The sequence below is a fragment of the Ruditapes philippinarum genome, unplaced genomic scaffold (assembly GCF_026571515.1).
Source record: "Ruditapes philippinarum isolate M1 unplaced genomic scaffold, ASM2657151v2 ctg1267_1_1_1_1, whole genome shotgun sequence".
Taxonomy (NCBI): domain Eukaryota; kingdom Metazoa; phylum Mollusca; class Bivalvia; order Venerida; family Veneridae; genus Ruditapes; species Ruditapes philippinarum.
This window is the reverse complement of record NW_026859684.1, coordinates 276,738-385,217: the sequence shown is the minus strand read 5'-3', so window position 1 is coordinate 385,217 and position 108,480 is coordinate 276,738. Positions and strand designations below refer to the sequence as shown.

Below are 108,480 nucleotides of genomic sequence, written 5' to 3'. Positions count from 1 at the left end.
TGCCAGATCTGCAAATGCAACAATAAATTTATTAAAGAAATAAAATGAAACACCGAAAAAAAATCTATCATGTTAAGCTTTGACCTCTAAGTGTGACCTTGACCTTGGAGTTAGGGGTGCAGGTGTTGTGCATGACATATCGTCTTATTATTGTAACTATTTGTGCCAAGTTTTTTTCAAAATCCCTTCACCTATGAAGAAGTTATAGATTGGACACAAAATATCCCCTATAACAGACTATGTTAATCTTTGATCTCTAAGCGTGACCTTGACCTTGGAGGTAGGGACACAGGTGTTATGCATGACATATCATCTTATCATTGTGACTATTTGTGCTAAGTATTTTCAAAATCCCTTGATCAGTGAAGAAGTTATAGAGGGGACACAAAATATACCATATAACAGACTCTGTTAACATTTGACCTCTAAGTGTGACCTTTACCTTGGAGGAAGGGCTGCAAGTGTTGTACTTGACATATCATCTTATTATTGTGACTATTTGTGCCAAGTTATTTCAAAATCCCTTGAACTATGAAGAAGTTCTAGATCGGACACAAAATATACCCTATAACAGACTATGTTAATTTTTTACCTCTAAGTGTGACCTTGACCTTGGAGGTAGGGATGCAGGTGTTGTGCATGACACATTGTCTTATTATAGTGACTATTTGTGCCAAGTATTTTCAAAATCCTTTAATCTTTGAAAAAGTTATGGACTGGACACAAAATATACCCTGTAAAGAGACTATATTAATCTTAGACCTTCAAGTGTGACCTTGACCTTGGAGGTAGGTGACCGGTTGTTGCGCATGACCTATCGTCTGATTATTGTGAACCATTGTGGCAAGTATTTACAAAATCCCTTCAAAGATAAGAAAGTTATGGACTGGACACGACATATACCCTCAAATAGACAATGTTGACCTTGAATGAGCAAGTGCGACCTTGACCCTGGAGGTAGGGGTCTGGTTGTTGTGCATGACACATTGTCTTATTATAACAAATATTTGTGCCAAGTTATTTCAAATTCCTTTGATAAATGACAAAGTTATGGACCGGACACGAAAGTGTGACAGACGGACAGACGGATGGACAGACGGACGGACAGACTCACAAAATGGTACTTGTGTGACTTTTCCTTTGATCTTTTTGGCCATTTTTAGTCACACAAGGCTTAAAAAAAGGCACACAAGTAAAAACGGAATGAATAGGATCAAAGAGAATTTACTGTTACCCATTGTTCTCTAAGTCACACAAGTACCTCTTGGTTCGTACGGACGGACAGACGGACGGAGCCTATTTCTATATCCCCCTTTTTTCTTCGAAAAGGCGGGGGACAATAAAATTGACTGATACTAAAGTGATAGAAATAGACAGATACCATAGTGATAGAAATAGATTGATACCAAATTTGAATATAAAATTTATATGTTTATAACAGTGTCGATATCATATAACTGTTATATAATTATGTGAATGTAATATTTGTAAATATTTCACCATTATATAATAATGTTTGTAAATATAATAAGTTCTTCAAAATGGAGGGAATAAAAAATATCTACATATTTAATTTCAAATTGTTCTTTTATTAAAGCATAAACATCTATCTAACATACAAATATTTGGAATAATCAACTTATAAAAGTAACAAAAAAAATATCTTTAATAATTTGCCAATACAAAAATAACAAAACAATAATAACAATAAATATGCGATAAAAAAACAATATAAAATATAAATGAAAAATTACTAAATAGTTAAATTTTGAACATTTCACATATAAAATGTTAGAGATTGGACCTGATTCAAAATGAGGTCTGTTTGCAATAACTGGATTCAGTACATTGTGGTTCTTTATTAAAACTATGTACGCATTTTCATGAAACCTTCATATTTATTGTTGTCAACTGAATTTATTTCCCATTACTTCATTAGCACTTAATTATTCTCTGAAGATTAGGATAAATTTACGGTATAGTGGAAACTCCTAAACATTCCATTATCTAGGACTGTCCTAGAAACAGGAAGATTTTATAAACAAGCCGCGCCATGACAAAACCAACATAATGGGTTTGCGACCAGCATGGATCCAGACCAGCATGCGCATCCGCGCAGACTGATCAGAATTCATGCTGTTCGCTTAAAAACCCTATAACAAGTATAGAAACTGACAGCGAACAGCATGGATCCTGATCAGACTGCGCGGATGCTGGTTGCAAACCCATTATGTTGGTTTTGTCATGGCGCGACTCAAATTTTCTAAATTCTTTTGTACTTCATACTGTAAGTACAAAATCACTGCTTCAAACCAATGAAAAAAATTAGGTAAGCCTATATAGATCTAAACAATGGAACAATTTAGGTGAGCTACTATATAAACAATGTAAACATTTACTTACACTTTATGGGTGTAAACATATATGAATTCTTCCTTTTTATTACAACTTCTTTTTCATCTTTAAAAAAAGTAAAACTTAATATAATATAATTATCACATTTCTGATAACAGATAAAAACAAACAAAAATACAGAAACTTTATTTCTATAAAATAAACACTGTTAATAATATTAAATATTCAACTATATTCATCTCAGTGTCTTTCTACCAGAAATTTACTAGAGCAAGGTATTGCTGACTGAGGAGAACAAAATATTTGTCAAAAACACACACACACAGTTTACAATATTCAATTTCATAAAGGACTTGTACATAAAAGATTTATTCAGAAGGACTTTTTTTAAATATAACCTATTTTCTGTTGATTATTAGTTTTAAATGACATAATTCATTTGTTATTTAATTTATTATTTCTTAGATTTCTTTAATTATACCAAAAATTCTGTATTGAGACCAAACACATTGAATTATTTGATATTGATATAAAACTTTACTCATTTCAAATAACCCTGAATTCCCCCTTAGGTATTTGCATACAGAGTTCTCTATACTACCTTTCTGTCACTATATTTTATAAACAGAACAACTATTTTTTGGCATTTTCCTACAGGCATATAACAATAAATAACATTGCTAAATAAATAACTAATAATGAAAACATACCAATTAAAAATCTGTGCAAATACTACAAATATTTTTTTAACATACAACATGTAAGTGGCAAATTGTTGTTGTTGGGTTTAACGTCGCACCAACACTATAGTGGTCATATGGCAACTTTCCACCTTTACTGGTGCAGCAAGACCTAAGGTGACCGACCCTCTGTGCGTAATTTCACGCACACACACACCTGAGTAAAACCACCGGCATTCCATAAGCTCAGCTGGATAGCTTCTTCATTAAAAAATCTTGAAGTTCGTCTGGGAATCGAATCCACAGCAGTGAGGGGCAAGTGGATTGAAGTCAATGACCTTAACTATTTGGCCATGGATGCCCTGATAAAAGTGGCAAGAAAATGCATTGTAAGATAAGAATATATGATTGCAGTAACACATTACCCTGCATAAATATAAAGTATGTGAATAAACATTTATAAGGTGAATCATATACCTAACATACATGTATATATAAATTTATATACAATGATAGACACAGTATTAATGTTAAAATACAACTATTAATTAAACAAGGACATCAATTAACCACATTACATCAAATTTATTTATACAGTAAATGAACTTAATAATTACTAAATAATTTTAAGACTAATTTTTGTCAGGTTTTAAGTTGCACCAACACTGTATAGATCATATGGCGACTCTCCTGCTTTTGGTACACTTCTGTACATTATTTCAGGCATAGAGAATCACCAATGTTCCATAAGATAGCTGGATAACTCCCTTACATGAAAGAATCTAAAGTACCTGTCAGAATTCAAATCCCACAGCGGTGAAGGGCAAGTGATTTGAAGTCAACTACCTTAACCACCTGACAAAATATCAATTGCCTTGGATGGAAAATTAGTTTTGAAGCAACATACCTTTAGCTTCTGACAATTAAGATTGTTTCAAATATATATGTCATTAATTTGTTCAATTGTACAAACATGTTGAGGCTGGCCTTACATAGTAACTATTCAAAGAACATATCCATACTTAATACAAATTTAAGAAACGGGGTTCATATGACATTAAAAATAAATATTCTTGCGTTAATTATACAAAAAAATGAGTCTCTTAAAACATATTAAAGTTGTTATATATCGTTTTTGAATTTGATATTTTTAAAAATTTGTTTAATCATCAAAAGGCAAGAAACTTTAAACAATATCAAATAACAATATTTTTTTTTTACATAAAGAAAATGATTATATACAGTTGACTCTCGGTAACTCGAAATCCAAGGGACTGGGCATTTTACTTCGAGAGAAACGGAATTCGAGTAATGTGGAACTACCGCCATTACGTTGACATTCGTACATGTATATACATGTGCCTGATTGAATGTGTAAAGAAGTAGGTTGTTATTGTTGTTAGCGGCAATGCTGCAATATTTGACCATTGAAATGACGGTAAATAACTTACAACTACAAATTATAGATGAACAAAAATATATCATTCAAAATTTAATACATGTACAATGTATATTAATAGTGAAACATAAACCCACAATTATATTTGATTTAATTGATTATCGGACGAAATTGAAATTAGCAACTATCGTGAACCGGAAGTACAAATTAATGTATGCAATATGACGGAACATTAATTATACAAATGTTATTTACGTTGATAACACACATCAATACCTAGGCTGTTATTTGACTAAGTAACCACCCGTCAGACTGGCACGAGTCAACTTTCTTAAAGCAATGTAATTAAATTTTAATTTAGTTATCTAACTGTTAAAACCAATTAAGTCCTGAAACGGATTAAAGCCACTTTTACGACGTGTTAATAATACATGATGACCGGCAATTAAAAATTACTATGAAACGTGTAAATCACGAGTGACAACATCTCACCTTGATGTCGCCGACCTTTGATCAGTCGGCTGTTTTCACACTTCGACTAATTGAGATGAACATATGTTGTACTTTAATTGACGGGACCAAATTTTCTTTTCGACTAAACAGGAGTCTCGGTAAGTCAAAATTTGACCTAAGCGGAGTTAAAATACAAAGATAAAGAAGGAAATTTGATGGGACTTTAGAAATTATTCGACTAAGGCGGAATTTCAAGTAAAGCGATTTTGACTTATTGAGAGTCAACTGTACTTGAAATGTAAAATAAAATCTATGTAACAAAATTGTGGAATAATGTCATCATAGCTCAACTACTTCTTAAATCGCTGACATTTGAAAATAGAACACAAATCTAAAAAGTATAGAGCCATAACTAGAAAAATATACACCATTAAAATTTTCACGTTTTTTTCTTCATATTCTAATGTTCACGTCTGGCAAAAAATAAATTAAAGTAAAAGACTTACGGTATATAAACAATTAAATAAAAAATTAATTACAAAATTTGATTACAAAATATTGTTCCCTAACAAACAATCAACTACTGTTTAACTAGTAAAAGTATAAGTTAAGATTTTCCAAATGCACTAACTACTTTAACTGAAACTTACATTTACATTATTCAGTCAATATATAGTGATATTGAACGAGCATAGTTTTAACACAGTATGTATTGAACAGGATTAATAATAATATGTTATTATTAACAAAATTACAGTCATACACCGTTCCCTCAAACTCGGAGGGCCCATACAAATTGCAGTTTGAAGTTTGTTTTTTAACAAGGACATTTCCACGAAGGTTATCAAGGTTATAATGATCTGATTTAAAATAGGTCTGCACACTTCTTTGAGGTGTCTATTTGTATAATGATATTTAAGGCAATGATTTTAATACAAAGTAGACTATAAAAATTATTTGAAAACTCCATATATTTGTATATATTATCATAATAAACAAATTTGTAGGTAAATAACACCTTTGGTTTAGTATCAATTAATTGACATTATCATAATGACTGTGTTAGAAACATATGAAGTCTACTGTCACCAATTGAAAACTTGTCATCCTGCAACTTTTGTTGTTTTTTTTTGTTTAAGGGACTAGAGATCAGGTTCGAGAGTTAGAGCAACCTGTGTTCAATCAATTTCCATGATTAAACAATATATATTGCATAGGGATTTTGACAGGACCAAACAATGAGTTCGAGCGAAGGAAGGTATTCAAGTGATCTGAGTTCGAGCGAACAAAGTTATAAGGTATACATGTATAAAAGCTGTATAAAACAGTCAGTGAAATGTTTGTATGCTATAAAAAAGTGTTTAAAAAAAAAATGATTTTGATCCTACAACTTTACTGTAGTACTGTACTGTGAGTACCTCAGTGTGAAGTGCTTCTTGTAAATATTTTAATAAAAACTATGTAGAAAAACAATGAGCCAGTGTAACACTGTGTATGACTAGGTAAATGTTTCTATCTATAGTCAATACTTCGTGAGACTTCCTGACCCATTTATCTCCGCTCATTCTTGGTGATCATGAGATTTTGGACCATGTTTAAATACACCATCAATATACTGTGAGAATATGCGATACATGTAGCCTGGTTTCCTTGGAAACATTCCCTCCAGAAATCCAATATGGCCGCCATGAGATGTTACTAAAAGCGCAATGTTGTCATTGATTTCTGCCTCGTTTACTGGAATTGCTGTAAGATAAAGAGCATGTCAAATGAATCTTACATTTGGTTTACTAAAACTTAGTTTAAACATACTGTATTTATGTAATAGATTTGCCTAGCTTTAAATCTGCTATACATGTCAGATAAGTCACTTGCTCCAAGATTATTTCATTTTCTTGCCTTTTAGGATGAAACTGGATTCTTAAGATGATATCTTTTTGCAGTTATGATTGAAGATGTTAATTTATACCCTATTGTAAGAAAATAGTTACAGACAAAATGATATCAATTTCTGTGAAAAATTTATTGTGGTTAAAGTGACATTATGCCAATCCACGATAAATAGTGAGTGAACAGGTGAAAGTCAAAATAAGACATAACATTTTGTCTTAATTCCTTTTGATTTTATAATTTATTTTGCATGAATGATAAATAAAAATCACATGGCTCAAGGAAATATCCATCAGAATTTATATTTTATCCTTAAAATTTTCCAATATCAACAGTTAATCAAAACCCAATATAAGAGTCAATCTTTTGAAATATAGAGTCAATTCAGCTCAACTTGACTATGAAAAATGAGCAAGTCATTTTTACCTTTCAATATAATGGTAGAATATGCAAGAAAAATAAAATATCTTGCATGTGTTTGCTGTTCAGATCAGAATATTTGACTGGAGTGTTCCTGCCCGTGGCTGGCAAATCAGCAAGCCTTGTTGTAGCATATTAGGTGGGTACCCTTTAGATGGATATTCCAATCCAAACCGCAAAATATGACAGATATTATTAATCAATTTCTGTTCAAGCATGTTAAAGGTTTATTTGTAATGCTTACCATGTTTAGGTGAAAATGGATCATCTTCAGCATTCAAACATAGTACTGGTACCTCGAGATGATGAACCTTGTCATGTATACAGGCATCCTTATAATATTCCTGCCATGTAGAGTAACCAAACATTGGCGCTGTGAACCTATCATCAAACTCTCTTATCGTTGTGCTCTGAAACACCAAAAAATAATTATGGACTGCTAGATTCTGTAATATTTTTGTACTGGGTCAGAATCTCCCTTCAACAAGGGAAGATATACAGTGTATTAACTAAATAGATAAAATCACACTTTAAGTGAATTGGTCTACAATGGTTACATTTTCCAGAAGTATTTTAAATATTGATCAAAACATTATAAATGTATCATTTGGATATTCTCAAAAAATATTTCTTGCAAAAAGAATGTTGTTAGAGGTTTAAAGAGATTTAGTATGAACACATTTAACAAATAAAACATGGCCTTGAGGGAAATATTCAAGTTTACTGACTGGTTGGTCAAATTGAGGAAGTTATATGGCCCGAAGCGTAGTCTGTTGGAAAGGCCATGTTTTATTTGTTACATTATACCGAATCTAAATCCTTTCATCCCTTTTGTTGCTGTCATTTTTACTATAATTTGCTTTCAAATAATAGTTTCATTTGTTCAGTGTGTAATTAAAAATTTCATGTTTTGACATTCTGACAATATCGTCTGTTTCTGTAGTTGTGAAATTCCCATGTCGTGAAAGTCGCGATTAAACAGTCTGTATGAGAATTATGGACTGGGAAGCCAGTCTGTATGCGATTTATGGACTGGATGACCTCATATTAAATATAGAAAGGTGTATGCAAATGAGGTATAATATTTTTGTTTAAAACTTCAAAATATCAAATGATGTTGTAGAAATGCTCATTTTCATAATAAAATGGGGGAAATATAATTATATGTTTGCATAGTTTTAAGATTAAGACTGGTTTAAGCTTGCTTAAAAATCCCCCTTCTTTGGTCCAAATCACCTGCTTTTTAAAACCAAATCTGGGTGGCTGGAAATATGGCATGTACAGTATGTTATATCATATATTTCTTTTGCAGTTTGTTTTCAAGTATGATACTAAATACTCTCAACAAAATTATTTATGGCATTACAGATCTTTAATTATTGACCAATTCACTTTCAAATAGCAGAGTAACATTTTGTTCAGAAACATTTAATTTAGTTTATGTACAATATTCCTGATTGTTAAATATCAGAGATGTTCCATGTTACAACTTTTTTGAAGTTGGACCATAAGATTATCGAAACATTATAATTTTACTGTTAATAAATTTTACAAAAATATTTCATAAGATATAGCTTTTAAACCCTTTTAACTTGAACCATTGTCTAAATAAGATAAAGTTTCAGAAACATAAATAGCAATATCATAAAGTTATATAACTATTATATAATAACTGCAACTTCTCTTTTTGTAAATCAGTTGGTACCCACAAACAAGAAAATCCTCCCTTGAGTTTATAGTTACGTTCCAAGATTGTGCATACAAAACAAGAAATAATGAACTTACTTTTAACACATGATCACAGTCATCAATGTGTTGCTCAAATAAATGCATGTATCTAAAATATAAATCAAACAGAAAATGTTAAAACTGCATAAAAATTACTATTAGTATTACAATATAATGCATTTTATTCTGTAAACTTAAAACTTCACAATGATGGTGTTAAATTATAAGACAGAAACATGTTAAAACAGCCTTCAGCATTTATTTTCTGTTTTAAAACCAATTCTGTGTTGTTCCCAAATAAGTACATTGTATTTAAGTAATTTTAACTTGGAAAAGTGCATCTTATCTCTGTTAAGTCTTCTTCAAAACAGCGTCCTTGAGTTACTTTTAACAAATTGTCCACTTGACTAATTTAAATATAAAGTGCGGACCGTTAGATTAGAGATATTGAGGGGTTTCCTTATTGATTATGTATTTTATAGTTGGCAAATTTCATTTTCTGCCTTTAATTTTTTTATCTGACTCTAATATGAAACAATTCATCTAAAAATAACATATGTAACCTTTAGAAAAGCTGTAGGCTTTTTCTGGTGCAAGGGGGTTCTTGATTAGTATTTTCAAATGATGTTTGATTATAACTCAAAATAACTTTATTTCAATTACACTATTCTACAACAGACTGTGCATTGTTTCTCACTTTGATTTCTCATGAACACATACAGTAAACTCCGCTTATAACGAACTCATTGGGACATTTGAAATCTGTTCCTTATATCCGGAGTTCCTTGTAAGCATATAGCAAATTTGTTCCTTGTATAAGGAGTTTTTATAGCGAACAGATTTGCATATAACGAACTGATTATTTACCATCGTCCTCCATTTTGAAAAGCATTTGTTTTAGAAAAATTTAAGTCACTCATGTCTTTTATAGACACAATACCCAAGAGCGTCCTTTTTTTTTAAATTTGAAAATCCTTTGTTATTTCAGTTTTAGTTTTACTCCCTTTCACAATTTCTCATAAAATACATTATTTTGTTTCTAAACTCAGTGCTTTTTGTTTTCTTTCCATGATTAAGAATAAACAAGATTTTCGATTTTTCTTCCTTTCATATTGAATATCTTCTATTATGTTTTAAGCGTGACTTTTACTTATAAAAGATATAGATATCTTTTCATTTCAATCAATTATACTTTGTGTGATTATGTTGAAAACCGATTATAAATGATTATAATCATTTTACTTCAGCAAAACTATTTAAGAAAAGAAATAATAGAATAAAAGGAATAACCGTTTTTTTTCTTGGTTACAAGAACTTAGTGCTAAAATATCCTAATAGAAAACTATTAAGTACTGCTATAAAAATTCATTTTTACAGCTGAATAGAAGTACATACAACAATAAACGGTACATCTGGCCGAGTTTTTATCTGTGCCATTATGAAAACGAAAGTTGAAAATGCGGGATCTTTTTACAGATAGCCGATATTTTAGAGTTCGTTATAAAGGTGTAATTTTCCGTACTTTTAACTAAATTGGGACTAAGAAATTAGTTCCTTATAACCATGTTCGTTGTAACCGTAAATTTTTATATTAAATAAAGAAGGGCAAAATTCGGGCCGAAAAAAATTGTTCATTATAACCGGAAGTTCGCTATAACCGTGTTCGCTATAAGTGAAGTTTACTGTATTGTTCATGTTAAAACCTATACCATTTTGTCTCACAACTTTAATATTGTATTTGGTATTTGACAAGGTACTGTGGTCCTTTATCAAATTTGATCATATCATGGCCCTGTGGTCAAGATTTGGGACAACCCAAGGTCATATGGTTTGATCAAAACAGTTTGTTTCTTCTATTTGTCACTATATTCCTCTTAAAGCAGAAAGCCTCCAGATTCACGCTAATTTTCATGAAAATTTTGAAAATGTATTATAAATTTAACTAGAACTATCACTAAATGTGATTAATACCCCCACAAGACTGCTTCAGAAATGAGGATGTTACAAGTAACAGAATACCTTGTAAAAGAATTGAAATATAGAGTTATGGTTGTGGGCAATTAAAGATAGTTGTGGTTCTTTTCCTTTCAATGTGGTTGGCCATTGATGAAGTTTTATTGAATTACTCTGTAGACAAGGAAAAGAAACAAAGGGCAATAACTCTATAAATACTGAAGATGGAGTTATAGTTCTTGTGCACTGCACTTCCTCTTATTGTGCTTGACCATTGTATGAAGTTGTTTTGAATTCCAACCAGTACGTTTTAAGTTATGCTCCGGACAAGGAAAAGTATCAAAGGGCAGTAACTCTGTATTTTGTCAAAATGGAGTTATGGCTCTTGTGCACTGCACTTCCTTTTTATGTCCTTGACAACTGTATGAAGTTGTATTGAATTTCAAACAGTAGTTTTCAAATTATGCTCTGGACAAGGGAAAGTAACAAAGGGCAATAACTCTGTAATAAGTCAAGATGGAGTTATGGTTCTTGTGCACTGCACTTCCTCTCAATGTGCTTGACCATTGTATGAAGTTATATTGAATTCCAACTATTAGTCTTCAAGTTATGCTCCGGACAAAAAAAGCAATGGAAAAGTAACAAAGGGCAATAACTCTGTAATTAGTCAAGATGGAGTTAAAGTTCTTGTGCAGTGCACTACCCCTTATTGTGCTTGACCATTGTATGAAGTTGTTTTGAATTCCAACCAGTAGTTTTCAAGTCATGCTCTGGACAAGGAAAAGTAACAAAGGGCAGTAACTCTGTAATAAGTCAAGATGGAGTTATGGTTCTTGTGTACTGCACTTCCTCTCAATGTGCTTGACCATTGTATTAAGTTATAATGAATTCCAACAATTAGTCTTCAAGTTATGGTCCGGACAAAAGAAAGCAATGGAAAAGTAACAAAGGGCAATAACTCTGTAATTACTTTAGATAGAGTTATGGTTCTTGTGCACTGCACTTCCCCTTATTGTGTTTGACAATTGTATGAAGTTGTTTTGAATTCCATCCAGTAGTTTTCAAGTTATGCCCCGGACAAGGAAAAAAAACAAAGGGCAATAACTCTATAATTAGTCAAGATAGAGTTATGGTTCTTGTGCACTGCACTTCCTCTCAATGTGCTTGACCATTGTATGTAGTTATATTGAATTCCAACCATTAGTCTTCAAGTTATGGTCTGGACAAAAGAAAGCGATGGAAAAGTAACAAAGGGCAATAACTCTGTAATTACTTTAGATAGAGTTATGGTTCTTGTGCACTGCACTTCCCCTTATTGTGTTTGACAATTGTATGAAGTTGTTTTGAATTCCAACCAGTAGGTTTCAAGTTATGCCCCGGACAAGGAAAAGTAACAAAGGGCAATAACTTTGTAATAAGTCAAGATAGAGTTATGGTTCTTGTGCACTGCACTTCCTCTCAATGTGCTTGACCATTGTGTGTAGTTATATTGAATTCCAATCATTAGTCTTCAAGTTATGCTCCAGACAAGGAAAATGCAACGGACGTCTGGACTGACCGACCGACCGACCGCCCGACCGACCGACCGACCGACCGACCGACCACCGGGTGACTCCTATATACCCCCCCAAACTTTGTTTTTGGGGGTATAAATATTGTCAAGTAGTTGCAAATGCAATAAAGGTCAAAATATGCTAAAAAAACCTTACTGCATTAGTCATGTCATAAAATATGTTGATAGATACTGTAAAAACAGTCATTCATTGCATATAACATTTAAATCATAAGTCTTATATATAAATTGAGCAGAGAAAGGGTGAAACAAAATCTTACTGTTGGAAATTATCCACCAGTCCTTTTGCTAGTATTCTATTGAGAACATGTTTATTTAATCCAGGTTTCTCCAGTGATGTTACAGATTCAAACACATTCCATGCCATAGATACACACATGCCAGCCAGCATCCCGCAATCCTTGCCAGACTTTGCCAGATAATTAAACAAGATCATCCTGAAATAAAAGCAATTAGTGTATAATTTGCTGTAAATAATAAGAAATCAAACTTTTCATCCCATAAAGTTTACATTCTTTGGTTCAAAAACATTTGCATTCAAACATTGTTAAGAGTATCCATTTGTATACATGTATCATGGTTGGCATGGCAACCAATTGACAGCTGACAACAAGTGACCACAATCACTCGTACTATAAATTTTGCTCTAGAATAAAACAAAACGGTTCTATTTCACCTATGTGAAAGTAAGTTGTTGGTGTTTTTTTTTTTTTAAGATTTCCTGAAAGTTGAAATAAATATCTTAAGTGTTATTTTATCTTGACTTATTTAAGAAATGATATATCCCAAACAGTGATTTCATCACTCAAAAAAATCACTGTTGAGGAATTATATCACAAGGGTGCATCTGAATGACAAACAGTGATTATATCAAGCGATAAAATCACCGATTTGGATAAATTATTCCGATTCTAACACGGAGTAACAAATAAATGCTGCTGTACCTGATATCAAGTTAAATTGCAAATTACAAATTTTCAGCGTGTCACATTTTAATAGCTACATCACATGTATAATGATTACGTCACATGTCTAAATATAGAACGTCAAACAGTGATTTTATATTAACATAATAATCCACACTTTCTGTTCTTCTATGTTCAATAGGGAAACATGCGGGTCGAGTTAGAATAAACAATTACAATATTGCTTCAAAGAATTTCAGTGACAATAATGGATTCTACCCTAAGAAGCTAATTTTTTGAGAGTACACCTTATATAGAAAACATTAATAGAACTGCACTAACCCTCCTAGGGATATCCCTGTCCCAACCAGTGGTGCATCAGGAAATCTTTGTCTGACATGTGACACAACATGACCTAGATCCTCACTGTTACATGCACAATATGTTCTAGCAGTCTGTAAATAGATATTGTGAACAACACTTAAAGGAAGATGTGCATGATATTTAAGATGTAATATTACAACAATAAGCCGTCCAAGAGTTTATAAAAAACTAGAAATGTGTCATCATGCCACGGATGCCCCCGCATGCAGCCAAAATTTCAGATGGTGCATTAATTATTTTTTTCATTTTAAGTTCAAAGCCCTTAAAACTTTTCAATGTTAACACAAACCATTTTCATTCAATGTTCAAGGCACTGAAATTATTCAGTCTTAACCTTTTAAAAATAGCATATTGCATATTTGTAGCCAAAATAATGGCTAAAAGTATGAGTGCTGAAACTCAAAGTTCAAAATTTTTCCAACATTCAGGAAAGATAAGTTTGTCTAAAATCATTGAACCACGACCAAATTCAAACTTAAACTGCTTATTCCTAAGATGTATCTATATTATTTTCAAAGTGAAAGGGACATAACTCTGCCAAAAAATCATCAAACCATGACCAAATTCCAACTTGACCTGCCCATTCCTTTGACATATCCATATGTCAAATTTAAGTTGAATATGTAACACTGTTGGGTAGATAATGAACAGAAACTGTAAATTTCATATTATTTTCAAAGTGAAAGGGACATTACTCTGCCAAAAATCATTGAACCATGACCAAATTCGAACTTGGCCCGGGCATTTCAAGAACATATCCATATGTCAAATTTGAGTTGAATGTGTTGTACCATTGGGGAGATAATAAATTGAAACTGAAAATTTCATATTACTTTCAAAGTAAAAGGGGCATAACTCTGCCAAAAATAATTGAACCATGACCAAATTTGAACTTGACTTGTGCATTCCTTTGACGCATCCATATGTCAAGTTTGAGTTGAATGTGTTGTACCTTTGGGGAGATAATGAACGGAAACTGAAAATTTCATATTGTTTTCAAAGTAAAGGGGCATAACTCTGCCAAAAATCATCAAACCATGACCAAATTCGAACTTGACCTGTATTTTCTCATGACATATCCATATTTCAAGTTTGAGTTGAATGTGCTGTACCATTGGGGAGATAATGAACGGAAACTGAATTTCATATTATTTTCAAAGTAGAAGGGGCATAACTCTGCCAAAAATCATCGAACCATGACCAAATTCGAACTTGACCTGCATTTTCTCATGACATATCCATATGTCAAATTTGAGTTGAATGTGTGCAACCGTTCTTAAGATAATGAACGGAAACTGATGATGACGGAATGACAGAATGACAGAATGACGAAGGACGGAAGGACGGAACAGGGTAACACTATATGCCCCGGCCATTACATGGTGTGGGCATAATAAAACCAATATTGCCAGTGTTGCATCTAGAATTTCGAAATTATGGGGGATTGTCCGAAAAATGTGGGGGATTTGAAAACAAATGTAGGGAACATGCATTTACCTAACAATGTAACATTCTGAAAAGAATTCTAGGCATTTTTGACAGCTATCGTCCGCTCAACAACCGAAATAGAAAAAATAAAATATTGACGAAACCTAGTAAAGTGCGCAGATCAAACCATCAATTTATACACGCGAGATGACCCGGTCAGCTGCTACACATGATTTAGTGCGTTTTTTAGTCATTACCGCGAGTGAAAACAAACATAGCAGAAGCGTTCAAGATACGATGAAAATTAACTAAATTAAGTTGAAAAGATCGTCAGATGCGAGACTTTGCGCACATTGACTTCATTAAAATGTGCGATCTGCAAAAATATGCGCAAATCACGCGGCCTAGATGCAACACTGTATTGCTCTATTAATTTATCACAAAAGTTAACATGTCATACAAATAATCTACTCTTTATATTAATCCTTGTGAAGTTTAAACAAAAGAAAAAAGCAGAATAATCAGATTTTGCAAACAAATGTAAAATCCATTTTTCAGACCAAAAGAATTACAATTTGCTAGATAAGGTTTATATTCTGCTATCACTGTCCTGTTCTATTCAGGCAAAGTTCTATGGATTCTCTTTAAACAGAACTTTTTTACAGTTTTGTGATGTTCTTTTGTTGATATGCACCTATATACTGTTCAAACCTAACACTTCCATGACTACTCTTTCTTATCACTAACTTCAGCAGGGAGAAATAGATATATGCCGTTATTTGTACTCACAAGTAGTTTAGATCCATTCCCTCTGTTATTGAAGACCACAACTCTGAAATATATACATACATATATGTACTACTTATAATATTATACACACATTTTACATGTCAAAGGGGGTTAAATTTACATCTTGATTGTCAATCACAACTTTACAGCCCTTTCACTTAGTCTTTGGATAAGGACCTCAAACACAATACAATGTAGTATCAATACACAGAATGGATGCGATATTTCGGTCCAACCTATGCTAAGAAACTAAACATATAAACAAATAGTAATTTCATGCTGGGAGTTGTTGACAACTTTTTTTTCCAATATAACCTTAAATAAACAAATTCATAGATACAAAAGCAAACTATACATTATATATATATTAACTATTGTGGTTGTAGAAACCGAAAGTACAAAATGCCAACCTGTTGATATCATATATTGGATTGTTTAATATTGTACATCAGTGGGCATATTTCAATCAAAAATGGTTGTTAGACATATTTTCAATCATAATTGTACTGAAACAGACTTTATCTTTGTTTGGATGTCAAATATATACATTCGTTTTACATTATCAAAGATTACACTCTCTGTTTCTGTTTACATCTGAAACCATGTGGTAGAACTACTTTCAATCCGTATTAACTTTGAGATTATTATTGATAATAGCCGAGGATGTTGTGATTGCTTGATTGTTTCAAAACTTACAAAGGGGCATAATATAGACAAACTATAAACCAGAGTTTTGTAACTTGATTATTATGTGCATTTTACAAATCCTGAAGCTATGATTTTACTTGTGAGTTATTGTGACACTATTTTCTAAGAACTAAATTCTCTGAGACTATTAGTGCCTGACAACAGAAGAAATTCCGTATGTCTCATTTCAGCAATATCCCTGTAGATAACTTCTAAGACAGATCAAACAAGCTAATAGATATTATCAAAGTATCAATGTCTGTTAGTGCATAGTTGTTGTCACACTGATCCCTTGTGATACATAGACTTGTACATGTAATGCCAATAATTTTGACTGGCAAAATTTTGATATCTTACTGTTTATAATTTTACAACCCTATTCCGGCATTTTAAAGTTGTATACATGTAATTATCTTGGGCTGTAAAAACATGATATATGTTCATTGATTATTCAAGCAATATCAATATTAACACTTTACCTGAAAACTAGCCTTTGTCATAAGTATAGAACTACGCCAGTCTGCACATCTATGGACAGGCCCTGAACTATTGGTGCAAATGTAGCTGAATTTTTATATTTTTATATTTAAATTCGTTAAATTTTGATTGGTCTGTTCTAAATTCAAAGCTCTGCAGATTCATTACACTTATTTAAAAGTTTAACTGACTTGATAACTAACCAGAAGTTATCAAAATTCTTTACAAGTGATAGACTACTAATCCCACCTGAGGCAAATAACTAGTAGACTCTATGTCAGATATCATCAGAGAGAAATTTGACCTCACCCGATGCTCATACCACAGCAACTCCTAGATTACTGATTTGGTGCTCTCCCTATGTGAGCTAAGCTGGTGTACTATACTTACCTATATCCCAACTGGGTAGCTTCAGTGACAAAATTTAGAACATAGGTCTCTTGACTGGTACCTGTATAACAATAAATGTGTAATTACTGCAAAATCATTATTATTCATAGTGAACTAACTTTCGAGGTTTTTGTGGATAGGTCATTCAACGAATCTAAGATCACACGAAATTTCATTTCGTCTGCTGTAAGATTATTTTGCATGACATTATTTACATTTTACCGTTCGGAAAAATAAACAGTCGACGAATTTAAGAACCCACAAAAATGTTCTCTGTGACAAAACCACCGAATTTCATGCCCACTTAATATAGTGAATTCACAGTACATAATTTTTAATCGTTTAGGTCATTTGTTAGATTCTCCAACACTACTGGTGGTAGAAAAACTTAGATTCCCAAACATTTATTACTGCAGACAAAAGAAGACATCTAAAAAGTACCACAACAATTCACTAAGGTAACTAAATAGCTTCATGATAAAATGTAAACCACCCTTGTACATTTTTTTGAAACCCATAATTCAAGCTGTTTTAGTAGAAATTTGCATTTTAATCAATTTGCTACAGGCGTCCCTAAAACAGATGACAAGGGAAGTAAATCTTACATACCTGTAAGTCCAGGTAAAAGCACCACAGTTGGTCTCGACTCCGGATCTGGATGTATTGTACTTTCATTATTATAAGCCCAGTCCAACCGAACCTGACCACCATCTGGCATACTTAGCATCTCACTAAAAAATGGAAACAATATCTGTTTACACGGTAGAATTGACTATCTTAGGAACCAAGGCACTTCCTTTACACCTGGACAGTACTAGAGTGTGGATAACTCTGCCAAAGGTGATCAAAATAATTCAATTTTATTTGTTGAGTTTTAAGACACAGCAATACTGTAAAAATTTATATGGTGACTTTCAAAATTTTCTGTCTGAAGAAGACCTAAGCTAGCTAGGTGCCTCTTCGTGCATGAGTGGGCAATACAATTCACAAGCCTAAGCTTGACAGCTGTCATGTATGAAAGAATCTGAAGTCCCTAGAAACCCACAGCAGTATGGGATGAATGATCTGAAGTCAGCTACCTTTAATACTGATAAAATTAAACTTTTTTTCAGAAAAACAGCAGTTTTCTTATAGTATAACTGCTTTTGATACTATTCATCCTAGATACCATTTTGATTCAATACTGATAAATAAAGGGGAAAAATCATGACTGGCAGTCAGTTGTACTAATATGTAAGAGTTATCTCTCCTCTTAATAACACATTGGTAAACTTTTTATGTACTGGCAATTACTGTAAAACTTTCATAGTACTGGTCCCAAGTTATGTAGTGAACTATCATATTACTATAATGTAGGATATATTGTAACCTTAGTGCAGTGAAGGAATAAGTCCTTCTTAGTATATGTTAGTGTTCATCCGTGCTGTTCTACAGAAATTAGAAACTTTGACGGGAGCGATAGCGAGAGGAGAATGTTTCTAATTTCTATAGAACAGCACGGATGAATACTAACATATTTAGTGTCAAGCTTTATTTGGCCACATTATCATTCACTTTATTACGTCACTATGCGGTTCTATGAAGTACTATGAAAAATAGAAGTCGACTATGGACGGAATTCGATATAGTATCGACTTTTGTTCTTCTATGAAAATTAACGCACAGAAATAGAGCGTTTTCATTGAATGACAAATAAAGTTGGACACTAAATTCAATAAGAGTTAATCAGTTATTGCACTAAAGTGACAAATTATTATTATTATACTGATGTTTTTCCACCAATTGGGTTATTGGGAGTCAGAGTTTAAAGCTATTATTGGCTTTATTTATTTTTCTTTATAAATGACATTTTCTGGATGAAAACGTACACATGTACATGTATAAAGGTGGAAATATTGACGATTTTTTTAATTTGACTTGGAATTTTGCAAGTTTGGAAAAAGACCTATATTCAGCCTCTAAGATACGGAAAAAAAGAAAGAAGCCATAGTGCATATTGACACAATATTCACCTCTAGACTGTCTGATAGAATGTTACATCAATTTTTTTCCCCTATCGATACTGCCAGTTGATCTGTTCTATAGGCAAATTCTTATAAATTATCTATTAGTTTTCCCACTGGGAATCAGCTGGTTAATGAATTATGTTTGCGATCAATGCCAGCAAACAATATAATACTCACTAAAAGTTTAACTTTGGCAACTGACTATGTAACAACAACAACAAGAGTTGCTTGTAAAACATATAATGAAAATGTATATAGTTATGTTTACTGTAATTATATTTGCCAAGTCATCGGGATAGCTTGCGGCCAGGACCAAAGGATGGTGTTTTATATTATATCAGAATTGGTTCTTTTTGTTCATCTTTTTTTTCGAATATGAAGATTGACTTGTCTTGACACTAATTTTATATAATGAACATGAACCTAATGTTCTTTCAATAAATTGGAGGGATTTTAGAATAAACGAATCAAGTAACAATAGTCTTGTTTGACTACATAAGTGTAGTTGACAGTACCAACTAGTGCACCAGTCTGTCAAGTGTTACCTTGGTTCCCCACAACCCCAATTAATTCAAAGCAGGTTGGGTTCATTATAAATTCAAAGCTGTACAAGAGTTTACCTTAAAAACATCAAGAATTTAAGAGTGTGTGATTGATAACATATAAGTCTTCGCAGCTGGATACATGTACATATAACTATTATAAGGTTTAATGATTGACTTTCATGTCTATAGTGTACTTACTTAAGGTCAACAAAATCATGATCTTGATGTACTAGTTTAAGGACAATGGTGATTTCAAGTGCACTGAATCATAGTAAACTTTTAATTAATCAACCAGCTATTGATAATTGTCATAACAAATTTTTCAAATCACCTTAATATTTGGATAAAAAAATCAAGGGGTCTTAAATGTAATGCATATCCAAGTTAGCTGTAATCCTGACTCCCTATCCAGTAACTCTGTAGAATAGTGGGGACTTTGACTTATTGATTGTCAAACTCAAGTCTTACTAATTAAAGACACTGCCCTGTTGGGAAAGTCAATAGGTAAAATCCTCACAAAGTAACACTGCCCAGTGCAAGTTGAAAATAACCCCTGTTAAAACAAATGATCACTCTGACATGGCAAAGTCAAGGCGGACTAAAAGTAAAAACTTGTCTTACTTACACTGCAATCTCCAAGTTTTGGGTGAGAGGATGGGGTTACAAATCAAAACACACAGGATTTTTTTACTAAAAACAAAACTTACGAATCATAGTGAACTGTAGGCGCCTTTTCTATAAATGACCTAATGATAGTCATAGCACGACTTTCTAAACACCATATTGTTGGCCAAAACTTCTCATGCACTATAGGAACTTTGTCTGTTAAAAACTTGTGGAATTTTTTATCAGAACATGCTAGCTGAGGTTTCTGAAAAATTCAAACATTGTGAAAATATTATTTAATAATAACAAAAATGAAAAACATAAATATATATAGATTAATATAATATATTGTCTGATTTTAAAGACCTTTCAAGTGTGCATACATGTACATTCTAGAGCGCATTTAAATATACATGTATGATTAAACATTGGTTATAATTTTATATCAATTTACTTTTATTAGCAGAGTTATATATTATCATTATGCCATCACTAACTTATTTATTCAACTTGAAACTCACAAAAATATCACTGCACCATATAAATGATAATATAGTAAATATATAAATATATATCAATGCAATAACTTCTTTTATTCATTTAAACAAAGATTTTTTTCTGTTATGGATATAATGCCAAAAACCTAACAAAGATTATGTGTTCACAAACAGTATAACCAATTTATATTAATAAATCAAACAATACATGTACTACTAAGGATAATCATACTGATCATATACCTATATTAAATGTTGTTCAAATTTTATCATTTATTATCATAATTATATGACATGACGTGATACCAAATCACAAACACTGCATGAAGTAAACAAGTATTACATGTAAGATCTATACAGAACAAAAATAAATGTTTACTATACCAACTTAACCCTGACCACACTAAAATATCTTAAATGGACATCTTCCAATCCGGACAAAAAAGGGAAAATTTTAAAATGAGAACTGACTGAATAGCAAACAGTGCATAATTTATGATCAAAAGCATAAATTAGTCTGCACTGGTTGCATGGGTATATTCAATAGCAGCCACTGTAGGCTTAGGTATTTCAAGATTTCTCTTTTGTTCACAGACACTTGGGGTGTTGAGCTAAATAAAACGCCTTTAAAATCCAAATAAAATGTATATTTGTCAATCCCAGCACATTTACTGATCATATATATCAAAAAAACTTAATATAAGCCGTTTTGAAAAAATTTCATATTTCATATTTCAACGTCTATAATATAGAGAATAATAGGTTGGTGCCTTGGATGGAGAAAGTTTATCTGGCGAGGCGGAGGAATTTATTGGGTTATCCTGTCACCGTTTTTTTTAAAGAATTTTATTAGGCAAACTACCTTTAATCACACTATCGGAAATGTTTCTATATAAACAAAGAAGGCCCGAAGCGTGCATTATTCTACAACAATGCACTCGCCGTTCTTATTATCTCCCTGTGTATTTTCACATTGAGGGCGCCATTTTGTTTGAAAAATGTGACAAGTAAAAACAATTTTTTGTCGAATTTTGTTGTGAAAACTATCTAGAATGAAAGAAAATGGTCTAACTAAGAAAATGAATTCGAACACCAATATCTTTTATTCAGTTGTTAACGCTGCACAGACGTTTAAAGTATTGTTTACGTGACGTCACAATGTAGCGCCAAACAGCACGTGCAAAACAATCAAATCTCAAGTACGCTATTTTAATGTCGTAAACGAGTAAAGTTTTACATTTATTTCACTTTTAATAATTTTTATTTCGCTTGAAAAATTATAGAGTGAAATAAAATAAACAAACAAAGTTTTATCAATGTTTCCGAAATTCGCTATTCTATACACAGAAGATTTAACGACAGTTTTTATATTTTTTCTTGAAAAGTAGTCTGGCAAACATGCATACCACGTGATCAAGTGCCGTAGATCAGTAAAAATATACGGCACCTTGTTATCGGGCCGAAAATGATACACAAGTGACAGGATAAAATACATTATATAGACGTTGAAATATGAAATTTTTTCAAAACGGCTTATATTAAGTTTTTTTGATATATATAACATGTACATGTGCTGGGATTGACAAATATACATTTTATTTGGATTTTAAAGGCGTTTTAAGCTCCACACCCCAAGTGCCTGTGCTTTAATTTAGCCTTACTTTCATAGCATTTCTAAGCATAAGTCTAATTAAAAATCAGGATAGAGCAAAATTAATAAATTCTTATATAGAAATAGTATTAATTACTTTCAAAGTAAAGATTTAAATTTGGAATGCTGTTTTATTTCAGCAAAAATATTTCAAATTGCCTTTTTTCATCTCTAAGGGTTTTTTCTCAGGATTTTGGGAACATGACCCATTCCCATGGAATTGGGAATTTCAGCAATGTTTTGTTAAAAATTGGGAAAAATGCATTACTTAAATTTTGCAGTGATTAAATGAATGCAATATCTAGCCTAGCATTCTTCTAATATTTAAACACCATAACAGTGAAGATGCCCTTTGTTTTAAAGATCTTAGAATTTGATGTTAAATATTTTTATTTTGTTATACTTTAAATTGGGAATTTTTTTCTGTGATTTGGAAAAAAATATACTGTTTTCAATTGGGAATATGACCTAATATCGGCTATAAAATAAATAAAGAAATCCCCGATTCCTCAAGATATTCAGACTTTCAGATTTATAGTGTATAAATCCACATGTATATCTGAGGGAACATATATAATTTCTTGAAAAATTTGAAAACAATAACCTAATGGTCTTTTCTTGAAAACTTTGTTACAAAGAATGTTTATAGATGTAATCTAATATAATGTAGGCACATGAATATTGTAAGTAAATAGAATAACATGTTCCAGAACAAAACATTCTGCAGCTATTTTAGTAGATTTTACAATGATTTTCATGCATGTCCCCATTCACTTTCAATAAGATAAGGTGAAAAATTTCTTCGACTTAGGTATTCTATATTCACATAAAAATTTAATTACAAATAAAATGTTACATTTCCACAAACAGCAACTCTATTTATACACTTGATAGAGTGATGGTTCTAGGTCACTGCACTTCTACAGTAAGTCATCTACCTATATTTTAAGATTCAAGTCAGTCACTTACATGTATGTATTCTTCAACTTATACTCCAGGAAAAAAATAATTTAATAAAATAATTACAAAACTGGAATATATGGAGCTACATATACAATTCTTAGTCTGCATACACTTGTTCTAGTTGCCACTTATTCATATTTCAAGTTTAAAGTCAATACCGCGGATAGTACTCAAGGTATACTCTTGTGAAAAAATAATAATAAAGGAAAATAATTAAAAAATGGAACCAAGCAGAGTTAATGTTCTTGGTTGCTGCATTTCCAAATTTGATCTGTCTTGTGTCAAGTCAATCACTTGTGTGGTTTTGGAGTTCAGCTTTCTAAAATAAATCTAGTATCTATTTTCATCTTGACCAAAAAAATGAAAGGAAAAATGTATAGCACTAACAAATTTCAATACATTGTGTATTTCAGGGAAATAAATGCATGGTTGAATGGTAGTTTTTTGTTAGTCACTGCCCTTAAATTGGTTTCTTAAGCACAAGTTAACTGTAAAGCTCCATTCAAGAAACAAGTTTTTAACTTTTGTATTTCCCTGCCTTTTATCCTGCACTGCTTGTTGAATACTATTTTGTAGGGTTCTGCAGCTAAAAGAAGGTGATAATTCCAACTTACAGTTGCAGTGATGGCATTTAAGAATCATACCTCCTGATTCATGCTAAATTAATTTTTCATGAAAATTTGGAAGTGAAGAAAGAAAGTTACATAATGAAAACAGCACTTACAATTCATGAAATTTACCAGAAAGAGGTTAAAATATGCAAAATATCCCTAAATGTGTTTAAGTCACACTGTATAAATATAGTATACAGTTATTTCATGTGTGATTTGGGAACAGTCAAACAGTTGTCCCTCGGTGTCGGGGATAGTGTTTTGAACTGTTGCCCTCGGCCTACGGCCTACGGCCTCGGTGTCGGGGATAGTGTTTTGAACTGTTGCCCTCGGCCTACGGCCTTGGGCAACAGTTCAAAACACTACCCCCTCCACCTTGGGCCAACAGTTTGACTGTTCCCAAATCACGCATGAAATAACTGTTTTATTACCTAATCAACTACTGTTTTAACAGTATTTGCAGAAGGAAAAAGGAACAAGAAAATAGTTTTGCACATATGTTAATAATTAAACTTAATATTTTAACTATGTCACGTCACGTCTGGTTCATGATCAAGATCGATGGACGCTTCAAGTGGGAATCCTCTATGACATCAATGACGTCAGCGCACGCGAGGGAAACAGTTGAAACTATTGACCCGTCAACAGTTCCCGAACGTTGACGTTTTTAGAATTTCAGAAAACAGTAAACAATAACAAATTACATTTATATGAGGTATCAGGTAATAATGATAAATATTGCAAAATCAGTCATTAATCGCACACAACGTGTAAATTACTATTTGAAATTTAAGTCTTTTTACTTTTCTTAAAATGTAAGTACATTTTTCTCAAGTTTTATCACAGGAACTTGAAATTCTATCACTATTAACGATAATATGCAAAATATACCCCTTATTTTATAGTATATAGGGGGTATATTTTGCATATTATCGTTAATAGTGATAGAATTTCAAGTTCCTGTGGTTTTATTTTCTTTAAATATTTTGGCTCATCTGGAGGTGTGCAGCTTTAAAGGGACTCCAATAAGGGTTTTTGACATGACAGGACTGAAAATAATTTTTCAAGATTATTGTTCTATTTGATGTAGGTCTTGACCAATAAATTGTGTGCAAAATTTCAGATCATTTGCTCAATCTTTTAAACAATAATTATTCTAATTGTGAAAAATGACCCAAAGCTAAAATGAAATCTGGCAAAGTCAAAGAATAGCACAAAAATACAATTTTCAATTATATTATGCATACTGTACTGGTCGGGAACCATCAACCGGACACTTTTTGAACATTTTTCCGTACAGATTTCATAATTTTTAACATAGAGACCTAAAAATTTGACACAGTTCAGCTAGGTTCTTCCCCTAACTTACAAACTAGTTTGTTTATTTCTGAATGTATTGACACTTATATCTGAGGCCCGACAAGGAGGGTATCAAAATTACCTAAATTTGTCTACACTACAGTACCATGTGTCGGACAGATATGTACATGACGTGATTTAATTCAGATAAAAGCTTGGGCTGTTTTTGATTTTTGATTTTTAACATGATATACAATATGTCAGCAACAAATGCTGAAGTTTTGGATATTCTATTGTTTACTCTGCAAATGATTATAAGCTGGTATATGGAGGTCAGGCATTGCTTTCCTGGCCCCCAAATTTCAACGACAACATTCTTGAAATAGACATTAAAATATTACCAGTTACGGAGGTTGAATAAATATATTTATTTAATTATAGAAGAAACATGCATTTATTGTTGGTAAAAAAGTGACTGACATCCACTGAACAAAGAAAATACAAAATTAAGCATTTTCTGGGCCGTCCGGGTTTGATGGTTGTCCGGTTTTGGTGGTCTCCAACCAGTATATTTCTGTTTTTAATAACCTCATTAAGAAATTCGATATTTATTGTTTAACTTTTGGACCTCTAACACAGTGGGGTTAGTGTTTAAACTGTTAAACACCATCTGACCAAAGAAATCAAATATTTGATGAAAAGGGGCAGAAAGTTGAAATGTATGAAAAAATTATGACAAGTTTAATTGACTCTCGATATGGACCACTTAAAAAGCCCTGCCCCAGTCAGTTGGGCTACTGTACATAGACCTGTGTACAGACTACAGGGTTCTGGCGCATGCACACAACGTGATACGTACTTAAGTTGTTTTATTTTTTTAAGTAAAAAGTTGTTTTAAAAGTAAATTACCTTGACAACATATAAGAAATAGTAAAGAATATATCCTATTAAAGATAATAAAACTATAAATGTACACGGATACGCATAAATATATTCCATAAATGTGTTAATCATTTCCATGATGGAATTTTGACAGCCGCAGTAAACCGGCTTATCGTTATAGTTTATGGCCTTTCGGAGCAGACAGTCTATTTATATAAGAAGGTAGGGCTTTTAAAAATTGTTAAGTAAAAAAGGTAATTTTTCAATTGAAGTCTTTGGAAACTTTACGAATATGATAAAGTGATTATTTCTATGTTTTGTATCAGTTGAAATGCTTGAATTGATACCTGTGTTGCAGTTGTAAACACCTGTTAAATTCTGCACACCTTGACATTAATGGAATATTCCAAGCATTTTTGGTAATCACTGAAAATGGCAATCTTCCGCGGAAAATGGCACTTTTCCACGGAAAGATTTTCTTAACGAAATGTCTTTCGACTTTGCTTATAAATATGAAAAATAACTTTAAATAATATTCTGTTTTAACCACGGATTATATTATGTAATGTAAATCCGTGAAGAAACTTAACATCAATATAACAAATATATCTTCAAAAACATAATTTGTTGCTTATGAAAAATTTGGTGAAGTGTACGTTTTCTAATAGCTATCTCTTCACTTTTTTGTCAGATTTCAAATAATTCAAATTTATCATTAGTCAGGTGGTGATTTAAAATTGACTGATTACAGTAGTGGACAAAATTTCAACAAAATTATACATGAGTTATTATATTGCTTAAATAATGTATATTTTGGTTGAAATTTTGTCCACCAATCAGTCAATTTTAAATCACCACCTTTAAATTAAAACAGAAATATAAAGCTCCTCGAATAATGTGAGTGTTTGAACAAAAAAAATAGATCTAGTATGGTAGTTAAACTTTCTTTATCTGTTTCTGGAGTATCTACTATAAGATCAAAATAATACATTAATTATAATCATTTTAAATATTTTCTGTTTCTATATTATCAGGATAAATTAGTTACAACGTCCTATAACTCTTAGATTTGTATAAAAAAAATCACGTGTTCACAACTTCATTTCATTTCATCTGCGGATGTTTCAAAATTCTAAATTGTACCAGTTCATGTTAAATGTTGAATTCTGCTTAAGTCGGTGCTAGGGGGCGTGGACGGTAGTTTGCACTTTGACAGTACCGTCCATGAACAGGCTCAATCAAACCGAGCCTGCAACATTTTCAATTTTGCCGTGTTGGGCTTTCTTTAGGGATTCTTATTTTCTCTATTTTATCGCCACATCAGCGTTGTTTGTGCCGTGTGGAGGCTGTAAAAAGTCGCCCCGTACATTCAATCAGAGATGTTATATTTCCGATCCTTAAAGATCGTTCAGCACGACATTATTGGTGTGCTTGTTGTATTTTAGTTCTTTCAATTTGGCTATTTTTCGTGTTGGGTGGTTCCAGTATTCCTCACTTGAATACTGTTGAATCACCCTTAGGATATGTGGCCTGCTTTTAAATTTGTCTTTTGACGTCTTATCTGTGATATGCAGGCTTCATAACCTCTGATCCCCATTCAAAATTCCATTTTATTTAGTTTCGCCCATTGTTTTCTCGTTTAGGGCACACGCATTTTTTTACTTGGGGACCATATGCCGCTTTTCATGGAATGGCACGATAACCGCCATATGAACACACCTGCGGATGTTTCAAAATTCTAAATTGTACCAGTTCATGGTAAATGTTGAATTCTGCTTAAGCCGGTGCTAGGGGCGTGGACGGTAGTTTGCACTTTGACAGTACCGTCCATGAACAGGCTCAATCAAACCGAGCCTGCAACATTTTCAATTTTGCCGTGTTGGGCTTTCTTTAGGGATTCTTATTTTCTCTATTTTATCGCCACATCAGCGTTGTTTGTGCCGTGTGGAGGCTGTAAAAAGTCGCCCCGTAAGTTTGCAGACAAGTTAAAATAAGAAGGATTTTGCAGACAAGTTACTTATAGAACAGAATAAAAATTAATAGGGGAATATTAGAAAAATCTGTATTTTGCAGCCAGAATTAATGTTGAATTTTGCAGACAAGTTAAAATAAGAAGGATTTTGCAGACAAGTTAACTATAGAACAGAATATAAAATGAAAAAAGGAATATTAGAAAAATCTGTATTTCGCAGACAGAAAAAAATGTTGAATTTTGCAGACAAGTTAAAATAAAAAGGATTTTGCAGACAAGTTAGATATAGAACAAAATATAAAATGATAGGATAACATAAGGAAAAACTGTATTTCGCAGACAGAATTAATGTTGAATTTTGCAGACAAGTTAAAATAAGAAGGATTTTGCAGACGAGTTAGATATAGAACAGAATAAAAAATGATGGGGGGACATAAGGAAGACAAGTTAACTATAGAACAGAATATAAAATGAAAAAAGGAATATTAGAAAAATCTGTATTTCACAGACAGAAAAAAATGTTGAATTTTGCAGACAAGTTAAAATAAGAAGGATTTTGCAGACAAGTTAAATATAGAACAGAATATAAAATGAAAAAATGAATATTAGAAAAATCTGTATTTCGCAGACAGAAAAAATGTTGAATTTTGCAGACAAGTTAAAATAAGAAGGATTTTGCAGACAAGTTAGATATAGAACAGAATAAAAAATGATGGGGGGACATAAGGAAAATCTGTATTTTGCAGACAGAAATAAAGTTGAAGTTTGCAGACAAGTAAGAAGGATTTTGCAGACAAGTTAGATATAGAACAGAATAAAAAATGATGGGGGAACATAAGGAAAATCTGTATTTCGCAGACAGAAATAAAGTTGAAGTTTGCAGACAAGTTAAAATAAGAAGGATTTTGCAGACAAGTTAGATATAGAACAGAATAAAAAATGATGGGGGAACATAAGGAAAATCTGTATTTCGCAGACAGAAATAAAGTTGAAGTTTGCAGACAAGTTAAAATAAGAAGGATTTTGCAGACAAGTTACTTATAGAACAGAATAAAAATTAATAGGGGAATATTAGAAAAATCTGTATTTTGCAGCCAGAATTAATGTTGAATTTTGCAGACAAGTTAAAATAAGAAGGATTTTGCAGACAAGTTAACTATAGAACAGAATATAAAATGAAAAAAGGAATATTAGAAAAATCTGTATTTCGCAGACAGAAAAAAATGTTGAATTTTGCAGACAAGTTAAAATAAGAAGAATTTTGCAGACAAGTTAAATATAGAACAAAATATAAATTTATATTTTGTTCTATATCTAACTTGTTTGCAAAATTCAATCTTAATTCTCCTTGCAAAATACAGATTTTCCTAATAGTCAACTGTTCTGAATTTAATTTGTCTGCAAAATTCAACATAAATTCTGTCTGCAAAATATAGATTTTCCTTATTTTCACCTATGATTTTATATTTTGTTCTTAAGTTAACTTGTCCGCAAAATCCTTCTTAGTTTAACTTGTCTGCAAAATTCAACCTCTAGTCTGTCTACAGTATACTTTATGTATTAACTTAAAAAAGTTAATTAATATTGTTTGTTTGTTATAATCATTATATTCTGTTTCATACAATATTGAATAACTTAGTGTTTTTTAATTATATTCATATATTTTTTTTATAAAAGCATAAATTTAAAAAAAAAACAAATTAAAACTATTTTTTAAATAATAAATAGAGTTTTGCAAATAATTATAGATCTTTCTAGATGGCATTAAATCAATAGAATTGCCCATTCACACCTTTTGACAAGGGATTAAACACCCCCTATATAATCTATATTGTCTGCAAAATCTAACTTCCTTCTTTATTTAACTTGTCTGAAAAATCCCTCTATGCAAAGTCGTCAACCCATTTTTTCACTTAAAATTATTTTCGCGAAAACCTTTCCTTTCTTGTATTAAGTTCATTTCCTACACTATCCAAAATGGCGACGGGTGCACTTTTCGGTAATGCGAGCGGCCGCTCTCAAAGTAAAAATCTGGTTGAATTTCGTGCTGGCAAGATGTACATGAAGGGCAAAATGGTCCACCCTGATAAAAGAAAGGGTTTGGTATATGTGTATCAGTCAGACGACTCGTTAATGCATTTTTGTTGGAAAGATCGGACAAGCGGAAGTATCGAAGACGTAAGAATTTTTTGCACTGTCATTAATTATCGCCGTTCCTTTCACTTATTTCCATGCAAATATAACATTTTATATAATAAATAATTATTTATGTATCAGGAAAATCGTAGTGATATCCTTTAATTGTCCTATTTTTAATCTATGCTACAGTAATTTCACTAATTTGTACATGTTACCCAGTCTGATACTGTACCCCACCCGTTATGGACTCGGCCTCGAGTCATTTCGACACATTACAAAATGAACGTACACGTAAACTTGGACATAATCGTACACATCAACTTGACCTATCTTTTTATGAAAATCCTATGAATAGAGAAGTAAGATAAAAATGTTTTGCTATTTTTTTTTTATAAATTTGACAATTTGAAGGGCCAGCTCACAAAGCAAGCTTAACACTAACAGTAATGCGAGTGCCTGCTAGATACTGATGGCTTTGAAAACTTTTGTTGGAAATGGGAAATTGACACATGGCAACTTTTTAAATTACATAGAGGATATTTGTTTAGTTCAGTGTAAGATCGGAATATATTTCACTGAGTGAGCACCAAAAGGTATATTTCACGAGTGGCGCAGCCACGAGTGAAATACGAACTTTTGGTGTTCACAAGGTGAAATATATTTTGATCTTACACTAAACTAAACAAATTTTCTTTTTATTATATGCAAAGAAACGTTTTAAAAAGACATAAAACCTAATATTGAATTAATACCAATACTGTGCACGCTGGCATTTCACTGAAACAACGTAAGGGGCTTAAACTCAAAACAGTGAAATTATCAAAGTGGTAATTTCACTGTTTCAAACAGTGAAATTACCAGTTTTAAATCACTGATATATTTCTATAAACCATCGAAAAGCATGTAATAAAAGATAACAATAAAATCCGAAGAATTCTGATTGAAAACTGATGCATAGACTGGTTTCCTGCACACTTTTATGGGAACCAATATTATTATTTCAATATAGGACAGGGAACCAGAATAAACGGAAGCAGTGCATAAAAAAAAGAATGGCACTTTAAAAATGGAAAATTTAAAATAAAATGATCGACTTCGCTGTTTAAATTATAATGTACTATAATTTATGTCCAAAAGCTCGCTTTGAGGTTTTGCCTTATTCATATTATTAGTATATCAATGCACTTGTTCCATTTTCAGTCGCAACGCTGCGGCGATTTTTCTTTAGCCAAAAAATTGCTTTTGTTCAACTTCTGTTAATAACACTAAAAATTTTATTTTAATACTACTAATAGCGCCATTAACTTAATTAAGTGCTTCAAAAATACTAATAATAAGGCACCCAGGGATAGCTATCTCATGTTACAATGTTTATAGATTTTTTTGTAATGTCCTATTATTACAAAAAGATGTGTTGTAAACCTGCATCCCTCCCGATGAGCCCAAAAATTTCAGGAAAATTAATTTTTAGAAAAATGTACTTAAGATTTTAAGAAAAGTAAAAATAGTCTAGCAATAATTAACATGTCTTGTGGGATTAATGACTTTATTTTGAAGTACTTATCACCATATTTCTACATTGTTACTCAAGTAGTAAGGACTATTTTTGCATGTTTTGACCTGTTTTTTGGTAATTTACTTGGATTGTATGTGTTGTTTGAATTGTGTAAATTGCTTTCTTTGTTAAGTTCACAATATTTTACATAAAAAAATGTTTATGAATGTGAATGTGCAGGCATGCTGCTTTAAGGCTAGTTTATTTTTAATCAGGGGTATGATTATTTTTAATTTTTCAGGATTTGATCATATTCCCTGATGATATAGAATTCAAGCATGTGAAACAGTGCACAACAGGGAGAGTTTATGTGCTTAAATTTAAGTCCTCAACAAGAAAGTTTTTCTTTTGGATGCAGGTAAGCAGGATTTAAAATCAAATCAATTTTCCTCATATTCATTGTAAAGAGTCACAGTAAATGAAGTCCATAAAATCCTTAATCCAGCTGAAAATCCAGTTTTGGCTTATTTCTTTTATCACACATTGGCTGTTTTCAGAGATGTTAAAACTTACTTCTTGATACTCTTCAATGGTCATGACAATGTGCATGTGTATCGTGACGCTTAGTTAAACTATCTTTACTAATTATTACAAAGTTTCACAAGTAAAATGGTACATGTTACAGTGATTAATCTAGATGTGCGTCTTGCATAAAATACGCACAAAAATCGAAAAAGACGCACAGTTTCAAAATATGTGCGTTCAATTTGACGCATGCAAATCAGGTAGTTTATAATCCAAAATATCACGATTAGTGATTTCTATGTACCGTTTGATTACTTTAATTTCATCATTTGAATAATTTTTCAATTTCTTCAGTTGAATAATTTAATTTCCGATAATTCAGTGTTGCATCTAGGACGCGCGATTGCGCGATTTGCGCATATTTTAAGCAGATCGCGCATTTTAATGAAGTCAACGCGTGCCAAGTCGCGCATCTGACAATTTTTTAACTTTATTCATTTCATCTTCATCGTGCCTTGAAAGCTTCAGCCATGTTTGTTTTCACTTGTGGTAATGACTAAAATACGTACTAAAAAGCGTGTAGCAGCCGACTGGGTCATCTCGCGAGTGTTTTGTAGTATTCGTCAATATTTTATTTTTTCTACTTCCGTTTTTGAGCGGACGATAGCTGTCAAAAATGCCTGAACGTAAAATAAATGAATTTTTTTCGATAAGTCATAGTGTATTGTAAATGTGTGTCCCCCAATTTTTTTTCAAGTCCCCCACATTTTTCAGTTGAGTGGGGGACAATCCCCCATAATTTTGAAATTCTAGATGCAACACTGATAATTACAGGTGCAAGACTCATCCCCCCATTTGCTTGAAACGTTAAATCGCAAGAAATTGTTGCTTGTGATCTGTAACCGCCCAATATCGGCATTAGCCAATCAGAGCGTCCATTTTGCATGAGAGCGAATCGCCTACAATGGTGAAATATACAACGAAGTTGAGGCAGAGATCTGCCTGCACCATTGGCCCTAAAAAAATGAGAATGGCACAGAAAAATCGTCAGCAAAGGGCCAAGGGCGCATCTAAAATCTGTGCCAGACTTCTATTGTATGTTATTTAGTCATCCAGACAATACTGGTACCAACAGCAACAGGTTACCCATTCCCCTGTGATTACGCATATTCTTGTGTTTATCTATTTCCCTATAGAATTTTTCCAAGTTATCTACTTACCTAATCCCTTTCCCACACAGATGCGCATTTCTACTTCCGCATTTCTACTACCGTAAATTTAATCCAATAAAGCAAACAAAAAATCATAAATCTACTTAATATTTAAAATAATTATCAGTAACTGAAAAAAGTGTTGCTATTTAAGAAATGCTGTAAGTTACAGTATAATCTGACAGGTGTGTAATTGATTTCCCCTAAGGTCACTCAAGTTCACGCGGTGTGTAAAAAAAAAGATGTCTATTACGTCATCAAAATATTTGACAGGGTGATTAACCAATCAGGGTAACATTGTGCATGACTTTTTTTCATGATCAAAAGGTCTGTCTGTGTATGCTTTCTACACAGGCATACAAGGAGCAATAAAAGTCGTCAGTATATATACAGTGTGACAGGGTTATTTTGTGCAATTATGAACAATTAAAATGGATAATGCACAGTATTAGACATAAGTAGTATTAGAGAATATAAATTATGCAAATTAGATCTTTGAGCAGCCAATAAAAATTGTTTTGCCTGCAATTAATATTAGTACCAAAAATAAATTTTTTATACACTTTAATATTTAGTTACTTAATCGCTTGTTATAAAACATGCAAATCATGTCAAGGATCTGCTATTAAAAAAAAAATTTCTGCTAAGACGCATTTATTTGGCTATATGACTCATTGATTTTGCTACAGGACTCATTGTTTTCAAACATGTGCGTCATCCGACGCATTGTAAGGAATTTCTAGATTAATCACTGTGTTAGATCGGGCACCTTGAATGTGGTTACCTTTGGATATAAGAAGCAGTCACAATTTCAAATCTAAAAGAAGAAAAATTTCAGACTTATAACCATTTGTTAATTTTAATGCCTAAAATTAAATGAAAAATGCATGTATCAATATCATTGAATGACTTGTTATATTTTAAGGAGCCAAAGACTGACAAAGATGATGACAATTGCAAGAAAGTGAACGAATTTCTAAACAACCCTCCTACCCCGGGGTCCAGCCGAGGTGCTGGTGGGTCTGGTACTTTACCATCAGATCTTGCCAATTTAGGTATGCTGTTGTGCTTGTTGCTTACTGTATGAACTGTTGATTTATTGTTCAAATATTTGAAGGATCAGCAATGTCCAGTTGTGGTATCACTGATTGCTGAATGATGTTATCTTATATTATATCTTCCATTAGTGTCAAACCCCTCGTGGGGACGTAGACATGACTCTAGACTTTAGAGAGATACAAGGGAATCTGGGAACAAGTCCCTAGCTAGAATAGACCCCTTGGGTCTTTTACTTGCCCAGTGTATAGCACTGATACATGCAAGGATTACCTGGATTTCTTACCAGTACACCTCTAGGTAAAAATCCCAAGGGTGTCTCCCAGGATCGAACCCGGGACCTTAGGAGTAGCAGTCAGTGATCTTACCAACTGAACATTCTCACCACCTTTAAGAAAATTATAGACTGTTTCTTTGTTGCTTAAATAAATTGCCTTTTAGTCTTCAAGATAATATTTAAACCTTGAAACTGAGTTGCTATATATTGAGACTGTACAGCTTTACTTTTTAGCTCGACTATTCGATAAGAATAAGTAGAGCTATTGTAGTCACCCGAGCGTCGGCGTCGGCGTTGGTGTCCGCGTCGGCGTAACCACTTATGTTAAAGTTTTTGTAATAGTTCAAATATTTTCAAAGTCCATTGACATATGGCTTTGAAACTTGGCACACTTGTTCACCATCATGACCCCAACCTGTAGACAGGAGGAGGTAACTGTATCAAGCATTTTGACAGAATTATGCCCCTTTTTCGACTTAGAATTTACGTTAAAGTTTTTGTAATAGTTCAAATATTTTCAAAGTCCATTGACATATGGCTTTGAAACTTTGCACACTTGTTCACCATCATGACCCCAACCTGTAGACAGGAGGAGGTAACTGTATCAAGCATTTTGACAGAATTATGCCCCTTTTTCGACTTAGAATTTACGTTAAAGTTTTTGTAATAGTTCAAATATTTTCAAAGTCCATTGACATATGGCTTTGAAACTTGGCACACTTGTTCACCATCATGACCCCAACCTGTAAACAGGAGGAGGTAACTGTATCAAGCATTTTGACAGAATTATGCCCCTTTTTCGACTTAGAATTTACGTTAAAGTTTTTGTAATAGTTCAAATATTTTCAAAGTCCATTGACATATGGCTTTGAAACTTTGCACACTTGTTCACCATCATTACCCCAACCTGTAAACAGGAGAAGGTAATTGTATCAAGCATTTTTTTTTACTATCAAGCAGTAAGAATAGTCGAGCGTTGCTGTCCTACCGACAGCTCTTGTTAAATGGAAAAATTGTTTGAATATTTGAAAATTACTCAAAAGCACCTAAAAAATTACTAGGAACTGTCCAATCTTGCTATCTGATAGTGACAATAAATAAATGAATGTACATATTAAGTAAACCTTCAGCCTGCTGGCTGCAACATATTAAACCTATGCTACCAGTGCAGACCAAGATCAGCCAGCACATCCGTCAATCATAGTCTGCATTGTTCCCTATTCAGCTCCCTATTCCCAATATTGGGAAATTTTCCCTTTAAATGATAAATGGTTTTGTAAAGATTGAAGGATAGACAACGCAATTTAAGATATTTACTGAGGTAAGGGTTTACATACAAATGTACAAAAATATGAAAATGTGTCTGTATATAGAAATTCTTGAGAAAAAAAAGTATTTAAAGAAATTTTTAGTATTGATTTTTTTTTTTCAGTCGATAATGTATGAAATAAAGACTGATTTTTGTTTGGTATATTTATTTTAGCTGAAGATTCCGATCTACAAAATCTTTAAAAAAAATGTTTCAATTCATAATGTATAAAATAAACACTGATTTTTTGTTTGGTGTATTTATTTTAGCTGGAGATTCCGATCTACAAAGTATACTTGGAGGGATGAGCCAACAACAGTTGATGCAATTGTTAGGTTAGTAGATAAAGTATATGTAATTTTTTAGTCTTCTTTAAAAAAAAATTTAAGTCACCGATAAGCGTACAATTTTCATTAACCTGTTATAATGGTAAATGCCTGTAAATCATTGGACACATAACTTACAGGGTTTGGCCTTTCCTAATGTCCTTATGAAGTTGTGTTTTAACTTGAGAAATGTTTTTTTACTAAAAAATACTGAAGATGTTCTAAACAGTCCACTTGTGCCAGATATATATAGAATACTAGTTACAAGTGCAGGTTGGCAGGTCCATCTAAATGCCCACAGTTCCTTAAATACTGCTCTGGTGTACATGTTCATTGTTAGTATTCTATCAGCAGCAACAGATGAATGTCACCTTACAATCTAAGGAGTCTCTGGGTAACATGAATTTATGTATAGACCGTATCTTAGTTAAGTTTTTATAATCTTTTTGAAATTGTATCTTAGTTAAGTTTTTATAATCTTATTGAAATTGGTATGTGTAATATGAAAATGATCATGACTTTTTTAGCTAGATTTTAATGATTAGATGTGTTGGTTTTTATCTTAATCTAAATTAGCCCATGTTCTGTATATCATACTAGACAGATATACATGTAAGAAACAGTTATAATTTCATGTTTTAGTAAGATACAGAATATGTACAGAAAATGGGAAAATATGCAAAATTTCAAATCAACAGAATATGAAGATGGAAAATATTAAATTTCAACTTAATTGAAAATATGTAGATGAAAGAAGTAACACATTTCAAATCAGTAGAATATTAAGATGGAAAAATATACCAATCTCAAATTGTAACATTTTAAAATGCTTTAATTTTTTTTATTACAGGTGGTATGAATATGGGAGGGCCCGGTGGCGGTCTCTCTGCATTAATGGGCCGTCCTGGTAGTGTCCAATCAACAGCCTCAGAACCGTAGGTTGAAAATCTTTCCTTCGACTCATTTTCTTGGCATATCTAATTTATAAAGGTCAATGTAATCAAATTAAACTAGTTCTTATTCCTGCACAAGTATTTACATAGAACATGTAACGAAATTTTAAGCAAGGTAAAAAATGGATTTTTTTAGCCTTCCAGTAATTTATAACAAAAAAATATGGCTTAAATTTATATTATAAACCTCATTTCTTGTACTTCATTTATCTAGACCTTTAAGAGTGCAGTCGTCTCCGGGAACCAGGGGTGGATCATCTGACACGCCCTCTCAGCCACGCCCTGTGACAGCCGCCGCCCTACCATCCCAGAATACTACAACAACGTCGGCCACAACTGGCAGCACAACTACAACATCAGCTGGTCAGAGCTCCAGTGCTAACAAACCTGCGATACAGTTGAGTGATTTACAGAACATACTTTCTAATATGACTGGTGAGTGTCAAGTGAATTATAAGTTAAGGAATTTGTAAGAATGTAGACTTTGTTATTCAGTGTAAAAAACTGACATACTTTGGTACAAATGTCTTATGCAGCATTGCTATATATTTATGTAGCTCAAATAAGCAATATAATGACCAGCATTGAGAGGGGCACAACAAAAAATTTTGACTGCTCAAATATGTTATGTTTGAAAATAAATGGCCAGGTTAACTTAACTTTAAGGGTTTGTAGTGACCTTTTAAACTGTTTTTTACTCTCTGAAATATAGTTTGTCTTGTTGTATGCTAGGACAAGGTTTATAAAAGCATGAAATTAGTAAGACAGTATTGTCACGGGTTTGTTAGAAAATATGAATGATTTATTGATACATTTATTTTTCTCTTTATTTTCAGTACCAGCTGAAAAGGAATGTAAGTATTCATGCATTAATTAATTATATGTTTTTTAAATAAGATGGAAGTCTTGGTTCTAAGTTGCATTAGAAAATAAGTGCAAAGAAATTTTAACCTTGCTGAACTTAAATATTAGAGATTTTCATGAAACAATTAAGAGATTTCCATGGGTATGGTCAATTGATCAATTGCTCACTGTTCTGGTATTTGTTTTCCATTATAAGCTTTGAAGTGCATGTATTTAATGTTATAGAGATTTCCTACTATCATTTGGAAGTTTAGTGTTTCTACTCACATCTGAAATAATACTGAAGGTCACCGTCAGTCAACCTCTATCAATAAAAGCTGTACAGCAAAAGTTACCATTTGACTTTTATATTCTGTGTGACATAGAACACAATAATAAAAAAAAAAAAAAAAAAAAAAAACTTGTAAGAGTGATGCTTTGTTAGTAAAATTAATAAATGTACCGTGAAAAATAAGTACCTGTACCTCTTAAACATTGATGAAGCTACTGGTATTTGAAAATTCCTAGGTTAACAACAAGTCATGTCCTCTCAGAACCCCAGCCTTTATTTTGTTTGAAAAATTAAGAACAAAACTAAATTATATTGTATAAATTTTTTTTTTCAAAAGTTTTTTTCTTATTCTATTTTAATTTTTGGCCACCCAGATTAGACCCCCAGGTAGCCTACATCTAGGGACTGTCCCAACATCTAGGGACCCACATTATAAATAACTTAACTTTTCTTTTTTTTAAAATCCTCAGAATTGGGTTAGGGAAAATTAAAAAACATAACGGGGGGGGCATGTCGGGTTTTAAAAAATTTTAAACCAGATTTTCTTTAAATTTATGGGAATTTAAATTTTTGCAGAAAGGGGCTAAAAATGTTTTTTCAGTTTTTTCCCAGCAATTGATTTTGGTCGGCATTAAACCCCGGGTCCATGTTTCCTTTTTCCGGGGGGGCCCCCAATTTTGGAGATGTACCCCAAGAGGTTTTGACCCAAATATCAAACCTTTGAAGGGGGGGTTTGCTACCAAAATCAGAGGAGGAGCTTAGAGCTACAATAACGTCCCCTCAGTTCAAACAGGTAAAGTGTAGCTCATTTATAACAACACAAATATTTTTTGCTGTGTGTATGAATCTTGACAAATCTTATGATTCCTTTATGTGAGATTGTATTCAGCTAGCTTACAGAACAACAATGGATCTACTCCGGTGCCTCTTCTTGTCAGAAATAATGTTTGGATGGGCATCTGAGGTCTTCTTCCACCAGTAAAACTGAAAAGTCGCCATATGACTTTTACTATTAGAGCTGTCATTGATTCAATGCAAAGCATATCAACGATATATCGATATCAAGTGTCTAAAATCAACGATACACCGATATATCGATAATATCCTATACTCACTTGTCTGTCATTCACTTTCATACCTGTTTCAATGATTTCAGTCAAAAACATGTTCTGTACAGTGTCTTGTCCACTGCATGATTTTTTCTAGACAATATTTTTTGTCACCATTGCTATGAAATAATTCCACTATATAACAAAAGCATAACATTAGATATAAATAACTGCTTCTGTATATATTTTGGGTGAATTTTATAATTTCTAGACATTTAATTTATTAGTCAAAAGTATCGATGTTTTAAAATGTGTATCGATTATTGATCGGCAAAAAAATATCAACGATACATCGATATTGTCGATATCGATGACAGCTCTATTTACTATGTTGGTGCAATGTAAAATCCAACCAAAAAGAAAGAAAAAAAGAATATGAAATTCTTAGGATAGAAAAAATGAGTATAGTAAATATAAATATAGTAAAGGATCTGTAACTAACTGCAGAGTTAGTAGTAAAAGAAATCTGAAAATTATTTAGCAGGGATGCTGAGTGTCAAAAACACTTAATTTGCTGCAATGTAAAAAAGTTGGAACATTGTCCAGTTAATTTATTGCAGAGTCCAAAGCCTGTTGGCATAGTCAGGCTTTGATTGTCAAAGTTATATTCACAATTAATTTACAGGGTTTATTGACTTGATACAGTCAAACCATTGTCAGTGAACAAAAGTCATGCAAAGGAGAGACTGAATATGGCCTCAATAGACAAGTGGTCTTTATTTTGAGGTTTATCTGTTCTGTGTTATCAATAAAGTGTTGTTGGTTAAAGGTCACCTTTGTTTATAGGGTGATCTCTATTCAGAGATGATGATTAACTCAGGTTTGACTGTAGTTACTTTACTGTGAAATACACCTTTTCTAACATAATTACATGGAGATTAATTTAAAAAAAAAATTAACACACATTGACTGTTGTTCTAGAAAATGTTTTTGAGGAAAACCCTGGAAGGGTGTTAGAATTTCAAAAATATAGATGTATTAATGAGAAATGTGTTTTTTATATGTGTTTATTTAATAAAGCACTTGTATTATACATACATATGTCAGGCATTGTCGTCGTTCAGTTCGGCACTACAGTCGGGTCAACTAGGACCACTGATGACTCAATTTGGTCTTGGAGAGGATGTAGCTAACGCTGCGGCACAAGGAGGTAAGAGATGATTTGAGCCGCGTCATGACCAAACCAACATAATTGGTTTGCGACCAGCATGGATCCAGACCAGCCTGCGCATCCATGCAATCTGATAAGGATCCGTACTGTTCGCTCACAAACTCTATAACAAGTGGAGAAACTGATAGTGAACAGCATGGATCCTGATCAGACTGGGCGGATGCGCAGGCTGGTCTGGATTCATGCTGGTGGCAAACACATTATGTTGGTTTTGTCACGACAGGGCTCATTATTAATATATATGTCACTATAACTACATTATTATTATATATGTCACTATAACTCTTAAGAAAGAGTAAAGCACATCTTTGTGAAATACCATTAGATTTTGTAAGAAAAAAAGATAAGTGTGCATGACTTTAGTCTATTTATTGTATTGATTTAATCTTTTAGGAGTATTCTAGTTAATATCTAAAAAGATGCCATTATGAGCATGTTAAACAAATCTCAAAACCATCATTCTTCTTAAATCTGAATGGGCTTGAAGCCTCTGTGACATTGAATTCTTTCAAATGAAAAAGTCAATGAGGGGTTGCCTTTAAGCATCAGAATTGCAGCTAAAGAGGGGCTTGAAGAGATGCCTTTATGAGCATGTTAAACAAATCTCAAAACCATTATTCTTCTTAAACCTGAATGGGCTTGAAGCCTCTGTGACATTGAATTCTTTCAAATGAAAAAGTTTGAGGGGTTGCCTTTAAAGCATCAGAATTGCAGCTAAAGAGGGGCTTGAATAGCTTGAGTCACTATCTATGCATCTCTTAGCTCCAGCAGGTGAGGTGGTTTTGACTCCGAGTGTTGCTTTAGGTTTGAAATCATCTTTATGGTGCCGTATGACCTAAATAGTGTTGGTGCACCGTAAAAACATACATGTACAAAACAAAGCTTTCCTCCTAACTAGTGTATAAGACAGGTGGAGGGTTTTACTCATATCATCCTCGTGCCTGAAATATTGTATGCAGAATAATCTGGAAGTCATCTTCCATTAGTACAACTAGAAAATTCCCATGTGACCATAATAGTGTGAGTGCCAATGAAAATACATGCGTGAAAATATAAAAAATTCTTTTTCATTTATTTTGCAGATTTGGAAGCATTTGTGAAGGCCATGCAGGTACAACAGAAATCGAAAGAAGCGAAGAAAGACCAGCCAGAAGCTATGGACCAAGATTAGAAATTTAACTTTTGATTTTCAAGTTTATTGGGAAATGTTACATTGTGATTTCCTGACATTTTGAATTGATGATTGGATAAAGTTTGACTTAGTTATTAGATCATTTTGATGAATGGACAATGTTTTGTGAAAATAAATACACATGAAACTTTTTAAATCGTTTGTTAGAAAGTTCTTATTTCTTGTTGTATAAAAATTTAAAAGAAATATCAAAATAATTTACAAGTGAAGTATTAAGAATTATTTAATTAACTATAGTTTAATGGTTCTTGTGATGTTGGTTTGAAATTTTTCAGTTTTGAAATACATGTCAAACTTGAATGATGATGTTTGTTTATTTCTACACCCCTCTGTTGTGAATGAATAATATAATATATTGAGTATTTTCAAATTAAACCATTTTTAGCTCGACTATTCGAAGAATATGAGAGCTATTGTAGTCGCCCGGCGTCCGCGTCGGCGTCTGCGTTGGTTAAAGTTTTTTGTAAAGTCAAATATCTCAATTATTACTTGAGATAATCAATTGAAACTTACAATACTTATTTATAGTAACAAGGTACACCAGATTGACAAGTTGGATAACTCTGCCTACAATATTGACAGAATTATGCCCCTTTTTAACTTAGAAATTTTGGTTAAAGTTTTTTGTAAAGTCAAATATCTCAATTATTGCTTGAGATATTCAATTGAAACTTACAATACTTATTTATAGTAACAAGGTACATCAGATTGACAAGTTGGATAACTCTGCCTACAATATTGACAGAATTATGCCCCTTTTTAACTTAGAAATTTTGGTTAAAGTTTTTTGTAAAGTCAAATATCTCGATTATTGCTTGAGATATTCAATTCAAACTTACAATACTTATTTCTAGTAACAAGGTACATCAGATTGACAAGTTGGATAACTCTGCCTACAATATTGACAGAATTATGCCCCTTTGGAACTTAGAAATTTTGGTTAAAGTTTTTTTGTAAAGTCAAATATCTCAATTATTGCTCGAGATATTCAATTGAAATTTAAAACACTTTTTTATAGTAACAATGTACATCAGTTTGCAAACTTGCATAACTCTGCCTGCAATATTTGCAGAATTATTTGCCCCTTTGAAACTTAGAAATTTGGGTTAAAGGTTAAAGGTCCTCAAAGATATTTACTTGAAACTTTACACATGCACTTAGGGTCATAATTGGAGGGTCATAATTGTATGTCACTGACCAAGTTCCATAACGCTATCTTGCATTAAGGCTGATTTTCATATCCCCTTTTCTACTTAGTCCTCTTGATTAATGTTTACATGCAAGTTTTACATATCTCAATAAACTATTAAAGATATTTATTTAAAAACTTTACATATGCATTTAGGGTCATAATTGTAGGTCACTGACAAAGATCCATAATTCTATCTTGCATTTAGGCTGATTTTTCTCCCCTTTTTCAACTTAGAAATTCATGGTAAAGTTTTGCTTGTAAGCTGTTATCTCAATAACTACTGAAGGGTTTGTGCCTTTTTTGGGACAATTTTATGCATTCATAATAATAAAGCAGTGATTTACTTGATAAAACATCTTAATTAGAAGCCTTTGTACCTTTTCTGTCAAATTTATGTATTCATAGGTAATTAGTATTATTATACTCAATAAAACACCCTTGTGACATTACCTTCCGAATAGTCAAGCGAATACTGTATGATTAGACTCTCTCTCTAAGGCCTATAACATGAATTTATAAAAAAAAATTAGCCCTTTTGTGAACTTAAAAAATTTAACATTATCAAGGCTCTTTTACTATCAAGCACTTAGAATAGTCGAGCATGCTGTCCTACTGACAGCTCTTGTTATACAAAGAAGACTATTCAGCAAGTGTTTAGAAGGGTTGATGATTCTGTCTATGAGCCTACCAATAGTTATGATGAATCAATAATGATCAATGAAGTATTCCATCAATAACACATCTCGCATATCTACGCATGATAATGCATCCTGGAAAACTAAAATAACACCCTTGTTGCTGACTCGTGTTATTTCACGCCTATTACAGTTCAAGGGTTGCTAACATGTCTATTTCCCTGTGAGACGTGTTATTTTTTATTATTGTGAGCCAATATTTTAATGTAATTTTTCACTACTATACGTCAAACTTACTAGCTATTCAATCGTTTTTTTTATCAGGGGAGAGAACTAGAACATTACATTTTCTTAAGTCTATATAGATTACTCTCCCTTGGTGTACCTGACATTAGGCCATGTAGAAAAAAGTTTACATGGGGTAAAATGAGCATATATAATGCTATAGAAATGGTAAAAAACCGTTACTTATCCTCGTCCTGCTGGATGAAAGTGATCAGCCTTTCTCACTCACTATGACATTCAGCATATACGAGCGCGTATGTGTCTTATCAGGCTGTCAATTTTCATTAGCGAAAAAAGAGCTATTGCAACAGTCCTGTTGTCTTTGCTATTGCATAACTTTAATTTCTCAATTAATTGCTTTTATACAAAATAACAAGAACCCTTGAATAAGTCTGAACTTGACTTTTTCTTATAAATGACCTCGATATTCAAAGGTCATTTTTTTAAAAATGTTGCTTGATTTGCGGTAGAACGTAAAATAACTGTTTATTATGAATGGATTGTTTTCATACTTTCACACAACAATGTTTTAGACCTTAAAGAAACATTTGTTATTATTGAATGGATTGTCTTCATAAAGTCTTTGTAGCATTTTTGATGTTCGCATTTTCATGATAAAAGGCAATAAATGAAGTTTATTGAAATAAACTTTATTATATATTATCAGCCATTACTGCCTTGGCTTCGATTTTTAGTCGAAATTTATGATGGTCCGGCTCGAAAAACATGATTATTCGTAGTGAGAAAACTATGCTGGTTGTTGAGGAAAGCGTGTTTGTTTTGAGGACGTGTCCACCATTGCCTTAACCTACTGGACCCGGAAGGAATAATTATTTGCCTCCAGAAAAGAGCCAGGTAAGTCTGAAAATGCTCTAAACTGGTAGCTCACTCTTTTTAGCTCGACTATTCGCAGAATAATCGAGCTAATGCAGTCACCCATTTGTCGGCGTCGGCGTCCCTGTGGTTAAGTTTTTGCATGTAAGATGGTATCTCCATAACTACTGAAGGGAATGGATTGAAACTTCACACACTTGTTCTCTGTAATTATCTAAGATGATTGGCACAAGTCCCATAACTCTGATTTGCTTTTTTACATAATTATACCCCTTTTTCGACTTAGAAATTCTTGGTAAAGTTTTTGCGTGTAAGCTGGTATCTCCATAACTACTGAAGGGAATGGATTGAAACTTCACACACTTGTTCCCTGTGATTATCTAAGATGATTGGCACAAGTCCCATAACTCTGATTTGCTTTTTTACATAATTATGCCCCTTTTTCGACTTAGAAATTCTTGGTAAAGTTTTTGCGTGTAAGCTGATATCTCCATAACTACTGAAGGGAATGGATTGAAACTTCACACACTTGTTTTCTGTGATTATCTAAGATGAATGGCACAAGTCCTATAACTCTGATTTGCTTTTTGCATAATTATGCCCCTTTTTTACATAAAAAAGTCTAGGTAAATTTTTGCTTGTTAGACGGTTTCTCCATAACTACTGAAGGGTTTGTACCTTTTCGGACAATTTTATGTATTCATATAGGTAAGCATTATTATACTCAATGAAACACCCTTGTGACAACTTTTCGAATAGTTGAGCGTTACTGTCCTCCCGACAGTTCTTGTTTGTATTTTGATATTTAAATCCCTTTAACTTCGAATGTTCAAAATTTAAAGGAAGGCAAATCTATTGCACAAACCAGCGGATTAAAGATTAGATTGCACTATGCAAATGGTAAACTTTCCTAATGTTGGGAGTGACCGCTGAGTTAATAAGTAATATACCTTGGCAGAAGAAAAATGAAACAATTTAACAAATATATAACTTTAATCTAGAAAGAAATATAAAAAAATGCATACAAAAAGATCAATAACAGTAACTGTACAAAGTTAAGGCAGTTGTCAATTTTTATCTTATCCTTCAACATTCACTTGTCAAATTTACTTTGATATCTTTCGTACTTTTAAAACAAAGTAATATCAAATACAAAATGTACATGTAATGCCCACATAGGAAGAGATTCCTTTGCAATTAAAAAACAACAGCAAAATGCGCCCCTTATTTCACATTAATTTATACATTATGAAATGAATCAGTACATATATCAGCTTTGTGCCCGCATTAATTAAAACAAGATAGATCTATCCGGTTAACTTGCACTTTCAGAAAATATTCTTCCACGAGCAAAACTCGTCTTGTTGTTTTTAAAATCGTGTACATTTTTAAATTACATTTCCAGAAAACATTTAAAAAACTGCAAAATTCTAATATTAAAAAGTTTGCCAACGAGAATCAGCACTACTGGAATACTTAAACAAAGTGTTAAAAAACGAATAAAAAAATAAATTCGAAAGTCCGTGACAAGTGGCCCTTGATTACGGACCGATGCATTTAACTTTGTCTTTGACTATTTTTAATCTACTACCACATTAAATATATCCTGAATCTAATTAATTGACAGCGTTAAACATCTTTCAACGAATACTGTTCTGACGATTAAATCTATTTCTACGATTTATGACGTCATCACTTGGATTTCCGGTTGCACCAGGGTGGTGTGGATTATGATTTAGATTTGGTGCTGCGTTCATTTTCCTGTCGTCATCAGATATGATTGGTTCCTCCCTATTTTCGGATACATTCGGATATTCAGACTCTCTGAACTCTAAAAACATGCTACTGATCATGTCTGTAACGACCAAATCAGATGTATTGATACTGATCATTCGTGTAGCAAAACAACCATCATCTCTGAAAAATAATTAAAAACTGTTTTATTCTTGTAAATTTATACTAATTAGAAGCAGTAACTGATACACATGTACATTAAAACCATTATACATGTATATTTTATATTTTAATAATCTTAATTTCAGTTTGGAAAAATTTGCAAAGAATCAATGTGCAAAATAATATAACTCTTATCATCCACTATTTTGAGCGGGTATATATATTTATTGAAATGGACAAGAAACCTACCGCAGATAGTGCTCGGCAAATTTTTTACATACTATCTTATCAGAGGGCTGCAAAGGTTTCCCGCTGATTTTAAGATATTTTTTCACATATGCGTAGTTGTTTCTTTTTACCACAATCAAGTATATCCACTGAAAAATAAACATGCATTCTATACCATCATTTTCTTTCTTAAGTATACACAGTTCCCGTAAAATACATCTCTAGTGCAAAAGTACTAATCAGTTAGTGTTGGAATGGTGACTATATATTCGGAAATGCAAACATAGCTTAGAATATTAAAAGAACATAACACTGTTTATATTTAAATATATATATATATACTGTAATAAGGATAATATCATTATCAATTTGATATATTTCACATTTGAAAATGTTTGAACAATATCTTAAATATTGTGATTGTATATTTCACAGACACTTGGATTGTGGACCTCACTCTTTCCCCGTCCCTGATAAGAGAGCTCCGCATGTCGGTGTTCAATTTTAAGGTAGAACGCGACACTGTGCGAACTTTCGAGTAGCGTCTTGAAAATTTGCATGCAAAAAGTTGACCATATTTCTGATTACGTTCCGTTGATTTAATTTCAATAGTTTCGGCCAAGTTTTGTACACACGGCGTCAAAGGGGTCACCGACTCAAATTTTTCGGTACACGTGATTTTATTTCCCCCACCCCTTGAGTAATTTTGTAACGAAATTCGACGTATGCAGATACGATTGAAACTTCAAAGTGCAGCAATAATGTTCAGCTTATCAGGAGAATTGTTCTAGAGTTTTACTTATACATATGAAAAAACAACAACAATGTTCCATTGCAAATGCTTAAAATTTAAAATGAGACCTGACGATGAAAAAGCATATTTATATTTAAAATCTTAGCCTTGGATTTAGGCGTTGATATTTTTGCTTATTCATAACATATGTGCTATTTTTTACGACCATGTCACAATTTCTGATTGATATATATACTCGATTTTCTGATTTGCTAGTAAAGTCTAAATACAGGTACATTTCAATATAACGTGTTATTTCAGCAAAAAGGAACTGACAGCAGTGAGATATGTAACAACAATTGTCTATCATGGACTTGGTCGAAGTGCAATTTTATTGAATTTATTATCGTCTTTCCGTTTTGTGACATTTATGTTTGCTGAAAAAAATGTACGAAAAACAAACAAATTTTCTTCTTGTTTTTAAGCATGGTTAATAACTTCATATGGAATTGTAAACAGACGAATGTACAGAAAATGACGTCAGACATTTAACGTCAATGCGTACGCTGCGCAAACAAATACAGCGGACAGTTATCATTGCGGCGTAACTTTTTGATATTGTAATACATTAAAATTAATAAACTTGAATCGAGAGATATGCCATAAGGAACAATAAGCAACTATATATTTTATGTAAATTTAGAAATTTACGGAAATTCGATCATAAATTAATACGTAGTCTACAAAAAATTCTGCAAAGTTATACATTTTGTATTACCCACACTATGAGTGATATACTGTGAGTGATATGTATTTTATTTCACCTATTAAAAACCAGAATTTGAATTTCATTTGTTAGCAAAAACTATTACAACAACTTGACAGAGTATATGCCAAATAACTGTGTGAAATATTGACAAATTAAAATAAATTCATAAATGAATTTAAGTCAATTATATAAGCGTGAAGCAACAGTCATGTCTGAAACGTTAGCTCAGTGGGTGTTGGATTACAGATGTAGCACGTTCGATTCTACAAGTAAATAAACATCTTTAATACATTTTTTTCTCGTTTTGCTCATCATTTTAGAATATCATAATGTTAAAAAAACGTTTAATTGAGGATTCACCATAAATGCTGTATTATAAACATCACTATCAAATCGGCCTTTTCAAATATTCATTATTCACTGTATAGCCAAATTTATGGCAGAATTTATTTTGAACAGGAAAACTTAAAAACAGTATTTTAAACATGAAATATTATAAAACGCTGTAAATACACATCTGCGGATGTTTAGCGAACCAGGCGACTGCACAAAGGAGTGTTGCGTTGTAAATCTTTATACAAAATAAAGATATTTCAATATATATTGTCATTTTTTTATCAGTACATGCTACGGGAACTGTAGCGGATCTGTCAATGTTTTATATGTTCTGTTCACCGACCATTTAATCAGTATGCAATTAACATGGAAATATTACATTTTACTCAAAGTTTTACTATTTAAAATGTTATTCTGACAAATGTCAGATCAGACTATTATTTCTTTCCTCTTGTAGACAGTGGGTCATTCTGAAGTACATCCGTATTCCAAAATGTATATTTACAAGAATAAAAATAATCATATTTTGGTAAAATCTGACCTTCTAATTAAAAAGAAAATACGTATTTTAGTACATACGGACATCATACAAAGTTCCCGTATAGAACGAGGGTACGAATCACGGTATATATTAGTCATATACGTATTGCATGATATACGGTCTCGTACATCTAAGTATTCAAATTTTACTTATTTTAACCTGTCTATCTATAATATTCGGAATTCCGTACCCTTTATTGTATCCATATATTTTCCGTAGTGGTCATAATGGCGTAAAATTCCGTTTATAGCGGGATTTTGACACAGGGCGAACGTTTAATGACATAAAAATAACAAACGCCCGTGATAGCGTGACTTTTATCCAAAGGGGTGGGGGAAATAAAATCACGTGTACCGAAAAATTTGAGTCGGTAACCCCCTAATTTTTTTAGTTATTTTGACTGAGTATACATTTTAAAGTACGTTTAAAGAAAAAAATCAAAAATTTATTTCAGGAATTTTTAAATAAGCCGCTTTAAAGCCGAAAATTGCGGCTAAACTTAACGTCAAATTTTACACAAAATTGACAATTTTCTTTCCATTTTTCAAACATTTTTTGGCGTAAAACGATAAATTTTATATCAGCTTAAAGGAAAAAATACTTTCCGTCGAATGCTGTAGAATTTAAGATATTTTGTCCGCCAATGGCGTTGAAATACCCATAACAGTTGCCAAGGATACGCAACGACGTCATGTTCAAAAACGGGCTTTGATGGTCAACTTTGACGCCGTGTGTACAAAATTTGGCTGAAACTATTGAAATTAAATCAACGGAACGTAATCAGAAATATGGTCAACTTTTTGCATGCCAATTTTCAAGACGCTACTCGAAAGTTCGCAAAGTGTCGCGTTCTACCTTAAAATTCAAAACCCAAAACGAAAAGATAAAAAAAACATAAGTTATTTATCGGACAATGTCACTGTGACATTTGACCTAATGACCTCAAAATTTACATAGAGATCATTTTCTGGCCATGACCAGCATCTCAGATAGAAAAACCTAGTACATGTACAGTTTGTTGTCAACCTATTGAGCGGACATCGATGTGGCTAACGGACGGACGAACGAGCGCAAAACCGTAGAAAAACTGAAGCCTATCATTTCCAAATCTTACTCATAAATATTTGAGGCAAAATTATCAAAGTCTCAGCGAAATACAAGGGCTGACAATCACTTTGTCCATCAGTGTCTGTGAAATACATGTTGCAAAAGTCTTATCGATGGGGATAAGCATATGTAGTACTAAGAAAGCAAATTCTATACAATTATTATACATAATATGAATGGTATAGAAAAATTATAATCCCCGTGCACATACCATACATAGCATAGTGACATTAGACAATTGTCATTATATGTAGAATAGTAAGATCTAAATTACATACCTTTAACAAATTGTAAAATGTAAGGAAGGCGACCATTACAAACCAAAACCATAGAAACAGATATACTTTCTCGTTGAACAAATTAATCGGTAATACACACTGCACTGTATACCTGAAATTAACAAATGAATGATGTATATCGAACATATTTAATGTAACTAAATTATGTAGAGTTGTACAGCTACTTTAATTATTATTAAACTGTGATTTCCAATTTCATAATAAGATAAAAAAGGAATATTTATATATCAATACACGACGTACAAATGTAAACAAATAAAAAATGATATTGTCTTCCAAGATCTGGTGTGTAATTTTCTATCGTAATTGTTTGGCACTGCCTTTCATTTTTCGGTAAAAGAGCAAAACGTTGGGGTCGATGAAGACAACTAAAACAAAAGTCATTATATTAATACGTTTACACTTGAAACTTGTTCAAAACCACAGTCCATCTTTATTATAGAAATTAATTTAGAAATATGAAGGACTCTTCATTTGTTATAGGAGGACAAACAATTTTGTTGAATTCCGTTCCATACGGCGTTTGCGGTCTGTCACTCAAAGCGGACTAAAGGACACACAAACGAACAACACCAACACTATATTTCTCTGACATTTCGTCAGGGGTAGATTGTAGAGCGTAAACCCATCCTCTGAACTAAAGGAATATAATATTCAAATATACAATCGAACAAACCTTTGTATATTGGCCATCTGCCTGATGTCAAAGTCACACAGGGTAATACGTGGAAACCTTGGCGATTCCTCGTCAACTGTCATTGTCTTGAATGATTGCAACCATTCTAATCCAAACATTCTGCTAGAGTCATTGGCAATAAAATCATTTAAAAAGAACAACTGGGCCACAACGTTCACTAGATAAAGTAATTTCATAGTTAAGTATAGGCCTGTTAAAAAGTTTCCTCTTCTTTTATAACAAACAAAGCAGAGCATACGTGAAAGCGTATCCTTAAAACGCGAAAACCTAGAGTTATGATACGGTTGACTGACTCGTATCCATTTATTTATCATCATGATTAAACCTTCATAAGCGTTTGTGCGGTCCTGCGGAGATGCATGTTGCGAAATTTGCGCATTTTTGATCAGTTTATCGACATTAAGACCGGAACCCTCGTGTAACATCTTCCACAGTATATTTGGCAGTTTAAATAAAAAGGCCTGCAGTAATAGGTATATTGGAACCCATTGGTAGTAGGTAATTTCCTCCTCCTGAAACAAAATAAAAACATACATGATTTAGAAATGTCTCATATCAAATTTCTGTATTTTAATAATTTTGTGAAAATTTTCTTTACTTTCCGCGCCTTAATTAATTAATCCTTGCAATCACCATTAGCAACAAAACAAGTAATGTCATCAAAGTCTTAGTAATTCGCCGAACCAAGACGAAGTTTTTGGTTCATGTGTTTTTATACGAATAATAAAAGGTCACCCATTCTTCTTTATGTGATTTATTATAGGATATATGGACAATGTACATCATATTTGTACATTTGACTTTCATTTGCATAGTTGCAGTCCACATTCTTTTCTCTTAAAATTCATTAAACTTTTATATATTGACTATAAGTATATATATGATATCATACATGTATATCGAATTCATCTTTTTTTTGTTGTAATTTGCTTATGAATTATTTTGTAAATTAAAGTGACAGCTTTTTGGTTCATTTAATAAAAAATATTATCATATTTTAATTTTACACTGTATAACAAGTACAATATTATAACGAAAGAGCTCATCACTCTATAGAATACTAAGAAAACAATACTATATTTACAATTTCTTTTTTTTTTAATTTGAAAATTTAGATAAAAGTTGCTTAAAAATCACTTCCTAGCACATACATTGTAGAGGAAATGTATCGAATACCACAAGTGAAGTAGCTCTGTCAACAAGAGCAATGTAATGTTTTAACTTAAGTGTACATTAAATTGTTCCAGGAATTCAGCCTGTAGCCCTATTTCCTATAAATATTACAGATGGTTATGATCAAAAGAATTAACTATTTACCTCACGTTCCTTAATGTTCGTTGGAATCACGTCAAACATTGGAATGTAGTACGTATTTTTAATCCAACAATAATTATGTATATATTTTTCAAAATATTTTTCATCATGTTTCAGTTCTGCAGGAATCCAGCAAGATATTGGTGAACCCACATATTGTGCCGTACTGACAACGGCGGCAAACACCAGCAATAGCATGACGGTGTAGACATGATTTATCTTGTCCACCCAGTCGTCACAGCGGCTGTTAAAGAGCCGTTTGAAGGACGGGATAAATGCAAGGACCTCCCTGAAAATAAATGAAGAACGATACAATTGCATGAACAGTCACATATAATAATGGTGCGTCATTAGAATACTCAATATTGAAAAAGCCATATTAAGGAATGTTTTATCTATATTTATTGTGTCTGCTGTTGATTTTCCTGAAATGTAAGCTTATTTCATATCGTATAAAAAAAAAGGTGTCATGCCAAGAAAAATTATGTTTGTTTAATATTGTTGTTGTTTAAAAACTTGCACTATCACTGACAATGTCTGTGTGATACTTCTTTCATTATTATAGAATAAAATGTTGTTCTACAAATAAAACGAAGACTAGTTTGATATTGAACAAGAACATGTATTGATGTATGTAGACATGTCTTATTGTACAAAGCCAAAAATGTTGTACACAATTTAGTCATATCAACAATATTAATGTTACACATATACATTTGTATAACGGCCATTTCTAAATGCAATCTCTCTATGATAAAATACAAAACCTTTTTACTAACACAAATAATATACAATTAAGATGTTTGGAACAAAGACTTCTTTCAATCCTAATCTCTAAAAAAAATGTTTTTGTATCTGATCGCAAGATCAGTAAATACATAGCTAACATCCACGGTCTAACACAAAATTTCCTAACAGACCTAAAAACGCAAAGTAGTTCTCACTCAAAACTGCTTAAAAACCAGCAATTTTAAAGACATAATGATTTTTAATGTAGGCATTTAACGAATTACAGTGCATTGAAAGTTCAGATTAGTCAATAGAAATATGAGGTTACAATCACAAATTTCGCGGATGAATATCATTTTAATCAAAGAAAATGCTATTTTTAGCTATGTCGATTACTGAATACTCCAGGGCGTAGTACACAAATAAATCTGACTGCCGAGTAGTGGAATATATACATGTTGGACTGTTTTGGCGAGAAGATTTTCGCTAAATTATTTTTATCAGTGTTAAACAGGTTTATCGTGAACAAAATACCTCGAAATTGATAAGGATTACAAACACGAAATGGAAATTCTCAATTTAGAATTACAATGTATTTGTTTTTATTCAGGCTACATATTACGTATTACTTCACCGTGGTGCAGGAGTATCGCGCTCGTATCGCGCTCGTTTAGGGTGTGAGAGGCCTAAGGTTCAAATCCTAGTCGAGGCAACTTTTTTTTGAAGTGTCTTTTTTAAGGAAGTAGCCACGATATGCAAGGATAAAGTGTGGCTGTCATAAAAAATGATTTTTGATGCAACTCTAGTCATGCAATGTATCAATCTCAAACTGTTATAGAAAAAAAAATCTTAACGCAGTCGCTGCGTAAGATGAATTATAGTATATAAAAATAAACTTATATAGGAAAATACATACAGATAGTCAGTATGATTTAGATTGCAAAGATCAGAAAATACCACAGAGCTTGCAGCCCTTTGATTTTTTAACATTTTTGTTGTTCGTGTTCACGAAATGTCACAGTTTATAAGCTACATATGGCTGATAAAGTAAATGTCTTATTTGAAATCTTTACATTGTTTTTTAATTTCTATATCTTTCATTTTTATACTCTGTATAACAATCTGTCAATATTTTATAGTTTATAAAATCCTTGTTACTACTAGTATATATATGTACATTTGACAGAGGATTATGGGGAAAACCGGACTTGCATAACTGTATACAGTCTTTATTATTATTATTATCATTATTATTATTATTATATGTATTATTATCATTATCATTATTATTATCACTATTATTATTATTATTGTCACCCTGTTCTGTTAAGCCTTGTCATATATTGTACAAAAAGAAGTATTCATATATTGTAAGACAAATCGTGTTGCACTTTGGTCTAGTGTTGCACCATGTTCTAGAGTTGCACTATGTTCTAATGATTTTATTTAGTTCTAGTGCTGCACTATGTTCTATTGTTGAACATGTTCTAGAGTTACACCATGTTCTAATGCTTTTATTTAGTTCTAGTGCTGCACTATGTTCTATTGTTGAACATGTTCTAGAGTTGCACCATGTTCTAATGCTTTTATTAAGTTCTAGTGCTGCACTATGTTCTATTGTTGAACATGTTCTAGAGTTGCACCATGTTCTAATGCTTTTATTAAGTTCTAGTGCTGCAATATGTTCCATTGTTGCACTATATGTTCTAGAGTTGCACTATGTTCTAATGTTTAAGAAGTTCTAGTGCTGCACTGTGTTCTAGTGTTGCACTATGTTCTAGTGTTGAGCTATGTTCGTGTAGTTATGACTGTTTTATTAGCAATGAATGAATAACAAATTTATAGATTGTAAGATACCGTCTATACTTTGTTCTGTATCACGTGATGTGAAATAACAAACAGCCGGAAGAAATACTTGTCTAAAGTTCACAAATATCTACATAATATAAACACTCTAATAATCGTTTAAAGTCGAGAAGCTGTAAACTAAAGTACTTGTTGACCAAAAGTTGACATTTATTATCCTTTGAAATAAAATTTTCATCCGTTTACTCATTCGTAACTTCGCCCTTTTCGTCAAACTTCGGATCAGGGAAGTTAATCGGAGTCACACTTTGAGACTATTCTCCTTTGGGGAAAAACTTATCTTTGGCACATAATTACATAATTACACTTGATTGTATACTTACAAAATTAATTACAGATAATTGAGTTGAACTGGAGGGAAGTTTAGAATGTCATTGTAATTAAGTAATACTGTAAGTCAATTACATGTACATGTATAGTTAACAAAATAGATTAAACACCTAAACAAAAATAATAAAGCAAAGTCCTAGACAAGACAAAGTTACACACTTTGACAGATTAAATTGTTTTGTTTTTTCTTTTTTCACTTTTTATTTTCCTTGTATTACATCAGGTCGTTATTGGTACGCCTTAACATATTTTATCATCTAATATATTTATACAGTGTTGCCCTCACATGTTCACGTGACCATGGTGACTGTTTATTATTATTATCATTATCATTATCATTATCATTATCATTATCATTATTATTATCATTATTATTATTATTATTATTATTATTATTATTATTATTATATAAAATAGTTTATAGTTTCGACAAAGAAGACAATATTCATTCTAATATATATCTAACGACATTGATAACAGATGTGTTTCAAAAAGAGCTTACAATCGTGGAAGAATTAGAGCGTCTTAGTATTATGTGCACAGATTAGCATAATTCTTTTTTCTAATTTAAATACATATACCCTTGAAGTGTATTTTAAGTGTTTTCTTTCATGTTTAAAAACGTTTGTACATGATTATTTCCCCAATCTGAACAAATTTGAATATAAGATTAAATTTTTAAAAGCAGAATGCCAGCTTACATTTTTTGTGTGTGTACATTGATAAATTTCAAATATTTCTATATACAGTATAGTAAAAAATGTAAAATGAACGAAATATTGATTTTACACAATAGTATTGAAGCAGTGTTTATGTTTTTGGATTTGCCTTGGCTTTCGGCACTTAGTTTTCAAACAATTTATTTCATAGCAAGTAAAATTATGCATAAGTATAGTACAGTCCAGGTTTTAAAGGGGATAAAAATGAAACATGCATAGGCTTTAACTGCATTACGAATTTATTATTTATATATAACAAAAATCTACAAATTTACTCATCTGCTGGCATACAGCTTTAAGCGAGCAGCAAATTGATGCCGAGTCAAATTACCATCTGAATTAATGACTACAGTTGAATAATGATGCAGAAGTTAGTCGTGACAAACCTATCGTTTATCCGATGTAAATTGACCTTATTTATAATTCAAATTTTATAGGTCGAGTATAGCCACGATGGTGAAGGGTGGAAACTACAATAGTGAAAACACGAAATTATATCGAGGTTTCATTACTTCGACTTTTAACCATTGTATTTTCGACTTTCATTATCGTTGCTTCCACTTTTCATCATAATTTCGTTTTTTTTTTCGACTTTTCCAATTTCGTGTTTTCGTTGTTTAGAGTAATTTATGTGTTGCGATGGCCCATACGGGAGACCGTATAAATATGATGATAGCATTAAGTGGGAAATAGAAAAAGTAGCACCAGGAACATCTCCACGATTATTCATAATAATGTAAAGTTGCTCGTAATATGATTGAGAAGTGGTAGGGATGGTGTGGACCTTTTGAGACCATTGCCAACAGGATGGGCACTATATAACTTCATCCTGTTATCTGTTTAACTAGTTTCCTTGTATACTTAGTATTGTATTTTAATGACTTATTTTGCGGAGTCTTTTTGACAGTATAAAATTGTTTTATAAGTACAATGTATTATACAGCTGATAAAATTTGTATTTGACCAGTGCTCCTATACGGTACAATGATATATACAATATTGTTTTAAAATCACATGATAAAGTTTACATCTCGTCGTATTCATTGTTCGAATTGCGTGCCTTTCAGATGTATAAATAATTTTTAAAAAATCATTACACTAATTTACATATAAGATGTTACAGAAACATTGAATGGCTAACAGTCCATGACGTAAACAACACTGATACTATATTTATCTACGCAGTTGTACAATTTAAAGTATATTCTTTAGATTGTATGCGCCTCAAACTAGCTGATATAACTTTTTTTCCATTACATTTAACAAACATTTATACAAGTTTAATAAATAAACCTAAAATTTCATTAACATGATAAAGTTTATCATATTAACATGTATATTATATACAGGCGTGTCGCACATGGCGATGGTCGATTACAAAATACTTACATTTTTCTGTAATTCCTTTCTCAATATTTAACGATAATATCTATCCTCCGTGTCATACTACATCCCACTGTGAGTTTTCCTTTTCCTATAATTCACTTTTCCCACAAAAGCTCATACACATATTATAAACGTGCGTCACTATTTTCTCAGTTTAACAACACATCTTATAAAAAGTGTTAATTTCTTTCCAGATATTTCTATAAACGCTAGATTTTTCTCCTATCTCAGCTATGTAAAATGAAATTTTTCTTTACTTCACTGTGTTATTTGCTTCACTTTAAAAGCTGAATGTACATAAAGTCGTATAGGGTATGATCAAATAATTGTCATCTATCTAGCTGGGTCACCTATAGTAATAATACAACTACACAGTGTCCACAAAGCTGTCGGCTATTTTTGAACGTCTTAATTCTAATGTAAATGTTTACAGGTTTAAGCTCAGTGAAATAATCTTGAATATTGGAAAGAAAGTTAAGAAATATCCAAATTTGCATACCTTTAAAGAAAATATTAGACGATGCATTTACGGGGTGGTAAAAGTTTACATTTAAATAACCCCGAGATTTTTAATGTACTTTTCAATGCTTAAATCATATCCCAAAGCTACTTGTATATATACCGATCCCTTTTTACAATAATTTCATTTCAAACTACAAATGTATTTGGATGGTATTTTTATTACATATGTTTTATGGAATGAAACATGCATTTTCAGACGTTCATTTATTTCCATTATATTCATTGCAGCTTTTGAATTTATCATTCTTCTATTTACTCGTCATCAGTATTCTGTTCTTCTATTTCATGCGTTTTACCAAATGATGATCTAACATAAATCATTATTGCATTCAAAATTATCAATCAAGCATCGTTTTCATTTTCTGACACCCCCAACTTCCCCCCACTTAATATATGTAAAAATATCAAATTCAAATTATTTTCATCAAGCCTCGTTTTTTTTTTTTTTTTTTTTTTTTTTTTTTTTTTTCGAGTCCAAATTTCATATCAAATGCATATTGTACTGGTTCTAGCCCCGTTTTCATTTTTAGAGTCCACATAATCCATATCAAATTCATATTGTACTCTATAAGTTACTTTATATTCATATAGTACAGAACACTGTTTAACTGAGTTTAATTATTGTGTTTTAGACTCAGAAATGGAAAAAACGAGGCTTGATGAAAATAAAATGAAAGCAGAGCTTATGAATATGATATTTTTACATATTTTAATTGTTAGTTAATTTAAGTTATATAATTATCTACTTTGTATATTTTTGTCTATAAATATACAATTTTAAGAGTATATTTGTATTAGTATATTATATATATTTCTATAACTGACATCATTTGATCTTTTCGTTTTATTATTTACGTAATGTAATAACAACTAAGTGATATTTATTGCTTTCATTTTTTTTTTCCAATTTAGATGTAAATTATGTAATTTGTTTTTATCCGTATGTATTATTTGTGTTTGACATTGTTGATGTTTACCATTTAGCTGCATCATTATCTGTTTTGATTACATGTATTTACATTAATAATTTAGATTGATACTTCTTACTATAAATGATAACCATATTACTTACAGGGATTGGAATGTTGCAAAATAGTCGCTGCGTCTAAATTCAGTCAATCTTCTTAACGTGTAAGATTTTAATCGCCTTCCATTTAATCTGGTTTATTGCTTTAAAACGATTTTCATGTAAGTGTAGTTTTAAACCATTAAAGGTGAAATATTTATACTTCTTGGCCTAGAATTTCAACCTGTATTTGATCACTGTATTTAAGATAAGCGAATTGTGTAGTCAAATGAGACTCCGTCCCCTCCCTGAATGACATACGCTTGGGAGGGCACGCGGGGACAACCGGAACATCTCGGTTATTATTCATCTTATCCTTAAGGACAATCGCAACTACTCGGCCCTTTCCGTCAGTCTTCGGATAAGGACCTCGAACACAATAGTATGAATACACAGAACGGATGCGGTATTTCGGTCTAACCTACGCTAATTAATTAAGAAACTAAACATGTAAACAAATAGTAATTTAATGCTGGGAGTTGTTTAAAAGTTTATTTCCAATATATGTAGTAAAGGTTCACCTAAAATAAGTGATATCATAGGTACAAAAGCAAAAAAATAATTATTTATATATTTATTATTATGGTTGTAGAAACCGAAAGTACAAAAAACCAACCTGTTGACATTTCGTCAGATTTGTTTAAAATTGAACATCAGTGGGCATATTTAAAGTACAAATTGTTGTCAGACATATTTTCAAGCAAAAGAGTACCGAAACAGGCGTTAGATGTCAAATATATACATTCGTTTTACATTATCTCTGTTTTTGTTTACATCAGTAAACCACGTGGTATAACTACTTTCAATCCGTATTGTTTCCGAGGTCAATATTGTAGATAATGGCCGAGGCAGTTCCGAATGCCTTAAGGAAAGGGCCGAGAAGATGCGATTGACTACGGGATAGTCGTGTAATAAAAGCGTTGGTAAATGTCATGCACTATGGTATAGTCATGTAATAAAAGCGTTGGTAAATGTCATGCACTGCGGGGACAGTCATGTAATAAAAGCGTTGGTAAATGTCATGCACTGCGGGGACAGTCATGTAATAAAAGTGTTGGTAAATGTAATGCACTGCGGGGAAAGGCATGTAATAAAAGCGTTGCTAAATGTCATGCACTATGGGAATAGTCATGTAATAAAAGCGTTGCTAAATGCCATGTACTGCGGGGATAGTCATACAATAAAAGCGTTTGTAAATGTCATGCACTGCGGAGATATTCATGTAAAAAACGTTGCTGGATGGCATGCACTGCGGGGATAGTCATATAATAAAAGCGTTGCTAAATGTCATGCACTGCTATGCACTGCGGGGAAAGGCATGTAATAAAAGCGTTGCTAAACGTCATGCACTGCGGGGAAAGGCATGTAATAAAAGCGTTGCTAAACGTCATGCACTGCGGGGAAAGGCGTGTAATAAAAGCGTTGCTAAACGTCATGCACTGCGGAGACAGTCATACAATAAAGGCGTTTGTAAATGTCATGCACTTCGGAGATATTCATGTAAAAAACGTTGCTAAATGGCATGCACTGCGGGGATAGTCATGTAATAAAAACGTTGCTAAATGTCATGCACTGCGGGGATAGTCATGTAATAAAAACGTTGGTAAATGGCGTGCACTGCGGTGATAGTCATGTAATGTAAGCGCTACTAAATGCCATGTACTGCCAGGGGAAATATTTTAGCGCCTAAACAAAACCACTGTATTTGCCCTGCCAAGCTGAGACATACATGCCCTGTTTGTCCCACTATCGCGCGCGCTTTACATTGCATGGAGATCTAGGGACGGGTGATGCATTATAAAGATTTTCTTTTAGAAGAAATTTTGTTAATATGTTAAATATTGTTACAGGTATGTCAATAGAATCTAAATAGGGCACAAATTTATAAGGTACATTGTAGTACAAGAAATATGACCCAAAATCACAAATTATTTTTAAAAAAAACGGGACTTCTAATCGTTTTAATATTTAAAGAAAACATCAATATATACTAGTACTTGAAATGAAATACATTACATTACATAAGATAAAGCCAAAATCGATTCCATGCTATATTTATGTCAACCGCTAACAATACTAGCAGACGACATTCCCTTTTTCTCCCCATATTTTTATCTGACATTATTGAAATATTTCAATGCGGAACAAACGTGGTCCCATACAATAAGATGACAAAATGTGTGTCCTTGTTTCTGACCTCTACATACTAAAGGGTGTGCTACAACTTAAAATAAATTTATTGTTTGGACTATGTGTGAATTTATAACAGCACCATGCGTTATATAGTAGACTTGAGTACACTTGCTTATGGGTATGTTACAAATTAGAACACAATGTTTTTCACAAGCATTTTTGCCAGCATGAGTTTATTATTTTTTTTGTACGCCTGTACAATTGGAAGATTGCGATTAATTTCTGTAAAAACTTTGCGATTAATTTCTGTAAAAACTTACCATAATTAAGTACATAAATACTTCATTGAATAAATTTAGTCTATAAAGCCATTCTTTATGAAATGTTTACTATAATTTTTTCTCTGTTCTGTTTACTATAATTTTTTCTCTGTTTTTGACCTCACGATTCAAAAGACTGGCTTTTTTATTTTTTGCATTTTCTGAATTAAGAAGAAAATAGTCCGACATGACATTAGTGAAAATACGGAAACTATTTTAAACTGCTGTAAAAATAATTTTTTACAGTGAAAATACGGAAAATGAAAATGCATGTATGCATATTATTTCATCAATATTTCTCCATAATTCATTTAATAAGTATATATAATACATGAATATTACACGTAAACAGAAGAAAACATTCCGGAACGAAATATTCTTTTGCTAGTTTAAATAGGGTTTTTACTGTTTAATTATGGTTTTGTGCATTTAAAAATGTCACTTCAAATAATACATGTACACTAAAATATTTCTTTCTTACATGTATTTTGCAAGTACTGGTATTTTTTTTCAAAATTCAAACAATAACTTTATAAATTACAAGCACAGATATATATATATATGTATGCACTTCAAAATCAACATAGAGCCTAAACACATTTAACTGAATGTACATATTCCTTTTTTCCGAAAGTTACCAAAAAGAAAACTTCTGTTGATAAACTTAAGCAGTAAGTATACATGAACAGTCTAAACTGATACAATTTTAAGTGATCGTTATTGTGCCAAATTCACAATATTTCCCCACGTTTCCCTTTCTTAATGGATGAATTAAACATTTTCTGTACTTTGATTTCCTATGTCGTAATTTTAAAACATATACATATATAATACGCATATTTCACTATGTTTTTACACAGTTATATATACATGTATATCATTATTGGCATGAATAATCCAAGAAATGAAACTTAGTTAGTACATGACAAATAGAGAGTAAATTTAAAGTAATGTGCACCTGTATTTATCAACAGCACAAAAGTTTTAAAATTTTAAAGGCCCATAGTATGCCAAAGAAATACTATCATTTTTGACAATTCTAAAGAATTAAAAAATGGATTTCTTAATGAAGAAAGACAACATACAGAATAAACAGAAAGAAATATTATAAAAAGTAATGTTATTGTCTGTATTGTAAAACAATATCACTATACGTTTAGTACTTACATTTTATCATGATACCGTGTATGTAATCAACTAATTTTGTAAATCAACACAATAGGATACAAAATATACAATGTACATGTATAAGTAACACAATTGTCACATTCAAAGTTTTCATTTCCTGTCAGATATTAGTCATGTTTCCGGAAGTTTTGTTAAACGTGTAAAAGGGACATTACATCCTTCGAGAAGTTGAGTAAGTCAACGATTTCAAAATACTTTGTCGAGTTTTAGAATTGGACAATTATTGTACGACCACAATAATAAGATTTTTTCCCCAGATCAATTAAAATCATTGGTTCACTGCGTTGCCGGGAAATTTTCGGTTGGAAAACAATTAAGGGTATCTTGTATGTATCTGAAGACCAACTCCGAAGATGTCACGTGGTACAGGCACCATGAGAGTAAAGTACATTGTAATCTTTTTTGTCGAGGGTCTTTTCTTTTTCAAATATTTGTTGACAGATAACTACTAATTTATAGGAGTTTTTAAGCGGATGAAATATATTAGATTTAAACAGACCAGTCCTCTATTCATCACTTTATCTTTGTTTATATTGCTCATTCAAAAACCCTATATACAAAGATTGATTCATATGCCCATATATTTATAATCGACATGATGGTGTTAATTTGACTTTTGTTTGGAACGTGACTGAGAACTGAAAAGTTGTGAATACCGTTTAATTTTGACCGCTAAGCATATTGAAGTTTTGTCCAATTCAACAAATTGGATTCAAAAGTTGTCCTTATGTACAAATATCTATTTACTTAACGTAAACATATATAAAATATATACATGTAGACTCAATAGAAATGGAAAATCTTTATTCAACAACAAAAAAGACAAGGTTCAGCGCAATATATTACAAAGATAAATGCCTCGCCCTGTTACCTGCTAAATGAAACCATTTAACAATAGCAGTTTCTAACAATTGTAATACATTTGTAGATTTATCAAGCATCAAAATGCTAATTTGATTAAACGATTATTATCTTATATCATATATTAGTATCGTATTATATGCAAAAAGTAGAAGCTGTAAACGAAACATTTTGTACTTCTCTTCATTGTTGTTATATTTTTCTGGTCCCTTTGGGATCATTGATTTACAATACTTCTTAGAGTCGAAAATCGAGTACCGCTCAAGTCGGTGCTAGGGGCGTGAGAGGGATGTTGCACTTTTTCATTATCCCTCATTGAAAGACTCAATCAAACCGAGTCTGCAATTTTTCATGTAATTTTATTGTGATTAATGCTTCCGAGGGATCATACTTTTTTTCCAGATTTGTGTAGGTCTTTCAGATAGTAGTCAGCTGTCGTGCATTTTTTTCTAATGCTGAAATTGTAAAGTGTGCTGCAAAATCCTGTTTCAATATTCTTAACTGGATGTATTCCTGAGAAATACAATGTTACTTTTATATTTTAGATATTTCATCTAACAAAATGAGTGTTTGGGTTACTGAGAAGTGACTGCTTTTCAATGTATACAGTGTTTAGTAACTGCTCCTCCATTGTTAGGTAAATCATGTATATATAATCTTTCAGTGACGTATATTAATTGTATCCAATAAATGATTATACAGTCTAAAAAGGTCAAGAATCTTTTTATGATAATTGTTTAAAGTTGGAGGACATTGCTAGGGTGTTCATTACAAAGCAATATCATCAGAAGTAAATATGGCATAAGAAGAGAGGTAAATCTGCAAAAGTGATTACCTCCCTTTTCAGATCTCTGTACTGATAAGGGAAGATCACTGCGTAGGAGATTGGCGATATGGTCTTGGGAGTTGCCTCCCTTTCACTACGTCATGAGCAACTACGCCAAATGGTATGCTTAAATTATAGTGAAATAGTCAGTATCATTTGATAATTAAGCACGGTCGATATATTTTGTTATCCAACATTTCGCCGAAGAGACCAATCACGATTACGTTTAAAAACCAACTCAGTATATATAGATCCATTAAAAATGACAGAGAATACCGATCGTAAATATAATCAGAAAAAAAATCTTCCTTAGTTCACTTAAAGCAGAAAGGTAACGTTAAATAATTAAATATCGATGGATAATTAATTTATCTGGTAGGTATATACACGGACCATATTAACGTAATTAAGTGGATGCTTTCCCTTGAAACATTAATTAATTCGTCTTTTAATTACAGTGTGTTTTATCTATCTATAGATAAGTTGCGAGGGAATGACTGCTTTGCTGTAATAGGGACCATGGCAAAACATAATATTCCTGGTCTAAATAGTGTGGAACATGTCTTGTCTATCTCAATGAAATAAATATTACAGACTGCCTGAAATGTCATGTGCAAGTCTATGCTATTTCAGGTGTCTGTGTATCACGACAGCGAGCCACACTGAATTCCCAGATTATCATACCATTTCATACATTATTAAGCTAAGTACTATATTAGATATAGAGAATAACAGGTTACTGTCTTTTGAGAAAGGGTTTCTCAGACGAGGTTAGATATGGTCCTGGAAGGGGCGAGGCTTGTCGAGCCCACCCGGACCATATCTAGCCGAGTCTGAGAAATTCCTTCCTCAAAAGACAGTAACCTGTTATTCTTTTTATCATGCCTCTGTTATGACTTTGCATCTTATTTTTTTAATTCGGGGCGCTAAATTTCTGAAAGTACGGTAACCACAAGAGGGTTTTACGCCAAAAAAAGTAGTCCGAGGGTTTTTACCAATAATTTTATAACACAACACAATTTTTGGTACAATCTGTTTTAACAATTTATTTACTGTGTATTATCATAAATATTCAGCAAAGTCAATTAAACAATAACAACAATAAACATCATCAGTGCTGATCTGGCGTAGGAACATAGTGTTCTCAAGTCACTGACTGAGAAAGGTTGATGTTCTCAGACAGGCTTTATCAGGCAGTTGTCATAGTAATGGCATGATAAAATATCATACATATAAGTACAACTACCATGTCGGGAGAGAAAAAATATGATGACTGTGTTTTAAACCATATGAACTGGTACAAACTGACGGACACTTTTTCGGGTACTGCCACCTATACTTCTATATTTCTATTTAGTTTAATAATATTTTATTGTATAAATATACACACAATATACAATTTCATAATTTTACAGACATTATCAAGTGTACATACAAAAGGGTTGGGCCAAAAGTTCTAACAACATTATCGTGGGCCCTTCCCTGAAATATTTCTATGACATAAACAGGAAATATGAGCCGTGTCACGACAAAACCAACATATAGTGCGTTAGCGACCAGCATGGATCCATGCTGTTCGCTTACCAACTCTAAAACAAGTAGAGAAACTGATAGCGAACAGCATGGATCCTGATCAGACTGCGCGGATGCGCAGGCTGGTCTGGATCCATGCTGGTCGCAAACCCACTATGTTGGTTTTGTCGTGACGCGGCTCATATAACAAATTACTCCTCAAACTCAAACAAACACAAAAAACTTCCCAGAAAAAAGGTACTTACTCATATCCTGAACCTCTTAAATGCTAATTTAACTTGTTCATATATTCAAGCGATTTAATTATGTATCAGTGTGTTTAAGCTCATCTTAGCTCTTGTCATAGGCAAATTCATAATATTCGAATAGCATTCGTAAACACCCCCCCCCCCCCCAAAAAAAAAAATAGAAAAAAAACAACCTTGTGACTACATGCTTTAAATTCTAAAACCTTTCTAGTCTAAAACTCATATACATAGAACTTATAATAAGATAATAAGTAGCATTACCCAAAAGATTTGTAATTCCTACCCCTTGGACAAAAGGCTGTCGCCTGGGATTCATTTTTGTTAAATCCTTTTTTACCTTTAAATTGTAGGACATATTAATCGCTTTTAGGTATTTAGCAAGTAGCATTGTCTAAAAGGTATCTACAACAAAATATATCAATCATGCCACAGCGCCAAAAATAACTTTACTCAATGAAATTTACTGTAGGCTCAAATTTTCTGTTTGCCAAGGCCACATTTGTACCTTATTTTTACAAAAACAAAATTGACAAGAACTATTAGCATAAGCTCAGTACAAGTATAAATAGCTGGTCATGACTCACTGTGACGATCAAGTTCTAATTCATGCTCTGAATGAACGAATCCTTAGAAATGTGTGGTCGTATTTATATATTACACTCGTACTTTTTGTCCTAATTTTAGACGTGCTTTAGGTAGGTAATGTGAAGAGAGAAGAGGGCATGCTTATGTATTTAAAATATTTATCGATCATAAGGGGGTGCACGTGTAACTACATGTATGTACCAGATATATTGAGAATTCTAGCCACTTCGAGCGATTGAATAAGTAAGGAATAAATCGTTATTTAAGAACTTATACAAACACATACATTTCCTTGATACGTTGCATGTAATTATGCTGGTGCGCCTTCTGTGTTGTTTCTATAAATATTAATGTAATGATATTTTTATATTTGTCATATTAATTGAGGGACTATGTTCTTGTTTTACATTGGTTTAATTGATTTAATTATGTAGCTTTGTTAAAAAAGGATACAAGTTAAGAACATATCTCGCGTATATATAATGATTTTATAAGCGTATGTAGGCCTATGCAACATATTGAGATACATGTACATGCCGTTTTAAGAATTCAGCTAGAAAATCAGATTACATGTATATATGAAAAAAATATAGATGTAATCCAGCATAATCTGAAGATTTATGGAGAGAATGTACTTGTATATAAGTAATAGTTACCGTACGAGGAATAGGTCTGCATAGTATTTACAGACCCGGGTGGCGATTTGAAGACCGAGAGAGCGTAGCGATCGAGGTTTTTAAAAGGCCACCGGGTCTGTAAATACTATGCAGACCTATTCCGAGTGCGGTAACTATCTTACCTACATGCTCTTTTGTTTTTCTATCCATATATCAGTTTTTAGCTCAGTATTAATTTTATTAATATTACTCACAAGAAACATATTACTTATGTACTTTATCATGTTTAAGAAAGCATTCCAAAGCCAAGCAAAGATACCATCCGCTACGCTCTTGTAATACATTCGTTCACAAATCAGGTGTTATTTGAATATTCTCGTGATTTTCGTGGTGTTTCATTAGGTAATGTACTTGTTGAGTTGAGTCACAGAAAATGAAAACAGAACTTGTCGAGTAGGGAAAGGTAAGATCATTATTTTGATATATGAATACATAACATATTAATAATATAAACAAATACTGAGGAAGATAAAAATGTTTTCTAATCATTAAAACGGAACACTTTATCTTTATATATAATAAATTTCATGGTAAATAGATGATCAGGCTATTTCTTATATAATTAAAATATACGATTTTTTTCAACGGGGTTCTATGAATAAATATTAGTAATACATGTAGTTACACGGTTATGTAAGTTGGGTTTTGTTGTTGTTGTTTTTTATGATGGCTGATTTTAAATGTTCTTAGAATTTCATCCATGTTTGGAAGAATTTTCTTTCCGTGTATTCTTAATTAGCATAATCCGTTATAAGACCGCATGTAAGCACGCGGTCTAGAATGGAAGCGCAAGTCGTATTCTTGGTACTGGTATACAAAATCCAAATTGTAATGTAAAAATAACTGGGAAAAAATGATAAAAACGGTCTTATACTTAAGATGAACTATACTCTCACTGAAAGTAATATTTTGGAAAAGAAAGATGCAGAAGTTGACTTTGATTCGATATGCACCAATAATATAATCTTCGTATATATCCTATAATGCAGAATTGTTAAAATAATGCAGGATTGTGCAAATTCAGACATAGTTGTGGAAATAAATACCGAAAACTAGTATCTTATGAAGCTATATAGTTCGGCAAATATGTTAGGTATACCGAAAAGCAAACTTTAAAGAAAGGCTTAATGTGCGTTGTTATACTCATTAATATCGGCGAAACACAAAACTTCAACGCCAGAACAGTAGCCAGTTCGTTTTTCTCGCAAATAATCTGGAATATAAGTTATGAGGGTACTTACAGCCGTATGCGCTAATTTATTTCGATTAATCTTTAAAATATATATCGACCCTTTTCCTATTCAAAGTGGTCATTATCCCCCCCCTCCCCCACAATATAGCGATATTTTACGGTGACTATTGTATACTGTAATGCACGAGTTTCTCGACCTCACATATTTTCTATTGTATAGAGAACAATAGAACAATAACCGGTCGGTATCTATTTGCAGACCTGTTAACCGGTCGGTAAGTGATTTACTAGACCGCTCTTAACAAAGGAGCCGGTAGGTAACATGTGTTACTAAGTATTCTAGTTGTATAAAATGGCATAAGAATGTTGTTAGCCGTATAAATACTATTAATATACATTGTATTTGAATAATCGTTATAATAATTTTTATAACGTTGTAGTATAATGTTTAATTTAGGTCTAATTAGGGCCTTTAAAATTACCTACTTATTACGCATAACATAGAACAAGAGGCCTACCACTGCGTTCATCAATACGCCACCCCCTTTATTATGTTTCTTTCTTCATCGTATTTAATGGGGTGATTTGTACACTCCCACTAATCCCCGGAAGAGCCTCATAGACGAAAAAAGTGAAACTGCTAATTCGTAAATGTATTAAGTTTCTGCGCATGCGCAAGTCTGCTTTCCAAATGTAAACACTAATGTTCTAAATTATGTAGTATTTTTTCACTCTAGCGTATCATTATATTTAAAAGTAGACCGTTCTAGTCAAAACCACACATTCATTTAAATAGTTCCTTTGCAATAAGCCTGTTGATATATCGTGACAAGTTATGGGTTTATTATCCGAGGGATCACCACTATCTTGGGAGGACACCAAAAGTCATGCTGACCACGTTAGAACGCATGGGATTATACAATTTTTAAACCAATTCAAGAAATTACGTGACCGGACCAAGGACGTGTTGTACTGGGGGGATGAGGTTGGTAAATTTGTTTGTTTGTAATACTCATTGAGATGTCTTGTCTTGGAAAGTTTAATGTAATATTTAGATTTGTTTATTTTGGGATAACAAATTTTTATCAACTGCATGTCATCATATTATTCCTGTGTCAGTGTAATGAATATTGTTAACGCAATGCTGTCAAGAAAGCAAGGAATATGTCCATCTCTGTATAATTGGACAATTCATACTGGATACATTAAAGAGGCATTTATAATCCAGTAGTCTTGAAATATATTGATGTGCCTAGATGCCAAGATATGTTTGTTCTGGTCAGAATCTCACCTCTCATTGCGTAATCTAGTACAATTAATAATTGGACTAATAATTAAGGGACTTGGGCCATGGTTACACGATTTGTGCACTATTTACTTTTGACAATGTATGCATATCTACCGTGAATCAGCTGATCCCATGAATATTAGAGTCACAGTACCTGTGCTCGACCAGCCCAGTGCTCGACCAATACTTCTATTTGTGTATGATTAATGCATAAAAGTGGAAAAACCCTGGGAATTTGTTTGTGCTTTTTGTACCTGACCTGTAACCTCTACACCATGTACAAGTACTCCAACTTTGGTAGAAGATTGGCCATTTTGCAGACAATATTTAACAGTACAAAAATACATTTCTATATTTAAAGTAGCAGTAAAACTATTTAAAACACTGAAATAATGGTAATTTAGGGCAAATGTGGACAATACTTTGTAAAATTGCCTTTACTCTAATGATTCCAATTGATTTCCATAGGAAAGGTGCTTAAAAATTATCAAAACCCTGCTCTCCATAAAAGGCAGGGGTTATGAACATGTAAACAAATATGGCAGCTGTACGGAAACATATCGGGAACACACCACTAAAAGCGTAGAACATTTGTATATTTAACCAAATATCACACTTAACTACTTTTGCAGAGTGATTTTAGTAAAATAAATATGATAATAAGTTATCTAAAACATCCCAATATATGAAAATTCCAAATCTCTTATAAGCACTTTATTTGTCAATGTATAGCATTTCCTTCTTATCATATTTACTCTCATATTTACATCTATAGACACTAAAACATAATTTTTTAAAAATATTTTTGTAATAGAATTGTTGAACAAAAAAAATTATATCTGTTTTTATAAAATAAAAGTTCTGATAGAGATAAAACCACCTGGTCGAGCACTGGTTGGGTTGCCTGAAAAATATAGTGGTTTTATACCCTAGATACAACTCCGTGGTAAATTGTATCCTGATCTGTGTAATTAAAAAGCTCTAGCTTATTGTGAGTTGAAAAGGGCCAGCTTTGTTACAAAAATAAGTTTCCCAGCAAACTTTTTGTTATGAAAGAGTTTTTACGTGATTTTGTAAAAAACTGGTTGAGCACTGGTACGGTGACTCTAAGTGTCATATTTATCTGTAATTAATGAAAATAAGTAAAGGAAGTGGCTAGCCATACGGGCCCGTACGGCTAGCCAAAAGTTCTAGCCGTACGTGAGTCACGTACAACTAGCCAGGACACACTGTATTGGCTAGCTGTACAGCACTTTTCAAAATTATATGGAAGTCGAAAATGCATATGTTATTTTATGACTTTAAGCGAGGACTTGTACAAGACACAGCAATTGTCTTCGTATGTTTACTTTTTAGAGATTATAATCGCCTTGTTGGCTACAGTAAAGAAAGTATACGAATACAGTATATATTTTTGTCATCTCAAGACGTCGAGAAAAAATAGCGTTTGGTTGCAGTTAATTAAATAACATCAATTTAAATAGTTTACAAAACTTTGATAATTTATTTTGTTTCATTTAGTTTAATTTTCAAATAAAAAAAGTATAAAAAAAAACAATAAAAAAACGCCGAAAATAATTGTTTTGGGCTCTGATAATTGCGTCAATTACCGACGATATAGAAGTTTGTCCATCATTAAGGAAAGTTTGCCTTAATTAAGGCTTATTAATTGATTCTGCTTTTATGTTCGATATTTTTAAAATTATCTATACTGTATTTGAAAATTATTAAATTATTTTTGCTTTCCACTGTTTTTTTTTCAGTATTCTTTTTATTTACTTATTTATTTATTCAATTATTTATTCCCCTCCGATCATTATTTATTCGATCCATGTGCTTAATTAACAAAAATGATTTGACAATTCATCTTTCATACAAATAAAACAACAAATCATAAGCATGGAAATCAAGGACGTTATAACTTATAACATACAACTTTAACACTCGTTTAAAGACACAAAATAACATATGCATTTTCGACTTCCATATAATTTTGAAAAGTGCCGTACGGCTAGCCAATACAGTGTGTCCTGGCTAGTCGTACGTGACTCACGTACGGCTAGAACTTTTGGCTAGTCGTACGGGCCCGTACGGCTAGCCACTTCCATAAGTAAAAGTTGAACAATTTTACCAGCTAAATGGATAGGATCAAAGAGCATCTGACTATACTGGTGCCTCATATTTCCATGGTTCCCATAATTCCAAGGTATTAGGCATAAACAACCTCAAGTGCCTCCTAGACATCATGCACCTGCTAGGAGTTTTACTTTTACTTTTTTATTGTATTTTTTTATCAAAATGCTACATATACAACTGAGAAAACTTATTATTTATTCAGATTAAGAGCAAAGTAAATTATATCACCATTTTACTTTCAGTTTTCATAGTCCTTTCAAGACAATTGTCTTTGTTACACAACCATTGAGATGTTTTATAAATGCTATATAGAGAAAATCCCCACTTTCAGACAAGGCTATGTATAGATATACTAAAAAATAAAAATAACTATTGGTTTTGCTTTTGAAACTCTTAAAAGTAATTGCCTTGGAAATACGAGAACACAACTTTACTCACTATGCAGCAAATGGGTGTTAATGGTCAAGAATGTAGTGTACATAATTGCTCACATGCAAGCATTTAATGGAATAATCTATGATGTAACTGACATGTCTTCCCTACAATATTCAACATATTTTCCATAATTTTATTCTTCTTACATTTGTTGTCTGTGTTAAAGATTGCACATAATATGTATATATGATTGTATATGGTCACTGAACTTTTGAAGTATTTCTTATTTTGTATGACATCTTGTTTATGAATTATGACATTTGCACAAGAAAATTTTAACAGTACATTGTATATATAAAGCATAGTCTAACATTAAAGTAAAACAATGTCTAGCAAAACACTAGACCTTGTATTAAATGTTTGTACATGTGGTAACCGTATCTTTGTAAAGTGGCTCTAAACTAGAAATATATGCAGTAGAACCATTTGGTATTTATAGAAAATATAGATAAAGGGTTTTAGGGATTTATTCCAGGAGATTGCTTAAAAGTCTAGCTTATTTAATTAATACAAATACAAATACAAGACATTTATATAGCGCAAAAATGTATTAAATATTCGATTGCGCTGTACATTATTAAGACTATATACACATATGCTTGATCAAGACACTCCCAAACCCAGTCTCGATGGCACAGCCAATCTACAACTCTAGTTAAAAAACAGTCCAAACAAGTATGTTTTAAGTTTGGCCTTAAACTGATTTTCATTGGTAATGTCCTTCAGATAGTCTGGCAATGAATTCCACCATTTAGGTCCCACAATGGCCAAGGATCTATCAGCAAGTTTTGAATTTGTTGATGGTATATCAAACCGAATGTGGCTAGATGATGAGGATCTCAGTCTTTTCCTGTACTGACTCTGGCATTTAGTGAACAATTTACGAAGATACAATGGAGCGGTGCCATTTGCAACACGAAACACAGTCACAATAACTTTGTACATGATTCTTGCTCGAATTGGAAGCCAGTGGAGTGATTTAAGAATTTCAGCACTGGATTGATAGTAAGCAGCTCCAGTGACAATTCTAGCAGCATAATTCTGCACACGTTGTAATTTATCAAGTTGATAGGCTGGAATATCAGCGAATAATCCATTGCAAAAGTCTAAATGTGAATGAATCAAACCGAGAACAAGGATTTCTGCAGATTTCTGAGTGAGATGTTTTCTGATTGCTTTCAAATTTCTTAACTGCATGTGTGCAATCTGACACTTCTTTTGAATATGAATGTCAAAACTTAAAGTGCTGGTCATCTGTACTCCAAGGTCTCTCACATTGTCAACACAGTTGACTTCGACCCCACCAACATTGACACTGGAAATGTTCAATTTCTTCAGCTGATGTCTTGTACCATAAATGATGATTTCTGTTTTGCTATTGTTCATTTTTAACTTAAATCTAGTCATCCATGACACAATATCATTAAGACAGTCAGTGAGTTTTTGGCGAACGATTTCTTCGCTGTGATTGTCACCAGCTCTAATTTTAAATGCCACTTTATGATCGTCTGCATATCCATACAAATCCGCCGGATATTTCTGGACTATTTTGTTAAGGGCAGCTATATAGAGAGTTAATATCACCGGTCCAGCACAAGAACCCTGGGGAACCTCGAACCTCAGTGGTTCTGTATCCGATGAGGACTGTTCAATGACAACTTTCATATCTCTGTTGGTTAAATAAGATTCGATCCACTTTAATGGAATACCCTGTATGGCAAAGTCTTTCTGTAGGATTTCAAGTAATATTGGTATATCGATAGTATCGAAGGCGGCGCTTAAATCAATCATTACAACTATTGTCACATGGCGGCTATCAGCTGTTTCTAGCAGATCACTGTACATTTTCATCATAGCAGACTCAACACTGTGAAATTTACGGTATGCACTTTGGTAAGATGGTAACAAATTGTTGGACTCAATGTGGCTTGAAATTTGGTTCATTGCAGCTTTTTCAAGAATTTTCGACAAGAATAACAGGTTTGATACAGGCCGATAGTTTTTCAATTCTAAGGGAAGGCCTTTCTTTTTCAAAAGGGGCTTAATAACAGCGCTGTTCCACGTCTCTGGAAAAACACCAGAAGACAATGACCGATTCACGATTTCTGTCACAACAGGTGCAAGCAAATGAAGATTTTCTTTCAGCTTTGGTGTTGGCATAACGTCCAACTCTTAATTGTCAGTCAAAGGTCTATACATATTAGTAATAAAAAGTGTGGGGTTATGTCCACTTTATAAAATTGGAGGTGTGGGGTTTTGTCCACTCTATAAAATTTAGATTTGGGATTTTGTCCACTCTTTAAAATTTTAAGGTGTTGGGTTTTGACATGTGGGGTTTTGTCCGTCTTTCTATTTGCATATACAAGTATTTTAAATCAGAACTGTTGCTGCACTATATTGATTATCTAAACTTCCTGACCTAGTGAACTTAAACATCATAAGGTGATGACTACTATGCTCCTAAAAATTTCTGCCTTAAAAAAATATTTGTATAATTTCTGATATTATATATACTTGTATGTCGTATTTTGTTTGCACTTGTAGTCTGCATAATAATAATTACCATTTTGATATAATATTATTTTGGAAAGAGACTTTTTGTGTCGCCTCTACGGATTAGTGGCAACATATAGGGATCACTTCTCTGTCGTCTGTCTGTCCGTCCGTCTGTCACAAAACTTGTCCGGACTACTCCTCATAAACTACTGGTGCAATTTCATCCAAACTTTACCGGAATGATCAGTAACAAGTCTAGTTGTGCATATTATCAGCATTTTCCGGTTCAATGATTAATGTCAGAGTTATGGCCCTTTAATAATTTTTAATTTTAAAGTTTGTTCGGACTACTTCTCTTATACCACTAATGCAATTTCAATGAAACTTTACAGGATTGATCTGTAGCTCAAGTCCTTGCGCATATTGCTTTGGTTTTGCGGTTGAATGATTTTTGGCTGAGTTATGGCCCTATGATAAAAAGGTGTTTTTTTCTGTGTGTTGCCAGATACACAAAAGCTTGTCCGGACTACTCCTCATAAACTACTGGTGCAATTTCATCCAAACTTTACAGGAATGATCAGTACCAAGTGTAGTTGTGCATATTGTCAGCATTTTCTGGTTCAATGATTTTTGTCAGAGTTATGGTCCTTTAATAATTTTTATTTTTAAAGTTTGTCCAGACTACTTCTGTTATACCACTAATGCAATTTCAATGAAACTTTACAGGATTGATCTGTAGCTCAAGTCCTTGCGCATATTGCATGGGTTTTCTGGTTGAATAATTTTTGGCCGAGTTATGGCCCTTTGATAAAAAGGTGTTTTTTTTCTGTGTGTTGCCAAATACACAAAAGCTTGTCCGGACTACAACTCATAAACTACTGGTGCAATTTTATCCAAACTTTACAGGAATGATCAGTACCAAGTCTAGTTGTGCACTGTCCATCTGTCTGTCCGTCTGTCACAAAATTTGTCCCAACATGAAATTGGCCATCATGAGGCGACACATGTGATTACTGATCGCTCTTGTTCATTATACAAATACATTTTATTATTAATAAACATGTATAGTCTTGGTATATGGGGCACTGCTTTTTATTAATAAACAAAAGCTGTTGGTAGGACAGCCTACTTGACTATTTTGAATGCTTGATTGTAAAATTAGAGCATGAAAAATGTAAAATAAATTCAGTTCAAAAAGGGCCATAATTCTGTTAAAATCCGTGTTAGAGTTAGGGACCTTGGATAGTGGCCTATTATACTCTTAAAGAAGTGTCTGAATATTCAACTCATTCCCTTCACTAAAACTTAACCAAATCCTGATACCAACACAGACACATGTACAATATATATAATAGTAAAAATCATGTCACTTTCTTTGAACATGTGTACAACATGTATTGATATAGCAGTGAAAAAAATCATGTCACATTGTTTGAACATGTTTACAACATGCATTGATACAACAGTTAAAATCATGTTACATAACCTTCCATAAGTAAACTTATATCATCTGAATGGAAATCAAATTGGAACAAAGCCATATTTAACAAACATCATGATATTTATAAACCTCTGCTTTAACCCATCTTGTAAACTTTCATGATCAGGTAGATATTGAATAGGACACATTTTTAGCAGGCTACAGTGATGCTCCTGTTTGTATAAGTTGCAATGAATATTTCATTGTCAGACATTTCCTCCTTTAATAACATGATCTTGGGCAGGTTGGTGATAGATATTACTAAGTAATTATCACTTTCAGAAGTTTATGACTCAGTTTTAACCCTTTTTAGGTTTTATAATCTTATGTTAACATTGCTATTATTGAGCGTGGTATGGCTTGTAAGGTGTCATTGTGCCATTAAACCCAAACAAACAAAAAACACATTCATTGTATGTAAATCATGTAATAGGAAATAAGTGATTACATGAATTGTATATAAGTATACAGAGCGTACATGTAGTACATGTGCATTATTGATTTCATTAGTAACAAACTAGCAGATTGAAGACCTCCTGAGACAAAAGTAATTTAATAGTTGAGTGAATTCTAGGACTATCAGTCAATACTTGGCTCAACATTGATTCTTTGAAGATCTGGTCAGATCTATATCATTACCCATGAGACATTAAAAATTGAGTATATTATACTAAGCTAGCCTCTGTATATGTATCCAGCTGTATGTCTTTAATTAACTTGTCCAGTTTCTGTTTTTTCAATCAGTTTTCTGGATAACAAGGTGAACAGTCAATAGCATAGAGTAAGGGTGTCAAGGTCAGCAAAAAAGCTAACCGTTTAAATGGCGACCTAGTAACTGTGGTGCACCGATTGCACAAAAATATTCTTAGATTTAAAACATTTACTTTGTTTCTTAATTTCAAGATATAACATTTAGTTCGTATTTATTAACAAGATTACAAAAGATATCCAATTAAAGAGTAATCATTTTGCCGCCTAAGGGCAGTACTATACACAATAAGAGAGCATGCAGTCAGAAAAACGCAAGTTTGTACAAGTTAGATAAATGAGCCGTGTCATGACAAAACCAACATAGTGCGTTTGCGACCAGCATGGATCCAGACCAGCCTGCGCATCCGCGCAGTCTGATCAGGATCCATGCTGTTCGCTTACAAACCCTATTACAAGTAGGGAAACTGACAGCGAACAGCATGGATCCTGATCAGACTGCGCGGATGCGCAGGCTGGTCTGGATCCATGCTGGTCGCAAACCCATTGTGTTGGTTTTGTCGTGACGCGGCTCAAATACAAAATGTCATATTTTGTCATAGTAAAAGCAAAGGTAATTTATAAGATCATTGCTATTGGTCTTGTACTAACCCGTTTAAACAGATAAACATGACACCCCCAGTATAGAGCCTGCGGTCAGATTGCATAGAAGTGTAGACTGACATGGCTCTGGACATTTGGCCAAGGCTATTTATTTTATATTTCACCAGGGTAATTAGGGTTCAGTTAATCAATATAGAAAAAAAAATGCTATGTCATGTTGTTAAATGCTTTTGTCACCTTTTGTCACCAGTTTAAAACATGGGTTAAATATCTATCCATACAGAGTGACCAAACTATAATACTGTTGAAGTGTTGGCTATTTTTCTTTTTCATTTGTTATATTTAACATTAGACAGGATGTAACTCTAGCTAATTGCTCTTTATAAGTTTATCATGCATTCTTGATTAAAATTTTGTAATAACAAGGATCCCTTATCAGAGTAACTATATAGATACTAGATGGAGAGCATCGGTTTTTACGTATGTATATATGTATTCTAGGCTTAATGAGGGTCCATCCACCCCTTAAGGCACTGAGATGTAACTGTCCCCGGACATTCCACCATTAATGTCCTTAAAATGTTATTATCTACCAAAAGGTGACCCATAAATTTTAAATTCAGTAATTCACTGAATGATACGAAATATGTACATGTATGCAAGTTGATCTTCAGCTTGATTTGGCCCTTGACATGGTATTTTATACTCTTGTCTGGACAGTGTTTATTCTTAATAGGCTCTAAAACAGTATTAAAATTTAAAAAGTGTAAAACTATGATCAGGCACAGTGTGGGTGTGTTGATACAACAGATTTAGGTTTATTTATAGAAAAAAAAAACTTGATCTCATTCAATAATTGTTCTGTGTCAAAAATCAGTACTAGAAGAAAATGTGAATTGATTTAAACAAAAGATTGACATTTCTAGAACGATTTTTAGGACAGTCAATAATAAATTTAAAAAAATGAAAGTGTAATATGAAAATGTTTATATATTTGTATGTGTAAATCTTGGCAGATATATTTCTTGGTCTTACTAGGAGTAAATCTGAAATAAAAAACAGAAAAAAAAAGAAAATGAAAACTGATGTTGAAGAGTTTTCAGGACATAGTTCCGTCACCTTAGTGCAGTAATAGGTTAACTCCTATTAAATCATATTAGGAGTTAACTCATAACTGCTCCCCAGGGTGAGGATATTTGCAAACTAAAATGCTTCTTATTATGCATTTCATTGACTGTCTATGCTCAAAATTAAATATAATAAAAAAAATGTTACTGCCATTGCATATGCTTTCAGAACTGACAAGCCAGTTGCTTTGAAAATTTTAAATATCATTATCAACATGTATTTTGCAGTGAAGCATGATTATTGTCATACATTTCTTTAACTTTTCATGTATCTTCTGTTGAATTATATAAGAAATTTGTTTGCTTATCGTCAGAGGCCTTTCGTTTTAGCCGCTGAAATAGCTCATATGATTGTACCCTTTTCAGGCTGAATTTGGCCATTACAAACAATTGTTTTAACATATAATACCATATTGGTCAATTTCAGGTGGAGTATATGCTGGTAAAATTCGACCATAAGAACAGAACTGCCAAACTTTCATTAAATGCTTTACCTGTCTTAGATGAACTCCAGAAAACTGAGAAAGAGCATCCAGAGTAAGTAAAGGAACTGTATTTTTGTTGAACCAGTAATTGACAATGACTTTAAAGCAGCATGCCTCCATGAATTATGAAAATTTTAATGAAAAAAATTAAAATGTATTAAAAAAGTAAAATAGAATCAATTTAATAAAAAAGAAAGTAATAAATTAACGCATTGCTAACTGCTTTCAAAATTTACAAAAATTACCAAAACAAGATTAGAATATGCAAAAATAGCCCATACTGTGTTAGCAACACAGAAGAAATATCATTGGTTACAAATATTGAAAATTAAGTTATTTATTGCACATAACATGTAAATTTTTTCTTGAATTCTGAATTTTCTTGAAATATTTTGACTCATCTGGAGGCATACAGCTTTAATCTTTTAAATTTTTGTTGTGGACTAACTATACTATACTGGTTGTAATTACTAATCAGGTTTATCAGGTCAATGGTTAAGAAGGGTGATCTTTGACTTTCCAAATTTTCGCTATCCTTGTCAATTGTTAAACAAATTTTCTTGAATAAGATAGGCTTTTAGCAGCTAAAATTATTTTTGTAAGATAAGAATATATAAGATGAACACATAGTGTTGAATTTTATTGTTGGAAATATATTGTTTATATTGTTACTTTCAGCAATCACCCAACAACATGGAGGCCAGAGTACGCAGCATATATGGTGGAAGGTACTCCAGGAAAACCATACGGGGGCATGATGGCTCATTTTAACCTTGTAGAATCCAACATGAAACTAAGGTTTGTTATTTCTTACTATTTTAGTATGTTTTTACAGCTGTAAAGTTGAAGTTATCCATGTGTTTCCTATTCCATCAGTTTTTATCAGTACCCGTGTTCTATAAATTATGTTTTTCAGTTTTAATAAAAGAATTTATGGGGTGTCCATGGCCGAGTGGTTAAGGTCCTTGACTTCAAACCCTTTGCCAGGGGTCTGTACTCTTTGTGCCTGAAAGTTCGGATGGACCCTCATTAAAACATAGAATATACCATGAATATACTGTTTGCGACTCTCCATGGTGGGTTTTAAACCCGACAGGACTTTGGATTCATACATGTGAGGTAGCTATCCAGCTAGTTAACGGAACCTCAATGGTTCTACTCAGGTGCCTTTTGTGCCTGAAATAATGCACAGAGGGGCACTTTAGGTCTTTCTCCACCAATACAGCTGGAAAGTCGCAATATGACCCTAAACTGTTTTTGTGCATTGTTAAAGGGTATCAAGCTAAAATTGGTACAAATTGTATACATAGATTGAAAAATAAAAAATAAAATCATACAGTTTTTATATCCTTTGGTGTATTACTCCTGATATTTGATACAGATTGCTACTTTTAATGTTTCAGTAGGGTTGTTTGTTGACAGAATAAAATGTTCCTTACAAAAGTAATTCCCTTCTGTTTTTAAGTAGGATTTAGAGATGATTTGGCTCTTACAAAAAATATTTCTGACATGATTTTTCCAATGGAGGTGATTTGATGTGGTTTTATTACGGTACAAACATGATTGTATACTGCTGGTAACAATGATTACAGACAGCCCTTTTTATATACTTTAAATCTGTTAAAATCATGTGATAACTCCCAACATTTTACTGATGGAATAATACCCTAGATAGTCTGACAATAATTCAAGCACATGTGGATATTTTGTTAGAACTATAACATTGCATGGCAAATTGATAAACTAAAATTGATTAAGTCCACATGTTCATGAATTTTAATTTCAAATCCATATCATGGAAGAACAAAATTGTCCATTAAAAAAAAATCTGTGGTGTATTACATAACCTTGTCACCTAGAAGAAATAACTATACATTTCTTGTTATTTTTCAGGAGGGAAGAAATCAGGAAATTGTTGGCAGCAGATGAGTACCCTATGTCTTTAACAGCGTTTCCAAGGTAATTTTTTTAGTTATTACACCTGGCAGCTGCACCAAAACAACATTACTATATCTGACAGCTTTCCTAAGTTAAAATTTCTATTTTTGACAACATTAATAAATCTTAACAGCTTTCCCAAGTTACCATTTTGTATGTGACAAGTTTTCCAAGTAAACATTTCTACAGCAGTTAATACAACTTTCCCAATATTACTATATCTGAAATTATATGAAAACTACCAGTACATGGTTACCTGCAAGAGAATTCAGCAGACTCAGTATTACTCACAGTTTCCATTAGATCTGACAAAATTTGTTCCTGGGCCTTAAATTTGCCACAGCTCTCCCACCCTCCTCCCACCTTTGATATTCATAACAAAAAAAATCTCTAATTGGACAACTTGTTCACTGTGTATGAAATTAAAGTATAAAGTACTTATACAAAAAAGATGACTGTACTTTTTCTAGCACTGGATCTAGGGCTATCATGACTGTCTTGTAATTATATAAACCTGGCTTTTTTTTCTTGATAATTCATGGGAGGATTGTAAGCAATATTTCACACTGAACACTGAGCATATGATGATGTATAATGCTGATTTGATAAAAAATTCAATATAACAGTTTCCCTCAAGGTTTGTTAATCTTTTAGAAGGTAATTTGAAGGTAATTCTGGTGGTCAGGTAGTAAGGTAAACTCAATAACTATTCTTGTTACTTGCTGATAAAATGAAGCAATTCTAATTCAAAATAACTGGATGAACCTGTTTTATATTGTCCTCTAAATAAAAAATTTAAATGTATTAATTATATAAGTGCTTGTCTATATACAAGGATTGAAAACTAGACATTATTTAATATATTAATGGAGTTGGGAGTCAGTGTTTTTCCTTTGAAAACTGGTTCTGGTATCATGGTGTTAATCAAGTAGGATACGGACCAATAACCTTTTGGTCGTGATGGTAATTTATCATGATGAAAAGTTTTGCAAATAAATATATAAAATAAAGTTTTGAAAAAAAAAAAATTCCCACACAGATTATAAATTTTTCATTCACAAAAGGGTATATATATATAAACAGTATTTTAATCCCATCAAGTCCAGTACATGTACTTCAGTATAGATCTTTATAAAAAGGTCATTTACGAGACATCAATGCGTATGGAAAAAAATGTAGATCGACTTTTAATTCTTTAATAGGCATTACAATGCAAAACCATTAAAATGTTAATAACGTCCAAGTCGATGAAAGTTTTAGACTTAATATGCGACTTGAATATATCGAGGTATTTTATCGCAAAAATGTTGATTACAATGAAAGTAACAAAGATAGTCATTAATCTTGTCATACAGTTAAATGACCAATTACGACACAGTTTTCTGTTTAAATGTGTTTAAAAAAGCTTATCTCTGTTGCCTGCCATTACAAAATATTTGTTTGAATTTTGAAAAAAAATTATTCAAATATGCCTGTATGAAAGGAATAAGTTGGTATACATTTGTATTAGCAAATGACGTATGCTCAAAATCATTGCCAGACGGTTAAAGCCTTATGTAGAATAGCAGCATAATATTTTGTTTTGGAACTTTGTTTCTGTTTGCGCAGTCAGTTTTCATGTTTGTTAGATATCAAAAACAATGTTACATCTCTTAAAGCTGCACGCCTCCAGATGAACCAAAATATTTCAAGAAATTCAATCTTTAGAAAAAATAATTAAGATCTTAAGAAAAGTAAAAAGATTCAATATTTAATTTAATATTCACATGTTTTGTGCGATTAATGACTGATTTTTTAGCATTTATCACTGTAATTCTGCGTTACTAACGCTGTAAGAGGTATTTATGTATATTTTGACCACGTTTTGGTAACTTACATGGATTGAAAGAGTCGTTTGTAATATGTAAATTACTTTCTTTGTTCACTTCACAATGTTTTACTTTTTATAACATTTTCAAAATTTTCATGAAAAATAGCATGAATCTGGAGGCATAGCCTGCTTTAAAAGAATCGGCCATAATGATAAGCCTAAAAATAATAAAATTTGAACAACACAAATTTGTACAATAAAAATTATTTTTCTGAAAGAAGAAAAAAAGCAACAACAAAAAACTTAGTGAGTGAAAGATTTGGAATTTTGCACATATATTACTGGTAAAGACCAACATCAAGTGTTCAGAAAAATCTTGGTGATGTTTTTACAATATTTCTATCTAGGGTTTGAATTAAAAAAAATGTTTATTTACAACACCACATGATTTATAGTGAAACGTGTGTGACAGTACAATACATATCATGGTACTTACAAAAATTAAATATAGATGTACTTGAAAATAATGAAATTGCTTTCTTATTACATTGAATTCTTTCAATGGCTGAAGTAATGAAAATAGGATCATAATAGTTTTCATTCACCATAAAAGCCAGAAACGTGTAATGTGAGAATTAAAACCCAAGATAAATATTTTGTATATTATTTCTAAATTTGACAGATGAGGGTGGGGTGGGGGAGGGTCATAGGCTTTCCATGCTTGTGCATTTACTCAGTGTTTGTAGAGTAATTGACCTTTACTTACTGAAAACTGTTCCGTTATATTGTGTCATGTTTCTTCCAATCAAGCTGGAATCAACAAACAAACTTTACAGGAGTGTTGATCAGCATGTGAAGCTTAGCACCTGGTGTTTTGCCAGTGGATTAATTTAGTTTTGTTAGAGTTATTGCCCTTGACTTAGTACAAATTTGCAATTTTCAACTTGTGTCATGCCTAGCCCCAAAAGTATTTTACCTCGAGTCATGAAAGTTAACAGGAATGTTGGTCAGCATGTGTAGTAATTCATTTGGGGGTTTGCTTGAGGATTTATTCAGTATTTATAGAGGTACTGCCCTTGACTTAGTAAAAAATTTGCAATTTTCAGCTTGTGTCTTGAGTATCTCAAAAAGTATTTAACCCAGTCATGAAACTTTACAGGTCAGCATGTGTAAGTTTTGGTTGTAATTATTATCATTTAACTAACAGAAAAAATGGAGGTAGACTGACAAAAGAGTGGAGTGTGGGCGACATATGTGTCCAATGGACACATTTCTCTTTTACTTTGTTTTAAGTATTTCTATTCTTAATTCCTTTTGGGTTATTTTTTTGTTTATGAAATGATTAAAATTCAATGCAGACCCTGTATATTGCACAAGTAAAGCTGATTTTATGTATAAACATAAGTTTAATTAAAGTTTCTGATGACTCCTTTATTTAATCATTTTGATTTGGATTACATAACTTGTGCATTTGACTTGCAAGTTGCCCAGTAACACATCAGTTATCTATGGAATGTGAGCAGCTTGGTCCTTATTTCAACTCACATAGAAACATTTAATAGTTGTGTTTAAAGTTTCTTGTTGCTAGGTTGAACTTGTAGGTGTAAAAATATTCCAGATTTGATTTAACCAAGGTATTTTATCCAATGTTTTAACCTTTCAACTTTAACCTTAGTCACTATGGCTACAGAAATTTGTCCATGACAGTTGATTTTGTACATTGAATCTAATGATTTTTTTGTCACTCCACTGATTCAGAAAATAATTGTAGGACTAGTAATCAGTCACTGGTAATAGAACTCAGCAAATGTGGGTTTTTCTTAGCTAATTCTCCAGGTACAAACAAACTTTTATCATTATAGCTTCACAATGCACTACCCGTCACAATAGATTAGTCAAACTGTTTTGTTTATTTTCGAAGCTGTATTTGTAAAAGTGAAAAACCAAAATTTTTTAAATTACAGAGTAAGTCTTTTATTGGTCAGTTATCCAGAAAATGGTTAGATGGACTGACCAGTTAGTTGAGACCAAAAATGTGTTAAAAAATAAATCGGTGTACAAACCAAAAAAACAAATAGAGCATTGGGGGTTTAGTAATTAGCATTTCATATCAGATATCCAATTGTAAAGGTGTTCTAGTTAAAATGTAAGAGGGGTAAGAAATAGAATGCGGGGGAGTTCTAGTTTTTATCAATATCATGTTTAATAACATTCTGAGTATTATCTTTAAATCATCATTATTTTTATAATGTGCATTTAGGACAGGAAAAAGAACATAACATTTATGGGTTTATTTTGTAAACTTTTAAGATAAAATTATGTCGTTATAAAGGGATAAGCACTGAAGATTTTATTTAGATATTCAATTTTAGATGTCTTTATGAAATTTCCATAGCTTTTGAAATATTCATTTAACTTTTATATCGAACTGTCAAATCAAGTCAACCAAACTCCTGCACTTTTCTTTTGCCGATTCACCATGATGAAGGTTGTTTTTTTACATACTGCTTATAAAATTATTAATTACCAACCAGTATCTATTTTTACGATTCATTCCTTCAGTTGTGAAGAAATGTAATCATTTTAGTCTTAAAATATCATGATTGCATACTTTTAAGTGTTAAGATCTCACAAAATCACGTTTGCATGAGATTTCAGTATTTGCTGAGTCATGGTGATGCAGCAGATTTTTGTTATGAAAGGTTTTGAACCTGGGATGAAAGTTTATGCTACCCCATCTTTATTACTGATTGATTATTGGTTTTATTTGCAATTTATGATTTTTACCATCTTGAGTAAAAATTAAAGCAGAATGCCTCTAGATGTAGCAATCTATTTTTTTTGAAAAAGATTTAAGATTTTAAGTAAATGAAAGTTTAAACTTACATGTTTTGTACCATTAAGGACTGATTTTTCAGTATTTATATTTCTACTGCGTGACTAATGAGTAAGGACTGTTTTTGCATATTTTGAACTTTTTTTTCTTTTTTTTTGGTAATTTAAGTAGATTGTAAGTGCTGTTTGCTATATATAACTGCAAATCGGCTCTTACTCGGCAGTAATTAGTGTAGCCGCTATTTCATGAAGAAACCGGTGCTGATATTGAAAATTGTGATTGGCATATTTTAATTAGCCAGGTCAGGTGTTTCTAAAAAGGCTGATAACACTGTAGCAATGTGAGGGTACATTCAAATTTATTACATAGATAATGCACGTGGAGCTCAGCTCACAGAGACAAATGTGAACACAGTAACATTTTGATATCCTTTAAACTCTATGAGAAATGTCAATTATTAATTGCTGACTGTTTTATATTTTCTAGAAAAAGTAAGCAAAACATTATTTTGTTTCATATGACAGGAATGAATTGCATTAACAATCATAAATATTGTTGAAAACTCATTTTTTTACATGCCAGATTAAGTAATTGGACCCCATCCTTGTTTGTACGTGACTGCTGGGGAAAAATAATGTTATGCTTAATTAAAGAGGTGACACTTTCTATATTTTTATCTGATATCGAGTTGTAAGAGCCGATTTGCAGTTATATGGGTAAGAGTTCGATAAGACTCCCTACGGTCGTCTTAATACGAACTCTTACCCATACTTAAATTGCCTTCTTTTTTCTCTTGACAATATATTATTTTAAATACAAATTATTCGAAATTTTCAGGAAAATTAACATGAATCTGGAGGCATTCTTATAATAAAGGATAAAATAATAAAGAAGGACCATAGATTGTTGAATGTAATAATGTGTGTATAATCTTGTTTCTCTATTGATATTTTAAGATTCCCTAGTAGTGGCTATCTTAATGATTGTACATTTATTAACTAGGTATATAGACCACAGAATCTTTAACTGAACTTTAGATGGTCTTCATTATTGAGGTCATGTTATATTAGTTATAAAGATTTTTGGTGAATAATATCGTCCCATAATATAAAATGGTTGTTTATATATTTCAGCTTGGGTTATATTGCAAACAGCCATTCATACACAGTCATATAACCTGTGACAGGAATCTTTATAACAAATTTATAATACAGCAAACTTCCTTTATTGAGAAAAAAAAGTAAGATTTCTTGTAAATTTACAGCAGCCATGTATATATGAAATTATATAAACATCAGGTTTGTCCAATGAAAAGCGACATTACTAAGGTGCAGTATTATGAATATTATGTAATTAAGTGTATCAAAATTACAATGGCCATAAAAATGAGACACAAATATTTTCGGATCTCCAATGAAGTCGGCTTACCTTTATTTCACACTATTTATATTTTATTTACAGACTTGGTTGTGGAAATTTTACCGACCCTATAACAAAACCCACTCCAACTGACGGTGCCTCACATTCATTATTTTATGCTGACCAAGTCATCTTTCAAGGACATCCTAGATTTAGGTAAGTATTTACATTATGAATTTTTTGAAGTTTTGAATTACTTTGAGTGGTTGCAAATTTTGTTGATGGTATATGTAATAAGTTAGTGACTAACCTATACAATTAGTAAGGAATACAAAAGACACTGTGCGGCCTGACAAGGCTCTACACTTTGGGCCCTTCAGATTCTTTATATTGATACTTGATATTTAGAAATCCCACAAAATCTTAAATGGACAGTTCCATATTCAATGTAGGGTGAGTCCATTATATAGATGTAGGAGGGTAAAGGTTCTCTATGGTGTTAAATTGTTAAAACAATTTATAGAAACCAAGTTGAGCATAAAAAACCTCTTTAATGTGAAAACTTCGTTGAAAAAATTTATAACCTACTGGACTCATCAACAGAAATGGGTTAAGTCCTGTTAAATTTAATAGGAGTTAACTAGTTATTGTGCTAAGGTGACGTGGTGGGAATATGCCTGAGTTGAGAGGTGTGGATGGATAGAGGTTAGGGTAACTTGTGAATAAAACTTTATGATTTTTGATAGGGTTGTCTAATATGAATTAACAGATACATGTGAGATAATGAGATTATTATAGATAAAACTTTTTGAAAGTTGTGTATGGTGATAATTTACCTAAAATGAAGTTTAGATTACTTTTTTAAAGTTATCCTGTTGACAAAAAGAAGTTACAAACCCTTTTTGCTAACATTGAATTTTGTTTTCAAAAGTAACTTAAATCTGTTGTGGGAAATGCTATATTTTTCTCGCCATCTTCTCATGCTTTATAGGAGAAACTTTTAAAGAAGATAAATATAAAAATAGTTGGCTTTTCATATTGGATATTTTACATATATGAATGCATGTACATATATTTGTTAATATGGCCCATTATGTCTCCGATATGCTATCATATTTATTTCACAAAAACTTTAAAAAAATTTTACCTTGTTACAGTTTCCTAAAAATAACTTATTTGCTATATAGATGAACTATCTTTACTTCTTTTGCCTTGTTGGCAGTTAGTGTAATAATAATGAATCAGTATATTGTATGGATGTCAAAATACTGCTTTGTTTACATTTTGCTACTTCTGCGGCATATTGCTGCATAATTCTGCGCTACTTTCTTCAGCTGTTTATCACCAAATGTGGTATAAATACATTATTTAAACATTATTAAACACATGTTTGACATTTCAAAAGAATTTGATTCATATGTATTTCTGAGACATTATGTGCCTTTAACCTTTCTCCAAGAATTTAGTTTTTAGTCCCCTACCGGAGGGGGGACTTTAGGTTTACCCTCCGTCCGTCTGTCTGTCTGTCCGTCAGTCCGTCCGTCTGTCCGTCCGTCAGTCCGTCCGTCCACAAAACTGGATCCCGCGATAACGCAAAAAGTACTGAAAATATTTTAATGAAACTTGATATATGGATAGATGGCAGTATGGAGATTATGCACGTCTTTTTCTTTTCTTCCTATGTTAAAAATTTTGGTTGCTATGGTAACAAATAGACTGAAAATATGGCAAATTTTACACATAACCTGGATCCCGCAATAACGCAAAAAGTACTGAAAATATTTTTATGAAACTTGATATATGGATAGATGGCGGTATAGAAATTATGCACATTCTTTTCTTATCTTCCTATGTTGAAAATTCTTGTTGCTATGGCAACAAATAGACTGAATTTCAAGATTTCTGATTCTAGTTTTTAAGTTTTTTCACTATAAGTTCTTTATTTCTTAAGGTATTTTCTTCAAACTTTAAATATAAATTGCTTGTCATCAACCACATCATATGTGACAAGGTTTACAACTCTAGCACAAAATTTTTCAGAATTACCTCCCTTGAACTTAAAATTTTCATGAAAAAAAAACATTGTTTTTTTAATAACTTCTTTTTCTGAATGTATCTACTTCAAACTTCATATAAATGTTTCTTATTATCACTCAACATTTATGAGTGTTCAATACTCTAGCAAGACTATTTCCAGAATTATGCCCCTTTTGAACTTAGACTTTTTTTGAGAAATTGGTAATTTTTACTCCAACTTCTTCAATCATGATAGGATTTTAAAAATGTTATATTTTGATAACAGGGATGTTTAAAAAATAAATTTAGAGTGTCCTTCAGTCCGTCTGTCTGTACATAAAAACTGTTTCCTGTGATCACTTTTAAAGAACTTTTTCGACAAATTTACTTAAAATAGGAACCTAAGTGAATGGCCAATGGCCCTTCAGAATGTTGCTTGGGCTCTTACCGGTAGGGGACTCATGGATTGCTTGCAATACTATGATAATTGCTTGTTTAATATATTTTGGCACAGATGTTCACTATTCAGAGGCAAAGTTTCACATGCAAATTCCAATCATCTCAAGTAGAAGTCAAAGTTACATAAAAGTATAAAAGTGTATGTACTAATATTAGATCATATTATCATCATAAATTGAGGGATTTTAACACAGATCTTTACCATCATGTTACTGAGCATTATCTAGCTCCAGATGTGCAAAGTCAAGGTCACTATAGATGATAAAATACGCAGAATTTCAGTATTACTTGATACAGTTGCACACAATTTGAACTAAGTCAGAAGGTCAAAGCTCAAGGTCACAACTAGAGGTCAGAGGAGAAAGTAGTCCACAGCATATTATGCAATGTGCAAAATTTATCTTTATTTTTGGCATATTTTGTCCCCATGTGGCTGAGGGGTTGCCTTTAAGGTTTGGGGCATCATAATTGCAGCCACCATTTATTACTGCGTGATTGTAAGAGGTGACTAAATGTGTTAGAATTACTGAGTCTATCTATGAATCTCTAAGCTCAAGCAAGTGAGGTGACTTTGACCTCTGGTGTTCCTTTAAGTTTGTCACACCTGAGGTTAGCCTAAATCATCTTTCCTGCTTTTGCGCTATAAGACCTTAATTGTGTTGGTGCACAAAACAAACAAACAGGCAAATTTTGACAGTGGCTTCTTTATTGATATAATAGTCCCATATATAAGATAATAATTAAAAGTTTACATTCAAATCTAGGCATGTCCATTATAAATGTAAACTTAATAGTAAAAAGCAGAGATCGAAATTCCACTCGTCCACTAGTAATTACAAGTAGAATTTAAAAGAACTCGATGAGTAGAAAAATGTTGCCTGCACATTGAATTTAGAAGCTACTAGTCTTGTCCTACAAGACGAGGGACTCGATGCCTGAAAAGGTGTATGTGTTACTGTATTTTTGTATGTTTCAGAACATTAACAAGGAATATTAGGCAAAGGAGAGGGCAAAAAGTTGCGATAAATGTGCCTAGTAAGTTATACTTCTTATATCTTTGGTCAAATGGCTTGTTTTCAGGACATGCTTATTTTTAACACATTCAATATAAAATGTCAAATTTTAGCCTTATTAAAGTAGTAATTCTGTAATGCTTTTCCGCCAAATAATTTCTAACATTGGTCAATATCGTAAAAAATTGGTAATTTCCGGAACGTTATTTTTCATAATATTCGGTATTCAATTATTTTTACCATTCTTAACTGGAATTTAGTACATGGCAATAAGGGATAAGTGATTGTAAATAATTCAATGCCAAAGGTTTTGAGAAAATAAGTTCCAGAAATAACGGATTTGCTTTTTTCTTTGGCGGGAAAGCATTGTAACAGTAATACTACCTTTACACTCTATGTAAAGTCAGCGGGTGATGTCGTTCAAAGAAATGGTGTGAGCTAGCTAATAACCATGACTTTGCCATTTTAAATTTTACGATATTATGTGATAAAAAATGATCGTAGGTTATTTGATTTGCCAAGGTATATTAACCTTCAGAAATGTGTACAATTTTATTTTGTAGTGTTTGCTAAGCTTTATATATTTTTAATAATGGATTTAAAGCATGTTTGATGATAATCACCTGAAGAAAGTAGGACTGAATGTGAAAATTGATTTGTCATAAAAGCAGCCAGATGTGTCAAAAAGTGGTATTTTCACTTCTGTACAAAATACTAAATAAACTATACATGTACTTAATTCCATATAGCAAGAGAAGCAAAACAAAGAGGCATTCATTATATGTCAAATGGAATAATTTTCCCTGTCACTGTTACAGGAACTTTAAAAGAATGAGAGTAAAATATTTGGCTGCAATTGGACTTTAAAACTGGTCGTCTGGAATGTTGAAATTATGTTTATGTATTTTTGAAATGTTTCCATTACTAGGTAATATAAGTGCAACTTATGGACAGGTCAGAATATATTCAGTAAATGTCCTAGCAAGTTACACTTCTTATCTGTTTTGTGCAAGGCTTGATTTCCCGGACAATCTTAATCTTTTCCATAATATTTTCAAACCCTTTTGCCCTTCGTTAAGTATTTAATTCTGGATGGACTTTTCCCCCCCGTTAATTTTATAGGACGGACAATTCCCCTCCCGTTATTTTAGCACAGCGGACAATTCCCCTCCCGTTTTTTTCACAGAGCGGAACGTGACATTATACGGCTCTTAATTATAGCCGCCACTGCGTATAAGATGACAGTTTTTACTCTTAACAACAAACTGTTAAAGATCGGAACTTTTAAGAATCATTATTTCACAAAGGTGACATTATACCGCCTTTAATCATTGCCGCCGCTGCTTAAGATAAACAAACTGTCAATAAAAAATCTTTAATCAATGCTGCCCTTAATTAAATGTGTCCTTGATTGCAAAACCAATAATTTACAATTATTTTACCGCTGCAGAAATGTATTGACGAAATAAAGATTATTTTAACAAAAAAATGCGTTTTGTTTTGTTTATATTCATGTCAATATAGACAAGCGAAATGTATTTAAAGTCGATCAAAAATACCTTTCAAATAACCAATATTATAACATATATATGTTCAACAGCCACGGGATGGAAATTGTCCGCTCTGACAACAGAGGGAGGGGAATTGTCCGCTCTGCTAAAATAACGGGAGGGGAATTGTCCGCCCTGTAAAATAAACGGGAGGGGAATTGTCCGCCGTAAAAAAATAACGGGAGGGGAAATGTCCGGGTTGTGAAAAAACATTCAAATTTACTGGGAGGGGAATCATCCGGGAGGGGAATTGTCCGGATACCCATTGAATTTTGCCCTGCTTTGAATTGAGAACTGTCTTATTTTTTGTATTGAGGTACAAATGAAGCTTAATTTCAAACCCATTTCTACCAGCCAATCACAAAAATTCTTTACGTCACATGACAGCACAGAACATTTATATATATATTTCAAAATTGTATGCTTACAGAAATAAAAATGGCCCACTTTTTCAGACTATGTAGACCACATTATGCTTCTTGATTAAGACGGTAATACATGTACTTCTTAGCCATATTGAGGGATGTCCATTGCCAAGTGGTTAAGGTTAATTAGACTGCTTGCCCTAGACTACTGTGGGTATGAATCTCACCTTGGACTTCAGACAGGCAGCTATCCAGCAAGCTTAGTAGCGAGTCAGTAGTTTCTACTCTGGTGCCCCCAAGTGCCGGAAATAATACTGGAAAGGGCACCAGAGGTCTTCCTCCACAGGTAAAGCTGGAAAGTTGCATTAATGATCTTTATAGCGTCAGTATAACTTAAACCCCTGACCACCCCTAGCCTCCTTCTTAAAATAACCATGATGAATTGATATGTAGATATTGTACAGAACAATGTAAAAAGGCCTAATGTTATTAAATTGATATATTTTCTTGTTTTCAGTATTCAAGGATAAGAACACCCCTTCGCCTTTTATAGAAGATTTAAGTCAATATGGAGACAATGGTGAAAGTGCTAAAGCAGCCAAACCAGATCATATATACATGGACTGTATGGGATTTGGTGAGTTACATAGAACAATCCCGATAGTTCCAATGTTAACACTGTTCCAATCGAGGGGTCATGTGTTTGAGCCTCAGCTTCTCAAACTTAAATTACTAGCAAGTCTTATGGATGAGATTTTTAAAAAAAACAAAAAAACTACATTCTGTTTAAACAATGAAGTTGTTTCTCCTGGAATGGAGAAATTTATGTATCCATTGTACTTTCTTCAGAAAAAAGAAAAGTGAAATTACTTAACAGCTTACTTGAGAAAGTTGCTTTTACAGATTCCCAGGGGCAACTTTAAATTTTTATCACTTTATAAGTTACGGCTACAAATCCGGGGTTACAAGGTTGAGCTTTAAGTTATGCCAGTTGACTGCATCCTGGGTTCCCTGCACCAGTGTAGATTGAGGAAGCAGAAAGAGAATCTCACGCTCGGTAGTATTTGAACCCAAGACCTCCAGATTAAAGAACCGGTGCTTCTATCCAAACACCACTTTTCCTCCACTTCTGGATACTATAACTAAAATTTTAGTATAGTCATTCAACTGAGACTTCAGAAGTGTATTTTATTGGTACTTTATATATAAACCAGTGTTAACTTTTGGTATGGAAAATCTTTGTATAAGCAAGTAAAAAATCAAATATTATGCTTTAAAGGGGCTCCACTGCAGACAAAAAGCCTAAAAACATAAGATTTTGAAAATCTTGCCTATCAAGTGATGTACCTGAAATGGAAAAAAATCTGCAAAAAAATAGTAATAAGATATATATAGAGTTAAATTTCAAGTTGGTTTTTTGCACAAATTCAAGTGAAAAGTGTTGCAGTGTTTTTCATTTCTCAGTTAAAATAATTATTCCGGGGAAAATGGAGTGAGAAGATAAACACAAGTTATTAGTCCAGACCTACATCAAATGGTATTTAAGTCTTGAAAAAAATATTTCAAGTCACTTCATTTAAAAAAAAACCTCAGTGGAGTCCCTTTAATTACATATTAATGTAGTGCAATTTTACTTTGAATGGCGGCATGGCCAAGTGTTTAACGCGTCAGACTAGTAATCTAAGGATTGCTGACCATGTGGATTCAAACCCTGTCAGGGGCAAGCCGTTGTCCTTGAGCAAGAAACTTTGAATTCATTGCTTAGTACTGGTTGGGTTCAGGAACGGATTCCAGAGTGTTTCAATAAGCTTATAGCTTCCAACACAATCAAACTAAAATAAATTTGTATAAACTAATTTTACTTTCTAAATTATGTGAGATTTGATCCATTCATTTACACGAGTATAAAAAAATAGAAAAATGTTGATTTCAGAGCTGTTTTATTTATAGATTAGTTTATATTTCAGGTATGGGCTGTAGTTGTTTACAAGTAACATTTCAAGCGTGTAACATAACGGAAGCTAGAAAACTTTATGATCAGCTGACACCATTATGCCCTATAATGGTAATATTAACGCTTATTATTTACCCATTTACCACATCCAAATGCTTGCAACTACCATATGGCTCAATATATTTTAACCTTTTTTGGAAGCTGCAGGAACCAATACATCTCCAATAAAATACAAATGTTACATAAATCATGCCCATAGGTGACAAAATTGGCCCCGCCCTGGGGGTCACTAACTTGTTAAGGAAAATACATCTAAGTCTTCTATATGGAAACTACATAACCTAGAGCTTACATATTTGGCATGTACATCTACAAAAGGGAAATTAGTTATGAATCTCAGATAAAAAATTGCAATGCCCTTAGTGTCACATAGATTATGATTTGAAACTTATTCCACCTGTAGAGATACTTAAAGTCAATATTTCTACATCAACATATCTGTAAACAAAAATATCAGGATTTTAATTTGTTTGTTAAAAATCCCACTATTGCATGTTTAAGAATATGTTCACAGACTTTCTTAAATGGTAGGCTAGGATGCAAAATCTTTTTATTGAAAAAAAAAATGCATATTAAATACAAAATCATGGTACTTTCCAAATATATATATTCAAAACAAATTTGCTGGAAGATTCATCAAAACTGGCATTACTGAAGTAAATGCAAATACAAGTCAATTGTTCCATCGCAGAGAAAGCATTAACTCTAAAATCTTATTTGTTTTAAATCAGGTTATTTTGAAGAAGAAAAAAATACAAAATTAATGCGATAAAAATATAATGATTTATTAAATTGTGTGATAATTGGTAAAGTGATTGTGATACATATAGTTACATGTGTTAGCTTGGAAATACATATTTAAATTTTTTGTTGTTTTCAGTTAGCTTTAAGTGCCGCATCCCCTATATATAGAGGTTACCTGTCTGACCTTGACACTCGATGGACAGTGATATCTCAATCTGTTGATGACCGTACAGATGAGGAAAGGGGTCTTAAGGTGAGGAAACATATTCATATCTGATAGAAACTTAATAGCAGTAAATACTATATAAGTGGATATTTGGGGGTGTCGAAAAAAACAGTGAATTTAAAATTCCAAACGTTTTGGTGTGAGGAAATATTTGCGAGTACATGTTTGTTCAAAGTAAAAACATGTTGATGCACTTCAACCATTTCAAATGTTGTCTTGTTTTGGCCATTGTTAATGTATAGCCATGGTACATCAGTGTTGTTTTATATCATATTTATCCATAGTAAACAAATTTTGTTGCCCCTTGTGGCTGAGGGGTTGCCTTTAATGGTTGAGGCACAAGAATTGCAGTCATTGTTAATCCCTGCATGATAGTAAGAGGCAACTAAATGGGTTCGAATAACTGGAGTCTATGCATCTCTTAGTCCCAGCAGGTGAGGTCATTTTGCAACCTGGTGTTGATTTAAAGATTTCAACACCTGCGGTTAGCCAAATTCATCTTTTCTGTTTTGTCACCATATGACCTCTACTGTATTGGTGCGTTGTAAAACCAAACAGACAAACAAAACAAACTTTGTTTCATTTGGCAATATTAGTCCAATATTGTTTTATTTCAGATACAGTTAACCAATATTGTTATATTGTTTTGCCACTGTTAACCAATATTGTTATATCTTAGCCACTGTTAACCAATACTGTTATATATTTTTACCATAGTTAACCATGGTTGTTTCATTTCAGCCACTGAAGGAGAACAAGTTTGTAATAAACAAGTCACGTTATGATTCCATAGACAGTTACCTCTCATGTTCAGCATACAGTAATATTAAGCTTGTCTACGATAAAGATATCTTTGAAAAATTAAAATCAGAAGGTACATTTATATAAAGATTCTATGAATACAACTTTGTATGAAAAAATGATATTTTCAAAATGTTCGGTAAAACAAGAAGTTTACTATAATGAATCTCATTATTTCTTTGTTAAATTTATTATTTGTTTTAAATTTTCTTATAAATGTTATTATAATAATAGGAAAATATTAGTGTAGGAAAAGTTCCCACCAATGTGACATTTTTATACATGTATTTGATGGGTGATAGGTCAATTTTAGTTTTGTGATTGATTGCTATTCATCAATTTTGATTTTGTAATTGATGGCATTTTAGCAAGTTTTGATAGCTGGCAATTGTTTGATTTCAAAGTTTAATATCAAAAGTCTGGATAGCTCAAAAATGTTTATATTTCGTAACTATGGTGCAAAGATAAGCATCAATATAAGCCTTGTACAGTAAATTGACAGGCTATGTCTTGTTTTTACAGGAATAGATGATTTGTTGGCCAGACATATTGCTCATTTATTTATAAGGGACCCAATTTCTTTGTTCAGCGAGAAAATCAATCAAAATGATGAAGAAGATACTGACCACTTTGAGGTAGTTTTTAAATATTCATTAGGTCTCTGCTGTGAAATAAAGCAAATGATTAAAATTAATCTTAAAGCAGCACACCTCCAGATTCATGCAAATTTTCATGAAAATTTTTTAAATGTTTTTAAATGTAAAATATTATGAAAATGAACCAAAACAAAACCCAAAAAATTTACATCGCAAATGTCACTTACCGTTAATGTAAATTACTTGAAGGAGGTTAAAATATGCAAAAATTGCCCTTACTGATTTAGTCTGGCAGTAGTTTGTAGTATGGTTACAAATACTGTAAAATCAGTCTTTAATTGCACAAAAGATGTAAATTATCACACTTTTTTAGCTCACCTGTCACAAAGTGACAGGGTGAGCTTTTGTGATCGCTTTTCGTCCGGCGTCCGTCGTCCGTCCGTCCGTCGTCCGTAAACTTTTACTTTAAATGACATCTTCTCATAAACCACTAGGCCAATTTCATCCAAACTTCACAGGAATGTTCCTTTGGTGGTCACCTTTAAAAATTGTTCAAAGAATTTAATTCCATGCAGAACTCTGGTTTCCATGGCAACCGAAAGAAAAAACTTTAAATATCTTCTTTTAAAAAACCATAAGAGCTAGAGCTTAGATATTTGGCATGAAACATCTTCTAGTGAGTGTCTACCAAGTTTGTTCAAATAAAAGCCCTGGGGTCAAAATTGGCCCCGCCCCGGGGGTCATTGATTTTCCCTATATGCATATAGTGAAAACTTAAAAAATCTTCTTTTAAAGAACTCAAAGAGCTATGGCTAAGATATTGAGCATCAAACATGTTCTAATAGGTGTCTATCAAGTTTGTTCAAAGAAAAGCCCTGGGGTCAAAATTGGCCCCGCCCCAGGGGGTCATTGATTTTCCCTATATGCATATAGTAAAAACTTAAAAAATCTTCTTTTAAAGAACCAAAAGAGTTAGAGCTAAGATATTTAGCATGAAACATGTTCTAATAAGTGTCTACCAAGTTTGTTCAAATAAAAGCCCTGGGGTCAAAATTGACCCCGCCCAGGGGGGGTCAGTGATTTTTCCCAATATATGCATATAGTAAAAACTTAAAAATCTTCTTTTAAAGAACTCAAAGAGCTATGGTTAAGATATTTAGCATCAAACATGTTCTAATAGGTGTCTACCAAGTTTGTTCAAATAAAAGCCCTGGGGTCAAAATTGGCCCCGCCCCGGGGGTCATAGATTTTCCTTATATGTGTATAGCAAAAACTTAAAAAATCTTTTTTGAAAAAACCCAAATAGCTAGAGTTAAGATATTAAGCATGAAACATCTTTTAGTGAGTGTCTACAAAGTTTGTTCAAATAAAGACCTGGGGTCAAAATTGGCCCCGCCCCGGGGTCGTTGATGTTCCTTATATGTGTATAGCAAAAACTTAAAATCTTCTTTGAAAAAACCCAAATAGCTAGAGTTTAGATATTAAGCATGAAACATATTCTAGTAAGTGTCTACAAAGTTTGTTCAAATAAAAACCCTGGGGTCATTACTGGCCCGGCCCCAGGCGTGTCATTGTTTTTAACTATATGTGTATAGTAAAAACTTTAAAAAAAATCTTCTTTTAAATAGCCCAATGAGCTAGAGCTTAGATGTTTAGCATGAAACATTTTCTTATGGGTGTCTACCAAGTTTGTGCAAAATAAAAGCCCTTTGGTTAAATTGGCCCTGCAATGTTTTGGGGGGGGGGGTTGGGGCGACCTATATACAGGGTGAGCGACCTCAGGGCCATCATGGCCCTCTTGTTTACTTTTTCTTTAAAACTTGAAAGATCTTTTCACGATAATGATTTTTCTTGAAATAATTTGGCTCATCTGGAGGCATGCAGCTTTAACCCTTAACCTTGAGGACATAAGATTTCATTAAAGAGTGATATTCTTACAGTCTGCCACAAGTATTGAACCAGGCTGGCATACATATACATTCAACCAGACTGGACTCTCTACTGTTTGCTCACTTCATATACCTAAAATTTATAATGGACTGTTCCAAAAATGGAAACTGGACAAGTCCATAAAAGAAATTCAGCAGGTTAAAGGTTAAACATGTTCACTGAAGTGGGTAATGATTTAAAGATAAATTTGAAGTACATTTTGCCTCAGAAACCAATATTATTATTTTTTCCTTCTTTAGAAAGGGCAAACATGAGTTTTATAATGTTGAAATTATGGTTTATCCAATGAAGAAAATAGTGCTGGATTTAAAATTATTTGTCATAAAAGTAGCAAAATGTAAACAAAGCAGTATTTTGACTTCTGTACAAAATACATAGTCAATAAAACTTTACTAATGACCAAAAGGCAGCAAGGCAAAAGGTGGTTCAGGTAATTGGCCAATGAGTAACTTTTTCGAACAAGACAATAAAAATAAAAAGCTTTTGAGAAATAAAATAGGTATAATTGGCCTATAATGAGGTTATTATTACTAGTCTACTGCTGGTTGCTGTTAGTTACAGTTACTAGGGAGTTAAATTCTTTGTATGAGCTAAGTTCACAAATGGTTCATGGTTCTATCAGTTGCCTGCATATTAAATAATGCATGAAGAGGTTCTGTGGGACTTTACTGCACAAGTCAGATGAGACATTTGACAATTTCCTTAATGTTAGCTTTACATAAAACTTATTCAAATAAATAGGTAAAAACATGTTCATTTTATATGGAGATCACTGATACAACCTCACAACCTTTTTATTATTTCTTTATGTTCATAAGGATAACTGTATTCTGTGATATTGTTGACATTATTTTTCAAAAAAAAAAAAAAAAAGATACAGATAAAATGACTGCTGTTAGACAGGCTTATTTGACCTTATTTGTATGAGAATGAAATTTTCTCAATAAGTGTTATTTTTATATATTTAAAAAAAAAGATTAAAAACTTGATAGCAGGCAATCAAGCTTATTTTATTCTAACTATTTTGATGACCACAATATTTTTATTTTTAGAACATTCAGTCAACAAACTGGCAGACAATGCGTTTCAAACCTCCACCACCACACAGCAACATTGGTTGGCGGGTTGAATTTCGACCAATGGAAGTCCAGCTTACTGATTTTGAGAATGCCGCCTACACTGTATTCCTTGTGTTGATGACTCGGGTTATATTGACATTTGAACTGAACTTTATTATTCCACTGTCCAACGTTGATGATAATCTACGAAGGGCTTTCAAAAGAGACGCGATTAGAGAAGAAAAGTTTTGTTTTAGAAAAGATCTATTGACAGGTATGGTATACTCACTTAGTTGTTCAGAGATACATGCCTTCATATAAGTAAAGGAATTTTCAAGAAACCAAGCTAAAGAAAAATATATTAAGGGTTTGTTCACAGACCGTGTGACAAATAACAGGTTTCATGCAAAATGTGACTGGATTCATAACTATGGTTCACCTGCATTATGTGTATACCATATCTTTCGTTGATATTTGAGGAGACTATACAACTATACAATTTGCTTGCAGGAACTGGTTTATTATCCCCTGCCGAAAAATTTCGGCGGAGGATATAGAAATAGTCTCCGTCCGTCCGACCTTCCGTCCTTCCGTCCGTCCGTCCTTCCGTCCGACATTTTTGTCCGGAGCATATCTCTAAAAGTATTTGAGGTATCAACTTGAAACTTCATAGGTGGATAGACCTCATTGAGGAGGAGTGCAGTGCACAAGAATGATAACTCTACCTTGCATGATTTTTGAGTTATTGCCCTTTGTTATTTTTCAAAATTGATTTTTGTCCAGAGCATAACTTAAAAAGCTTATGAGATATTTACATGAAACTTCATAGGTGCATAGATCTCACTCAGGGGGTGTGCAGTGCACAAGAATGATAACTCTACCTTTCATAATTTTTGAGTTATTGCCCTTTGTTATTTTTCATACCTAATTTTTCACCTGAGTGGAGCATAACTCAAAAAGTGTTTGAGATATCAACATGAAATGTCATAGGTGGATAGATCTTATTGAGGAGGAATGTTGTGTGCAAGAATGATAACTCTTCCCTATACAATTTTTGAGTTATTGCCCTTTGTTTTTTTTATGTTATTTTGTCCAGAGCTTATCTTAAAAAGTATTTGAGGTATCAACTTGAAACTTCAAAGGTGAATGGATCTCATTGAGGAGGAGTGCAGTGCTTAAGAATGATAACTCTACCCTGCATTATTTTTGAGTTATTGCCCTTTGTTATTTTTCAAAATAATTTTTGTCCAGAGCATAACTCAAAAAGCCTTTGAGATATCAAAATGAAACTTCATAGGTGCATAGATCTCACTCAGGAGGTGTGCACTGCACAAGAATGATAACTCTACCTTTTATAATTTTTGAGTTATTGCCCTTTGTTCTTTTTCATACTTAATTTTTCAATTCAATTTTTTTCTCAAAAAGTATTTGAGGTATCAACTTGAAACTTCATAGGTGGATAGATTTTACTGAGGAGGGATGCAGCACACAAGAATGATAACCTACCCTGCATTATTTTTCAGTAATTGCCCTTTTCAGCCATCAGTATTCACATAGGTTTCAAATCTGTAATCATTATAGCCATCAGTTTTCATTACCAAAAGACCTCTAAAAATGGAATTATTCCGCTCTACTACATATACATTCTTCCAATGAGCAAACACATTCGGCGGGGGATGGCCATGTTGACATGGCTCTTGTTTATTCTACATCAGTAAAGTTGAAAAGTGACTGTTGTAGTAAATAAAGTATCACTTTTACTTTAAAAAACAAGAAAACAAAGTTATAACAGGTAATTAACATATATTCTTGTTGAGCAAGTAAAATTTTTATTTTTAGAGAATATTTGATGTTACATTCACTAGCAAGCTGTAACGGAATGCAGATTAACTTTTAACTTAGATACATACATTTATGGGGTGGGGGATTTTTCATATACAACATTAGCAGGAACATTTTTCAATAATATTTCATTTTTAGTTCAACTATGCCAAGAATAGGGAGAGCTATTGTACTCACCCAGGCATTGATGTTGCTGTTGAGGTTAAATTTAATCATTTAAGTTGATTATCACAAAAACTACTGATGGGAATGGAATAAAACATATACACATGTTCTCTGTGATTATCTTATATGATGTGTACAGGTTCCATTACTCTGAACTACCTTTTTACAGGAGTAATGCCCCTTTTTCTAACGGCTCTTGTAGATTGATATTCTAACTGATTTAAAAATACAAATTTCAGATGATTCACCTCCCATAGCAGAGCAATGTGTAATAGATTGTTGCGAGGGGAAGACATGTACACAACAAGACCATTTTACACAGATGTCCATAGATGAAATTATTCATGGGAAGGTAAGCTTGTATACAATGGCATAGTTTACTTATTGTGTGGGTGTACAATATTTTTATAACATGCTTTCAATTGACTGTGAAAATATGTTTTTATAATGTCACAGTGAAATTATCAAACTGTATTCTCACTTTAGCAGAGGAAGACTGTGAAATTATGTAGACTGTATAAAGATAATGTTACAGTGAAATTATCAAGCTATAATCTCACTTAAGCAGATGAATATTTGAATGTAGATATAAAGCATAAATGATAAGTTGAAATTTGTAAAGATACACCTGTCATAAGTACAACATACATAGTTAAGTGAAAACACGTAAATGTTTTAATAATTCTATAAAGTAGTACGGATGGTGTTTGACAGACATTAAAATTGAATTATAACTATCAAAAATGCATGAAAGAGAAAGAAAATTTGTTCCATTTTACATTGCATTGTATTTCATTTGATAGCATCTGTTGTCATAATATAACTTGAGGGTATTCCACATATGAAAATATTGCATTCCATGTCAAATGTATTAGAATCTTAAATAGGTCTAAACTTACGTTGCCTGAAAAGGTGGATGGTCTATTATCTAAATATAAACAAAAGTGTGTGTATTACATTTTTAGTTTTTGATATTATATGATAATGTATTTTGTAATATTATAGGATGATTACCCAGGTTTAATACCTCTCATTGACAAGTACATTGATATGACGGAGATTGACGTGGACACAAGATGTACGATACAGCAATATCTTAAACTCATTTCAGACCGGGCCTCAGGTAAAATTTACATTTTTCGTAAAATGGTTGTTATTCATATGGCACCAAGTCTTTGATTTTAATATCAAAAAGTTTAAACCTATATATAATGAAATAATTTTGTAGAATTTATTACCAGTAAAATTATGTTATGGTTGATTCTTTAAAGAGTTTTACAATAGGAACATATTTATTATTTAACACACATGAATATTGTATGAAAACAGAATAAAATGTTCCGGAACAAAATATTATGCTGCTAATTTTATAGGCTGTTTATTGTTTAGCATTGATTTTGTGCATGTGCCATTCGCTTTTAATAAAATTTTCAAACATATTTCATTCATACAGGTATTTTGGGATATTTTTTTCTTCAAAATTTGATAATAGTTTTGTAAACTACAGGCAGCAGATATATGGCTTTCTACTTGTTCAATCCTAACACCTCTAAATTTTAAACATTAACTTATAACAAGAATAAAACGATAAACTTATTTAAAAAAAGAATATTTGACTTGATAAATGCATAAGCTAAAACATTGATTAATCTTTTATTCTATATTTACGTGTTGTTGTTGATTTTTTCGCCCTAACATAAGCTTACTCTTTTTGATGCAGTCAAAATTAGATTTAAAAAAATATAAAGTCCACAATTGAGTTAATTTCAATGTGATGTTTTTGACCTACTTAAATATGACAACTGTGCTTGGCAGCTTTTGATGAAAAAGAAATAACTTTACAACTTAATATTTTATATTATTTTACCTTTTATAGTGATAAGAATCTTACATTGATTTTGATGTGACATTGACCTTTAATTGACCTTGACTGTCAAGGTCAAATATGAAATTTAAATTTATTTTATTACAAAAAAAAAATGTTTTGTAGTAATATTCTTTACTATAATATTCTTCCTTTTATGTGTTTGACTTTAGAAATAACAAAAAGACAAGCGGTCCCCTTGATAGGTGGTGACTCTTTTATTAAGTTATTTTCTTTATATGAAATTTAAATTTTTAACAGATTCTAAAGGGCAATTTACCTCCATTTTAGAGATTTTGGTCAAGTTATTTGAAAATGATAATATGTTGATTGTTTTAATTTTCAGGGAAGTTGAAGACTACAGCACAATGGACGAGAGATTTTGTGATGTCACACGCTGACTACAAGCATGATTCAGTTGTCCCGGAATCGGTGAACTATGACCTACTTATGAAATGTGCTCAAATTACCGACGGTAACTTTGACCCGGAACTGTTACCAGTGTCGGCAAAATCAAAGACCTCGGACAATATTCCCCCAGCTATGAGAAAAGTTGATGCCTACTTAAACAAGAAAAATCCGAGGAATGGAGAAATGACAATGTTAAATAATTCTACATGATCGATTAATTTTCTGATCAGTTAGAATAAAAAAATCAATACTAGTTCCTCATAGTTAATGTATTTAATAGCTCTTCTGATGATGAAGTGAGCGGTAGGGGACCTATAGCTAGTCTACTGTCTGTACTGCCCATGTTGGGTTGTTTACAGTTTAGGGTGCTAAGTTCTGATAGGTCTTTGTAGCAAGGTCAAACATTTGACATCTGGGAACAAAAATTAGGTCATCAGATCAAAGAAAAACCTTGTTAAATCTCTTGAGAACACAGTCATTTTTATGCCAATGCAGTATCTGTTAAATCGTGGCATATAGTGATTTACTTGTTTGTGTGTGTGTGTCTATCCATTATATAAATTATATACTGAACTTTCAAAATCTTCTTATCAAAAACCGTTCAAAGTCAGATTTTGATCCAACTTGGTAGGATTGTTTGTTGGGTGAATGACTTAAAATTAATCAATGTAGAAATATGGTTGCCTATGCAACCAAAATAAATGAATGGAAGAACTACTTTATAATTGCAAGACCTAGAGCAAAGATATTTTGCAGGAGGTATTGTCTGTGGATCTCTTGCTAAGATTAAACTTGTATTCTTGGGATCAACTTTTTTGCCTTTGAATAAATATAATTGTGTGTAATTGTTTTCTTTGTCTTGTAGTCAAATTGTAAATGCAAATTCAAATTGTAAAGTGTAGCTTGTTAGAATAACATAAAATGTGACATTTTTGCATGTGCTCATCAGTAGGCTGATTATGATTATGACTTTCAGCCCCAGGCCATCATGGTGCTGTTGTCTTTATATAAATGTACATGTATGTTGTAAAAACTTAAGGTCGACTTCTCTGACTTTGATCATTGAGAGTTGGTGTATTGATACGTTCAAACAAATGATATACCACTTTTCTTCCCACTAGCCAAACAATGTGGTGGCATTGCATAATACAGTCTTGTCAGACTTTTGTCATGAAAGACCATGCCTTTAGTTTGATCAATGTTACATAAAGGTAGCATGCATTGATGTTTCTGTTATTTCTTGCTATCTTTGAGCATGTTTAAAAAAGGAAATGGTATTTCCATTCAAGGTCAAGACTGGATATGGTGGATAATATTTGTACATGTACATGTAATATCTCTAGTATTATAAAAATATTGTAATCAAACTTAGTACTGGTATGTAGCAGGCTGTTTTGGACACCTTGCTTGGTATTACTATTTTGGCTAGTTAGGGTCAAGGGAGGAGTTAATATAAATAGATGAATGGTTTATGGTCCATAGCTACATCACTTGGGAAGGAGATATTGTAATCAAACATAGTATATAATTTTCTTATGTGGACACCTTTCTTGGGATTGCCTTTTGGCTACCCCCCCTCAGGGTCAAGGTCAATCATTGAAACTTAAAATAGAAAAATGGTTTCATGTCTATAACTACATTTAGGAAACAAACTTTGGTTTACAACAAGCTTGTGTGGAAACTGCTTGTAATGGTCTTTAGGTTCAAGGTCACTGTTACTAAAAATATTAAAAAACAACAACAACAGTTTCCTGAGGGTGGCATTTTGTGGGTGTTTTTTTTAAAGATATCTTGTTGAAATTGTTAAAGCTATATCTTTAAAGATGATTATTTAAAAAAAAGTATAGAATATTTGTCAGATTTGTTTGTTGTATACATTATTTTAGCTCACCAGAACCGAAGGTTCAGGGGGAGCTATTAGTATCAAAGGGGGATGCTCCAGCATCCGTCGTCATGTGTCAACAATCATCTCCGAAACTGCTATGCAGATTTACTTCAAATTTGATCTGTACCATCCTTGTGACTGTCACACTTGAATTTGCTCATGTCATTTCAATTGGCCCCTTTTAGGGGTCAACAGAGCTAAAAATAGAAAAACCTTTGAACATCTTCTACTACAGAACTAATTGATGGATGATCACCAAACTTTGTCTGTAGCATTCTTGGGTAGTCTTAATTTGCTCATATTAATTTGATTGGCCCCGTTTAGGGGCCCCTAAAGCTAAAAATAGAAATACCTTTAAACGTCTATTTCTACAGAACTAATTAATGGATGATTACCAAACTTTGTCTGTAGCATTCTTGGGTAGTCTTTTATCAAGTTTGCTCATATTAATTTGATTGGGCCCATTTAAACTAAAACTTAAATGCCCCAGGTCTTGGCATTTCTTCAAATTATTGTTTAAACATATTCTATGCTCAAATTTAATATTAGAAAATATTGACAATGGATAATTTCCAACACTGAAAAGCAGTTGTTTCTGATGAGCGACTCAGGGTCATCATGGCCCTCTTGTTTTGTATTATATTGTAAAAGATGCAGAGAGTTTAAACAGGTTAATTGGAATAATATTAAAGTTATTGTAATTACAGTTATTTGTGTTTATATTTAAACCCCCAATTGTAGATCTATAATAATCTGTTGTCTGCCATAATGGTTATATATATATATACAATGTACACATTGTTTCTACAAGCAATTAGATTTTCCTCATGTAACATTAAAGATTATTATTACTCTTCCACAGATAGGATAAATTTTGGGTAGCCTTTGCCCTTTATCTTGTTTGTATGTTTGAAAACACATAACAGGAACAAGAGCAATCTATGGTAATGCCAGTGTGATTGAATTAAGTAATAGGTGAAAACCTGGTTTGTAGCCTAACTAGGGCTCAAACCCAGAATCCCTAAATTGAGAGACAGACAACTTAACCATGAGGCTTGTTAGAGAGGCATTAGTTTTGTAATGTATAATCCTTTCCATAATTAGTTTAAAGAAAATACAAATAATCATGCCCACATTTATAGAGACATGTGTATTGGAAGGAATTGTGACTTTTAGTGTTCACTTATGCAGAATTACAGTTCAGATATCAATAGCTAGTACTGTAATTACTGTCTTAATGGGTTTAAAGTAAAGGTTTAATGTGTGTGTATGCAGGTGTGCACATTCTTGCATGTGTGCCAAGATTAAACTAATTTTTTTTTTTCAAATATT

At 32.4% G+C, this 108,480-nt stretch overlaps 4 protein-coding genes across 5 annotated transcripts; 2 read left to right on the top strand and 2 right to left on the bottom strand.

The window, feature by feature from the left end:
* Nucleotides 1-4,164: 4,164 nt before the first annotated feature.
* On the bottom strand, nt 4,165-26,773 carry LOC132757498 (phospholipase ABHD3-like). Its single transcript, XM_060748796.1, has 10 exons — nt 26,599-26,773; nt 20,770-20,933; nt 18,121-18,242; nt 17,512-17,572; nt 15,958-16,000; nt 13,699-13,811; nt 12,712-12,888; nt 8,983-9,034; nt 7,442-7,607; nt 4,165-6,633 (listed from the first exon to the last, which is right to left on the bottom strand). The coding sequence occupies exons 1-10, from the start codon at nt 26,707-26,709 to the stop codon at nt 6,449-6,451; spliced, it is 1,194 nt and encodes a 397-aa protein (XP_060604779.1). The 5' UTR covers nt 26,710-26,773; the 3' UTR covers nt 4,165-6,448.
* Nucleotides 26,774-30,500: 3,727 nt separating this feature from the next.
* On the top strand, nt 30,501-42,741 carry LOC132757507 (proteasomal ubiquitin receptor ADRM1-B-like). The gene is made up of 10 exons (XM_060748813.1): nt 30,501-30,721; nt 32,479-32,595; nt 34,839-34,968; nt 36,825-36,890; nt 37,732-37,816; nt 38,049-38,269; nt 38,671-38,692; nt 39,696-39,762; nt 41,126-41,228; nt 42,332-42,741. Exons 1-10 carry the CDS (start codon nt 30,521-30,523, stop codon nt 42,418-42,420), a joined length of 1,101 nt encoding a protein of 366 aa, XP_060604796.1. The 5' UTR covers nt 30,501-30,520; the 3' UTR covers nt 42,421-42,741.
* Nucleotides 42,742-46,361: 3,620 nt separating this feature from the next.
* Nucleotides 46,362-63,695, bottom strand: LOC132757497 (innexin unc-9-like). Of its 2 annotated transcripts, none has more exons than XM_060748795.1 (6): nt 63,546-63,695; nt 53,311-53,596; nt 51,973-52,505; nt 51,276-51,387; nt 47,533-47,660; nt 46,362-47,304 (listed from the first exon to the last, which is right to left on the bottom strand). In XM_060748795.1, coding segments are annotated over exons 1-6 (1,338 nt in total). In that variant the 5' UTR covers nt 63,548-63,695; the 3' UTR covers nt 46,362-47,027. The 2 variants fall into 2 exon arrangements, with proteins under 2 accessions (XP_060604778.1, XP_060604777.1); XM_060748794.1 differs by lacking the exon at nt 63,546-63,695 and adding an exon at nt 58,341-58,698.
* Nucleotides 63,696-70,155: 6,460 nt separating this feature from the next.
* On the top strand, nt 70,156-107,854 carry LOC132757496 (glutamate--cysteine ligase catalytic subunit-like). The gene is made up of 15 exons (XM_060748793.1): nt 70,156-70,473; nt 80,189-80,298; nt 80,925-81,044; nt 82,140-82,205; nt 88,292-88,405; nt 91,641-91,699; nt 94,110-94,229; nt 95,560-95,657; nt 96,487-96,603; nt 97,318-97,450; nt 97,900-98,012; nt 100,976-101,255; nt 103,228-103,340; nt 103,994-104,111; nt 105,199-107,854. The coding sequence occupies exons 1-15, from the start codon at nt 70,324-70,326 to the stop codon at nt 105,471-105,473; spliced, it is 1,986 nt and encodes a 661-aa protein (XP_060604776.1). The 5' UTR covers nt 70,156-70,323; the 3' UTR covers nt 105,474-107,854.
* Nucleotides 107,855-108,480: the final 626 nt, after the last annotated feature.

Coding starts and splice junctions, on each gene's coding strand:
- LOC132757497 (XM_060748795.1), bottom strand. Junction 52,506..53,310: donor CGAACATTAAGGAACGTGAG/GTAAATAGTTAA, acceptor ATTTTGTTTCAG/GAGGAGGAAATTACCTACTA. Junction 47,661..51,275: donor CATTTTACAATTTGTTAAAG/GTATGTAATTTA, acceptor TTTATTTTTCAG/TGGATATACTTGATTGTGGT.
- LOC132757498 (XM_060748796.1), bottom strand. CDS start 26,709: ATGGAAATGATTAACACATTTATGGAATATATTTATGCGTATCCGTGT. Junction 18,243..20,769: donor CCTACAGTTCACTATGATTC/GTAAGTTTTGTT, acceptor TCCATTTTTTAG/TGAGATGCTAAGTATGCCAG. Junction 6,634..7,441: donor TCCATTTTCACCTAAACATG/GTAAGCATTACA, acceptor TTTATCTTACAG/CAATTCCAGTAAACGAGGCA.
- LOC132757496 (XM_060748793.1), top strand. CDS start 70,324: ATGGGTTTATTATCCGAGGGATCACCACTATCTTGGGAGGACACCAAA. Junction 97,451..97,899: donor TGAAAAATTAAAATCAGAAG/GTACATTTATAT, acceptor TTGTTTTTACAG/GAATAGATGATTTGTTGGCC. Junction 98,013..100,975: donor AAGATACTGACCACTTTGAG/GTAGTTTTTAAA, acceptor TTTTATTTTTAG/AACATTCAGTCAACAAACTG.
- LOC132757507 (XM_060748813.1), top strand. CDS start 30,521: ATGGCGACGGGTGCACTTTTCGGTAATGCGAGCGGCCGCTCTCAAAGT. Junction 32,596..34,838: donor AGTTTTTCTTTTGGATGCAG/GTAAGCAGGATT, acceptor TTATATTTTAAG/GAGCCAAAGACTGACAAAGA. Junction 36,891..37,731: donor ACAGTTGATGCAATTGTTAG/GTTAGTAGATAA, acceptor TTTTTATTACAG/GTGGTATGAATATGGGAGGG.